The following is a 122,812-nucleotide window of genomic DNA, read 5'->3' as shown; positions in this document are numbered from 1 at the left end:
CCTGCTGAGGATGCGTGTTCAAATCCCAGAACCCACATCAGACAGCTCACAACCACTCACAACTCTTGTTCTATAGGATCTAATAACCTCTTCTGGCCTCTACAGCTGTGTGTGTGTGTGTGTGTGTGTGTGTGTGTGTGTGTGTGTGCGCGCGCGCGCACAAACACTCAACAATAAAACTTAAAAAAAGAAATGAAAGGAAAAGCAAGCCCTATTAGTCTTTTCTGTGTGGAGAGGGAAGAATCAGGTAATTCTATGATAAATAAATAAAAAGAAACCTTTCCTGTAAGACAGGTGGTCCAGTGTCCCCCTGCAGAGCAGGCTACATTCGTGGACAATCAGAGGCCAGTGTGTTGCAGAACTGGACTGGGAAAAGGCTACTCAAGGGTCCCCGGCATCTACTCTTTCCTCTCTGAAGCTGTTAGGGAGTTTTTAGGGAATGGGAAGAGATTAATTTCAGGGGCTATTGTGCTTAGAATATTGGTTCTATAATATTGATGGGCTTTAAATACTGCGCATGTCTTTGTAAAACACCATGAATTCTCCCAAATGTCATGTTGTCACAAGGCTCTGTGTCTTCCCACCCTTCCTGCTCAGGTGCATTTAGTGCAAGAGGCTCTGAGCCCTGGGCTCCGCACAAACCTGACTTCCTAGCCTCACAACCATAGTCCTGTAAAACTGCCTGAGGCTGCGGATGTGGCTCAGCTCCTGGAATAAGAATCTTTCAAGCACGAAATCCTGGGCTGCTGGGTGCCCTCCTTCCTCTCCCTTCCTCAGAATCTCGTGGCTGGTCTTCAACTTTCAGCAATCCTCCTGCCTCAGTTTCTGTATTGCTGGAACTGCAAACCCGCACCCCACTCCCAACCCAGTTCCATAACAGCCTTCTCTATTTTGGTTCTCCACTCTCTTCCTCTGGAAGTTCACAGAACTTAGTTCAGGGATGCCAGGGACTGCCTGCATAGAGTCCTGGGCATCCTTCAGGTCTAGGGTCCTCTCAATGATAAGAGAGAGGCTCAAATCCCCCACTCAGTGTGTTGTCTTGTACTCACACCTCAAATGGACTTGGTCTCTGGCGGGGCAGTCTCAGTATCAGCCATCATGTAGGAGTCTAACTCATGATCATAATGGGGGAGACACAGGGCCACCTGTGTCCTTGGTCCCCGGAACAGTGGACACCCCTCCCCCCATCTTCCTGAGCTCGAGGCTGCCTGACATCTGGTCTCGTGACCCCTCCCTCCCCACCCGCTAGTCTCCTTAGGTCCCCTCCGGTCCCCAGCTCTCCCCTCCCCTCCCCTCCCCTCTCCTCCCTGCCTTTCCCCCTCCTCCCCCCCTCTCCCCCTTCCCCCTCTTCCCCTCCCTACTCCTGAACCTGCCGGCTCCGCCTTGGAGCAGCAGGCGGGACGAATCCATCCCTACTCCGCTGCCCCGGCCTGGTGGCCCAGTCCTTGGCGGTAGCGACATGCGGCTCCTTTTCCTGGCAGTACTGAGGCCTCACACTGGCAACGCGGTCACGGCTGGGCGCCTGCGGTACGTTGCGGGAACCTGAGCATCCCTCGCCTGGGGATGCCGGGCTGGGCTGGGCGCCGGAGCCGCTCGTGCACAAACGGCCGGGTCGTGGGCACAGGTGCCAGCGCGAGGAGCTGCAGCTCTGATCCCAGCTGCCTGCTGCCCTGTCTGACCATTGTGGGTGCCCTAGGATGTCGCAAAGAGGCCGCCTGAGCCAGCGCTGGGATGCGGGGTGGTGGCGGGGAACCAGAGGCTCAGCAAAGGCCTCGCTGCAGACTTGGGCTTTGGGCAGGGTGGCCTGGGATGAGAAGCGGGGACCCACGTGGCTGGAAAGCGGGGCAGAGTCCCGGTGCATCTGATGGTCCAGCGCGTGCGGAGATTCAGGGTCCGAGTTCTGTAGCTGCTCCCGTTCTCCCCGCCCCCCCCCCCGCGCGCCCCCACCACCCACCTGGTTCTCTTCTGAACGCTCAGCTTATTTTATTTGATTGGGCCTTTTTTTTTCTTTGTATGTTTACCTGGGACGAAAGCCTGGAGCTAGGACAAGGCAGGGGAGGCGGGTCCGTTCACCTCTGGCCATCTGGTTATCTGGATCAAGCAGGGCTGGTCTGAATCATTGGGAAGCAGATGCTTATTGTGCCCCACGTTCACTTGCTAGCTTCCGCCCCCCCCCCCACTACCTCTCCCTTCCTCTCCACTTGTTTCAAGTCATTTCCCAATGGCTTCCTCCTCAGTGGGTCTGTTTCCTCATCCAGGGAAAGAGCCGTTGAGGGTTCAAGCTAGAAAGTGTTACAGTTCCTCTCAAGATCACAGTGAACAACCAAAGGAGGTCAAGATGCTTTCCTGAACTTTCCCGAAGAAGTGATAACTAAGAAGTGATAGCGTTGTGATTGTGCAAGTTTCCCCTCCCTCTAATTCAGTCACTGATTGGGCTCTCTGTGGGCTGAACTCTTTGCCATAGAAAAGAGCAAGTCCTTTACAAGGAGAGTAAACACAGGGGCAAATCATTCCAGGGTGATTGGTACTATGGAACAAATAAATCTTGCTGGGGTGTGGCCAATTGGATAGCGCGTTTGCCAAGCAAGCATATGTGAATCCCTGGGTTCCCTTCCCAGCAGTGCATAAACTCAGGTGTAGTTGCACACGCCGATAACCCTGCATTTGGGAACTGAACAAGGATGGCCAGAAGTTCAAGGCTATCCTCTACTACTGTCAAGTTCCAGTTACTTGGGATCCTATCTCCAAAGCAAACCAAAACCAAAACAATTTAACCTTTGTGTTGGAGGGGCTCCTTCAAGAGATAAGGTCCAGGCTGTGCTCTTGGCAGAAGTAGCATTCAAGCTAAGCCCTGAGGGGAAGCACCCACAGGTCTGGGAGCCAGGTCTGGAAAGGGCTAACAATAGCACAGGTCCCGAGGCCAGTGTAAATTTGAGCTGTTCATGATATGGAAGGTTGGCAAGACAGTCAGCCAGTTGTCTTGGGCACACAGCAGGAAGAAGAGATTGTATTTAGGATTACCATTTAAACATGAAGCACCTTTAGCTAACATTTGACTGTGTGGGTGGGAAAGGTCCAAGATTCTCCAGAATGACCTGATCACTGATGAATGAAATAGCAGAAACTCTGCCCAAATGTATTATGTGCATGGAGACCATCACAAAGTAGAATCGATTGCTAACTCAGAAGTTTATATGCCCTTCCCGCGGGGGAAGAGGGCTTGGAGGATGCGTGCCATTCCTAGGAAGATAGTGTGTGGTTAAGGAAGGCCTTGGTGGGCTTCGTGAGAAGCTCACATCACCCTGGGATGAAGTTGTAGACTCACAGAACAGTGATTGACTGTAAATGTAGACTCAAGAACAGTGATTGGTTGTAAATGATCCCTATAGAATATTTATTGGGTGGTATCAAGTCTGAAGGTGACCTCCTACGCTCCCACCTCCTGTTTCCTTCCTTTTCTAAATAAAAATTTATTTTTAATTTTTTTAAATGTGCATTGGTGTTTTGCCTGCAAGTATGTCTGTGTGAGGGTGTCGGATCTTAGAGTCAGAGACAGTTGTGAGCTGCCATGTGTGTGCTGGGAATCGAACCAGGGTCCTCTGGAAGAGTAGTCAGTGCTCTTAGCCACCGAGCCATCTCTTCAACACTTTCTTACACAGAACAAGCAAAGGACAACAACAAAATACTGAGAATTCTCTTCCCCTAAGTAGTCATAGAAAAATCTGAACCCTCTTTCCCAGAAAACAACCACAAAACCTGAAAATTCTACCCCCATTCTTTGGAATTGGCCATAAAGAAACTCTCTGCTTGCAGCATTATGAACTGAAGCTCCTAGACAAATGTCACATCTCCAGGTCTGGGAAGATAGCCCAGTGGATAAGAGTGCTTGTTGCAAAAGCATATAGATCTGAGTTCAAATTCCCACCACCCATGTTAAAAAGAGAGGTTCAGGTGTAGAGAAAAAAAAAAGGCTCAAAGGTTAAAAGGACCCAGTTTTTGCAGCAGCTAGATAGAGGCTCACAGCTACCTGTAAACCAGTTCCTAGGGACCCAACGCTCTCTTCTGGCCCCTTTGGGAAGATATGCTCACACATACCCCCCACACAGACACATACAAGCACACATAATTTAAATATATATATGCTAGGCACAGTAGGTTACACCTTTAATCCCAACACTTGGGAGGCAGAAACAGGGTGGTTCTCTGAGTTCGAGGCCAGCCTGGAATACAGAATGAGTTCCAGGACAGCCAGGGCTACACAGAGGAACCGTATCTTGAAAAACTATCTATGAGGCTGAGTAGTTAGAACTTAGTGATTCTGATTCCTTTAACTGGCTTGGTGAGGACTGGAGGTCATTAATCAGGGGATCACAATGTGAGCCAAAGCAGCTACTCTGCTGGGGTCAGGGCTGGGCTGGGCTGGGCGTGAGGCTGGAAATAGGGGCAAGATTTCTATCACAAAACACCAAGAACAGCCATAAAATGAAGGTAGTGATAGCTGTAGGATGCTGGGTATGAGGGACTGAATCTTTGTCTCATGTGTTTAAGAAGCAAGGGGGCTGTTGGTAGAGTGCTTGTGGCTCGGTAGAGTACTTGTGGCTCAGTTGGTAGAGTGCTTATGGCTCAGAGTGTTTGTGGCTTAGTTGATGGAGTGCTTATGGCTCAATTGGTAGAGTGCTTGTAGCTCAACTGATAGAGTGCTTATGGCTCAGTTGATAGAGTGCTTGTGGCTCAGAGTGTTTGTGGCTTAGCTGATAGAGTGTGACTCAGTTGGTAGAGTGCTAATGGCTCAATTGATAGAGTGCTTATGGCTTAATTGGTAGAGTGCTTATGGCTCAGAGTGTTTGTGACTTAGTTGATAGAGTGCTTATGGCTCAGTTGGTAGAGTGCTTGTAGCTCAATTGATAGAGTGCTTATGGCTCAATTGATACAGTGCTTATGGCTCAGTTGATAAAGTGCTTATGGCTCAGTTGGTAGAATGCTTGTAGCTCAGTTTGGTAGAGTAATTGTGGCTCAAAGGTTGGTAGAATGCTTGTGGCTCAGTTTGGTAGAGTAATTGTGGCTCAGGGTGCTTGTGGCTCAGTTGGTAGAGTGCTTGTAGCTAAGTTGGTAGAGTGCTTGCTTAGCAGACATTAGATCCTCAACATTGTGCATGATGGGTATGGTGGTTCACCATGATCTGATCAGCACTTTGAATGCAGAAGCCTAAGGATCAAAAGCTTATGGTGATTCTCTAAGTAAAGAGTTCACACGAGACCCTGCCTATAAATAAATAGATACATAGATAGATAGATAGATAGATAGATAAATAAATGGAAGCAAATAAATAAATGAGCAAGCAAACTGAGTGTGAAAGAAGGCAGCTCTTTGTGAGTTCAAGACCAGCTTAGTTTACTTAAGTAAGCCTCAGGCCAGCCAGGAGCTACATAATGACAGTCTGGAAAGAGAAGAGAAGAGAAGAGAAGAGAAGAGAAGAGAAGAGAAGAGAAGAGAAGAGAAGAGAAGAGAAGAGAAGAGAAGAGAAGGAAGAAAGAAGGAAGGAAAGAAAGAAAAGATGGAGCAATGGTACATCAATTAATAGCACTTGCTTCTCTTTTCAGAGGACTGAGGTCTGGGTCCCATTACGTCAGGCAGCCCAGCATCAGCTGTAACTCCAGCCCCAGGAGATCTGACAGGGTTTTTAGTCTCCTTGGCACCCACCCACTTGTGCCCATACATGCACAGAGACATATACATAAAAACATTCATAAAACCACAACTTTTTGTTAGTTTGTTTGTTTGTTTGAGACAGGATTTCTCTGTGTAGCCTTGGCTGTTCTGGAACACGCTCTGTAGACACCAGCCTGGCCTCTGCCTCCTGAGTGCTGGCACTGAAGGCACGCACCATCACAACCTGGCATGGCTAAAATACAACTTTAAAAGAAAAACGTAATCAGAAGCCTAGAACACAGGTGGGTGTGGTAGCTGGTGCCTCCGATCCCTGCATTTAGAAGACAGAAGCAGCCGGGCAGTGGTGGCGCACGCCTGTAATCCCAGCACTCTGGGAGGCAGAGGCAGGTGGGTGTCTGAGTTCGAGGCCAGCCTGGTCTACAGAGTGAGTTCCAGGACAGCCAGGACTACACAGAGAAAACCTATCTTGACAAAACCAAATCCAAAAAACTAGAAGACAGAAACAAGAGGATTTCAGTGAGTTCAGGGTTAGATAGGTTATATAGACCTGTCTCAAAATAAATGTAACCCAGAAAAAAAAGCTTCATTTTGTCTTGATGGACAAAAGGGACACAGGAAGTAGATGTGTGTAGTGACCTCAGTAGCTCTGTCCAGCTGGTACTGAGCCCAGGGATTCAGAGAGTCCTTCCTCTCATGGAAAGGAGGCTGATCTTCAATAACCTTTCAATAACTCAAGTTAAATTTTTTTTTTTTTTTTTTTTTTTTTTTTGGTTTCAGACAGGGTTTCTCTGTGTAGCCCTGGCTGTCCTGGAACTCACTCACTCTGTAGACCAGGCTGGCCTCGAACTCAGAAATCCACCTGCCTCTGCCTCCCAGAGTGCTGGGATTATAGGCGTGCGCCACCACTGCCCGGCTCAAGTTAATCTTAAAACAGCTTCCCTGCTTTTGTGGATAGCTGGCTTCTCTGACTCCCTCTTCACCCCCTCCTTTCTCTGACAGTCCTGGGGGACAGGGAATACAAGGTCTCATGCATGCCCTGTGGTCACTCTATCTGGGGGCTACACCCCCTACCCCCAGCTGACCCCTGCTTTTACTTTTTCTTCCTTCCTTTCTTCCTTCCTTCTTTCCTTCCTTTCTTCCTTCCTTCCTTCCTTCCTTCCTTCCTTCCTTCCTTCCTTCCTTCCTTCCGTTTCGTTTTTGTTTTGTTTTGTTTTGTTTTGTTTTGAGACAGGGTTTCTCTGTATAGCCCTGGCTGTCCTGGAACTCACTCTGTAGACCAAGCTGGCCTCGAACTCAGACATCCACGTGCCTCTGCCTCCCAGAGTGCTGGGATTACAGGCTGTGCCACTACCGCCTGGCTAACCCCTGCTTTTATAATGCAACACCAAAGTGCCTTCCACTGTCTGGGCGTGGCCTCCTCATGACAGGGGTTCATGAGTAACTGAGACATAGACCATCCTCCAGCAACCCAAAGACATTTTGCTTTCCACTCTCAAGTTGGCTTTCCTCATATTTTAAAAGCATGTTGCTACTTTTAATTTTTATCTTTCGCATATGGGTGCTTTTTTGTCGGCATGTGTCTATATGCGTGTATGTCTGTGCATCTGTGCCTGGTATTCATGGAGGCTGGAAGAGGGCATCAGATTCCCCTGGAGCTGGAGTTAACAGATGTTTGGGAGTCACTGTGTGAGTGCTCAGAACCGAATGTGTCCTAGAAGAGCATTTCTCCAGCGGCCGTCACCACCACCATCAGTTAGTGAAACAGTTGACTATATAGCTGAGGGTGCTCTTAAACATCCCTCCTCCCCATAATGGGAGTAGGTCTGGCCCTCAGTAGAGAAGACCTTGAACTTCTGATCCTCCCTTCTCTACCTCCTGAGCACTTGGATTATAGGCGTGTGCCACCACACCCCTCCACAAAGTTTCTTGACCTTTGTTTCAAATCCTACCATTCAGTACTACCTCCCCTTGTTGAGTTCCCCAGGGAACACAGTGTCTGTGGCAGCCCCCCCGCCCCCCAAGGGTGACCAGAAAATGCTGCCAAGTGCTGTGTAACCCTCGGCTCTCAGGAGAACATACACTGTCAAGGTGAAGTTGGTTTAGGGCAGATAGCATTGAGCCAGAATTGTCACAGGAGAACTGGACTTTGTGCAGTGGGTGGCAGCCGCTCTTACATCACCCACAGAAGGCAGTGAACAACAAACTTGTTTATGGCTGAGTCTTGAGAGCCGGTACCTCAGGGGAAGGGAGCAATCTGAAACCATCTGGGATGGTCTTTTGCAGCCACTTTCCCCTTCCTCAGCCCCGCCCCCCCAACTTCCCTCCTGAGCTCTGCTGAAATTGCCAGGCTTTGGGTGGAAAAGCTTTTCAGAGAATCAATAAGGGGAGAACTGTCAAGTTCTCTGGGTTTTGTTGTAGAGCAGTGGGTCTCAGCCTTCCTAATGCTGTGACCCTTGAGTACAGTTCCAAATGTTGTGCTGATCTCCCAGCCATAAAAGTGTTTTCATTGCTACTTTGCAACTGTAATTCTGCTACTGTGATGACTGGTAATGGAAGTATCTGTGTTTTCCAATGGTCTTAGGCAACTCCTGTGGAAGGGTTGTTCGGCTCTCAAAGGGGTCATGACCCACAGGTTCAGAACTGATGCTTTATAGGTACAACTAGCTAACTAACAAATTAGGCCACTGTGATGAGTCCAGCAATGGTGGTGCGCATCTTTAATCCCAGCATTCCCAGAGGTAGCACCAGGTGGATCTCCATGAATTCGAGGTTAGCCTGGTTTACAGAGTTAGTTCCAAGACAGCCAAGGCTACACACACACACACACACACACACACACACACACACACACACATCCCTGCCCCTCTCAAACAAAACAAAACTAAATTCACTGAGAGAGATCAGAAAGGGAAAGCAGAATTTCGTATGAAGGTTTCAGATCTCTGAATGTGGAGGGCTTAGCCCTCCTCCAAACCCATTCAGTTAGGAATCGATCCATGCATTGATCCGTCAGTACCATAGAGGCTTTCAGGAGTCAGTTGCCACCCAAAGACTATACAATGCTGCAACACACACACACACACACAACCTCAACAGGTGAACTTCTTGGGGGACATCTCATATACAAACCATACCAAGGACTCAGAGGGCATCATGGCTGCCTGGGAAGTGCAGGGAAACAGACTATTTTTTTCTTTCTGTGTAAGTTGAACAGAAAAAGGGAAAAAAAAGGCAAGGAAAAGACATGAGTGCTGCTAGGTACAATGGAGTAGAAAGGTTTTTTTTTATAGATTTGTGGGCGAGCATGGCCAGAGGCAGGTACATCAGGGAGAGTCCAGAATGAGTGGACGGGAGCAGACTGAGCAGGGACATGTGGGGGAGGGGCAACCAGGTGCAGCAGCCAAGAGGTTACAGGAACAAAAGGGGCAGGTAACCAAAATGTCTGTAGGGAAATTTCACAGGGAAGAGCCTCTGGGGGAAGGGCAGCCCAGGTGGGCTGCAGAGTGGGGGTATGCCAGCCTTACCCTGTAACCTGTAGGGACTGGGGAATGCTGGGAGAACATAGAACATGGCAGCCAGGTCAGCTTTGAGATGCTAAGGCATTTAGGGGGCAAGTAGACTATGTCACCAGACAGATGAACTGGTAAGGCTGAGGCAGCCTAAACCCCGGGGAAATCTCAGAAGTGAAAACAGTAGGTGTGAGGCCAGCTCCCCGCCAAATTACCTGATCTGGAACACGGAACCATGACACCCCACTGAGAGGACCACGACAATCAGTCTCATACCACAGAACCCTGGAGTTCTCAGTGTTAATGAGGTGTCTAGATAGGACCCGAGCATTTAGCCAATGAGCTTCCCTTCCTGGGTATTCCTTCCCTCAAAAAGTATTTAATCCCTGGTTCATGGAGTAAGATGTTTGCATTCACACCCACTATCAAATAAAACAGTTTGGACAAGCAAGGGCCGTCTCCTTCATCAAGGATCACTTTAGAGGGAGGAGGCCTTCGTTATAAAGAGATGCACCTACATTTTCTAGAAAAGGCGGTCTATCTTCCGGTCCCTGGATACTCACTCAGAACCAAATGGAATTTCTGCAGTCCCACCTGTCCCAGGCTCAGCCAATCCCCTTCCTGCCTGGCATGTAGGGAAAGTGGAGTCTGGGTACACAGGAGCCTGGGGATCACAGCATCCGTCCCAGACCCCACTGTTTCTCACCCGGAAAAACACCTGCTGGGAACCTATCATGGACTGTATTCTGTCTCCCCTGAGAAGCTTGCATGAGGCACTCGGGAACCCCAGCTGCAAGGCAGACACACAACTCGATAAGACACCTCAGCCATTTGTCCGGATTTTGAAATTTAACATAAGCAGCGGGTGTTGGAGGTCAGTTAACATGTAGACACTTAGCATATGGGTACCAAAGGCTAGGTGGGTCCTAATCCAGCAGAGTACCACTAGCAATCCCCACTACACCTGAAGCCAGTAACCAGGCAACCAGAGCCATGCGTGTATTAGAGCTGAGCATGAACATTTGGAAGAAGGTTCTGGCATGTAAATGCACTACGCATTACCCAGTTATAACGTGAAAATCCTCTGCCGGAGAAGGGCGGGGAGATGACAGCCCAGGAAAGGGACTTGGCCTGCATGACAGCATCTGAGAAGGCTGCCTGCAGAAATGCCTCTTCCTTTCCTGTCTGAGCCACACTCAACACACCATAAAACCTGCCCTTTGACACTGTTTGACTCAAGGCACTGGAGAAGTGGTGGCTCAGAAGTCAAGAGCACTTGTTGCCGAGAACCCAGGTTCAGTTCCCAGCACCCACTTGGTGGCTCACAACTACCTGTCACTAGGGTTCCAGTGGGTCTGATGTCCTCTTCTGGGCCACTCTGTGCCAGATGTATGCACAATAAAAAAGAAAAATAAATCTTAAGGAACAGGGTTGTTGCTGGATGCAGATGGGTGAAGTGATTTTTAATTTTAAGTCATGAATATGCAAATTGGGTCCCTTTTCCTGGAATGAGAGCCAATTATTAAGTCTCATTCTCCCTCCCCCTTCCCTGTGTGCGCGCGCGCCGCGCGCGCGCGCGCGCGCGTGTGTGTGTGTGTGTGTGTGTGTGTGTGTGTGTGTGTGTGTATTATCAACTCTTTTGTTTTTTTGAGCAGAGTTTTAGACCACTGGCTATTCTGGACTTGCTTTGTAGACCAGGCTGGTCTCAAACTCACAAAAATCCACCTTCCTCCTGCCCCTTGAGTAGTGGGATCAAAGGTATTGGTCATCACACCCATCTCAGATCCTTTCCTTAAAAACCTTTTGCTAGGAAAGGGAAAAAAAAAAACCCTCCATATTTCCTTGGGCATAATAGGTACTTTGTGAATCTGTTATTGAATTGAGTTATCCTGTGAGAGAGGGAAGGGGACAAAGTAATTGGAAAGTGTTAAAAGTCAGCTGGGCACCAGAGTAAGATTTCAGTCCACTGCGTATTAAGATTAAGGTTATTTTTTACTTAGACTGTTTATGAAACCGCGCCATGAGTGTCACAGTGATGTTTCAAGGGCGTTTAGTAGGCGAAGAGCATCTTGTAATTGTGACGCTCCTATCCACAGCAACGGCCCCCTTTCCCTTCTGAATAGATTCAGCAGAGGTCGTGGATCTCTTGGACATTCATTCTCTGGTAGAATTCAGACTCACTGCCGTCTGCCAACAGCTTCTCATTTCCTAGAGCTTTCCGGAGATAGAATAGCAGTTACTCACGTCCGCCCAGGACACATAGAATTCTGACTGTCGAATGATGTGAGTTTCAGGCTGAGGGAAGCAATAGCTGCAGGGTTGACAGGCTCCCTTGGGTGCTACCCAGGCACCACGAATGTGGGGAGGGCAGCGCTATTGACCTCCGATGACAGATCAAAGTTAAGGATGAGAACACTGCAGCCAAGTTATGCAACGTGAGCTAGGCGTGGTGGCACAGGCTTGGTATCCCAGTTACTTGGGAGGCTGGGGCAGGAGGACTGAAGGTTCAGGGTCTGCCTGGCCTACAGAGTGAGTTCAAGGACAGCCTGGTAACCTGGTAAGCCCTAGGAATGTACTTCAGCGATAAAATCTTGCTTAGCTTGTGTCAAGCCCTGTACTGAACAAGAAGTAAAATAAGTAAAAACCCAAGTTAAAAAAAAGTATAAAAATGAAAGCCATACTTCAGTGGTGTAAGCCAGTTAAGTCCCTCCCCCCCCCCTCTCTCTCTCTCTCACACACACACACACACACACACACACACACACACACACACACACTATGTGTGAGATTCCCACATTGGCCAGAAGAGGGCAACAGAATTCCCCTGGAACTGGAGTTACATATGGTTGTAAGTCACAGATAGGTGCTGGGAACTGAACTCTGGATCCTCTGCAAGAGCAGCTAGTGTTCCAACCACTGAGCCATTTCTCCAGCTCTAGGTTTTGCTTAATTTGAACAGTGCCATAAAGCATGTTCATGTAATATACGTCTTTACCTTATACAAAGAGATGCTAGCATTCACCTGTTAGTGAGGGGACAGGTCCCACCCTATGTCCCAGAGTGAACATGGTACTGAGTACTCACTCAGCCTGATGCTTCTTCCTAAGGCCTTTTTGTTTACACAGCACGTTGGATACCAGATGACCCACACTAGTCCAGTCTTGCTTATGGTAACAAAATAAACTGAGGCTGGGTAACATCACACAAAAACTGAGGTTTATTGAGTTCCTACTTCTGGAGATTCAAGGTGGGGTGCACATACTGGGAGATGGTCTTTAAAACTTTTAAGGTTACATTTATTAATTTACCGTGGAGCAGGAAGCATGGGGCCGGGGTGACCTCATATGCTGTATGTCATGGCATCTATGTGGAGGTAAGAGGACAACTTGGGACAGTTGGTTCTCTCCTTCCATCATGTGGATCCCCATAGGATCAGATTCAGATGGTTAGAATCAAGTTGGGCTTAGCATCAAGTGCCTTTACACCACGGAACCATCCTGCCTGCCCTTTGGAATTATTGAAGAAATGAATGACAGGGGCTGGAGAGATGGCTCTGTGGGTAAGAGCACTGGCAGCTGTTGCAGAGGACTTGGGTTTGGTCCCCAATACCCACATGGCCAATCCATCATCTAGAACTCCAGTAATGGTAGATCTGACACCTTCTGAATTTTTTTTTAAGAAGTAGTAGGTTTCTTTTTATTTATTTATTTCATGCATGTGAGTACACTAGCTGTCTCCAGACATACCAGAAGAGAGCATCAGATCCCATTACAGATGGTTGCGGGCCACCATGTGGTTTCTGGGAATTGAACTCAGGACCTCTGAAAGAGCAGTCAGTGCTCTTAACTGCTGAGACCTTCTGATGTCTGTGGGTACCAGCATTATATGTGGTACACGGACACACACGTAGGTAAAACACTCATAAGCATAGAATAATATAAATCTAAAAGAAACATAAGAAGAAATATGAGTGACAGCTATTGTAAGATGCACATCGGGCACCATTTAGAGCGAAGGGAGAGTGGACAAAGGCAGCAGTGGACTCAGAGCCGTGCAGATGGAGCCTGGAGGTAGCCCAGTGTGCCGCTGAATGTGGTGAGAAGCACAACAAAATAAGTGTTATTACTGGAACTTACTTAAAGCCTTGCCTCAGTTAGGGTTTTATTGCTGTAAACAGACACCGTGACCAAGGCAACTCTTATAAGGACAGCATTAAATTGGAGCTAGCTTACAGGTTCAGAGGTTCAGTCCAGTATCATCAAGACAGAAACATGACAGCGTCCAAGCAGGCATGGTGTAGGAATAGCTGAGAATTCTACATCTTTATCTGAAAGCTGCTAGCAGAATACTGACTTCCAGGTAGTTAGGAGGAGGGTCTCAAAGCCAACCCCCACAGTGACTCACTTCCTCCAAAGAGACCACACCCACTCCAAGGCCACACCTCCTAACAGTGCTACTTCCTGGGCCAAGCATATTCAAACCACCACAAGTCTTAACCAAGGTGGCGACTCCAACCAACTTTTTTCTCTCTGTTGTTTGTTTGTTTGTTTGTTTTAAATAAAGGGACCACCTAGAAGCTGCAGGCCACATGTGTGTTCTGAGAGACGCCTTTGACTTTGAAAGCCCATCTGAAATCGCCAACCTGATCGTGGACGAGAATCTGGAAGCAGCACTAGCTCTTCACCTCTACCGAGGAGGCCGACTTCTGCAAGGTACCCCTCCCACGCTCCCACAGTCACACGGGGACGGGGGAGTGCTAAGAAAAATGCCAGATGCCAAGAACAGTGCCCTGTTACCCAAAGACAGACCGAAGGATTATATAAGGTCTCTGTCTTTTTCTATTACATGATTATCTAAACTTGGTAACCTTGCCAGTTCAGAACAGATAGATATTAGTGATGTCTATACTCTATAAATATTCATTTAAATGTTGTCCTGAGGCCAGGCCTGGTGTAGTACATGCCTGTATTCACAGTACAGGGTCTTACAAAGCTGTGGAAGCCATGGGTGAAAGCATTCACATTTCTCCGGTGGTCTGCTTATTCTCCTGTGGCCAAGAGGCCTCTTTCCTCCCTACTGGGCTTTCTCCTTGGGTGGTGTTTCTTTCAGTTTAGTTTCCTGTTGCTATGATAAAATGCTCTGACAAATGCAACCTTCAGAGAGAAAGGGTTGGTTTGTAGTTCCAGGGTACAGTCTATCCTTGAAGGGAACTTGAGGAAACTTGTCACATCACATCTGACCTCAAGGGAAATGAATGTATGCATGGCACATTTACTACAAATGGCCCTTTCTACATTTACACGGTTCAGGACCCCCCTGCCTAGGGAATGGTAACACCTACGGTGGGCGGGGTCTTCCCACATCAATTAAACTGAGATTGTCTCCACACAAACACACCCCACAGATCACCCTATAAAGAACATTCTAGAGTCACAAACTCAGCCTCTATAGTCACCTAACATGCCAGACATAGAGGTACGTGCCTATAGATCCCAGCACTCAGGAAGTAAAGATAGAAGAATTCCAATTTTTGATTCCAACTTAAGCAATTATAAAGTAAGTCTTAGGCTAACTCAATGACATCTTTTCTTGGGTGGGGGGGCATTTTGGTTTCTCTATGTAGCTCTTTCTTTTTTTTTAATTTTTTTTTAAGATTTATTTATTTATTATATGTAAGTACACTGTAGCCATCTTCAGACACACCAGAAGAGGACATCAGATCTAATTATGGATGGTTGTGAGCCACCATGTGGTTGCTGGGATTTGAACTCAGGACCTTCTGAAGAGCAGTCAGTGAGTGCTCTTAACTGTCGAGCCATCTCTCCAGCCCTATGTAACTCTTTCTATCCTAGAACTTACTCTGTAGACCAGGCTGGCTCAAATTCAGAGATCCAGCTGACTCTGCGTCCCAAGTGCTGGAATTGAAGGCCTGTGCCACCAGCACTCAGCAATGACACCTTATCTCAAAAAATAAAAAATAAGTCTTCCACTGAATCCATAGTGCCTTTTCAACATCCAGGTAGAAAGCCACTAAGCTCTAGCTGAGCATCGACAGGAGGAGGTGACTGTTCTGGAGTTTGATCATGATGCATACATCTTGCCCTGTTGAATGTATGCAACGTGCTGTGCATACATTCATTTCTCTTGAGGTCAGATGTCATGTGACCCGCTTCTTCAAGTTTCCCTCAAGGATGGACTGTACCCTGGAACTGTAACCCAACCCTTTCTCTCTGAAGGTTGCATTTGTCAGAGCATTTTATCACAGCAACAGGAAATTAAACTGAAAGAAATACCACCCAAGGAGAAAGCCCACAGGAGAGTAAGTGGACCACTGGAGAGACGTGAATGCTTTGATCCAGGGCTTCCACAGCTTTGTGAGACCCTGTACTGTGAATACAGGCATGTACTACACCAGGCCTGGCCTCAGGACAACATTTAAATAAATATTTATAGAGTATAGACATCACTAATATCTATCTGTTTTGAACTGGCAAGGTTACCAAGTTTAGATAATCGTCTAATAGAAAAAGACAGAAACCTTATATAATCCTTCAGTCTGTCTTTGGGTAACAGGGCACATATGTATATGTGTGCTCTGTATTCCCAGAGGCCAGAAGAGTTATTGGGAATTATTGTGAGCCAATGAGGTATTGGGAATCAAATCTGGGTCCTCTGCTAAAGCAGCCAGTGCTTTTAACCACAGAGTCATCTCTGCAACCCTCTTTTTCCTCTTTAAGTTATTTTAAATTATATTTGTGTGTGTGTGTGTGTACACAGGACAGGAGCACTCCCATGCAGGTTTGCATTTCATGCACATGTGTGGAGATCAGAGGACAATTTGGGAGAGTTGATTCTCTCTGCATACCTATCTACCCACCTACCATGTCAATTCTGGGAAATCAAACTCAGGCAGGCTCATGGGCACAACTTTAGCTGTTAAGCCATCTCACCAGCTCTTTTTATAAAGCAAAGGTTTGCTAAGGGAGCTCTCAGGGAAAGAAAATTTCTCAATAGAACATGCAGATTACAGGGAAGTGCACCGAGGCAGCATTAGTACACGCGGGCCCTGGCTACAGTGCTGACATGTCAGTAACTGGTTCAAGGCTGGCGCCATGGCTTAGCAGTCAGGGGCAGTGGCAGCTCTTCCAGAAGACTTAAGTTCGATTCCCTCACATGGTGGCTCACGACCATCTATATCTATACCAGTAGCCCTATGGGATCAGGTGCCCTCTTCCGATGTAGAGACATAATTCAGGCAAAAACATTTATATAGATAAATTACATAAATAAATAAGTCTTAAGAAAATAAACTCATTCAATTCCTGCTTTTCTTGTTATGGTTCCTACTGTACAAACCCTGAACTCACCCAAGGGAGTTGTTCCTCCCTCTTGGGGATATATGTAAAAGATTTTTTTCCCTCCTGTATACATCAATGAATTTTTCAAGTGTTTAATGACAGAATATTATGGTGTCCTTCCTAAGACGGAATATAGCCAAAGCACTGTGCAAGGTGCATTCTGGGAACTCTGTCATAAGCTTTAACTAGCCTATAAAACATACAACTTGGAAGTTAATTTGGAGCAGGTTACAGTGCTTTTAATGAAGTTAAAGAATATGTCCTGGCTGGTGTCCAGTAAGGAAGCAGATAGGATCAGGTGGGAGAACATTAACCGGTCTGTGAGGCTGTCCTGTGACTGGGTAGGGCTCCAATTCAAACACCCCACCCCATATAATTTATTCTGTAGTTTTCAGGTTTTTAAAATTGAGATCATATACAACTTATGGTTTGGTGGTCTTTAATTTTTAAGTTAAATTAATCTGTTTAGTAGAGTGTGCAGATGGGGGTCAGAGGATAACTTTATAGTGTCCTCTCCTTCTACCACGTTAGTCCCAAGAATCAAACTCAGCTCATCAGGCTTGGTGGCAACCACCTTTACCCTATGAGCCATCTCACTGGCCCATAGTTATTTGTCATTTCTGTTGTATGTTTTGAATTTTGTTGGGTTTTTTTTTTGTTTGTTTGTTTTGGTTTTGCTTTTTCGAGACAGGGTTTCTCTCTGTAACCCCGATGTCCTGGAACTCCCTCGGTAGACCAGGCTGGCCTCAAACTCAAGAGATCTACCTGCCTCTGCCTCCCAAGTACTAGAATTAAAGGTGTGCACTGCCTCTGCCAGGCTTGGTTTGAGTTTTTAAAGACAGGGTCTCGTGCAGCCCAGGCTGGCCTTGAACTCACATTGTAGGTAAGGTTTACCTTGACCTCCTATTTCTTCTCAAATGCCGGGGTTACTGGAAGCACCACCACCGTCAGGCTTTGGAAGTAGCATCTCCCATTTTACAGTGCCGGTTGGCCTCGAGCTCCTGAAAATCCTTTTGCCTTGGCTAGAAAGTATGAGCCAGCCCACCCAGCTTCAGTTATCTTACCTGAAACTAAGTCAAAACATCCTCTATCTTTGCCAGGATTCCCACAGCAATCAGGCAGGAGTGATGTCTTTTGTTGTTGTTTTTTTTAATTAAACAATTTCACCTGTAAGGATATTTTGCTTGCACACACACACACACACACACACACACACACAGACATTTACCATATGTGTTCCAGGTGCCCACAGAATCTATAAGAAGGTATTAAATCTCCTGGAAATGGGGTTTCATACCGTTGTGAGCTGTCATGTGGGGGCTTAGAATGGAACCTAGGTTCTCTGCAAGAGGAGCCAGTGCTGTTTTGTAGCTGAGCCATGGCCAGCCCCATGACTGTCATGCCTGCACTTGCCAGTAGAGGGCATCGGAGAGCCTGGAACTGGAGCTAGAGACAGTTAAGTCCATATAGGTGCTAGGAATGCTGGGTCCTACAGAAGAAAAGTTGATGATAATCTTGACAACTGACCCATCTCTCAGCCCTGAATGATGACATCTTATTTCTACATTTTTTTTTTCTCTGACATGGTGTGTGGTAAACTGTTTTTGTTTTTGAGATGGAATCTCATCCTGGAGCCTTCGCTAACCTGGAATTCATTCACTATTTAGATCAGGCTGGCCTGAGACACACAGAGAATGCTGGGATTAAACACTTGTGGCACCAAACCCCGTGTGTGTGCAGAACTGAATTTAAAGATACTTTAAGGTAGCCAGGTGGTGGTGGCGCATGCTTGTAATCCCAGCACTCTGGGAGGCAGAGGCAGGCGGATTTCTGAGTTCGAGGCCAGCCTGGTCTACAGAGTGAGTTCCAGGACAGCCAGGGCTACACAGAGAAACCCTGTCTCAAACAAACAAACAAACAAACAAACAAACAAAAAAGATACTTTAAGGCTGAACACAATGGGGCAGTCTGGAGGCAGAGGCAGGCAGATCTCTGAGTTCGAGGCCAGCCTGGTCTACAGAACAAGGCTGACTTTAGAATCTGGTGGTCATGAGGGAGCAGCTATGCCTGGTGACCTGCAGGGGCCAATGTTTAACAGCCTGGGCTACACAGCGCTGCCCCCTGCAGGTTAGTGGGTGATAAACAGGACCCTCTCCTCGGTTTCATTTGATGAACTCTTTGATCACATCCCAGGACTAGTGAGCTCGGTTCTAATAGATGGTGGTGAACAATATTTTTTTAGTGCATAAAATTGAAAGCAAGTTAATTTGAAAAATAGTCCAGACTGTCATGGGCAGAACTCGACATGATTAATCTTAGTGTGGGTTTTTCTTTGTACATATATTATTTGTGTGTATGGAGTGGTGGCGGCGGTGATGATGATGGTGATGGTGGTGATGCTGGGGAGAGATCTTTGTGGGATTCAGAAGACAACTCACCATGAAATGATTCTCTCCTTCCACCATGTGGGTCCCAGAGATGAGACTTAGGTCATCAGGCTTGGCAGCAATTTCCTTTATTCCCTCAGCCATCTCAGTGGCCCTCCTTACAGGATTTTAATAGTGATACCTGCTCTCCCCAAGAATGAAACTCATACAAAATACATCACACCTAGGGCCTGGGGCTGTGTCTCGGCTACACAAGGCTTGCCTTCAATTTCCGGAGTGCTTCCGTTTGGGTGGAGTGCTTGGGGGGGGGGGATCTCACCCCTCCGGGCGTATCCAACAGGGAAGCCTGAGATTTAAGAGTTCAAGGTCACCCTCTGGTTACTAACAAGCTCAAGGCCACCCTGTCAAAGAAATGACCCACTGGGTGAAGGCAATTCTCTATGAGCCTCGCCACTCAAATTCCCTGAACACACAAGGGTGGAAAGAGAGAACTGATGCCACAGAGTTGTCCTATGACCTCCACACCAGCGCTGTGGCAAATGCATCTCATCACACACACACACACACACACACACACACACAATCTGTCTCACACATACACCCTCACACACACACACACACACACACACACCTCTCACATGCATACATCTGTCTCTCTCACACACACACAAACATCTCTCATACATACATCTGTCTCACCCCACCCCCACATATCTCTCTCACACACATACACCTTTCTCTCTCACACACACTTACCTCTCTTCCCTCCCTCTATCCATCTTCTTCCCTTCCCCCCCACATATAGGCACCTGCACATTCACATGTACATGCAAAAACACCAACACATATTCACACACCTCTCTCTCACGCACATCACACACACACCTCTCTTCCTCCCTCTCTGACTCTACTTCCCTCCTCCCCACCCCCACCCCACAGGCACACACCACACATCTAGCAGTGGTAGTGCACACCTGTAATTGCAGCCTGAGAATGCTGAGGCAGGAGAATTGAGAGTCCGAAGACAGCCTGGGCTACAGAGCTCTTTCCAAATGGACAAGCCCCGCAGCCCTGTGTCATGGGAACCTGTACTTTTGCTTTGTGGCTGAGGGCCCGTTATCAGGGTACATACACCTCCTGACGCCCGTCTGCTTCACTTGTCATACTGCAGGTCACGGCATTCCTTTCGGGGTCATCTTTGGTGGAACTGATTTAAATGAAGATGCCAATCACGAAGAAAAAAAGGAAGTCATGGGGAAAGTTCTGGAAGAAGCCAGGTAAGGCCATGGCTCTCCCAGGAGAAGGCTTTTATCTTTCAAGGGAAAACAAATTCACACCATCACAAATATGGCCCTTACCAGGCATGGTGGTGCATGCCTTTAATTCCAAGACTTGGGAGACAGATAGGTGGATATCAAAGGCCAGCCTGATCTACATACAAAGTTCCTGGATAGCCAGGGCTATAGAGAGAGACCCTATCTTAAAACAACAGCAATAACAACAACCACCACCCAACAGAACAAAACTGGCCCTCAGCATAGTTTTGCTTTGTTACAAATTCTCATTGTAACCAAACAGGGTTACAATGTACCTAGCCTACTGTTAAGATCACAGGAGCATTCTGGAAGGCTTTGTGTGGTAGGAAGAGAGCCCTAGCATGTGCTCTGTGTGTGTGTGTGTGTGTGTGTGTGTGTGTTTGCTGAAATAGGGTCTTTTGTAGCCTAGGCTAGCCTTGACCTCTGTGGATAGCTGAGGATGACCCTGAACTCTGTTGCTGCCTCCACCTTCTAAGCACTGGGGCTGTAGAAATGTACCTCAGCATGGGGCTGAGTAGATAATTTAAGAGCAATGCAGGCCTAAGTTCCATTTCCCAGCCCAAGGGCCATCATCGTAACTATTCTGTATGGCTATTCAGTATTCAGGATGCCTCCTGTGTTCCTTTGTGAGTTCCGTGAACCATTTGAGAGATGGTTACCAGTGAGGATTCTGTACCCTGGAGCAGTCCTCCCTCTGTGTATATATTACTCTCAGCCATCCAGGACCAGAGAGACTCCAAGAGTATGGATGGCTCTACTGGCTGTGGTTGGTCCCTCTCTGTGATGATACATCCATTAGTTCTGTGAGGATAGTGTGGGAAGCCCTGTTCCAGACATTAGCTGTGGCTAGCCCTTCTTGAGCTGCATGGGCACCTTGTGAGTGTGGTACACACACACACACACACACACACACACACACACACGAAAAACACTCATACAAGAAAGTCAAAATGAATAAATCTTCAAAAAACAAAACCAAATACAATAACAATGAAAAGATCCCTTACTGCTTCTGCAGAGAACCAGAGTTCCCTTCCCTGTATCCACATCAAAGTGGCTCCTGTAATAACTGAAGTACAATTCCCACTCTAGTGGACAAGCGCCCTCTTCTGGCCTCCATAGGCACTGCACTTACATCTTGCAAACACACACACACACACACACAAACACACACACTGCTTTTTAAAAAGGTGGCCTATTAGTACAAATTCCTTACTACTGTTTGCACACCCTAAACACATATTGCTTTTCCATTTACATGGTCTGTGCGACACTGTCCTATAGAAGAAAAGTAATTCCGTTTACTGAAAACATTATTGAACAAATCTATCTTCCAGTATTATCATTATAGTTGTTTATTGCAGTGTTATTAAAACAAATATTGATTTTTCTATTGGGGGGTGTATTGATTGAAACCAGGAGGCAAGAGAGACGCATGAATCATGAATTTCTTGTCTGACACCATACAGCTCGTGTTTCTATAAGTGAGACTACTGAGCTTGTTTGGCTTTATAATGCACATTTCTTTCTTTCTTTTTTTTTTTCTTTTTAAGAAGATTTATTTATTTATTATATGTAGGTACACTGTAGCTATTTTCAGACGCACCAGAAGCGGGCATCAGATCTCATTACAGATGGCTGTGAGCCACCATGTGGTTGCTGGGATTTGAACTCAGGACCTTTGGAAGAGCAGTCAGTGCCCTTAACCCCTGAGCCATCTCTTCAGCCCCACACATTTCATTTTTAATCCAACACTTTTAAATTGGTGTATTTTTTTAATTTGGGGGCTATGTGCATTTTTTTTCCAGATTTTAAAACTTTTATCCTGTACTGTTATAGTATTAAATCTTAATTTTGGATTAGACTTTCAGTGTCTAAGAATTATGACCTAACAAGTGCTTAGTGATTAAAAGTATCAAAATTAAATAAAATGTATCTAAAAATTGGGATCATTTTGTTTCCAGGTACATTTAAAAAAATAATGTCACTTGTTATTTTTTTATTCGATATATTCTTTATTTACCTGGATCCCCCCCTTGCCAAAAGTCCCATAAGCCCTCTTCCCTCCCCCTGTTCCCCAATCCACCCCTTCTCCCTTCCCTGTCCTGGTATTCCCCCACACTGCTGCACTGAGCCTTTCCAGGACCAGGGGCCTCTCATTCCTTCTTCTTGGGCTTTATTTGATTTGTGAATAGTGTCTTGGGTATTCCAAGCTTCTAGACTAATCTCCACTTATCAGTGAGTGCATACCACGAGTATTCTTTTGTGATTGGGTTACCTCACTTAGGATGACATTCTCCAGTTTCATCCATTTGTCTAAGAATTTCATGAATTCATTGTTTTTAATGGCTGACTAGTACTCCATTGTTTATATATACCACATTTTCTGTATCCATTCCTCTGTTGAGGGACATCTGGGTTCTTTCTAGCTTCTGGCTTTTATAAATAGGGCTGTGATGAACATAGTGGAGCATTTATCCTTATTACATGTTGGGGAATCCTCTGGGTACATGACCAGGACTAGTATAGCGGGGTCGTCTGGTAGTATCATTCCCAGTTTTCTGAGGAACCGCCAGACTGATTTACAGAGTAGTAGTACCAGCTTGCAACCCCACCAGCAGTGGAGGAGTGTTCTTCTTTCTCCACAACCTTGCCAGCACCTGTTTTCTCTTGAGTTTTTTATCTTAGTCACTCTGACTGGTGTGAGGTGAAATCTCAGGGTTGTTTTGATTTGCATTTCCCTGATGACTAAGGATGTTGAACATTTCTTTAGGTGCTTCTCTGCCATTTGATATTCCTCAGGTGAAAATTCTTTATTTAGCTCTGTATCCCATTTTTAATGGGGTTATTTGGCTCTCTGGAGTCTAACTTCTTGAGTTCTTTGTATATCTTGGCTATAAGCCCTCTGTTAGGCGTAGGGTTGGTAAAGATCTTTTCCCAATTTGTTGGTTGCCGTTTTATTCACAGTGTCCTTTGCCTTACAGAAACTCAGTAATTTTATGAGGTTCCATTTGTCAATTCTTTTTTTTGGCGGGGGGGGGGGGGGTGTGTGTTTGGATTTGGTTTTTTCAAGACAGGGTTTCTCTGTATAGCCCTGGCTGTCCTGGAACTTACTCTTTAGACCAGGCTGGCTTTGAACTCAGAAATCCGCCTGCCTCTGCCTCCAAGAGTGCTGGGATTACAGGCGTGTGCCACCACCGCCCAGCCCTTTTGTCAGTTCTTGATCTTACAGCATAAGCTATTGTGTTTTGTTCAGGAAAATTTCCCCTGTACCCATGTCCTCAAAGGGTTTCCCCAGTTTCTTTTCTATTAGTTTCAGTGTATCTGGTTTTTTGTGGAGGTCCTTGATCCACTTGGACTTGAGCTTAGTAACAAGGAAATAAGAATGGTTCAGTTTGCATTCTTCTGCATGCTGACCTCCAGTTGAACCAGCATTTGTTGAAAAGGCTATCTTTTTTCCACTGGATGATTGTAGCTCCTTTGTCAAAGATCAAGTGACCATAGATAGGTGTGTGGGTTCATTTCTCGGTCTTCAATTCTATTCCATTGATCTATTTGCCTATCACTGTACCAATACCATGCAGTTTTTAACACTATTGCTCTGTAGTACTGCTTGAGGTTGGGGATGGTGATTCCCCCAGAAGTTCTTTTACTGTTGAGGATAGTTTTAGCTATCCTTGTTTTTTTGTTATTCCAGATGGATTTGAGGATTGCTCTTTCTAACTCTATGAAGAATTGAGTTGGGATTTTGGTGGGGATTGCATTGAATCTGTATATTGCTTTTGGCAGGATGGCCATTTTTACTATATTAATCCTGCCAATCCAAGAACATGGAAGATTTTTCTATCTTCTGAGGTTTTCTTGGATTTCTTACTTCAAAGACTTGAAGTTCCTGTCATACAGATCTTTCACTTGTTTGGGTAGAGTCACACTAAGATACTTTATATTGTTTGTGGCTATTGTGAAGGGTGTCATTTCCCTAATTTCTTTCTCAGCCTGCTTATCCTTTGAGTATAGGAAGGCAACTGATTTGCTTGAGTTGATTTTATAACCAGCCACTTTGCTGAAGTTGTTTATCAGCTGTAGGAGTTCTCTGGTGGAGTTTTTTGGGTTGCTTAAGTATACTATCATATCATCTGCAAATAGTGATAATTTGACTTCTCCCTTTCCAATTTGTATCTCTTTGACCTTATGTTGTCTAATTGCTCTAGCTAGAACTTCAAGGATTATATTTAATAAATATGAAGAGAGAGGGCAGCCTTGTCTAGTCCCTGCTTTTAGTGGGATTGCTTCAAGTTTCTCTCCAGTTATTATTTAGTTTAAAAACATTTTCTTCTTTTTCTTTGCATGGGTGTTCTCCTACCCGTGTGTCTGTGCCCTCACGTATGTGCAGTTCTTGGAGGCAAGGAGAGGGCATCATATCAAATGGAGCTGGAGTTACTGATGGTTTGGAGCTATCATGTGGGTGCTAGGAATCGAACCCAGGACCTCTGGAAGAGCAGCCAGTGCTCTGAACCACTGAGCCATCTCTCCAGCTTAGCCATGGTCTTTGTCTTAGAGGGTGCAGCCCTTTCCCGTGTATTTAACCCCTTTGCTGACTTTGCTGTGTTAAGTGCCTGGGTGTGTTTAAGTCTCATCCCTACCTCTCCTTCACTTTTGCCCTTCTCCTCCCATCTCATAATCTAATACAGTCTTTATCTTTACACTTTGGAAGCTGCTGGTGTGCATTGCAAGTCTCAGCTCTGCATTCTCTACCTTGAATGGTTGTTACTTAGTGCCATTATATTTGGTTTATTTGTATTTGGTTTTTTTGTTGTTTTGTTTGTTTGTTTGTTTTTTCCGAGACAGGGTTTCTCTGTGTAGCCCTGGCTGTCCTGGAACTCACTCTGTAGACCAGGCTGGCCTTGAACTCAGAAATCCACCTGCCTCTGCCTCCCAAGTGCTGGGATTGCAGGCGTGCACCACCACGCCTGGCTTATTTATTTGTTTTATGTGAGTACACTGTTGCTGTCTTCAGATACATCAGAAGAAGGCATCTGATTCATTACAGATGGTTGCTGAGAATTGAACTCAGGACCTACTAGAAGAGCAGTCAGTGCTCTTAACCACTGAGTCATCTCTCCAGCCCATTTGATTTGTTTTTAGTTAAGGTTACTATTATTGTGATGAAACACCATGACCACAAGTAAGTCAGGGAGGAAAGAGTTTGTTAGCTGCGTGCTTCTATATCACAGTTCATCATCAAAGGAAGTCAGGACAGGAACTCACCCAGGGTGGGCACCTGGAGGCAGGAGCTGATGCTGAGGCCATGGGAGGAGGATGCTTACTGGTTTGCTCACCATGGCTTGCTCAGTCTGCTTTATTATACAACTGAGGACCACTAGCCCAGGGATGGCCCCGCCCACAGTGAGCTAGACCCTCCCCATCCATCACTAATTAAGCAAATGCTCTACAGCCCTGTTTACAGCTGGATCTCATGGAGGCATTTTCTCAACTGAGACTCCTTCCTCTATGATGACTCTAGCTTGTGTCAAGTTGACAGAAAATGAGTCAGGACAGTATCTGTCCGTCACCTTTCTCACTACTGTGACAAAATACTTGACAAAAGCAACTTAGCCGGGCGGTGGTGGCGCACGCCTTTAATCCTAGCACTTGGGAGGCAGAGGCAGGCGGATTTCTGAGTTCGAGGCCAGCCTGGTCTACAGAGTGAGTTCCAGGACAGCAGGAGCTATACAGAGAAACCCTGTCTCAAAAAACCAAAAAAAAAAAAAACAACTTAAGGAAGGAAGGACCCAGGTGTGATGGTGCAGACCTTCCATCCCGGCACTCTGCAGGCATCTCTTAAGTTCAAGGCCAGCCTGGTCTACATAGGGATTTTTAGGCCAGCCAGGGCTACACCGAGAAACCCAATCTCAAAACAACAGCCACGGCAACAATAACAACAACATAGACAGCAACAAGGGACTGTGTTTTGGCTTGAAAGTTGAGGGTACAGTCCATCACAGTCCATCATGGTGAGGCAGCTGGTTCCCTAGCACCCCCAAGTCAGGGAGCAGAGAGGCGGATCCTGGTGCTTAGTTCACTTCCTTCTTACCACAGTTCCAGTCCTTAGCGTAGTGCTGCCCATAGGGTGGGATTTCCCAACTCCCGTTCTTCTAATCTAGGAACTGCCTCCTAGATATGTCATAGAGATGTCCAGAGATTTGCCTCTTAGATGACCCCGGCTCCTGTCAAGATGGTAACTGAAATCAACCATGACATTTACAGAGATTGAAATGGAGATCCAATTCTGTGATTGTTGCAGAATTACACGTGTGTAATTGTATATATGTATGTATTTATGTATGCATGCGTGACTAATCCATAAAGCTGCTGTCAGGTGCCATGATCGTGGAACTGTGGGTTTTGCTTATACCATTTCCCAACTGGTTTGATTAAAAAAGGAACATCTTTATACGATTCCTGTGCCAGGGGTGATGTATAGCACTCCATTCAAGTGTACCCGTTATGCTCTTGTTGTGGCACAGGCAATCTTTTTAAATACCTTTATTAATTCAGCAGGCATGTGTGAGCACGCTATATGTGTGACCTCTCATGTGGAGGTCAGAGAACAACTCGAGGGAGCTGGTTCTGACCTTGCACCATGCGAATTCCAGGAGATCAAACTTGGGTGGTGGTGCTTGGCAGAAAGTCCCTTCCTGAGGAGCCATCTTTGCTGGACCGACTAACAGGATCTTAAATAGAGGCCCACCATTTTCTTAGCACCATAGTCCCTTAAGTCTTGCTGACTCTTCTATTTTTCTTTTACTTAATGTCATGTATAAGCCTGAGTGTATGTGTGTGTACCACATACTTTTAACATGTAGGTACTTTCATTATCATGCGGGCACCCAGGGCAGATATGGGTAACTGTAACACACACAGCATTCTCTTCTCAAGTGGCTATCATGTGCAAGGGATTAACTATGTCACCTACAGAAGATTGTTTTCTGGCTTTTCATTTCTTTCTTTTTTTTTTTTTTTTGTTTTGTTTTGTTTTGTTTTTTGGATTTGGTTTTTTTTTTTCCCCGAGACAGGGTTTCTCTGTATAGCCCTGGCTGTCCTGGAACTCACTCTGTAGACCAGGCTGGCCTCGAGCTCAGAAATCCGCCTGCCTCTGCCTCCCAGAGTGCTGGGATTAAAGGCGTGCGCCACCACTGCCCGGCTCTTAAGTTGCTTTTGTCAAGTATTTTGTCACAGTAGTGAGAGAAAGGTGATGGACAGATACTGTCCTGACTCATTTTCTGTCAACTTGACACAAGCTAGAGTCATCATAGAGGAAGGAGTCTCAGTTGAGAAAATGCCTCCATGAGATCCAGCTGTAAACAGGGCTGTAGAGCATTTGCTTAATTAGTGATGGATGGGGAGGGTCTAGCTCACTGTGGGCGGGGCCATCCCTGGGCTAGTGGTCCTCAGTTGTATAATAAAGCAGACTGAGCAAGCCATAGGGAGCAAACCAGTAAGCAGCATCCTCCCATGGCCTCAGCATCAGCTCCTGCCTCCAGGTGCCCACCCTGGGTGAGTTCCTGTCCTGACTTCCTTTGATGATGAACTGTGATATAGAAGCACTCAGCTAACAAACTCTTTCCTCCCTGACTTACTTGTGGTCATGGTGTTTCATCACAATAATAGTAACCTTAACTAAAAACCACCACCACCCGGCTGGCTTTTCATTTCTTAAAAATGTAAATGCAGCTGGGGGGCCGGGAGTGGTGGCACATGCCTTTAATCCCAGCACTTGGGAGGGAGAGACAGGTGGATCTCTGAGTTTGAGGCCAGCCTGGTCTACAAAGCGAGGTCCAGGATAGCCAAGGATACACAGAGAAACCCTGTCTCAACAAACAAAAACCAAACAAATAAACAAAACCCCCAAAGAAGAAACAAATAAACAACAACAACAACAAAACAATAAATGTATGTTAGTGTGCATGCCACATGCAAAGAAGTTATCAGATCTCCCGGAGTTAGAGTTACAGGTACTGTGAGCCGCCTCATTCGAATGCTGGGAACTGAATCCCCGTCCTCTGGAAAAACAGTAAATGTTCTTTTACTATTGAGCCATCTCTCCAGTTTCGCCTTTGGGCTTTAATCTCCGCTTCTCCTGCATGATTCCAAAGGAACAAGAGAAATAAAGAGGGTTTGAGCATTGTTGAATTTATTTCCCATGTACAACTTTTTTTCTGGTGTGGGTGAAGATGGGACCTAACGGGCAGTGACCGGGAGTCATGACAACAGCTGGAATTTAGAGTTGTATCCTCTCTGCCTCTCAGGGGCTGTGGGAAGAGCTGTGTCTCAGTTGTGTTAAATGTATTCCAGCCTAATTGACTGTTATCTCTGTCCGTCGACTAGGTTTGCCGTGGCTTTTACTGAGGCAATGAAGAACACAGCACAGGTGCAGTGGGTACGTATTCCTCCCTTGTCCTTTCAATGAGGCTTGGGGACAGGGAGGAAGGCAGTGAGACCGTGGTGGCATGGCACAGTTGTTTACCGCATTTCTCCAGCGTGGATACCTGAAAAAGTTCAGTGCAAAACGAGCCCTTTTTTTTTTTTTAAATAACATTTTTTAAAATCTTGTGGGTGAAATCAAGCCCCCCTCCCCCTGTTTTTCAAGACAGGTTTCTCTGTGTAGTTCTGGCTGTCCTGGAGCTCAAACACAGAGATCCACCTGCCTCTGCCTCCTAAATGTTGGGATTTGTTATATGTTAATTTGTTAATTTGTAATATGTTATTTGGTAAGGTATATGTTACTACTACCTGGCTGTTCCTCCCTTTTAACACCATTATTATTATTATTTACTACTACTACTACTACTACTACTACTATTATTATTATTATTATTGGTGGAAAATGGCAGATGTGTTGCCTGTTCAGCTATTTATCAGACTTTTTTTAAAAAAAGATTTATTTATTATTATATGTAAATACACTGTAGCTGTCTTCAGACACTAGAAGAGGGCGTCTGATCTCATTACAAATGGCTGTAAGCCACTGTGTGGTTGCTGGGATTTGAACTCAGAACCTTTGGAAGAGCAGACAGTGTTCCTAACTGCTGAGCCATCTCTCCAGCCCCTATGTATCAGGCTTTTACTTAACCCCAGTGGCGCCTGGTAAGATGCATCGCTCAGTGGGTTACTGATGCCTCCCTCTAAGCTTGAGGACCTGAGTTCGAGCCCTAGATCCCACATCATGCGAGGAGAGAACTGACTCCCTCCAGCTGTCCTCCTCCTCCACACATGGCTCACAGCGTGAACACCCCAAGTAGATAAATACACGTGGCCCACAGGATGTCTACACCCCCAAACAAATAAATACATATAAAAATCCAAAACCAATGAATAGTGCCTCAAACAACTTACCTACTATCAGCAATGAAACTCAATTCTGAAGCAAAAAGCTTCAGTGGCAGGGCCAGTCATCTGAGAGTGAGGTAGGCAGGGCCAGCTCAGGTTCTCACACTACCCTGAGTCAGCCAGGTCTGCGCTCAGAAAGTCCTCTTCCAGGAATAGTCACCAGGCATTTGAAACAAACAAACAAACAAACATTGGGGGACTGGAGGCACAGCTCATCCATTAAAGCACTGACTCCACTTCCAGAAAACGCAGTTTAGGTTCCCAGCACCCAGGTGGCAGCTCACAACCATCTTAACTTAACTCCAGTTCCAGGGGATTTAATGCCCTCTTACAACATCTGCAGGCTGCAACTGTGCACGCGGTATACATACGTACTGGCAAAACATACACACAAACAAAATAAATCTAAAACAACTTTTTTTTTTAATTAAACAAATGAGGGCTGCAAAGATGGCTTGGCAATTAAGAGCAGATACTTCTCTCTCCCAGAGAACCTGAGTTCAGGTCCCAGCACCAACATCGAGTAGCTCACGACTGCCTGTAAGTCCAGATATAGGACATCTGGCGCCCTCTTCTGGCCTCCATGGGTACCTGTACTCATGTGCACTTACACAGCCCCCCATACATGTACATATAAATTAAAACATTTAAGTTTTTAAAAAGATATATGCATTTATTATATGTAAGTACACTGTAACTATCTTCAGACACTTTTTCTTCTCTGGTCCCGCTCGCTCACTGTAGCTGCCTTCAGACAGCCCGGAAGAGGGCATCAGATCTCATTACAGATGGTTGTGAGTCATCATGTGGTTGCTGGGATTTGAACTCATGAAGAGCAGTTGAGCGCTCTTAACTGCTGAGCCATCTCTCCAGCGCAACATTTATTTTTTTTAACATAGTAAACATTAAGGAAGAAAAACAAAATTTGTGAAGTATCTAGGATGGCTTGGTCCCTCCCAGATGTAGATACAGAAGATACTGACATAAACCTAATGAAAGATGAGATTAACTTGTTTCCATAGCGTAAAGGCTGAGGGATAGTTATTATATTTGAAAGTGAAGCTGTTTTTAATATGCATTTTTGTACAGGGTGGTGGGTGGATTTTCCAATAAAGTTCAGCTCAGTGCTTTTATTTGATTCGATTTCTTTTCAAATACAAATGTGTATGAATAATATAAAGGTGTCTTACTCAGCTGTATTTATGGAATTCTTTTAGGTAGATTTTTTGAAGAGAGACTTTGATTTCTGTACTGTGAACGGCAGATGATGTGTTTTGAGCAACGCAGCCTTAATCTTACTGGAGGAAAAGCCAGCTTTGGTTTTTAATTTAATGTGCTCTGTTTTGGAAGCAGGCTTGACTCGGGCTGTAGTTTGGTTGATCTTATCTAATTATTCCAAAGTGTGACCAGATTTCAGTAATCCTAGTTTAGAAAGAAGATTACAGGTACTTCTACTTCTCTGGGGTTTTCTTCCTTCCTCTTCCTTCTTTCTTTTGGGATTTTTTTGTTTGTTTTTTGTTCTTTGTTCTTTTTGAGGCAGGCTCTCACTATGTAGCCTTGGCTGACCTTGAACTCAAAGAGGCGGGCCTGCCTCTGCCTTCTGAGTGCTGGGATTAAAGGTTTTGAAGACACCACCACCATGCCTGGCACTTTGGTGACTTCAAAAGAGAGACTATGGAGGCTGCAGCGATATGGTTAAGAGCACTAGCTGCTCTTGCAGAGGACCCAAGTTCAATTCTCACGATCCATATAGCAGCTTATAATCATCTATCTTTCCAGTCCCAGGAGATCCTATGCCCTCTACTGGCCTCTGTCGGTACTGCATGCACACTCTGTCTCCCTCTACTTCCCCCACCCATATAGAGACTTTTTTTTTTTTTTTTTTTTTTTTTTTGGATTTTTCGAGACAGGGTTTCTCTGTGTAGCCCTGGCTGTCTTGGAACTCACTCTGTAGACCAGGCTGGCCTTGAACTCAGAAATCCACCTGCCTCTGCCTTCCAAGTGCTGGGATTACAGGCACGCGCCACCATTGCCTGGCCTGAGACATTTTTAAAAAGGAGAATATATATATACCATGTATGCCAATGTGTTTTTAAGCAAAGAATCCGGTTCAAAACTTAAAACTGCATTTTTCCCTCCACCTTCATTTAGAAAGGTAATTAAATTGGGAGTGGTGACATGCTAATCCCAGAGCAGCCTTGCTACTATTCTCATTAGAAATATATTTTTCTAATACAAGTAGAGAAAGTCAAGACGTCCCTTTCAGTTCCCTTTTCTACGCAAAATTAATTAAGCCAGCAAATGAACTCTGTCATGGGAAGAAATGGCCGTACCTGGAGACTTGTGAATTTCTCTCTCATCCATCTCCCGTGGCTGTTTCTCTGGGATCTAATGAGAACCTAAAATGCTGAGAACTGAAGCTGCTTTTTTGGTGATAATTTAAGAGGAGAGTATTAAGAATTCATTTTAAGGCTCGTGAGAATGTATTACTTAATTTGAATAATTATTTGCTGGAAAAAGCCAGCATCCTGTGAAGTACATGCTCTAAAATAAGTATGGCTTTGTAAGAGACCCATTTTATAGAATAATACTAAAAGAAAAAAAAAACAGGGTGGAGGGGGCAGGACAAGGTTAGGAATGGGCTCAGCTGTAGAGCACCTGCCTAGAATCAACCAGGGAGGGGCCGGGGCTTAGCTTGGAGGTGGTATAGCTTGGATGAGGGATGGGGGTGTGGCTCAATAATGTGGCAGTTGTCTCTGACCTGGGAGCTCCAAAAGGGCAAAGACAAAGGAAAAGAAAGATCAGGCCACAGTTACAAAAAGTCCTCTCCCTCTTGGATTACTATAAAAGGCTAATCTTCTGATATTAAACTTTCTGCAAGTGGATACTACATTAAGAGTTCTTGTAATAGGTGCATAATCTAAGGCTCAAAACGCAGGCAGCAAAAAAAAAATAATGACTTTGATTTGAAATTACAAAAAATGACTTCTGATTGTAGCTTTCTTAAAAGAACTTATATAATGGTTACAAATTGCTTAGAGGAAATGACCACTCCTACACATGAGGCTCACACACTGTATCAATGCAGATTGCACATACATTGTATCAATGCAGATTATACACAGATTGGCGCTTCAAATGGAGGTCCTTTATCCTCCTGTTCATTTTCATATAAATCTCTTACCAAGCAAGGAGAGAAAATAACACAGTAAATCAGGGCAGGGTTTCACTGTAAAAACATACATGGGTGCGAATGGGCTGGGTGTAGTTCAGTAGGTCACAGGCCCCTTAGCATGTAGGAAGCTTCCAGTTCCATCCTCCAGCCCTACAAAACCTTGGTGGTGTTCTTCTGTAATGCAAGTACTCAGAAGTGGAGAATTCCATACTCAAGGCCATCCTCAGCTGCCTAGTTTGTTTGAGGCCAGCCCCAGCTACTGGAAATCCCCTTTAAAAACAAACAAACAAACAAACAAATAAATGAACAAACAAACTGAAAGCATGAGATGGGGATATGGTCCTGAGTATGGAATCTAGCATGGAAGGCTTTGAACCTGAGGATGAGAGGTCTGGAACCCTGGCAAAAGCTGGACTCGAAAAAGTTGGACTGGGACCATGGCAGAAGGTCTACGGAGACATGTCTGGCCAGGTCCAGGGGGTGTGGACTGGAAGATCACAGCCCGTGCTGAGGGTTCACCTAGCGTGCCTTTTAAACTTGTTATTTATTCTCTCATTTATGTGCTGGTGAGGTCTAGGGTGCTGCGGGATAACGTGTCTGTCTCCACTCCCCATTTTATGTTTGGTTTTGCAGACGGTCTCTATTATCTTCTTTAAAGAGGAGCTTTCGTTTTGTTTTGAGGTTGGCTCTTAATGTATCCCATGCCGCCCTCCAACTCAAGGCAATCCTCCTGCTTTACTCTCTGAAGTGCTACAATTACAGGCTCACACTGCTGTGCCTGGCTGAGAAGTGACTTTTGAAATACTTCCTTATTAAGGGCATTTGAGCTCAAGGGATTCTTTCAGCGTCACCTCTGTCAGCTGGATGGGACCTTGAGGAGGACAGGGAAAGCTTTGGTGGGCCAGTGGTTTAAAGGGTTAAATTTAAAAACCTTCGATGCTGAGGCAAACTCCTAACTGGAGTGAATAGCTCATTCTGGAGGGGAAGTGCTCTTCCTCACAACTGTGGCTTCCCATGGAGTGTCTGCCTGCCTGGGCTTTTGTCACCACAGCTTGTTCCCCAACCTGACAGATAAGTTTGAGGACCAGTGTGTGTGTCTCTTACAGTGTCAGGGCTTTGCTTTGTTAGTGGTGGTGCTGTGCTCCTACACATATGGATGTGTGTGCCTGTGTGTAGAGTGTGAACACACATGACAGAATGATGACCTCTGGCTTCAGGTGTCACTTCACCTGCCGTCATCAGAATATTCAGGTCTCAAGATGAAAATATATACAGTGTTGGTCCCCATTGCTCATGGCGAGAGGACTCTTATTTTGACTTCAACCATCAGCATTTGAGAGACGCCTCTGCTAGGGGACAGAGGATTCCCTGCCGCTCTGGGCTCCCACCTCTGTCCGGATGTGACGTCTAATGAGCACTAACCTCTTACCTCTGGGATGTGGAGAAAAGGGCTTTTTGCCACCTAGCAGCTCTTGTGTGCTTTCACCAGAGGCCACCACAACAAATAAGAAGCTGGGATCTTGGTACAAAGGGAAGAGGAGAGAAGGAAGAGGAGGAAGGGTAAGGTCGAAGGAGAGGAAGAAGACAGAAGAGAGGAGGAGGGAGGGGGCAGAAAAGGAGACAGCTGCCTCTGTTGGGATTCCTGGAACACTGAAGGCGCTGCCTGGTCTTGAGGTCGACCTGTCCTTCCCACTGGCTGACACTTGTGCTCTTTGGGTCTCTCGCCACCTCCTCCTTTATCTCCACCTCCCTCTCCCCCTTTTCTTCCTTTTCCCCATCCTCTCTGTCCTTTCTTCTTTCCTCCCCCCTTTGTCCTGAGGGAGCAGAATACCCTTTTCCACTTGAGGACAAAGTACCCCCACATGGCACTTGTCTGCCCACCTCTCCTTCAGCGACAGCTACATTCCTGGGCTTTGGGGACTTTCCTTCTGATAGGCCCTGCACTAAGCCCGATTTCTTTCTTTGTTTTTTCTTAGAGACTCTCTGCAAAACCCTTTAGGAATGGAAGTAACTCTGTTCCTAACAAGTCATTTGTGGGTGACTCAGCTATGTTTCCAAAAGAGTAATTTAATTATCTTGGTCTCTGGAAGTATAGAATGGTGGGACCATCAAATTAACTCCCTACCTTTCTCTTTTTCCCTTTCAAAAGCCACATGCAACTGGGAAGATCTTTGTCCAGAGTCAAGGTAAGAACTTTTAAATAAATAAGTATTTAAATTATATACTATATATTAGATATTAAAATATTCATAATATATATATAATTTAAAGTATAAATTTATATATATAAATTTATATATTTATATATATAAATTTAAAGTATAAATATATAATATATATTTATATATATAATATAAAAGACATATATAGCGTATTGCACTCGCTTTACTCATTTGTGTTCATGTGTATATACACACACTGGGCACACACGGAAATTAGAGGACAACTTTTAGGACTTGGTTCTCTTTTGGAACTCACTCTGTAAACCAGGCTGGCCTTGAACTCAGATCTGCCTGTCTCCGTCCTGAGGGCTAGGATTAAAACTGTGAGCTGCCACCACTTGGCTGGCTCTCTTTTCACCATACGAGTCCCAGGGATGGAAGTCAGGCTTGGTGCAAACACCCTCACCTGCTGAGCCATCTTGCTGCCCACTCCCCCGGATACTCTATATTTTAAGAGAACATTGACTTGCTGAGGTAATATAGCCTCTGAGTGGTACTTAGAATAACTAGAGAAAATAAATTTCTGTTTATTTTCTAACATTAGATTAAATGAGAGATAGGGAAACATTGTAAAACAATTAAGAAAACTACAGATGACCCTACATTCTACCAGTGGCGATAGACTCCACCGCCCCTCCCTGTGTGTTTCATTTGGTTTTTCTTTCTCTAGACTCTCTAACCCAGCTTGGCCTTGAACTCCTGGCCATCCTATCTCTAGCCTTAGCTGGAATTACAGGATTGAGCTTGTATAGCAACCGAGGCAAATCTTTGCCTTGATCTGGGGAAACATGGACTCTTCTGTCCCACACCATTTTCACCCCCCTCCCAGTAGCACCACCCTGTGACAGTCACACACAGCTCTCTTCTCTGGTTCCACTGACCCTGACCAGCCACTGTCCTCAAGGGCAGAGAATGGACCGAGGGGTCCAAAGAAGGACCTGGGACTGATCAGTTAGTGCAGTGGCCGCGGCACGGAGTACTGAAATGTGCTGGCCCCACAGGCTCCTCTTGGCTTCTGCACGACACTGGGGCTCTACTGGGCCTCTGAGACTCCAGCACTTGGTAGATGAACTTAGAAATGTCAAAACCGAGTGAGTTCAAGGCCAGCCTGGGTTACATGAGACCCTACCTTATTTTTTAAACCCTAGTCATAGGAGTCTCCATTGCAAAACAGATGTGCCCAAGGGGCTGGTATAGTGTTTCAGAGTCCCACGCAGGCAGAGCCTGGTGCTCCCTTGTTTTGTTTCTTGTTCAAAGAGACTGGGCTCCTAGTCAACTGGCTTGACCTGTTTGTCTGGCGCTGTCTGCATTGACTGCAGGAAGTGCCCACCTCACAGCCTTAGGGCTCCAGGTCCTGTGCAGAAGGTCGCTAAGCAGCACTTTCTGGGCAAGTGATGTCCTTGAAGCAAGGTTAGGGTGGGTGGATGACGGAACTTATGAGTTCAACCCTCCTCTTTCTTCAGAGCCCTTTTCTGCACATATCCGACTTTCTTTGGAACCTGAGGCAGGCATCACTCAGGGCTGATTTTTTTTTTTTTTTTTTAATAAAAATAAGTTTAACTTTAAAAAAATCCATCTGGGGAAATGACCATGAGTGCATAATTGTGCATGGATTCGTTGAGTGTTGGTTTTAGGAATTTTAAGTGGTGATCCTTTACCCAAGAGCAGAAGAGTTCAAGTGCCAATGTTTTAGACTTTCTGGGTCTCTTTAAAGAGCGTAAGGTCTTTAAAGAGCACCAAGGTGGTCGGTTGGGGTGGTGGTTGACTGGGGTGCTGCATCCCTGGAATCCACAGGTGCATTCAACCTGAGCCCAGGGACCCCGGAAACTCCACCTTAGTGCCTAAGAAGTTGAATGGATTTCTAAGAGCCACAACTTCCTTTTTTCTTTCTTTCCTACTCGGTCCACCAGGAATTGCAACAATACCAAATGGAGACTTTAATTGGAACGCCTTCCTCCAGCAATCAGGTAAGGAAGGTGTGGCTCCCGGTAGAGGTCCCCTCGTTATCTGCGGTCAGATGTTTCAAAGCATCTTGCTGGATCCTGCTTTTCTCTTTCTACAATGTTTCAATCTGCAATAACCTTTTCTCTTTCTACAATGTTTCAGTCTGCATTAACCGAGTGGTGTGGCGAGCGGTGCACTTACACATTCCCCTAGATGTTTTCTTAGGAGGAATTCCTAGTGGTAGGATTGTGTGAGACTGTATGATTCATCTGAGCTCCATGCATCTTGCAAGATTGTCACCTGGCAAGGTGGCGGCATACGGACACAGCCCCATAGGTAGTGCGGGGGAGGGGCTGTTTCTGGTCTGTGGTGGAATCCAGAGAAACTCAACCACTTCAGCTTCCATTCATGGCGTGAAATAAACTCGGCGATGCTGGTTGGACAAAAGCTTATCCTGAAAAGTCTTTTAAATATAGACTGAGTCGGGCGGTGGTGGCGCACGGCTGTAATGCCAGCACTCTGGGAGGCAGAGGCAGGTGGATTTCTGAGTTCGAGGCCAGCCTGGTCTACAGAGTGAGTTCCAGGACAGCCAAGGCTACACAGAAAAACCCTGTCTCGGAAAAAAAAACAAATCCAAAAAACAAACAAACAAAAATAAATATAGACTGACCATAAACAAGGCCTACAGTATATGGGGTACTTTTGGGATCAAAACTCCCAATGAGATTGCCACCCCAGTGATTCTTGGTCATAAAGACTAGAACCAGCAAAGCTGTCTACTGTCATGAGCTCTGAAGACAAGAATTCCTCCATCTTAATCCAACACGGTTTCCCAGAGAAGACAGCGCTCTTCTTTAGGGTTATTTGCCTGTGAGTTCATTCAGGTGTGTGCACATGGGCGTGTTTGGAGGTCAGAAGGCAACCCCAAGTGTCAGACTGAGGAGCTGTCCACCCTGTTGATTAAAACACTGTCTGTCATTGGCCTGGAGCTCACCAAGTAGTCCAGGATAGCGGGCTAGTGAGCCCCTAGGAATCCTTCTTGTCTCTGCCTTCCCAGCACTGGGATTAGAAGTACATACTCCTATACCTAGCTTTATATATCTCTATCATCTATCTATCTATCTATCTATCTATCTATCTATCTATCTGGGTTCTGGGGATAGAAATCAGGCCCCTAGTACTTGCAAGTCAGTTCCTTACTGAGCCATCTCCCCAGGCCTGTATTTAGTAGTTTTTACAAGGTCCAAATGTGAGGTGCTTTAACACCCCAAAGCTCTAGGCCTCCCATCCACAGCTGATGGGAGGGCACCCCAAAATCCGTTTTTGGTTCTAAAAGCCTTACCAAAAATCTCCACTGCACCACTGCACGTCAGCCCAAGTTTTCAATTGAAAAGAAAAATCCCAAGCACTTTCATAGAAAAAAATTCAGGAGCTCATTCATCAATCCCCAGTGACAGCAGGGTGGCTGTTCTCGGCATTACAAATGAACCCCCGAGACCCCGTTGCTTCTTCATGTCAGCATGTTGGTACAATTCTTCAGGACCAGGGGGGCCCCCTTTAAATTGCCTGCCTTAAGGCTATTTCAGTTCCAGTATATTACGGGACGTGTTGGAGGCGTAACTGAGACCCATAATTCCTGAAAGCCAAATGGCTTTTCATCAAACCCCTTAGTCTAAGGACTGATGTTGAAGCTTGTAGCCGAATGAGTAACAGGACAGCCAAGAGATTTAAAGCACTCCACCGAAGGCGTTTTCCCCCATGGGGCTGACTTAGCCACTGTTTCATATCACTGCAAACCGTTAGAAATTCTGTTTGTTCACAATCCACGGGTGTAGGGAGACTCTGGCTGCGGCCTGGGGTACTGATTACTGGAGGAAGACAGGCAAGAGCCGTCGTCACTAGAATTTTCTGAGAGTTTAACAATCGTGTGTGAGTTCCCAATTGTACAGTTGGTCATCCCCTATTGGGTTCGGGTCTTGGGGGAATGGCCTATCACCCCTTCTGGCTCGCCTGGGCTTCTGGAGTTTTTGTGACCCGAGATGGTAATCTGATACTTCTTTGACCCTCAGGTGATGAGAGCAGAAAATATAGAGCACGGATTCTCAGCTTTCCTAACGCTGAGACTCTAATACAGTTCCTCGTGTTGTGGTGACTCCCAACCATCAAATTATTTCATTGCTATTCCATAACTGCAATTTGTCTGCTATGAAGCATAACGTAAATATCTGATATGTAGGATATCTGCGACCCACAGGTTGAGAACCACTGATTAGGATTTGAGACAGACTCTTGGTGAACAAATGGCCTCTTATAGTTCTCATCGTCACTTGAGATTGGGGGGCAGGTAGGTAGAGCAGGGCCTCATGTGACCATCTGTATTGGTGAGTCACGGTAGGTCTCCTTTCTCCTTGGGGGTCACTCATCACCCACCCATGAGGGAGCAGAGAGCAGGGTTCAGTTGGCTATGAGCATGACAGAAGGACTTCTAGAGACAGCTCCTGTGAGACCATTCATTCAATTTTATTGTTCAAGGGGTAGAGTGTATAAGGACTCTTAGGGGTTGTGTGATGGTTTGTATATGCTCAGCCCAGGGAGTGAGACTATTAGAAAGTGTGACCCTGTTGGAGTAGGTGTGGCCTTGTTGGAGTAGGTGTGTCACTGTGGGTGTGGGCTTTAAGACTCTCCTCCTAGTTGCCTGGAAGTTAGTATTCTGCTAGCAGCCTACTGATGAAGTTGTAGAACTCTCAGCTCCTCCTGCACCATGCCTGCCTGGATGCTGCCATGCTCCCACCTTGATGATAATGGGCTGAACCTCTGAACCTGTAAGCCAGCCCCAATTAAATGTTGTCCTTATAAGAGTTGCCTTGGTCATGGTGTCTGTTCACAGTGGTAAAACCCTAACTAAGATTGGTTGTTTGGTCATAACACAGCACCTAATTATCATATGGGCTGGAAGCTAGGGCGGGATGTGTATGCTGAGTTATGCACACACATAACTCATTCTTCAGATAAGATCAGGCATCCGTGCTCAGAGACACTCTCCAAATAAGGTTAGGCAGAGAAAGAGAAGCTCTGCTGAGAAAGGAGATCCTCCATTTTGCTCCAAGTTTGGAGAGGTGGACTGTGACCTTAATAACGGGGTTCTCCAGCAAGTCACCTTAAACACCTGATGCTATTTTTTAAAAAAGATTTATTTAATGTACATGAGTACACTGTCATTCTTCAGACACACCAGAAGAGGACGTCAGATCCCATTACAGATGGTTATGAGCCATCATGTGGTTGCTGGGAATTGAACTCAGGACCTCTGGAAGGTGCTCTTAACTGCTGAACCTTCTCTCCAGTCCCCTACCTGATGCTATTTTAAAAGAATATTTATTTATTTTTATTTTATGTATATGAATGTTTCACCTGCATACATGTCTGGAAACCACAGACCATGTAGGAGTCAGGGAAGAGGGCGCCAGATCTCCTGGAACTGGAGTTACAGGTGTTTGTGAGCGACCATGTGGGTGCTGGGAATTGAAGCTGGGTCTTTTAGAAAAGCAGCCATGTTCCTAACCACTGAGCCACCTCTCTATCCCCTGATGCTATTTTTATAGCGCCCTCCCTCCCACAGTATGTTGCAGAGTTTCTGATGCTGCTCAGTCATGTGTCTCCCAACCCTGGCTCACAATGATGGCTCATGTCTATGAGCTCAGCACTCTAGAAGCAAGGGGAAAAGGTTATCAAAAATCCAAATCGAGCTTGGGCCCTATAGCTAATACAGGCCAGCTTGGGTTATGTTAAATGGTGGCACTGAGGCCAGGGAAGGCAGCCCACAGCAATGAGCAACCCCCACCTGTCCTCACGCGTGATCAGACAGGCCCCCGTTTAGTCTGTTGCTGGCACTGAATCCATGCACACCTATGTTGAGATTTTATCTTTTACTGTGTACTGTAATGCTAAGTGTGGGCTCCCATCCCCCAAGACCTGGAGTCTGTATGTAAACCCGTGACCCTGCCTGCCCCCCAAATTATTTCTGCTTGGTAAATAAAATTGTCAACAGCTAATGGCTGGGTAAAAGAGACATAGGTGGGGTTTAGGTTTCCCAGACTTGGGGTCTGAGAGGGAAGACAAGAAGAAGCAGAAGGCAGGAGGAGGAAGGAGAAGGTGCCATGGGTTAGGACTCAAGAAGGCATGGCCCTGAGGGCTGGCCAGTTGGAGTGAAGAGCAGCCAGGTGAACCATAGTAATAATGTGGGGGTTATCAATAGAAATTAGATTCTAATAGCATAGAGGGCAGGCGTCTGCTCAGGTCTTGTGCTAATTAAAACTTATTGTAAATATAAAGGCTGTGAGTGTGTGTGTGTCTTTCATCTGGGAACTAAATGATATAAAAACAGAGTAGAAAGCCCAGGTCAGATTTAAATAATTTCTACAACACACCTGTGTACATGACAGGGTTGGGCTCTCACCTGCACTTGGGCTAACCTGGTATGTGAGGACACGGGCAGGCTGCAGGCACAAGTTTTGACTTAACAGTGAGGAACAGTCACTCAAGCTTCAGGTAGCATCCGCTTTACCCAAGCCTTGGTAGGCCCACCTCTTGCCGTTACCCTTTTAAGAACAAAGAACAAACACAGGACTTTCCCGTCAGCCGCCAAGGGCAGGTGGGTGCTGGGCAAGTCACAGTGGGTCCTCGTCTTCTCAATTCTGAAACTAATGCAGAAAGGATCTCATGGTGTGGTGGCCCGCCAACTCTAAAATTATTTTCGTTGTTAATTCACGACTCAACTTTTTTTGTTGTTGTTATGAATCGTGTTGTAAATATGTTTGGAGGCTGAGGGTTGTCAAGGGGGTCAAGACCCACAGATTGATGCACTAGAAGCATCCAATCCCTTGTATGCTGGACTCTGGTCCTTGGCTTTCGGGTTGGGTTTTCTGAGCGTTCATCTGTCTGAAAATAAGCCTTGTATCTATGGGCAAGACACACCAGGTTCTTCTTTGAATTTTCTTTTTTTTCTAGAAAAAGACGAGGCATGGGATGCCCGTCTGTCATTTCTCTAATTTAGTTTCCTCAATTCTCATTACATTTCATCTCCAGCCTAGCAAGGAGAGTTGAGCAGAACAACGGTTATAGGATTAACTCTGTCTCTCCCTCTAGGGTCTTCTGGGTCAGGAGGCTCAAAATCAATTTAGAGAGTTGGGGGGAGGGTGAGCACTTTAAAAATTTGAATAGGAAACATGAGGGCGCCTTGCATGTCATCAATTTGAAGTATGCATTTTTATCTTATGAATCTTCTCAAATAACTTATTTTTGAGAGAGGGTCTCATGTAGCCCAGGACAGCCTTGCATTTGCCATGTATCTGAGGATGACCTTGAACTTCTAATCCCCCTGCCTCTACCCCCAGGTGCTAGCATTGTGGGCATGCATCATTGTCCCTGGTTTATGCCCTGCTGGCGAGTGAACCTAGCTCTTCCTCCAAGCTAGACAAGACCTCTACAAATCGTTCCCTAGTCCCATCATGTAGATTTCTGAGGCAGCTTAAAGAGACAGGAGACAGAAGGAGACAGAAGTTTAACCTTCCAATAGATGTGAGTGTGTTCGCTGATGCACACAGTGAGGGCGCAGACTCTTTCCCTCAGGGGAAAAAGGGAAAAATCATTGCAACACATAGCTCAGATTTCCTTTCTATAGCCCCGTGCCTTCCAGAGTTGCTCGCTCAAAGCAAGACAGTCTCTCTCACCAAGACCAAGGAGCAAGGTTGAACAAGATTGTCTGTAACCTGTAGGAATCCTGTTTCAAGGGTGGCGTAGTCTATCACCATCCACCTGAAACTTAGAGAGAGAGAGAGAGCAGTTTTATGCTATGTATGTATGTATGTATGTATGTATGTATGTATATGTTTTTCCGTGTGTGAGTATGGTGACATATCCATGCCTGGTGCCCACACTGGCTAGAAGAGGATTATCAGATCCCCAGAACTGGAGTTTCAGGTGGTTGGGTGGTTGTATGCTGCTGTATGGGTGGTGGGAACTGATGATTCCATGCCCTCTGCAGAAGCAGCTCTCAACCACTGGAGTCTCTCCAGCCCCTGGAGTATGTTTTTCCTTGTGTGTAACCACTGTGTGTGACACTCAGCCATCATGGTGTCTCGGCTGCAATATGGTGCATACCTCCCTGCGAGTTCTCGGCAGCATCCTGTGGAAATCAGAGCTGAGGTCCATGGCCCAATCTCTTCCCAGGGCTGTCTTTCCAAACCATCCGGGTCCCAGAAGGCACAAGATTAGGTTTCTCCAGTACCTCTCAACTGGCAACAGGTGCAGTACCCCCTAACTGGGCCAAACAGATGTTCAAGCAGTTGTTTAAGGCAGGTGATCCAGGTAAGTGGGAAGTAATGTGTGTACTTAGCACCATATCACACAGGAGCACAGGACAGTCATTTTACCAGGTGCCAGGTCTCCTCAAGCAATTCTGTGAGTTTCTGGAATGTCATCTTGGTACGGCACTTGGATTCCATATTTATATTTTTCTCCCTAATGAGGCCAATTTCCCACCTTGGAGTAGTCGGGGGATCCTCGTGGCTTTCCCACTGCCTGTCTTTCCTGTTCTTCCTCTCATGGATTGAATGCATCTCCTTACATCCAGGGTGTGAATAGATCAGAGTTGTGTTTTGCTCTGGACTTGGTTGGATGGTCCTGTTGCTGATGGTAATTTTTGAGTACACAGACCTAAACATGCTGTATATACATCTGTGTGGCAGTGTGGGGTATATGTGTGTGGCATGTGGGTCATACATGTGAATACACAGGTCCTGTGTGTATTCTGGACTGTGTGTGGGACTGTGGCCTCTTGCTTTAGCTAAGGAGCCTCCTCCCTGTTTTTTCCTGTGTACAGAACTGTATTTCCTTTGATGTTAATACGCAAGTCTGTGAAGGTAATTTTGATGTCCATCCCCAGCAGATCTACAGTCTGAGGATCAGATAAACATTAGCCGCTCTTCTCTGGGAACGGAAGGCTCAGGCTGCCTTCTCATTTTGACCCTTCCTCCCCTTAGATTTTATTAAGGAGAAGTGCTTATCATTTATTAAAGACAATCGCTTGACTCCTGACCTTGGATTCCGGTGCCTGAATTCCAATTCTCCGACCTTGAGACCACATCTGTAGCTTCTGGCTCAGACTTTAGTCAAATATGCACTCACTAAGGTTTGTCTGCTGAGGTTAGTTCATGAGATTAAAAATATTGGGTTGGGCATATAAAACCCTCAATGCAGCTTAGCAAGACTGTCCAAAGTTAATTCAGAGACTGTACTAACTATATTTATAGTCATTATGCATAAGATGTTTGTATGACATTATGCATTATAACATTTTCACACATGTATGTATGTTCTATTTTTAAGATTTTATTTTATTTTTAATTATGTATGTGTATCTGTGTGTGGATATGAGCACTTGGGTGCAATGCTCAAAGCGGGCAGCAGGGGGCATCGGATCCTCTGGAGTTGTGGACTCCACATGGTCCTTGAGAGCTGCCACTTGGGTGCCTGTAACTAAACTTAGGTCCTGTGCAAAGGCAGTAAGCACTCTTAGCCATTATGCCCTCTCTCCTGCCCCAACATATAAATATCTTGATCATATTCATCCGGAATTCTCTTTCTTTTCTTCCTTTTCTTTTGCCCTTCCCCCTTTCCCTTCCTTTCTCTTCCTTTCCTTTCTCTTCTTTCCTTCCTTCCTTCCTTCCTTCCTTCCTTCCTTCCTTCCTTCCCTCCCTCCCTCCTTCCTTCTTTCCTTCCTTTCTCCCTCCCTCGCTTCCTTTCGAGACAGACTTTTGTTATATAGTACATGCTAGTCTTGAACTCACTGTGTAGCCCAGCTGGCCCCAACCTCGATGCTATCCTTCTGACTTAGTCTGCTAATTACTAAGATAAAAGTTTATGTTATCACACCTGGCTTAGAACTGTTTGTGTGCTTGTATGCGCTTGTGTGCACACATGTGTGAGCTGAGTGTGTGAGTAGCTGGGGATCAAACCAAGAAGTCCAGGCATGCAAGGCAAGGACATTACCACTGAGATTCACCCCCAGCTCCTATGATTATGTTTAATGCTTTCCTAGGGCAAGGCTGTCACTCTTTACTCTCAGCGCCATTCTGTCCAGAGTCACTGTCATTATTCTATTATCTGTGCTGACCACAGGGCTTTACTGCTGTACACAGACACCATGGTCAAGGCCACTCTTATAAGAGTAATTAATTGGGGCTGGCTTACAGGTTCAGAGGTTCAGGCCATTATCATCAAGGCAGGAACATGGCAGCATCCAGGCAGGATGGAGCTGAGAGTTCTACATCTTCATCTGTAGGCAGACAGAAGACTGGACTCGACAGCTAGAATGAGGGCCTTTTGTTTATTTGTTTGTTTAAGGATTGTTTATTTATTATCTGTAAGTACACTGTAGCTGTCTTCAGACACACCAGAAGAAGGAGTCAGATCTTGTTACAGATGGTTGTGAGCCACCATGTGGTTACTGGGATTTGAACTCAGGACCTTCAAAAGAGCAGTCAGTGCTCTTAACCACTGAACCATCTCTCCAGCCCCTAGGATGAGGGTCTTAGAGCCCACACCCACAATGACACACCTACTCCAACAGGGCCATACCTTCTAAAAGTGCCACTCCCTGGGCCGAGCATATATAAACCATCACAATGTCCCTCATGCTCATGTATGACACATTCCATATGCCACTTTCATTCTCAAGACTTAGGCAAGCTCAGAAAAAATATATATGGACAAGTGCCCATCCTGGAAAAGACAGCCTTGCATACCCATGGTTTTACGGCCAATTACACAGGCTGTAAATGCTGATGTTTTAGACTAGCTTTTGTGCTGAGTCTATTAACAACTGTGATTAAATCAATTATCTACCAGTTGCCATAAAATACCTCAAGACCTCCAGGCCTCAGACAACTGTGGCTGTTTCTCAGGATTTCTGGGGATGTGAGCTACTGTGGGCTTGTGGCTTGGCTGGGCACCCTCTGCCTGTTCTAGGCCTGTCAGTGCTGTTCCCAAAATGCTCATGTGTGCTGGAGATCCAGCCTCACCTCAGGGCTGGGACCTCACTCTGCCAGGAGGAGTCTCTATTAAAACTTTTTGCCAAGAAGGTTGTGTGGCCAGATGGCCAAGGAGTAACAAGATGTTTCACAACCAAGGTTTAAAGGTCATATATATAGCCATTTCCCTTGCATTTGGTTGGCCAGGAAAGGTCCCACTCTCTCTAGAGGCCAGGGATAAAAATATCAGCTTCACTTGTCATGAGAAGAGTCATCAGGACTGGTCCCCACTGCTGGTCTTGCTTCATAGATGTGGCAATCCTAAGTCTTCTCTGTATTATTATTATTGTTACTGTTGTTGTTGTTATCATCATCATCATTATTATTATTATAATATTTTATTTTGGCTTTTTAAGACAAAGTTTCTTTTATAGCACTGGCTGTCCTGAGACTTGCTTTGTAGACGAGGTTGGCCTCAAACACAGAGATTTGCCTCCCTCTGCCTCCTGAGTGCTGGGATTAAAGTATATGCCACCATGCCCAGTTTGTATTTGTTGTTATTATTATTATGAATGTGTATGGGTGTTTTGTCTGTATGTTTCCACAGAGGCCTGAAGAGGGCATCATATCTCTGAACCCAGAGTTACAGATGGTTGGGAGCTACAGTGTGGGTGCTGGGACTTGATCCTGGGTCCTCTGCTAGGACAGCCAGTGCTCTAAACTGCTAAGCCATGTCCCCAGCCATTCTTCCTCTCTGTTTTTAAAACTATACAGATAACTCAGCTGGTAGAGTGCTTGTCTAACACACAGGAAGCCCTGGGTTCGATCCCAGCCCCGCATGAATTGGCATGGTGGTATCTCCCACGTATTCCTAGACTTTGGAGGTGGTGTCAGGAGAATCAGAAATTCAAGGTCCTTCTCAGCTACACAGCAAGTTTGCAGCCCGCCTGGACTATTATAGGAGACACTACCTCGTGTACTACCCAAAGAAAGAAAACATAAACAAATGAGAGGGGAAAACACACACACACACACACTTGATAAACATACACATCTACTTTTAGAACTGTTACGGTTGTCTGAGGTAAAGCTGACAAATCCAACTGGCAAACGCAGAAAAAACAACAGGACGGCAAGACGTATGTGTGCGTTTCCTATTCCTGGGGACATATGCTCATACCTAGCACGCATCTGTGAATTCCCGAGCCATCCATAAGCCTCTTTTTTAGTTGTATCAACTGAAACTGCCCCAGTCCTTCCTGGGACTGATTTCTATTGGTAGTGGCTGGATCAACCCCCTCCCCAACCCCCATCAATCCCCCTCTAGGGCAGAGACCTTGCATTTCATAGCTAGAGTAAAACTCAGGCTAATCTGTGCTTAGGGAAGTTAATGCGCATGGCAAGGCATTTAGAGAACAGGCTAGGGGCAGGAAAGCCAGTGTGAGCTGCTGACCTCTGGTTGGCTTGCTGCAATGTTGTCACTGTTGCCAGGTAACTTAGCCGAATCCTCCATGCCCACGGAAGTGTCCCACGCTCTTATGTTGCAGAGATCGACCAAAGTGCTGACAACCTGTACATATTCCTTGTAATATGCGGACTCAGACCAGTGAAGGATCCTCTGTACCTGGTGGATGCGTTCTCAGGTGTGTGTCATGCCCTCCTCAATGTGGAGATTTGCAAGTAGAGATGTGTTTTGGCTTTCTGTTCTTGCTCCCAACTCTCAGTCTTCCTGCTTCAGCTTCCCAAGTGCAGGAGTTACAGTGTGAGCCATCTTGCCCAGCAGGACCTCCCCCCTGCCCCACCCCTGCTCTATTCATTTCATATAAGCAGACTGTTCCGATATGATCTCTTTGGAAACAGCCAGGAACTGTTTGGTAACTTATAGGATTAATATCTCTGTGTAGATTTGCAGCTTCAGGTGTGAAGGATGTCAGACAAATTGGAGACAATTATGAGTCTAAACTAATTTATAAATCTTACCACTTTTTATAAAGATCCCTTTATTATTTTATGTGTTTGTCTGCCAGTGTTCTATGTGTTTGATATTTATGCAGTACCTGTAGATACCAGGAGAGGGCATCAGATTCCCCCAGGATTAGCGTTACAGGCAATTGTGAACTGTCATGTGGTTGATGGGAACTAAATTCTGATCCTCTGCCAGAGCAGCAAGTGTTTTAACCCCCGAGCCATTGCTTAGGTCCAAAAAGAAACAATTCTTTAAGTGAAAGTATACAATGCCACATAAAGGTGTTCTAAATAAATTAAATCGGTCCTGGCTAGCATGAATGAATGCTTAATGAGCTAAGAAGAGAAAACTCAACTGTGGAGGAATTTGTAGATAAGCTGAATTATTTTCCCAGCTGTGACTTGAAGCCATGCTAGCTCCATTCTAAGTTTTTTCTTCTTCTTTCTTTTCCTTTCCTTCTGCAGAGTGGCATCAAGAAACGCCCAATGTTTACATGGTGATTGTAGGCCCTGAGGTGAGTTCATGGGCTGCAAATGTCTATCTGATGGCTGCCTTTTTTCTATCGACTTTGTTTTAATTTGTGTGTGTGTGTGTGTGTGTGTGTGTGTGTGTGTGTGTGTGCAGTTCCTACTGGGACCAGTAGAGGGCACTGATATCCTATACCTGGATTCACAAGTGGTTGTCAGGTGCCCAGTGTCGGTGCTCAATATGGAACTCAGGTTCTCTGCAAGAGCAGTGTGCCCTCTAACTGCAGCGCCATCTCTTCAGCATCTCTGCATCTCTCTCTCTCTTTTTTTAAAGATTTATTTATTTATTGTTATATGTAAATATACTGTAGCTGTCTTTAGACACACCAGAAAAGGACATCAGATCCCATTACAGATGGTTGTGAGCCATGTGGTTACTGGGATTTGAACTCAGGACCTTTAGAAGAGCAGTCAGTGCTCTTAACTGATGAGCCATCTCTCCAGCCCTTCAGCATCTCTTCTGTTGACATTTTCTATAACTGGTTTGTCCCTCTTCTATATGTCTAGGTATTTTTTTTTTCTCTTTAAGAAACCTAAAGTAAAGAAACCAAAGTAAGTTGTTGTTTTGTTTTGGTTTGGTTTGGTTTTTTTTTTTTTTTTTTTTTTTTGTTTTGTTTTGTTTTGTTTTCCGAGACTGTTTTTCTGTGTAGCCCTGGCTGTCCTGGAACTCACTCTGTAGACCAGGCTGGCCTTGAACTCAGAAATCTGCCTGCCTCTGCCTCCCAAGTGCTGGGATTACAGGCATGTGCCACCACGCCCGGCTAAGTTTGCTGTTTTTTATTATTAAATTTTATTATTTTATTATTTGTGCAATGTGCGGGGGCTGGAGGGGGTATTCATGTATCAAACCACACCCATAGACAACCTTCAGAGTCTTTCCACTGTGTGGTTCCCAGGGATTGAATTTGGTGGTAAGCACCTCTATTGCTAAACTATCTCTTTTGGCTAATAATTTATCTTTTTTAAAAAATGAAAAGTATGAAAGAAAGAAAGAAAGAAAGAAAGAAAGAAAGAAAGAAAGAAAGAGAGGCTGGAGAGGTGGCTCAGTCATTCCACTGTGTGGTTCCCAGGGATTGAATTTGGTGGTAAGCACCTCTATTGCTAAACTATCTCTTTTGGCTAATAATTTATCTTTTTTAAAAAATGAAAAGTATGAAAGAAAGAAAGAAAGAAAGAAAGAAAGAAAGAAAGAAAGAAAGAAAGAAAGAAAGAGAGGCTGGAGAGGTGGCTCAGTCATTAAAAAGCACTAGCTGCTATTCCACAGGGTCTGGGTTTCGTTCCCTGCACCCAAATGGCAGCTTCCAACCACTTGTAACTCCAGGTCCAAGGAGTGCAATGCCCTCATCTGGCTCTTCAGGCAATGCACACATGTGGTATTCATGCTTGCAAGCATGCAAAACATGTTTTCATGTAAAATGTATTTAAAAAATGAAACCTGATGGTCGTATCTCACACACACAGAGTGAGAGAGAAAGAGAGAGGGGGAGGGAGCGAGAAGGGAGAGAGGGGGGGCAACATTAAAGATTATATCTGCTGATCTCTTATATGGCTGATTTCCTGTAACGACTACAATTAATTCAACTAATTTACCACTGCAAAGGATAATTAGATAATCCTTATGGGAAAGCCAGTGGGTCATATGACGAGGAACTTATTTTAAAATATAAAAGACAAAAGTTTATCTAAGTCACTGCATAAGCCATATGAATGGTTCAGAATATTTCCAACTGTGGATGCAGAAGTGACCCTGAGAACCTAGTGTCAGATCATGCTGCTGGCTGCTGTTTAGAGACCTTGCTGTTGGGAACACACACACACACACACACACACACACACACACACACACACACACTCCTGCAGGTGCCGAGTGGAATTCTCACCTGTGCAGTATAAGCCACCCCCTCCCACCACTTTGTTTTGTTTGGCCAGATGGTAATGGGCAAGCTAGGAGTGTTTGCTAATGGACCCTCTGACAGAGACCAAGGAAACTAATGTATACAAGGCCGTCTTGGTGAGCCAATGAAATTATTGGTGACAGGAGCATGGGGGACTCAAGGGCAGCTAGATACATCACCAGCCCCCCCAGCTGGATCTTCCTGCCCAACTTGCAGGCAGCTCTACTGAAGAGTCAGTCCCCTCTTCTCCAGCAACTGCTTCCCTGCTTCTGCAACCTCAGGAGGCCCAGTGAGTCTAGCGGCTTTCTTGTGTTTCCCCTAAGCCTCCACTGAGGAGAAAATGGCTTTAACCATAACGAAACAGATTCTCCATCATTGTGCTCATTGAGTGGCTAGCCTCACGCTCACTCCTTCAGATACACGTCCTCAGAGTCTCATCTATTTGCCTTATTTTAGTTCCCTGTGGTCCTTCCCAGCATGCACAGCTGTTCTGTGCATTCACCCAGACTTTGGGAATAAGCGTGTTTACCTCTTAGAATGGGGCGAGAGGATGCTAATGAAGAAAACCAAGAGGGGAGGGGCTGGTAAAAGGGCTCAGTGGGTGAAGGTGCTTGCTGTTAAGCCTGATGGTCTAAGTTCGATCCCAGGGATTCACATCATGGAAGGAGCAAACAATTCCCAAATGTTGTCCCACGATACATGTGCAGCCAGACATATCAAAAGGATTTAAAATATCCATTATACACACATATAAAAACTGCCACCATGTCAGAGGCCACAGTGACACAATATCTCATGTTTTTTTTTTAAAGTTTTATTTACTTTATGTATATGAGTACACTGTAGCTGTCTTCAGACACACCAGAAGAGGGCATCAGATCCTATTACAGATGGTTGTGAGCCACCATGTGGTTGCTGGGAATTGAACTCAGGTCCTCTGGAAGAGCAGTCAGTGCTCTTAACCACTGAGCCATCTCTCCAGCCCACAATATCTCATGTTAATCTCATGATATAATACAGAATATAACAGACATTAGAAGCAACACAGTTTAAAAAAAATTCCAACACTTTAAAAGTTCAAAGTCTCTTTAAAAATATCTAAGCCTCTTAGCTGTGGCTTCCTACCAAATTCCAAATAAATCACACACTTGTCATTTTAGGTGGGAGGAACCAGGGCTCAGTGAGCATCAGAGCAGAGCAAAGTCAAACTCCAACACTGTAAACAGTTTACTGTCCAACATCTGGGACCCTCATGAAGCAGGCTCTACGATGCTTAGACAGTCCAAGCTCTAGGTTGTCACTGCAGCCAGACAGCCTGTCCTACATACTCTCCACACCTGTCACTGTCCCTGAGTGGTCAGTCTGTCGTCTGGCATCTTCAATATTCTGGGGTCTCTCCTGCATCTAAGGTTTCACCCTTATCAGTGGTCTCCCATTGCTGAGCCTCAGTCAGTCACAGTCTGTCTGTCTGTCCCTCTCTTCCTCTTCCTCTCCCCTTCCCCCTCCCCCTCCATGAACCCCTCAGTTCTGAGGTCACCACTGCAACTGAGGCTGTCCCTTCATCAATCTTTTCTTTCTGGTCTCTGTTTTAGGGCTGTGGTTCTCATCTTTCCAAATGCTGCGACCCTTTACTCCAGCTCCTCATGCTGGGTGACCCCCCCCCCCCAGCCAGGACATTATTTCCACTGCTACTTCATAACTGTAATTTTGCTACTGTTGTGAACCACAATGTAAATATCTGTGTTTTCCAATGGTTACAAGGGACCCCTGTGAAAGAGTCATTTGATGCCACCCCCCCCCAAGGGGTCATGACCCATGCATGGGTAGAAGAATGCTGTTTTAGGGATTCTCACCCTGCCTTGTGGTGTCAAGCCTCAGATACTCTCCATGACCTTTTCAAGCCTAAAACCTCTGTTACAGCAGAGGCTTTACCTCCACCAATGGCCTCCTGACCTCTCTGCAGGGACTCCAGCCCTGTCACAGGTTCTTCTCCTTAGTCCCTTACACCCTCAGACCGGGACCACAGTTTACATCTCCTGCAGCAGCCTCGGCCTCCTGGAGCACAGCTTCTGAGTGCTGACGCACCTTCTGGAAGGTGTTAGTGCCTCCAGAATAAATCACAGCTGACCTTTCTGTCCCAGAGAACCACAAACCAGAGACTTGCAATTTCAAAACCTCACAGGAAGGAATAGTCCTGCTAGAGTTTCCGAGAGTCTCTCAACCTCTCCTCAGGTACCTCCATCACCTACACTGCTCTCAGCATGTCCCTCCAACCTCCCACAACAGCAGCCCAGCAAACCATCAGTACTCAATGGCTCCTTCAGCCCAAAGCTCCCAAAAAACAAACAAAAACCCAGCGCGGCCAGCAAGATTCCAGCCCTCGTTTGTTTTCTGTTGCTGGGACGAACACCATTACCCAAATCAACTTTGAGCGGGAAAGGGTTCATTTGGCTTACAGTTCACACAGTCTATCAAGAAAGGGAGCCAGAAACTCCAACCGTGCAGAAGCTGAAGCAGGGGCCTAGGAGGAACGCCCATTTGCCGCTTCTGGGCTTGCTCAGTTTGTTTCCTTGTACAACCCAGGACCCCCCACCTAAGGGATGACACCGCCCACAGTGGGCTGGGCTCTCCGCACATCAATCAACAAATCAAGAAACTACCCCACAGACTTGCCCACATGCCAATCTGATGGAGGCAGGTCAGTGGTGCTCCCTGCTCCCCCTCAAGGCCCGCAGGGTTGGTTGCAGCTCTTGAGGTGAGATTCTACAGTGATGATGTTTCGGGCTCAGGTCGTGATCCTCAGATAACGCTTTTCTGACCTCTCGATACAAACTCATTCTTTACCATTCCCAAACCTCTACACATCCATAATGCTCACACCCAAGTGCTCAGTTTATCGCTGTTCTGAGTCTGGAACAGGAGGAGACTTAAGCCACTCTGTACTTGACTTTGAGTATTTGCTGCAGTATCAAGGACTCACGTGCTGATGAGGTGGCCATGTGTCAGGACACATTAAAAGTCTCCTTTTAATGGCCAAAGCATACAGTGCGTTATTACCCACCCCCCACCCTCCGGAATCTTCCTGTATGAGCACATTTTCTTCTAGTCCATTTCTTGCTCTCTGCAGAGCTGGAGTCTCAAATAGCACTTAGGGTGTAAAGTGGGCTGCTCAGCAGGCTTGCTTAGTGGTTTCCAGGTCATGTCCTATGCCTTGTTGCAAAATTGTATCTACTTGGCTAGGTCATGACTGGTGAAGCGGAGTCCAGCTATTACTGTGGAGTCACTGTGGTGTTCAGTGGCGACTACCTCTGCCTCCTTCCGGGAGTCCCATTTATGTGTTGGACTCTGGTGAAGACACTGTGTAGGCTCACTGACATTCCTCAGCTGAGAGCATCACAGAAAGAAAGAAAGAAAGAAAGAAAGAAAGAAAGAAAGAAAGAAAGAAAGAAAGAAAGAAAGAAAGAAAGAAAGAAAGAAAGAGAGAGACAGACAAAGGATGAAAGGAAGAAAGTAAGTAAATAAGAAAGAAAACTTTCCAGCCCAAAGTCTGCCAGAGGACATGGTACTGGGAACACAGAAGTGCCGGGAAATTCGTATGAGACAACTCATTGGGACAAGTCTCACTCAAGGCTGGGTACTGAAGATAAAAAAGAGTCTCTTCCGCTTTGCCTCCAAGACCAACTGTCCTTCCAGGTTCAGGAAGAGGGTGCCAGGGTATCCTTTAATAGGGAAGAGGACCGTCATGTGAGGCCACTCACCAGACCCTGTTCAGTGGGGAGAAGGATGAGCCCGGAGCTGCTGTGCTGAAATGCGGGGCAAATAGTCACAAAAAAACAAATCCCAAACTGGCTGTGCATGCACATATTTTGTTTCAAGATTTGTTTTATGTATATGAATATTCGACCTGCATTATGGATATGCAGCACGTGAGTGCCTGGTGCTTGCCGAGGTCTCACGACCATTACCTGAAGGCCTGTCAGTTAACTCTGCCCCCTCTCTGGGCCAGACCTGCCTCTGTGCCGGGAGAAAAGCTAGGTCATGTGCTTGTCTGAAGGGTAACATGCCCTTCACTGACTTTGGTGATAGTTAGCTGGCTGCTCCTGACTTAACCATGTGCCTCAGTTTCCCCATCTGCAAAGTAGGAGTGATTAAGACAGTAGTATCTGCTTCCTGGTTCTCCATTAGTGAAAGTGAGCACTTCCTGTCCTTGGGGGAGTGTCCTGGGAATTCAGGAAGCATGAGGGACTATTAAAGCCAATGTTCCCTTTCCGCTCTGACTGCTGGCCTCCTGTTGTAGCTGCAGGATGCTCTGAATTCAGCTTGGGTTTCCTACGAATGCTCCTTTGATCTCTCAGTTTCTCTGTTTGAGAGAAGCACGTGTTCCCGCTCACAGGGCATCTTGTATGGTACCTTCCCCAGTTCTTTGATGAGGCGTGCTGGGAGGCGGGGAGCGCTTGCTTTGGGCATGACAGCCTAATGACTTCCCCCAGCAACTTGTAGCAAAGATTATGTCCCCCAAGCCCTAGAGTTTAAACAATCTCTTTTGTTAGGAAATAAACAAGCTTGGAAGGAGGAAATGAGAATTTTTCTCTTGTCGCTTTCAAAGCCTCCCCCCACCCCTTTAAAAATTTCATTAAATAAAAACATCCACTCCTCCTTTCCTCTTTATCTTGTGTTTTGTTCCACTTGGCTTCACTAAGAGATTTGAAAGTAAACCGATGTGGAAAGTAAACCCAGAGAAAGCCGGCGTCGATTGTGTTTCATCTCAAGGCATCGCTCTTCACTCCTTAGCTGCGTTCCGGCTTTGCATTCCAACCGTCTCGGAACTTGATTTGTATCCTTGACAAATTATCTTTCTCCAGACAGTTCATCTTGAGAGCCAGTGCATGCTAATAAAGACAAAAAGAGGACAGGCTGGCAGAAACAAACCCATGCAAAATGTTAAGGTGAAAATTAACATATAGAAGGAAAGGCTTTCCATTTTTAAATATTTGTGTGTGTGTGTGTGTGTGTGTGTGTGTGCGCGCGCGTGTCTAGAGATCAAGGGACAACTTGCAGGAGTTGGTTCTCCCCTATAATGTCCTAGGTTAGGGGGTGGTGTATCCCCAGGAACAAACTTAGGTCATTGTGCTTGGTGGCAAGCACCTTTGCCCATTGAGTCATCTTGCCAGCCCAGAAAAAAGTTCTTACCGGAGGGTTGACTTTTACATCATAATATGCTAGGGTTGTGCTAGCATCTGATTACTTAATAATTTGAGCATGAGGCCTTAGGAGTGCGAAGGGAAAAGGGAGTTCTCATGCACAGGACTGTTTCAGCCACTGCATGCAAGCCAGGGAAGGAGACCGAGGTGCAGTGGAAAGAGAGGCAGAGCCACCATTGATGGTGACCGTGGGGGTGGCAGGTAGCAGGCAGGATAGCTTGCCCGGAGGTGCTGCTTCTGGCCAGGACTGTCAGGGAGAGTGAATGCATCTTAGATAGGGTACCAGCTGCATCCTGGAGGAGGATGACTCCTGGAGACTGGGACACAGGCTGGCCAGAGGGAGAAGAGTGAGGAGAGTGGCAGGAACTTCATGGGCTCTTACAGCCTGCATGCGTGTGCACATGTGTGTGTGTGTGTGTATGTGTGTGTGTGTGTCTGTGTGTCTATGTGTCTGTGTGTCTGTGTGTCTGGGTATCTGTGTGTGCATGTGCACATGTGGTCATGTGCTCACTGCCTGTGGGTGCAGTTTCCTGTGGAGGACCATCAACCATTTTTGTCGTCCTTTTGAGACAGGGTCTGTCATTGTTCTGGGGCTCACAGATTTGGGTACCATGCTTGCTCTCCGGGAAGGGTCAGGTGTTCTCTACTCCTCTCCCCTCAGCTGGAAATATGAGCATATACCATAATTCCTTGTTTAAATTGTTTATGTTGCATGTATGCATGTGTCTGATTATAATGTGTATGTGTTCATACCTACACACACCATATAATATATAATATATTATATATATATATATATATATATTTCACCACTTGAGTGTAGAGGCTCCTGGAGACCAGAAGATGGTGTCAGATCCCATGGAACTGCAGTTACAAATGATGGTTTTGAGTTGCCCAGCATGGGTGTTGGGAGCCTGGTCCTCTGCAAGAGCATCAAGAGCTATTATTAACCACTGAGCCATCTCTCCAGCCCTGACACACCTAGATTTTTAAAATCTGGGTTCTGGGGATTAAATTCAGGTCTTCATGCTTATAAGGCAAACACTCCATCAGCTGGGCCATCTCTCCAGCTTCTGTCCCTTGAGCTTTGTAGCGGTTATGTGATGAAACTAAGAACCAAGAGAACTCAGCTTCCAGTCTGCCCAGACTAGAACACTGGCCCAATTGCTTACACAACTCTTTTGAGTCCTCCTGTATAGAAGTGTTCAGTAATGACATTGTTGCTAGAACTAAATTAATGATTTTAAAAAGCTTAGCACACGTTCTTCTGGTTTAGGTGGCTACTGAGTATTAATTATAAATAGCTACAATAGTAGTAATTTGTTGTTCATAGCTATGAGCTCCTCTTTGCACAGATCTTCCTAGGGTTAATTACAAATTCTTACGCATTTGCATTTGATATAAGGTAGCCCCAGTAAGGTAGCCCCACATAGTGGGATAGCCCCAGGGCTGTCAGTAAGCCTAACACCTTCAGTCCTTGAGCTGGCATCCTAGCAGTCTGAAGGAGACAAGGCCCACCACACAGCGCTTCCTGTCAGAAGAAAGCGAAACAGAGTTTCTAGACAAAGGCTTTATATCACCTGGCAGTATAAAGCTAGCTGTTCCGGCATTTGCTTTCAGCTAGCCCGCGTGCTTGTAATTCATGATGGCTATTGGCAACGCGTAAATGAGAACAGGAATTGAATCTACTTTCCTTGCAGCCTGGCTGGAGCCACAGTCAGGAGGGGCTGCTAGCATCCTGAATTCCTGAGCTGGGCTCACACCCTTGCTGTGTCTTTGAAGCGAGGTCTAGGCTTTAAAATAAAAGTTTTAAAGATGTATTTATATTTTTATGTGTGTGGGTACATGTAGATACCATTGAGCCCTTTCTCCAGTCCTCCTAAAATAAGTTCTCTTTTCTTTCTTTTTTCTTTTTGAATCATGATCTTACTGTGCCATCTCTGGATGACTCGCTACATAGACCAGGCTGGCCTCAATCTTACAGGAGATCCACCTGCCTTTGCTTCCTGGATATTGGGATTAAAGGTGTATGCCACCATTCCTGGCCCCTAATTTTATTTTAAATTACATTCATTTACTTATTTATTTTGGAGGAGGCAGTTGTGCCTTGGTGCACGAGAGTCCTGGAGATCCAACCCCGGTCAGGCTTGACCACAAGCCGCTTTACCCACTGGGCCATCTTTATCTTGCTGACGCAACAGTTTTGTGTTGAAGAAAATTTGTTCAACTGTTTGAAAATCGTACTCACGGCTGATAATAGTAGTCGGATGGGAGACCCCAAGGGACCAGTCTGACGGAGTTAGTCAGATGTAGTCTGTCTGTCGGATGTCTCAGTGAAGAGTTTGTGGTGAGTTGAAAGGAGATTGATGAGGGACTCTTCCCCCTCTTGGAAGGGAACTGACCTTGAACTCTGAATGCAGCCAGACATGACCTTGAGCTTCTGACCCACTTGCCTCCGCCCCCCTCCTCCCAGTGCTGTATCACAGGTGTGCACGGCCAAGGCTCGCCTAGCACAGTGTTTTCTTACTACATAATATAGTCCTTTCTCTTTATGTCTGAATAATACTCAAATGGATAAACACGTTTTGTTATTCATCAGCCTAGGGGCATGCCCTTGCTTTTAAAACTGTACTTCTGAAAGGCTTCCCACTAAAAACAAACTTCAGGTCTATGGGCTGCTTTGACGAAGGCTTCCCACTCATTCCCTGGATTGCTTTTTATGATAAATTCCATCTGCATCGTTTAAGAAAGCAAGCCTTTCTCTGAAAGATTGGACAGTTCCTGCAAGTGTCCTGCACGTAAGCACTCTCCTCTGTCCTTTGAAGGCCTTGGGTTTCCCTGGGCTCAAAGCTCGTAGAGGGTGGCACACAGACCCCACCCCTTCTCTTTTCTTATCTTCCTTGTATCAGGGCTGGACTTGGGCTGCTCCTCTGTTTCTCATATAGTCTTCCTTTCGGAACTACTTGGTGGGCTTTGATCCTGTCAGGATTCGTGTGCTGAGGAGTTAGATTTAGGTCAGGCTTACCCGAACCCCAAACAAAAGTCTTACAAATATCCCAGGTTGGCCTGGAGTTTGCCAGGCGGCAGAAGATGGCTTTGAACTCACGATCCTTTTGCTTCCTTCCAAGTGTTGAGGTCACAGGCTGTCATTATCATACCTGGCGTTGGGGACTGGACTGGTTTTGTGCACAATAGTTGTTCTACTACCTGGCCCCACCTGGAGAGTCAGAACTTTTAAAAAAAATTGTGTGTGCAGTACGTGTGTGTGTGTGTGTGTGTGTGTGTGTGTGTACATGCCATGGTGCATATGTGAAAGCAGTGGACAATGCATTTAGGAGTCAGTTGTCTCCTTCAACCATGTGAGTTTCTGAGATCAAACCTAGGGCCTCAGGCTTTTGTAGCAAGGCCTGTACCTGCTGAGCCATCTGCCAGCCACTCTTAAATGTTTCTTGTCCCTCTTTTTCCAGGTAGATCCAGTGTTTACAAGGGAAGTGAAAGACCGGGTGAGGAGGTAAGAGAGACCAGCGGGTGGCATCTTCAGTCTGGTGACATCTTGCACATTAGGAATCCTGTGTGGCAGAGTGGGTGGCTCAGGAGACCCAGCTTACCGGTTTCCGACTCTGCTCTAAGAAGGTTGCAAGTGCAGCCCCCTGTAATCTCTCAAGGCCATGCTTTGGGCTTCAGGGTAGAGGCCAAAAAATGGACGCACTCAAAATGTAAGACACTCAGTCTCCCTAGTCACCTGGGGGACAGCCAGAGCAAAGCACTTAGTTCCTGGCTAAGGGTGTGGACTGGAATCAGAAGCCTCTGATGTGATGGGTCCCTAGGTACATGCCTCCATACCTGACTTAGTGAAGATCACTAAGGTTTTTTGTTTTGTTTTGTTTTTTGTTTTTAGCTGATGACACTGGGATAAATGCAATTATTTAAAATAACAAAGATTTGGGGACTGGAGAGATGGCTCAGTTGGTTAAAAGCATTGACTGCCCTGGGTCCTGTGGAGAACCCAGGTTCAATTCCCAACACCCACAGGATGGCATCCAATCACCTGTAATTCCAATTCCAGGCAATCCGCATGCCCTCTGCTGGCCTCTGTGTGTAATGTAGTCACATGGTACACACAGTCAAACACTGATACACATAAGTAAATCTTAACAAAAATTTGGAAGAATGAAGCGGCTTACTTGTGTCTGGCTGATGAAGGTACAGACTGCTATAGTCTCTTTGGAGGTAACTGATCAGTGTACCTGTCAAAATTGTTTCTTTTCCTGCCAGGAACAAGGGGCCCAGTTTTCATTCAATGTACAGCTGGGTCATAATTGTTCACATAACATTGAGTGGGAAACAGCTATGCTATCTCTGCTCTGTTTCTTTCAGGGCTGCAGGAGTCCGGCTGATCCAAGAGATGAGACAGGAAGATCTTCATGCAGTGGTGAAGAGCTGCTTTGCACTGGTCAACAGCTCAGTCTCCGAGGGCATGTCAGCCGCCATCTTGGAGGTACTGTAATCCCAAATACCCAGGATGTGGTACCAGAGTGTTCTTGCTCTTCTCCATTAAAAAAAAAAGAGATTTATTTAAAAAAGTTTAAGTTACGTGTATGCACATGTGTCTGTGTGGGTACAAGTGAGTGCAGTTGCTGATGGATACCAGAAGAGGGTGTCTAGATACCCTTGGAGCGAGTGTGAATTTGCATCAATTGCTCTGAAAGTGCATGATGTGATCATGACCTTGTGTCACCTTTGTATTCAGCAAAGAAGCCAGCTCTGCCTGTGCTCTTTGGTAACTATCAGCCTTGGTTGGGTGCTTAGCCTGTTGCAACCACTGGGGCAGTTTGCCGCCCCCAGCAACTAACTTTCAAACCAGTGCAGAGAAGGCAGCCAGTTGTTCTTCTATATGTAAATACACATTCCGCTCCACACGTTCAGGTCAAGAGCCTGAAGTCTGATGAGTGGTTTCATGAGCAGCCCGCCCAGCTTTCTCTGCGGAGTAACTGCTGTGGCACTCAGCTTGCCTCATAGGAAAGGCAGCTGTTAGCAATTCTGATGCTCTTGACGTGTCACTGTGGCCTTCCTTTGAGAAGGCAAAATAACCTTTGGGAGACTGGGCTCTGAATGAAGTTGATTTTAGGGGAGGGAGTGGTAAGCGCGCCTCTTCAGAATCCCTTTCAGATGGCCAGGGTGTTAATCACAGAGCGCACGCCCATCCCTGGTCCAGGAAGTGAACTTTTTTAACCTTTCCAAATCTGATTTCTTGAGCTGGCGAGTACGGATGCCCATTGGCTAAAATACACGCTTCTTACTGAAAGCATGTCAAGAGCAAATGTCAGTCAGATGCACAGCAACCCGGTGATTATTGCTAAAAGCCCACCGGGTCTTTCCCATTCAAGCATACGGTGGATTTGAAATACCCACCCCCACCCTCACCCTTAGAATAGAATTTCCTTAAAAGGAGGGAGATGGAGAGACGGCTCAGTCAGTTCAGTGCTTGCTGTGCTGAGTCTAATACCCAGGACCCACAGGAAAAGCCAGGCATGGTTGCTTTGTGAGTGTAATCCCAGGGATGGAGAAGTCTTAGAGGGGAGACAGGCAGATCCTTGGGACCCACTGGACATGCAGCCTAATAGAGTCTGTGAGCTGCAGGCCTGTGAGAGACCCTGTCTCAAAAAAAAAAAAACCATACAAACAAACAAACAAACAAAAAAACCCGAGGTGGAGAGTTTCTGAGGATGGCCGCTCCAAGTTTTCCTGTCTTCTCCACATCCATATGTATCCCTCCACACACCAAGGGTAGAAAGAACTGCCTCCATATTTCCCTTTGCCTGTTTGGAACACCCACATAGATGCAGTCAACGTGTAGACAGAACCTCTGGGTTAGGTTTTGGGACCTCCGTGGACGAAGGATCTAGAGCTAAGAGCAAAATGGAGCATGCTTGACCACAGCCAATCATGCTAGCTCTAGTGATCGGAGAACCTTGAAGGACCCTATAAGAGTGTTTTAAAACACTTGCGCCATTTTGCTGCCAAAGTATGTGTGTGTATGTGTGTGTGTGTGGGGGGGGGTGAGATAGAGATTGATTTTATGTGGGAGCATGGGACGGGACCATTCCTTATTTTTTTGAAAAGCCAAAGCTGTTTTTCAAGGGTCAGAACTAGAAAGCCTTGCTAAGGGCATTTCTTTGGGGTGTGGAAGGTGCTGGAGGCGAGGGATTTTGCAAGCGGCTGGGTGGTCTTTGTGTAGAAGAAATACACTGGCCACTGGCCAGCCTCACCTAAACCGCTCTCCGCTCAGTACTGTGAGTTTGTAAGAACACCTTCAGATCAAGTTGTTCTCCCATCCTAGCCGTGTTCACTCAGAATGGTCACCCAGGCCACAAAGTTGCAGCAAATCCTTCTTCGAGAAAAATAGAGATAGGGCAGTCTCCCCAGGGCTGCCTGGCTGCCAGCTTCACAAGCCACATCTGCAGGTGAGCTGTGCATCCCTAAAACCTGGCTGTCCTTTTTTTTTTTTTTCTAATGGGGCGCAGGTTCCAGCAGCTGTGTTCCTCATGCCATGGAAGATAAAGACTGTTTCAGCCAGGTATACTGTGGCACACACCTTTAGTTCCAGCATGCTGGAGGCAGAGGCAGGTGAATCTCTGTGAGTTCGAGGCCACCCTGGCCGTCCCCCCCCCCTTCAGACTTTCTATAAACCCCAGGCAGCACTAGTAAGGGTGGGGTCTGGCCACAGGGATGTTAGAGATCATGATATAGTGGTTCTGCCCATCTCATAAGAGGAGCTTGATCTAGTCTAGGGAGGCCAGGTGAGTCTGTTTTGGTAAAGGGAAACTATGTGTGTCATGTCCTGACATTTTGTGTGTCTGTCCCCCAGCGCCAAGCTCAGCCCCTCCTCTGTCTTTCCCTGCTTGCTCTGTGAATTTGCTCTGAACAGCGAGCAGGCCTATTTCCAAACACCGTCTAGCGCAAGGCTTTGCCAGCTACAGCGTTATCAGGACCAGCTTCTCAATGTGTTCACATATTCTCAGAGCTTGTCTGTGCTCAGAATTTGCCATTTTTTAAAGAGAGATTTATTTTCATTTTAAATTATGCACTCTCATGCGTGTCTAGGCGGGGGGGGGGGGGGGGAATGTGCACATGTGTCGGAATATGTGCACATGTGTGGGGGTAACCATGGGGAGGGCACTAGAGGCCCTGGATCTGGAGTCACGGGTGATTGTGAACTGTCATTCAGCTTGGGTACTGGGAACTAAACCCTAATCCTCTGCAAGAGCAGCAAGCACACTTAGCCCCCAGCCATCTCTTCAGCCCCATCCATCTTAGTTTTTGAGTTTTCATAACCTGGAGCCTGAAAAGTAGGCTAGACTGGCTGGCCAGTGAGTCTCAGGGATCCCCGTTTTATGGTCCCTGCCACCACACCCCCAGTTTCAAGATTATAGGTATGCACCACCATGCCTGGTTATGGTTTTGTTTTGTTGTTTTGTTTTACGAGACTCCTAGGAGACTGTACACAGGTCCTGATGCTGGCAGAGCAAGCATTTTACCACCTAAGCCATCTTCCGACCCTCCTTGCCTGGTTTTTAGATGCTACCCTTCATCCTCACTCCTCCCGTCTTCACAGGCAATGGATTTGGAAGTTCCCGTGCTAGCCAGGAACATCCCTGGGAACTCAGCTGTGGTAGAGCATGGAGTCACGGGATTGCTGTTTTCAAACCCTCAGGTAAAGAGAGACCTTTCCCCGTATTTGCCTCACCAGTATGAGTTCTGTCTGTGTGAAGTATGCCTGTGAATTCGGGGTTCTTGTGAGCCTCCCAGCTCCTGGTGGAGGTAGAGCTGTCCAGCATACTCTGTGGCTTCTGTTCTCACCCTGGAGGGACACACGGCATCTGGACTTCCAGGGCACTTCTGACCTGAGGATTTTCGCTCATCTGGCTGAACATTTGCTTGGCATGCATAAACCAGGCATGGTGGTGTACACCTGTCTACCACAGAGTATTCAGGCAGTAAAAACAGGAGGATCATAAGTTTAAGGTCAACCTCTGCTATATAGCTAGTTCAAGACTAGCCTACATGAGACCTTGTCTAAAACAAAACAAAACAAAACAAAATATAACTAACTACACAGAAACAAACAAAACAAAACAAAAACAAAAACAAAAACAAAAAGACAAATGCACAAGGACTTTGCCGTCCAATGTTCTAAGTACTTGTCTGGGGTTAGGGTGGAGCAGAAGAGAAGGTCCCATAGCCACCTGATGCCTTGTGACATGGTGTATTCTGGGGGCTGGTGGCACAACTCCCTGCTTCTCTCATGTTCAGGTCCTCTCAGGTGAGTCCCAGCCCCTGAGTCACAGAGACAGTCCAAACTCCCTACCCCCGTCACTATAGAACTTAAAACTTACTCGCAGATGTGTTTAGACCCACCATCTTCGCGTTGGCTTTACCGAAGGATGTTTAGAACAGCAGCCCTTCCTGGTTCTGTGAGGGGAAAGTTGCGATTCTTTACACTCCGAAATAGTGCGCGAGACACGGATGTCGCACGTACCCAGTGTATGCTGGGCTACGTTGCGCTAAAAACAAATACTGTAAGCTTTAAGGAACTCCAGGCTGGCACTGCTTCAAGCAACCACAGAACTTAGACTTGGATGCCGGGAGAGCCAGAGCAATTTCAAATATGCATTCAAATATGTATGAGAACCAGCACTTCATTTATTAAGAAGAACTGTCCTGTCAGACCACTGGCTTTGGGAGCTAAAATATGTATATGCAATGCGTAGCACATAAATAATGTGTAAGCATAAATGCTCTTTGAAGTCAAGCTAAATATAGTTACTCATTCTGCGTTAGCTGTTACTCCTTAATTGAGAACATAAAGAAACGTGGTTTTCCCATGTAGGGCTGGAAATAAAAGACTGAAGTATTCAGAGAGATTGGGAGATGAGGGCCTGTGCAAGGGCGTGGGGGGAATGGCCAGGAACCTTGGGGAGAGTCTGAGAGCTCAGCGGACGGTCAGCAAAGAAAGGGAGTCTTGGTTTGTGGACCATAAAATTGAATTCATCCAGGCCCCATGTAAGAGAGGACGAGGAGCAGGAGCAGAAGGAGAAGGAGGAGCAGGAAGAAGAGAAGGAGGAGCAGGAAGAAGAGAAGGAGGAGGAGGTGGAGGAGGAGGAGGAGGAGGAGGAGGAGGAGGAGGAGGAGGAGGAGGAGGGAAACCTGTGGATCATGCAGCATGCCTGGGTGCGGAGACTGAAGAATTGGCCACTGGAAAGGGGACCATTTCAGTTGGTAGAGTGCCAGCCTAGCATGCATGAAGCTCTGGATTCAGGCACCAGCACTGACCGAAACTGGACATGGCAGGATGTGACTACAAATCTAGTACTCAGGAGGATGAGACGTTCAAGTTCATCCTTGGTGACAACTGTGCGGTACATGGCACTCAGCCTTTATCTGCTTATTTGTTGACACATTTTTCTGTCTCCAACCTTCTCCTCTGGTCCCCTTTAGAGGGCTCAACCCTTCAGAGGGAGGTCTGCTAATGGGAAATGGCTCACTTTCCGGATTTGAGCCTCTGCAGGATGTGGTTCTTCAGCACCGGGGACAGCTCCTGCCATTAAGCCCTTGTTTCTTTTGACAGTGAATGGTAAAAGCCAGAACCTGTACACTCACCGCCGGGACAGGAGCATAGGAAAGAATCTGGAGGGAAAGGGTTGTATTAGTTTTCCATCGCTGTGGCAAATGTCATGGCCAAAAGCAACTTGGGGAAGAAAAGGTTTTATGTGGCTCACGCATCCAGGTCACAGCCCATCACAGGGGGAACTCGAGCAGAATCAGGAGCACTGCTTGCTGGCTTGCTCAGCCTGCTTTCTTATACAACCCAGGTCTGCGCTGCCTAGGACTGGCACCCACACATTGTGGGTCACACTCCCCTACATCAGTAGACAACCAAGAAAATTCTTCCTAGGGATTCCCACAGGACAATCAGATGGAAATAGTTCCTTTATTGAGGGTCCCTCTTCCCAGTAAGCAGTATGGGGCATTTGGTTGGGAATCTTACAAGGAGAGCCAACGGAATCATCTACATCTACCTCTACCTGTCTCTCCACGTCCATATCTATGTCTGTATCTATATACATATCTCCATCTATTATCTCTGTATTTATCTATATGTAATCTCACTCTATAACTAATGTGGAGGTTTATCTGTATGTATATCTATATAATATATCTCTATTTATATTCCATAGCTATGCCTAGTCTATTTTCTTTATATCTAAAAAGTTGATGACTAAACATATTTCACTGTAGGGACAGAATAATCTCTGGTTTTGTACACTTCACCTCTGGAAAATTTCAATTTAAAGAAGCTTCCCGAACTGGCTCAACATTGATTTCTCATTACCTCAACAATCTGGTTATTTCTCCATTTAAGAAGAAGGAAGGAGTCCAGCGACTTTCCTGCGTGTTTTTATAGCTTAGTTTTAGAGCTTCAAAATTAAGATCTATATGACATTTAATAGAAACCGTGAATTCATATTCTGCCAGGGCTGGGCTCTTCAAGGGCAACTCAAGCCGATCTGCTAGAAGGTTTTCTTTTTGTTCTTTAAACAACTGGAGAGAAATAAATTTGGGGATACGAATGGTCGCAGCGGCTAATGTTTATGAAGGACATGTTGTATTTAAGATTCTTAGTGGCAAACAAAACATGGCTTATGTTTTCCTCTCTCTCTCTCTCTCTCTCTCTCTCTCTCTCTCTCTCTCTCTCTCTCTCTCCTCTGAGATAGGGTTTCCCTGTGTAGCCCTGGTTGTTCTGGAACTCACCCTGTAGATCAGGCTGGCCTCAAACTCAAAGATCCCTCTGCCTCTGCCTCCCGAGGGCTGAGATTAAAGGTGTGAGCCACCTCTGTACAGCCAGCTTATGTTTAAAATATACATACATACATACATACATATATACATACATACACACATACACACACACATATATGTACGCAATGTCTATGTAGCCCAGGCTGTCAGGCTGTCTTCAAACTCACTATATAGCTAAGCATGGCCTTGAATATCTGATCCTCCTGCCCACCCCTGTAGGGAAAACAGGCGGGAACCTGCATACTTGTAAAAATGTAAATGGCGGGTTCCCCTGTACCTATGGAGGGGGTGCGTCCTTGCCCAGAATGGGGTCCATTCTGGTACGGGCCCGTGGACCTGTAGAGGAAGCCTGGCTAGGTGGGGAAGTCTTTGGTCCATTCTGGTGGCTGGAGATGCTGAGGCCTGGTCCATTGCCCCTACACGGTAGGTTTTAATAAGAGGCAGCCCATGGTTTCAAAGCTCTATTATAGAGAAGTAGGAAAAGAAAAAGAGATAGAAAAGTAAAGAGAGAAAGAAAAGATAGAAGGGTAAAAGCTGGCCATGACCCTGTGGGAAGAGGGGAGAAGAATGGAGAGAGAGGGGAAACAGGGGTTCAAGAGGCCAGAGAGAGCATAAGGGCAAGAGATCTAGGAGGGGCCAAGAAGCCTCCTTTTATAGTGGACTGGGTTACCTGACTGTTGCCAGGTAACTGTAGGCAGGGAAAACCTGGCTGTAGCCAGGTGACTGTGGGGGTGGAGTCCAGCAGAACACTAGGGGCTTGGCCCTATGTGACTGATGGCCACAGGATTATGGAGTTGAGTTAGGAGTATGGAGTTGGTGTCAGGAGCCTAGGTATCTGGGAGCATGGCTCATGTTCCCTTGTAGAATATTCTACTGGGTCTCTGGAGTAAGCCTCACTCAACCAGGCCATAGACTGCCTTTCGCGGTCCCACACCCCCCATCCCATCTCCCCAGTGCAGAGATTATAGATGGCCGCCGACACACTGAGCATATGTGGTACTGAAGATCAGACTTAGGCCAACCGGGCAATCTTTCTACTGAGCTACACCCCCTTCTCAAGGCTTATGTCTTTCTTAAAGACATCTTTTTCTTTAAGCAGGGATGACTTTGATTGTGTTTGGGGAAAGCAAGATACTCTGGGAAATGCCATTCTCAAGCTTGTGTCCTACCTGGAAGGTGGCAGTGCTCGGGGTTCTTGTTCCCATTTGAAATCCCCAGTGGCGTGTAAGCACACTCGCCTGTATGCTGTTCCTTCATCCAGAAGATGGGGATAAGACTCTTCCTTTTGGAAGCAGCAGATGCCGTGCCAATTGCTTTGAAGAAGATTTAGAATCATTGAATCTAGAGAGATGTCACATTTAAAGTTAGAGCCAGCAAGATCGCTCAGTGGTAAAGGCACTTAGTATTGTCCCCCTGGGACCTAAATGGTGGGAAGAGAGAACAGATTCCTGCAAGTTGTCCTCTGACTTCTATAGGTTAAAAAAGAAAGTGCAAAAACACCCCCCAGAACTTAAACAGTCCCTAAGCATCCAGTTCCTTATCCCTGTGCATTTATTTGAATGCTCACAGCCCCTCTCCCTGGAGTAGGCCAGGGCTGTAGTGTTGGACAGAGGGGCCCTGGGCCTTGCCTGGGTTTCTCGGAAGAGTCCAGCCCAGCCTGTCTGTGTGGTGTACAGGCACTATGCAGAGTTAGCTCTGTGAGTCCTGTCTGTCACATTACCATGAGAGAGTTGAGAGAGTGGGTCTGGGCTCCTTGGTCTGAGGTCCTGCAAGATCCAGCCCAGGTGAGAGATGAAGAAATGGTTATACACACATGTGCATGCATACACTCACACAAACCCCCACACACATGTTGATAGTTGATCTCACCTATCTCTGACCCTGTCCCCCTCCCTCCTTTCTTCCCCCTTCTCCTTCCCTCCCTCTTTCCCTTTCTCCTTCCCTCTCTCCCTACTGCTCTCCTTTTGGGAGGATTTCTGGTACTTTCTCACCTAACCCTATCTCCCCCGCAAAGTGGATTCTCTCAGCCTTGATTCATCCTGGTTCATCAGGAGAAGGGACCTTTCCTGTCTAAGGCCCACAGCCATCCTATGCTAAAGAAGGTGGCACAATCTGGCAGAAGCGAAGCCCTTAGTGACCCGTGGAACCTGGGCTTGATGACTATGGCTGGATAGAAAGGGCCACCAGATGGGGCTCATGCCTCAGGAAACATGGAAGCGGCACCTGAGGTGAGCTCCAGCCTGGACCTCAGCATCTCCTGGGCTTCTTGTAGGCCTGAGTACCAAGGTATTGAGGGCAACCTCGGGAGAATCCTGCTTGTCAAGAATTCTCCCAAAACACGAGGGGGAGAAGGTCCATGACTTCTTTAGTGACCTCTATGGTGTCCGTGCCATCTTCTGCATAGACACCTGCTGACTCACAAACTTGCTGCTTTGTTGTTGAAGAAATAAAGATGAACTAGGCATGGGCCCTGGGGAAGGGGCAGGTGTGACCCAGAGGAACAGAAAGGGAAGGTTCTCTCTCCTTCCTTCCATTACTGTACTTACCTGTACCCTATGAGGGCTCAGCCAATCCCAACTGCAGGACCCTTCTCCAAGCACAGAGATGTGTGGACAGCTTTGGTACCCAGGTGTAGGGCAGAGCTAATGGCATTTCTGCCCTGGGCTGAATCAGAGCAGGACAGTGCTGGTCCACGGGAGTTCACTGTAAAGATGCTGGCTGGTCAGCACCCTGGAAGTCATCAGGTATCTCAGGTGTCCCTTAGAGGATACCCTTGGACACTGTCCTCTGGAAGGGTAGTGCTGGAGGAGACAATGGGGGCAACAAGCAGGCTCAGTCACCTGCCTGGTGCCTCTGCTTGTCTTTCCTACTGTCCCCACTTACTGTGGGTTATGTCTCCATGACAGAGCTGAACCCAGTATCTACTGTGTCCCATCTCTGCTGGGCAGCACCTGATCCTAATAGGGCCACTTCCATTGGAGTGCTTTTCCTGGCCCTGAGCAAAGGAACCCGTTTGAAATAATGGAGATTATTCACACATCTGAGAACCCTCTGTGCTTCCCCGTCTTATATAGGGAGTGATATATGTGCTAGGCTATGCTGGGGCTCCTGCATAGAAGCCACCAGGCCCTCTTCTGCCCACACCCACTTGATTGTGGCTGAGGGGGTGCTGGTCTCCGAGCAGAATGCTGTTCTCACACTAGCTCCTCTTTTGGAGAGCTCGCCTTGGCCCAGGGAACAGCTGGGTTCCCACCCTAGCCACAGATCTGCAGTTTTCATTTCTTCTTTTAATCATCTGTGAGCGAGCCAGCTGCCTTCCCATCAGTCCCAAGCTCCCGGAGGACAGGGCTGGAAGATGAGGAGGAGGAGAGCTGTGGAATGCTGTCTGCCAGGCAGGACATGGCCGTTGCACCCAATAACAGCTATCTTAAGTGACATTCCTGTTGCTGTGATAAAACACCATGGCCAAGGCAACTTAGAGAAGAAAGTGGTTAACTGTTCATTTATTTACTTATTTATGAGCTCACAGTACTAAAGGCTTAGTGTCCATAATGGTAGAGATTATGGATGTTCCTTTGCATGGCACATGGAACAGAAGCAGGAAGCTGAGAGCTCACATCCTTGGCTGCAACCACAAAGCAGAGAGCAAATGAAAAGTGGCTGTAGAGCCTCTTTTCATCTCAAAGACCGCCTCCCCTCTGCTTTCTCCAGCAAGGCTGTATCACCTAAACCTTCCCAAACAGCGCCACCAACTGGGCGCCAAGTGTTCAAACGCCTAAGACAATGCGGGGGACTTTTCTCATTCAAGCCACCACACACAAGATCAAGCCACACAAAACTTCAGCACAGAGGGGAGGGGCTCCAAGGGCTGCAGCCCTGACTGAGAATCTATTGGCAGTTGGCGCCTGTGGGGACGGGGGAGAGTAATGCATTCTTAGGAGTAAGCGGTTATTGGTAGAATGCTCGCAACCTAGTGGATGATCCTAAATTATGTGCTACTAATTTTACTGAGGCTTTTTGTTTGTTTGTTTGTTTTTGTTTTTGCTTTTTTTTTAAAGAGGGAGATGAAGCTGAGATGTGTTGAGAGCTGGGGTGAGAGACGATAAAGGACTGAGATACTTTGTATACATATAGAAGATTTTCAAAGAATACATTTTAAATGGATTTGTTGTTTGTTTGTTTTTAAGAAAGAAAGGATACTGTCTCCACCGAAATAGAGGGTGGTCAATTCTGGGAACAGTTCCTTACTTCAGACAAACAATGGCTGTTTGTATCACTTAAAAAAACAACAACAACAACAACAAACTTTTTGCATGTGTCTGAGCAAGACTCTCCACACCTGCAAACCCAGGGAGGGGAGGTAGCTTTGGTCCACCACCTTTTCATTTTGTTTAGTGTCCTTTGTGTTTCTGAGTGACTTACTGAGTGTGCCCCGCCCCCTCCACTGGCTACTCACGGGAGGATGGGAGGCCGTAGTTTTCTGAGGTTGACTTATGGGCATCCACAGTCATTCATTTCTGAGCTCTCTGAAGACCTGCGTTTGTGTGCATGGTTTTTATTCTCACTGTCCTAGTGTGTGTACCTTCTCTGCTATTTACTGATCTCTGTCAGTGATTTGCAAGGGGACCTCACTGGTCCTAGAGAAAGCCCCTCCCGCAAGGTCACTTGACCTGCTTAAGTTAGCACTGCAGCATGCTCTGCGGGTGACAGCTCTGTGCAACCCTGATTGCTCCAGGTTAGCTGACTGCAAATCAACCTCCACCCCCATTTAGTGGGTGCACTCCACAGACAATTCCCTGAAACCTTTACTCTAGTTCTTTGGGTTCTGTCTGGTGTGGTGGCCCGTGGTAGATTACAGATATGCAGACTGACATTACACACATAGCCTGGACTCATGAGAGGCCATGGAACATGGACCAGTTACAGACATTGTAGCTCCTGACCCTTGCCATAACCCCTGATCTTTGCTATGGCTCCTGACCTCTGACAGCTTCTGCTGGTTGGGAGCAACTCTCAGGTTATCTCTGTTCTTGAGTCAAGAGAATGGGTTGGGCTTACCCCACAGCACCACAGTCAGTTTGGACAAATAGGGTCATCTGTGGGAGTCTTTTCCTCAGGCCACATTATGTTAAAAGCTGGCTATTTCATCTGAGAGGGAGGTATAAGTAAGTTCTAGGCTGCAGTTCTGGGTATTCATGGCTGAGTCTATATGGGCACTGCTGCTGATCCAGCTGAGGCCAGCGACTCACCCAGTGGTGGTTGTACTATAGCTGAGCTGGGGGCTAGGTGGTCCAGAATGGATTTCTTCTTGCAGTGGCCTTACAATTCTGTCCTTGGAGTCTCATCCTCAGTGAGACTGCCCCAAGCAAGTTTCTGTGTCATTTTCCAAGGTGACTTGGAAAGAGACAAAAAAAAAAAAAAAAAAAAAAAAAAAAAAAAAAAAGAAAAAGAAAAAAATCCAAGCCTAGATTTTACTTCTAAAATGTACTAAAGTTCCTTCTTCACAGCTTTGCCTGCAAACCAAAACAACCACACTGACACACCACACTGAGGAAAGCAAGGCCACTTGACTACCTGCAATTACTGGGTATGGGGAGTGGGCCTTGACTCCAATAGGAGTTACAAAGCAAAGACCCTTGTATAAAGGGGTGGGGGACTTTATAGACAGTCCTTGACGAGGAACAAATGGGCGGCAAATGGCTTAGCCACTCATGGGTACAGTAGCCAGGCTCAGTAGATAGTCACTGCAGAGCCAGGGAAAATTTTCTTCCTTCCTTCCTTCCTTCCTTCCTTCCTTCCTTCCTTCCTTCCTTCCTTCCTTCCTTCCTTCCTTTCTTTTTTTGGGGGGGAGCGTCCTGACTATTTCTCTTCGTTCCTTCCCCCTCTTTCCCAATACCTATTAATTAAGCCAGCCATAATGTACATCTGGTATCTAGCTTCAGTCTTTCTTGCTTCAAACCCTCTTTTCCAAGACTTCACTGCTAAGAAAATAAATAAATGAATAAATAAATAAATAAATAAATAAAAAGTTGGGTGCTTTAGCTGAGTCTATCAGGATTCTGTTCTAAAATTATACTGAGTCCTGCGGTGACAGTAAGCAAGGGCCCTGGTTTCAGCCCAGTCCTTCACATCAGATAAATCACAGATACAGCCCAGCATTATAAAGTAATATTCCCAAGTGCTAAGAAGCCCCTCAAATAATCTTAATATGAATGCTGTTCTGCCACGTGGTGGGAATAAAATGTTATGTTTTTATGGTGAAAAGAATACCAGTTTACTAGAAAATGTGTACATAATGCATAAAAATAAAATCGCACCCACATAAATGTTGCTATTTATATTGCCAGCTATAAAAGGCATTCAACATTTAATTAACAATAATTTCGAGGATATGTGGCTGTTCCCTCTTGACGGGAAAGTGCTGTGTGTTCATCTCAGGCACTGTCTCCTGGTTGGCATTTACTCAACCTGATGGAGTAAGGCTATAATGGTAATTGTGTATAAGTTTCTGCACGAGAGTCTTAGAGTACGTTTGTGGGTTTGTGTGTGTATGTGTGTGATGTGTGCACACGTGTATGTGTTTGCGGATGGTGTGGGCACAAGTATGCACGCAGGTGGTGGGCTGCCTGTGGAGGCCAGAGGACATTAGCTGCCGTTTCTCTTGCAGGTTTGTTTTGTTACGACAGGGTCTTGGCCAGTGAGTCCCAGGGATCCTCCTGTCTCTGCCTCCCAGGTACCAAGAGGCTACACACATGAAAGTTCTTTCCAGCGGGTGCTGAGGGTGGAACTCAGGTCCTCATGTTTGCCAGGCAAGAACTTTCCTGACTGAGCCACTGCCCTGGCCCTGTCAGCTTGAGATTCTTTAGCAGCTGCCACCACTGCTCTGGCTGACAGTTCAGTCTCATCTGCAAGCCTCTTTTGTCCCCCTCAGGAAGGGGAGTTGGTGAACTTAAATCCAGGCCTCCTGGCTCAGCGTTCCTTGCAAGCGTAATAAATAATGGATGGCCCTCCTCTCTCCCTAAACAAGGTTTGATATCAGAATACATCTTCATTTTTCTAATTATGAGAGGCTTTGAAATTAAATACTGGTCAGCAGGAGGCTCCCGATGCATCAATTAATAATGCACACGGGGTCTGAAGGGGGACACTACAGGAGTGGAGGCAAGAAAACAAAACCCAGAACCTTCTCATGCTCTGTGCTTGCAGCCTGAGGGGACAGTGGCCTTGGCTCATTCCCAGTGAGACAGGCTAGGCTGACTCCTTGACAGGCTTCAAATTGGCAGTTAAGGAGACTAGGCCTAAATCTCTGTTTCCAAGAACTGGGCAATTCCAGGCAAGTGCAGGCCTCAGAAGCTGCCCTGCCACCTAGCCTGAGGCAAGGTCAACAGTAGTTTCCAGGCTGCCTCAGCTGCTTCCCCTGCAACAGTCCTCCTCCTCTCCTCAACACCGCCTAAGGGTTCTGAAATGCCTAGAGATAGAGTGAAATAAAGCTGACCTACTCTGGGATTCCTCAGCAACAGTTTCCAGGCCCCACATCCTGGTAATGGTTCTAGATTCCGGAATTCCCTTTAAATCAGGCCTGTGAGCTCACTTTGGGGTCTCTCTATCTTGGTAGTGGTTCTGGCAAGCCTTAGCTTATCAGAGACCTCCTGAGTGAACAACTTGGAGTCGGGAATCGATGCAAAAAGCAAAAGAAATTTATTGTTCCAACATGTTGGGGTTGCCCTGCATTTGGAGGGAGAGAACGACCACATGCAGCTCATCTGGTGAGCCTTTCTACAGTTCTCAGGGCAGCCACCATTAGGCACAATGTGATTGGCAGAGCAGTGTGACTTTTAAACTGATTGGTCTCTAGGGAATGAGGTAGCCAACAAACTAGCTCTGGGAAGGTGACTGGTGGTCAGTCCCTGCTCCCTGTGGTCTGAGGAATGTAATTTAGCCCCTCCTTTCCAGAGGGGAGGGGTGCCTATGTTCTTTGTGATCTTTCTCTTCCAGGAAGGGAGGGGTCCCGTGGAATTTTCTAAATTCCTGAGCTGACCTCATCAATGTGAAACCCCAGCATGCTGGACTTCTGCAGAATAAAACACTCTTTGTGTTTACATACTATTTGAGTCTGGGGTATCGTTCTTCAGCAAAACATGGACCCTTACAGCAGTTGGTCAGTGTGAGCTCTGGGGTGATAGCTAAGAGAAGTGGTACAGAATTGGAACACAGAATTGGCCCTGAGACCCAGAGCTTCCTTCTGCACCAGGCCTTGCCCTGGTGTAAATAAAGAACTTCTCTGGCCCCAGGGTGTGTGCCGAGGGTCTCTTGCTGTGGCCATAAAAGTGGGAAGAAATCATGCCTCCTGGGTCATTGCAAAGAAAGTGATTATTGATATTAGCTATAATATTTATGTTACATTTATATATTATATATAATACTAAATATTTTATAATATTAAACATACATTAAATATATTGATTCATATATTATTTGTAATACTAATTATATATAACATGTTTTGTTATGACATTTTATACATATTTAATATATTTGGACCATTCTCCCTGATTTCCCCTCTCTCCATCCTACTCATTCTCTTCCCATTGGGTCCCTTTTCTCTCTCTCCTGCCCCTCCCCCACCCGCTCCTCCTCCATGTTGGTTATTTCCAGGAGGGTGGACTTTTTACTGGTGGATACACTACTGAAGGAAATATCTTTCTTCACTTGATCTTAGTCAAAAGGCCGAGAAGCGATGAAAATATCTTTCTTAATGCTTCATTGTTGAACGTCATAACCAAAAACAACCTGGGGTAGAAAGGATTTATTTGGCTTCTAAATCCTGATCCCAAATGATAGGTTTTTCTCCCCCGGAGAAATAAACCAATTCAGCTGAATGAAAAGCAAAAAAAAGGGGCAGGTTTGTTTGGGAATGGGCTCCAGGGTGAGTTCACTAGCCCCTGGGGATGAGAGCAGGGGTGGGGGCGAGGTCACTGGCAGACTGTGGGGAGGGTGGGGGTTGTCATTGGCATACTATGGTGTGGAAGCTTCTTATAGACTATAAGGGAGGGGAAATGATGTGTCTGCCACATGCTGGGCTTGTGGTGGATGGGGGACGTTGCCTGCTGGTGACTTCAGATGAAGGCAGCTGGGATAGCTGTCAGGAATGCAGAGCCGGGCTTTTTTGGTTGTCCTTTCTGTTCCCAGGCTTTCCAGGTGGGCAGGGCAGGGTTGGGGAGCAGGACCAGCCAGGGGCTTCCAACCAAACAAGTCTTATTATCAGGGAAGCCGAGAACTCAAACAAGGCAGGAACCTGGGTGTGAGAACTGAGGTGGAGACCACAGGATAAAAGCTGCTCTCCAAGGTTTGCTCTCCAGGGCTTGTTCAGCCCGGTTCCTTATCACACTCAGGACCACCTGCCCAAGGGTGGCACCACCCAACAGTGGGCTGGGTCATCTCACATTAAGTATTATTGTTGTTATTATTGTCATCATCATCATTATAAAATGCTTCATAAACTTACCCTCAGGCCAAGGGAGGCATTTTCTCGACTTAGCTTCACCCGAAAAGACATCAAGTTGATACAGATCTAATCAGGACATTCTAAATACCCTATCCACCATGAACCAGTTACAGATTGTCAGGAAGGGGCGAGCCACTCCTCAGTCCAGTCTTATGCAGGCGAACCATAGCTACAACATTCCACAACCCTGTACCCCTTCCTCCCTCAGCTCTTGCCATCTTAGCACCCCACATGGTGTTCCCTGAGCCTGGAGGGTGTGGTGAACACATCCCACTTAAGGCTGAGTCACTTATTTCGGTGCCCTGACCTTTGTGTGAGTCTCTGCATCACCACTGCCTACTGCAGAAATAGGCCAAGAGTTGATTCTCCTTGGACTAGGGAAGACTGGGGAGGAGCGTGATTGACAGCTCCAGGGTTTCCCCGCGGACATTCTTGGCAGGTGTTTATGGGCACAGATCTGTGGGGATGTGACCCGTCCAGCAGGTCCAGTTATTCCTGGGTCCCGAAGGGGCACTACCTGAGGGTCAAAAATGGGGGGGGAGAGAAAAGGGAAGCCAAGCATGCTAAGAAAGACAAGTCAGTCTGGGTTATGTCAAGGCTTCGTTTAATGTCGGGGAGGTAAGTGGGTTTTAAGGCTTACAGAGAAGGAAATAACCTTCACACCAGACAAAGGAGGGAAGGGCAGAGACACCCCTAGGGGTTGAAGCAGGAAGCAAGCGAGGAGGTCATCTGGTCATCTGGAGAGGACACCCGGAGTTAACGGAGTTAACGCCGGCAGGTACATTCCGTGGTTAGGGCAGGAACATCTTGTGGTATTCTCAGGATCTTCTCACACTGGGCAGGAACATCTCGTGGTATTCTCGGAATCTTCTCACACCGATAGCTCAAGGAGAAGGCTCTAGTTAATTGTTCTTATATTTTAGCAGCCACCACCTTAGGGCCATGAGTAAGCATTAGTCCGAATAGCTCAGGATGGCTTCCCACATCTCCTCCTTTTTTCTTTCTTAAGTTGAGGGGTGGCTATGGAAAGAGGGTCGGTGGAGAGCCTGTTTTAGGCTATGTGGTTTTGCCCCCACGTCCAGCACCGCAGTAACTAGGCCTTTTTAGATCCTAGTAGGGCAGGGCCTCTGCCTTAGGCTATGTAAGTTGCATCCACTCCTGGCATCACATCCCACTCCAATGGCTTAATCAGGCCCTTGGTGGGTGTGATGGGCATCCAGGTAGAGGACTCACAATAATCCCGTCATGGAGTCACCCTGCAGCCAAGAGGCGGTGTGCATCTGGCTCGTGGCACCACAATATTTCCCGTCATTGGCTACTCCACAGCTTATGGCCCTCAGCCACTATTAGGAGCCGGAGGTCACCCTCCCTGGCATTTCTACTGCTTAGGGAACCAAGAAAGTTCTGCGCCTGCAGTAAGGGTGGAAAACTGAAGGCCGAAGGTTGCTACCTCCATGTCTGTCAAGGCAGAATCAATCTGTGATTTAACAAAACTGGTCAATCTGTTAAAGGCCCAGGGGCCAAATGACAAAAGCAACAAAAGACCCAGGAGGGGCCCCAAAAGGCTGGAGAGCAAGGTGGAGAGCCAGGGAGAAGTCTCAGCATCAGTATACTCTGGCAGCTAGCATGTTCCTTCAGCATCCTGTAGAAAGAACACAAACATGCCTCTTCTCTACACTTAGAGTTCCCTGGCATTAAAATTTTTAAATTTTTGTGGTATATAGAGATGTAATTCTCCCTTCTTTTATTATAAAAATATTGTTGTAAAGTTCTATGGGCCTGTTCCATAATATCTTGCCTTTGCAAATTATGAGGAATCTCAGTAATATGACTAATATTAGATTATAAATAAAACATCTCAAATGACTGACTATAATAATCAGTTATAATATTTGTCTTAATCTGATTTGGAACATTCAGTATAAAAAAATAACATGTAAAAACAGTTATAACTAGAAAGCTTGAAAAGCTGTCAATAGTCATATGTATATTTTGATTAATTTTTTTGAATTGCATTTGTATTGTAAAAGTTAAGAATTAGTAGCATTAAAAAAGAAACAATTTCAAGCAATTGTAAGCCATGAGTTATATATATATATATATTATTAATATACAAATCAAAAGTTTGATTTTTAACATTTTAAGAAGAACAGCTACAGCACCCAATTCAATTATCTGTGCTGAAGCAAGGGGACACTCAAAAGAATAAACATGTGATCTAATTATATGAGCTTTACTCTCATAGTAGATGTATTTTTATAGGATGATGTATAAATCTATAACAATAAAAATATGTATAGAGGTATATTTTTAACAATTTATCTTTTAGATAACAATTATTAATTTTGCCTAAAAAAGGCTTGCCATGTAATAAATCAACCATCAATGTTTTGTAATAACCAATTTGATTGCTGTTTGAAACAAGGAACAAACGTTTTTTACCTTGAAAACAGAGGTTTAGGTCTTCCACGGGCAAGCTTAAGATGAGGTTAATATAAGATGAAGCCAATTAATATATCCTAACAACCTTTGAAAATCATTTATGTAAAAATTCTAAAGGCCTATGGTTAGGAGAAAAGGCCTGTAATGAACATTTCATGAACATTATACACTGAAGAATTTAAGATCCTAGCTTCTTGTATTGAGATAGAGACAAAATATCTTTTCTCACTTAAGGTAAGGCTACTCGTCATTCCTTAAAGAAAAAACCTTCTAATGAAATTGTTTTATTGCTTCTTTAGTGTTAGAAGCAGATGCTTTTATAATTGTCAGAATTTAAAGCAAAAAACACTCTATACATTTTGTATGGAGTAGACAGGCCAAATGTTAATGCTTTATTGACTTTTTATAGAGTTTAATTGCGTTTTAAACCACACGCAGAAAAGGATGTAAGGAATGTCCTTTTAGCCAAACTTTCCCTAGTTGAGGCCTGAAAGGCAAAAATAGTTTTTCACAAGTTTCCACTGAGGCAGCCCCAAGCCTTGCATTAACTCAAATGTAAATTCCTCTTTTTTTTTTTTTTTTTCAAGGACCCACCTTGGGTCCTAGGCTAGGACATTACATGTGCTTCCTCAAACTTAACCACCTTCTAATCTGAGCTTTTTATCTAAGACCAGACCCAAACCCGCCTGACCAGTCCAGCAAGGACACCTTGAGGATTGAATAACCAAAGGAACCTGCAATTCCAGGATTCCGGGAAAGATCCTAATGTCATCGTAGTCAAAGGAGCCTGTTTGATATCAAATAAATTTCCACTGAGATCTCCCTTTTAATTTTGGAGGGTTAAATTTTGCTTCTACCATTGTAGCCTATAAACTTGTGGAAAAGTAGCAATGGGCCTAAAATGGCCACAGCTGTATCATACTTAAAATTATCTTAATTACAAAATATGTTAAGAATCATGAGCCTTTAACAAGGCTGTAAACTTAAAACTGCAGCCAATGACACACTGGTAATTTTTATTGTAACTCAATTTTTCCTTGCAATATTAGAGCACAACTGCAACTTTGGAAGCAAATTCCAATTTTAAACCATCTATTTTCTTTAAAATCAAAGGCAAACGTATTATCTTTACAGCACAAGGTTTGTCTGCCTGTTCTTATGTTCAAGTGTATGACAGTGTAACTTATTAAAGAGACATTATTTTAAATCATATTTCTTATAAGTCCAATCTCCAGGCCAAGATTTTCACACGAAACACCATGCCAATTTAGAAGCATCTCAGAGGCCTGTATTTCCTGGGTTGCGTCATGTCGCGTGTAGCTAGTTAAGATGGCTCTGACACTGAATCACCAGTTTTAAACAAACCTTTTCTTAATAACACTATACCTTTTAAATCATAGCCAATTAATTTATAACTCTGTAGCCAAGATATGTAAAACATTTATACCTTTAAGACCTATTAAAAACAAGAATAAAGCGATTACACAAATTTTATTAGTTAAACCAGAGTTTTCTCAAACTGGAGAAACTTAAATTAGTCCTTTAAGAGAAAAAGTTAAGCAAGTTGCCGCTGCCGGGTCTACCTGCTCGTGGCCCACAGAGTTCTGGGGTCTCTCCAAGCCGGAGCAGGGCCAAGTAACTTTGAGGCGCTAGCACTCTGTCTTTAACCGCTCGCCAGGGCCAATTGCCTGTGGCCCACGGAGTTCCGGGCTCTCTCTCTGGAGGCCGCCGTTATTGCCTGTGCCTCTCGCGCCATGCGCTGTCCTGTACTCTACCTCCCAAGTGTTTGGATTAAAGGCATGCACCACCATTGTCTACTGCTGTACATTTTTTTTTCTTTAGCTATGTTTTACTCCTACTTATGAATGTGAGGCACCTCAAATTAGCCTCCTCTGTGTAAACTGCAATTGGCAGGACTGCCAGCAAGATAAAGCTTTTTTACTATTTTTTTCTTTTTAACATAAAACATAAAAACGACCAATCATTCAGCCAAACAAAACAATGGACAACACAAATTGACACACATATAGACAAGTTTTGGTGCACCAAAAGACAAACAACAGACGAGGGAACTTGATGTCCCAAAGAGATCCAAATATCTTAACCTGAACTAAAGAGCTCTCCAGTAGGTTTCAGAGAGAAAACAGGACGTCTCCCGTTTTCCTGTCCTCACCAGGAGAGTTTTGAAATAGCTTCCAACCATTCTTTTTTTTTTTTTTTTTTTTTTTTTATACCGTGTCCTACACGTGGAAGAACTGCTTTTCTGAAACCTGCTTTTTCTCTTGTTTAAGATTTAACAAGGGGGAAGGAGGATGCCTAGTCGAACACACACACCTGTGGAGAGGGGAAGAGAGCCCAGGAATTTCTCTGCAGTCCAGGTCTTACATGTTGCCCTTGAGAGGTTTTTCTCTGGCCGCCTCAGCAGCAGTCTCTGGCTTCTACCTGCATGGGTCTCCCTGTCCATTTTTGCTTAGTCCCTGACCAGGGAGATAGTTCTGGGAGAGCATTTGTTGAGCAATAACCTCATTGAGACTACACATAAGGACTTTCATTTGAGAGAGAATGTCTCTTCCCCAGAGGTTAACAGGCAGACCAGGGACCAGGAAGGGCTGAGTAGAGCCAGTATTTCCCTCACTGTCTTCCCAAGTCAGCAACTGTGAGCTCTGGAGAGTATTTTTTGATTGTCCAATCCCCTGCAGATGGGTCAGAGAGGTTTGCAAAGTGGGAGTCCAAGCACTTTGGGAGATCACAGTAGATTCGGCACCTGAGTCTAAGATGCCCTCAAAGCTTTTACCGTTTATTTTAAGGCTGATCGTATAGGACGATCTCTGGTGATTGCCTGGACCCAGTAAAGGTCTGAGGAACCTGGCTGAGAGGAGCCGAGCTGCATGCCTATCGCTGGGTATAGGGTGGCGGGCCATGTGGAGGGGCTTGTTTTGGCTCTGGCTTTTTCTAGGCATTTGACTTTGAAATAAATCTTGAAGTTAGAGTGACCATTTGTCCCTCATAGCTCCTTTAAGAGGGCTACTTGCTCTCTGCAGCTTTTCTCCTCCAAGTTGGGGGGGGGGTGTCTCTTAACTTAATGGCATATCAGCAAGGGATGGGTCCCTCGGGAGCGGAGGATAAAGAGAAGTTACAGGAGCAGATGGCGGGCACTCAGACCTGTCTATAAAGACCGAGGAAGGTTTTGGAGAGTTCTTTTTAGAGGAAAGCAAGGTCGCAGAAGCTGCCCGAGACAAAGGGCAGAGGCAATATTCAGCAGGGTCCTCGTTCGCACTCTGAATGAGCCCCCAGTAACTAAAGAATGTATCAGACATTGGTTCACCTGTACCTGTTTTCAAAATCTTATTAATTTCTTTACCAACACTATTCCACGCTGGCGGGTAAATATCAGGTCCACTTAAAACCAACCAAGGACATTTATCATGACAAAACAAAAAGAACTTAATTAAATCTTTTTTCTTAACTCTTACTCCTCTCTCCCTGAATGATTGCTTGATTTCTCCTATAAATCAAGCCTCTTTAGACTCTTTTAATAATTGTTTCCCCATGACAATCGGACGACAATGTTTGGCCACTTACCTGCCCCTCCAGCGACGCACGAGCAATGCGGTCTGTGGGGTCCTTCATTCCTTTTCCCGGGATTTCTCCTCCGTCGTCCGGTAGTTGACCGTACTTCGGGTCCCTGGTTCGGGCGCCACTATGACCCGTCCAGCAGGTCCAGTTATTCCTGGGTCCCGAAGGGGCACTACCTGAGGGTCAAAAATGGGGGGGGAGAGAAAAGGGAAGCCAAGCATGCTAAGAAAGACAAGTCAGTCTGGGTTATGTCAAGGCTTCGTTTAATGTCGGGGAGGTAAGTGGGTTTTAAGGCTTACAGAGAAGGAAATAACCTTCACACCAGACAAAGGAGGGAAGGGCAGAGACACCCCTAGGGGTTGAAGCAGGAAGCAAGCGAGGAGGTCATCTGGTCATCTGGAGAGGACACCCGGAGTTAACGGAGTTAACGCCGGCAGGTACATTCCGTGGTTAGGGCAGGAACATCTTGTGGTATTCTCAGGATCTTCTCACACTGGGCAGGAACATCTCGTGGTATTCTCGGAATCTTCTCACACCGATAGCTCAAGGAGAAGGCTCTAGTTAATTGTTCTTATATTTTAGCAGCCACCACCTTAGGGCCATGAGTAAGCATTAGTCCGAATAGCTCAGGATGGCTTCCCACAGGGATGTGTGTTTGTGTGTGTGCTACTTGCAGGTACAGGTCACTGCAAAGCTGCAATGAGAAGAGCGTGGATGCACAGTTGTGGGTGTGGCACGCCCTGATGTATGTATGTATGTATGTATGTGTGTGTGTGTGTCTCGTACATCTTTACCCACTGAGCCATCTTGCCACCGGACATATACAGTGTCTCTTAATCCCAATGCTTGCATTACTCTAATCCCCACCCTCCCAAAAGTGATTTTCTCCAGGGTTCCCCTTTGCGCCCACCGCGCATGTGTGTTTCTCATCCACTTCCTGTCTTTCAGGAGTTCATTCAGTTGGCAAAGAGACTGGTTAGCGATCCCGCACTGGAAAAGGAAATCGTGACCAACGGAAGGGAATACGTGAGGACACATCATTCCTGGCAGGTGGAGAGGGACACCTACCAGCGCCTCATCAGGAAGCTGGAGATATAAACTTGGAGGTATAAATGATGGAAGTTTGTGCCCACCACATCTGTCCCAACGACCACCAGGTGCTCAGCTCTGGGTAGACGCCAAGAGATGGGACCCAGTCCTGGACCACTGGAATCCTAAGAGTCCCCAGAAACACATCCACCCCCAAGTCTCCTCCTGTTTGGCAGACAGTTCTGCTGTGCTTATAGCTCAGGTCTGGATGGACTTATAGCTCACTTCTGAAAGTGCTTGTGACTCAGTCCGAACATTGCTTACGGATCAGGCCTCAGTAGGCTTGTAGGCTCGCTGCTGAAAGTGCTGCTGGCCCAGTCCAGGATGTGTTTGCAGCTCAGTGCAGGAGATGGAGGTGCATCTCGGGCCTTTGGAGGAGTGTTCCAAGAACTGTTTTTACAACGTATGGAGGCTTATTTATAAGCAGACCCTTCCCCTGCCTTCACAGCGAAGAAACAAAAAGGCCAGGATGGCCAATGGAATGGAGTAGAGCATTTTTGATATGCTCTTGATCTACAAGTCATCACAGGGTCCTGATGGGCTTGGGGGGAGGCAGGCTGTGGCTGGCATGCTAGTAAGCTCAGGGAAGGCTGTGAACATATCAGGTTGTATCACTTCTCCCTAGTGCACCTGAGCGCCCAGCCTGCTTTCCAAAAGAGGCCCTGCCCACCTGTATGACATCACAGAGAGCCTGGACGGTGATTGGATGGGGAGGGGCGGTCTTTCCTCTTACCACTAAGGACTTGAGAAGGAGTGTTGACTGAGTCACAAGACTCCAGACAGTGGTGGGACCCAAGACTATGACAGGGAGGTCACTTGGGTACCGGAAATCAGTCTGGGTGGCGGGGGTGTCTTTCAATGGGAGCTCCGTTCCTTCGATGGGTGCAGCGCTCGGTACCTCCAGCGACCCTTTTGTTGAATTTCAACAAGGCTGTGCTACTGTGAGCAGGACGTGGAATGGCCACCTGTGCTATAAAGCAAGCAGCTTGGCGGAGGAGAGAAAAATGCAGCCAAGAGCCACACGTGCATGGAAAGTATCCGGCTGTGGAGGAAACGGAGGAGTCAGAATCCATATCAGACTTGATCCAACTCAGAAGGCACATCTGGGCCTTTTGCTTTTCTTAGCAGTAGCGGCATCTCCTTTTTAAGAGAATCCGGCTGGAAGGAAGCAAACTTTGTAAACCAGAACTTCAGGGATGAAGTCAGAGCTCGATTCGATAGGATGCAGTTCTCTCGGTTTTCTATTATTCTGTACCTCAGAACCAGCACTGTCACTTTCGCGAAGGCTCCAGCAGAGGCAGCGGCAATCCCGCACTGCTTGAGCTTCAAGCATTTGCAGGAGCCCTGAGAAATGTGTCCATTTCCTTGGCCCTGGGCCTGAGCTGGGGGTCTTACCTCTCTGGGCACAAGAAGGGGTGGGGTGGGGGTGGGGAGGGAGTAATGAGGCCTGAATCTCCATAGCAACTCTTCTGAGCCAGAATTCAAACCCATCTCAGGAGTGACGTGTAGAGGTCAGGTGTCATAGTTGTTTACAAAAGCCGGATGCTCGGGAATGCTTGCCTCTCTTTGCCTGGGGATGACATCACTGCCTGACCACTGTGCCAGCATCCCTAAGATACATCTGCAAATGCACTTTGGGGAAGGAAGGGTTCTTAACTAATAAAGCACATTATCATCAGCCATAGATATTTTTTTAAAGCTGCTGTTTATTTATCTCAGAAGCACCTCTTGTGGGGCGCATCCCCAACCGCCTGCAACATGGTCCCTAAGAAATCAAATACAGTACTCGAATGTCTGATCAGAGGGGTTCGACATGAACTTATACTGAGGTGTAACAGCTTCCCCCTTCTGCACCAGACGCTTTAGGAAGAGATAAAAAGGCGCAGTTTCTGCAGACTCAACAGTTTGAAGGTTTTAGTCTATACCTGGTTGACTGCTTAGCCTCCAACCCCAGGACCAGACACTGAGGTGCATATTTTACATATCAAAGCAGACCTGGCCTCTAGGCTTACCCAGCATCCCTCAGTCCCTACCTGGCATATCTTGCCCCCAACCTTGAACTTTCCAGCCCAGAGCCTGGCCAACCCCCCCTCCCCCACCACCCACTCCCACCCCAGAGGCTCCTCCCTATATATTCCAGACAGTTTTGGTCTCTTCTCATCTCTCTGTCCGAGAGTGCACACCCCCTTCTCTAGTTTTTCCTTCCCTTGCCCCCTGCCCCTCCCCCTGAGCCCCATCCCACTCCTTTTCCCATTGCAACTTCCCTGGCCTTGAACCTTGGGGCTAGAGAACTAGCCCACTGGAGAGCAGCTTCCCAATAAACCTGCCTTTAATCTAATCTAATCTGGTTTGAATTGGCTCATTTCACCGGGCGGCGGAGAAATAACCTAGCAGGATCTATTGCTCTGAGACCGGGGCAAAGAAGCATTTTGACAGGACTGATTGGCAGAGTAAAACTGCACCCTTCAGTCCCTTCAGTCCAGAGGGGCGGGGCTGGGCAGGGAATGAAAGTGAAAGAGGAGGCAGTCCCGAGTGCAGATAAAGACCTAAAGATCATATAGTAGGCCACGTCTCTTAAAGATTCAGCCTCCTCAGAGGGGCGGCATTGCAGCGGTCCTTTCAAGTGACTGTCGGGCAGACTGCTGCAGGCTTCTATGTGGGGCACACGTTCTCCACGTGGGCCCAAGGAGGGAGGTTTACAAATGTTCGAACCCTGAAGCATCTTGCCTTTGACAGAAATGCTCGGGAGTTGCAGCATGGCCTCCCTGGAGGGGCTCCTTGTGACTGAATTTGCCTCTCCTCTCATTTATCCACAGCTCCCTAGCAGCTGGGGGGGGGGGGAGGGGGGAGGCATGTCTCCGCCTACTTTGTGCCGGAGTACACATGGACCCCAGCTGCTAGGGAGCTAAATAAACCGAGCCCGAGCCCGGCAGGCCAGTTAACACATGAGGTGCGGGAATGAAGTGTCTAGTGGGTCAGACTCTGAGGCTCAGCAGTTGCAGCCAGGAAGAGCCTGAGCTCCCGCGATCCGGCCTGAGCTTCCATCATCCCGACAGAAGAGAAGAGCTGAGCTGCAGACACAGAAAGCAGTCTATGAGGGCAGTTAGACTAACGCTTTTGTAAGCAACCCACTCCTGAGAGGACCGCTTTCCCCCAGGACTGGCATCCTCCTCCTCCTAAGGGGTGGCCCGAGTGCTTCTCCATTGGCTCCATCTCCCATCGTCACTGAGAACTGGGGTTCCAACAAGTGGCTGGCTGCAGGGGACAACAACTGTCATTCCAGCACTTGGAGGAGGTGGGAGGGGGGGATGGGGGCTGGGTCAGGAGTTCAAGGTCAAATTTGGCTACATAGGAAGGTTCTGTGCCAGCCTGGGATTTATGAGTCTTTTACACAAAGCACCCCATCCCATTTTGCAAGTTGTTCAAACTGTAAGGACACATGTTCCCAGAGAACACCTTGGCAGCACCTCCCCTCCTCCCTTCTTCCTCTCCATCTATAAGTCACCAGTCGGTCCCATTCTTACATCCCTTTAGAGCAGTGGTTCTCAACCTTCTTACTACTGTGACCCTTAATACAGTCCTTGTCCTGGTGACCCCTCGACTATAAAATTATTTTCACCTTGACTTCATGCCTGTAACTTTGCTACTGTTAGAAATCTGTAATGTAAACATTTGATGTGCAGAATATCAGATATGTTAACCCTATGAAAGGAGCACTCAACCCCCCCCCCCCAAGGAAGTCAAGACCCACAGGTTGAGAACCACTGCTTTAGAGCATCAGTGGTCCCAAGAGGGACTAAAATTCTGGGAATGCTCTCTACCCAATGGCAGCCACTCAAAACAGTAGCCACCCCCCACCCCAACCCTGCCTGACTTCAAACAATTTATGCACTTAACTGGCTTCCCAGATGGGTGCTTTAGAAGCCCAGAGAGAAATTAGTCTGATTTCTTAAAGATCCACAGAACAGCTGAGATGACCACTGCTAGCCCACACAGTCTGTCTGAACAGGATGCAGGATATGTTTTTAGATGGGGGGGGGGTCTTACTATATGGTCCTGGCTGGGCTGGAACTTGTTATGTAGACTAGGTTGTCCTTGAACTCAGAGATCTGCTAGCATGCACTACCACATCAGGCTTGCAAGGGAAGCACTTTTACCTGCTGAGTGATGTCCCTGGCCCAGAGACCAGTGTCCTATAGAAAGTGAGAACATTCTGAGAAAAGTTGGCCTGCGATTGGTTCTAAAGGGTGAGTCTCCAATTGATGAGAGGCTAAGTCTCTTACATGAAACAAACCTAGTCGATGTGGCTGTAGTTAAAACCACGGAAACAGAATCAAGAAATACTTCACACAAACAGGTAAACAAGAAATAACCATGCGACGCAACCACAGGATGCTCTCCACAGTGCTTCTGCTCAGGCTACCCAGTTCCCTGCATGGCCTGCCTCTTGCTAGCCTTATCAAGCCCTCGCAGCCCCTTATATCCATTCTCTCTTTAGTCACTGTTATAGAATCCCTCACAGAAGCAACCAAAGGGAGATCAGATTTCGTTTGGCTCATACTGCCAAGGCATTCAGTCCACCATAGAAGCTGGATGGTTCTGTCTGTGGCAGAAGGGCTTTGGCCTTGTTCACACTTTGGCTGATCAGAGAGCTGGTGTGGGAAAGCTAAGCCAGACCATTATCCTCAGAGGCATGTTTCTGGTAACCTGCTGCACTGGTCATGACTCCAACCCTGAGGTTTCACAGCCTCTCCAGAAAGTGCCATCAGCTGGGATATCCCCCACAAAAATCAATGTGGATGGCTCTCAGTCAACTGCAGTACACCCACCACTCTACCCCGCCTGCCATTTTGTCAAGTACAGCACTCTCTGACTCCCAATACCTGTAATTCTGATGTGCAGTCCAAATAACACCCATATGCACATAAATAAAAAATAAAATAAATTAATAAATTTACAAATTAATAAAATAAAATTTAAAATGTATTTAGATTTCTTTTTATTTGTGTGCATATGTGTGAACTTGCATGGGTTAATGTGCATTCAGAAGCCTGCAGAGGCCAGTAGAGGGCATCAGAGTCCTTGGAGCAGGAGTTACAGGTGACTGTAAGCTGTCTGATATAGTGCTGGGAACTGAACCCCAGTCCTCTGCAAGACCAGTAAGTGCTCTTAAGTGCTGCACCATCTCTCCAGCCCCTATGGTAGTATTTAAATTTTTAAAAACATTGTAAGCATTCACTAGAGGGACCAACTTATCAGGGGTATGGGAGACAACTCTGGGGACAATGTATTTGACACCAGAAAAACAAAACAAAAAACTAGGGGATGGGGAGATGGTTCCGTATGTAAGAACACTTGCTAAGTGAGCAGAAGGCCCTGAGTTTAGATCTGTGTACCTATGTAAGAAGCCAGATCTGACCACTGTTGTGTGACTTTTCCTAGAAAACAAATTATTCACCCCAGATAAGGAACTGATGCCAGACTAATGTACAAATTCCAGCTTGGTGAATCAGTGGGTTTGTTGGGATTACTTAGAGGACTGTGGGTGAGGAGCTACTCAGGAGTATAGATGACTCTGCAAAGGCCAGCCTGGGTACAAGTAGCTTAACAGGTCAGAGTTTCCTCTTCCTTCGTTGCCCTACCTACCTGTATAACCTTGGAGAAGGAGAACCATTGTGCCTCTGTTCAGTTTCAGGGTCTTCTTGAGACTTGTGAGTTGTTGACTTCCTGAGTTTTAAGAGCCTTCCTGTATGATGGAATGTTTCAACTCAGAGGAAATTTCTATTTAACCACCATATGCATCTGTAAACACAGTGGTCTAGGAGGCCTAGACTGGAGGGTACTTAGGCTTACTGGCTACTATATTAGCTGCAGGCTCCTAGAAAGACGGTGTTTCCAAGAAATAATGCAGGAACTAGAAAGACGGCTCAGTGGTAAAGAGCACTGCCTGTTCTATTGGTCCTGGGTTTTGTTCCCAGTGCATGTATGCATGTACCCCTCCCCCACCACACATACACACGATCAGAAAAGCTCAAAATGAGTAGTGGTTTTAAACAATAGAGAAAATAATTCTTTCCATCTAAGTAACAACACTCATTAGGAGGATTCAATCTTCTGTGGTGTGGGTGGCCCATACTTCTTTCATCTTTGTACTTTCTCCCCCTCATCAAGGTGGCCATTACTAGCTCTGGGTGTGAGGAGGGTGCCTATGCTCTGCCATTATGCCTGAATTCCAGGTGAGAACAAAGACACCTATTCTTGTTTTTTCAAGATCACTCTTACTTTGAGTCATAGCCCATAGCCACATATAGCTAGCTGCAAGGGAAGCTGAGAAACACAAACTCCTGGGTCCCGTGGAACATTTGGAATCTGAAACTGGGGAAGGAAAGGGTTTTTCATGCCTAAGGTGGCCCTGCTGTGGTAGCAGCCATTGAGATACATTTAACTAAGATCCTGGTTGTGGCTACAGGCAGTCTGCTTTGGATAATCACCTAAGATCTTTTAAAGTCAAGAATAGCATTTCTCTGGACTTTAATTTAGCCTTTAAGGTCACAGCTCACCTTTTCTCCATCAGATGCTCATTTGTAGTTCAAGTTCTCCGCTAGCACGGTGTATTGATCAGCACTTCAAACTTTGCTGTTCCTAAATTACGAACTCAGTGTGAGAAAGAATGTGCTTTTTTGTGGCCTGAAATGCCCTTTTGCTTCAAGTGAAGCACAGCCATGGGAAACAGTAAACTAAGATATATTGATTATATGTGGACACACACTCCTTCTGAATGTCCTTATGGAGGTCTGGAGTAAGCCAGTATTTTGTTGTATGTGTTGGAGAGTTCTGGGGCATAGAGTTCTGTTCCAAAGAGATCTACCACTAAAGTCACTCTTAGACATTAAAAAACGAGGTTCATGGAGATGGAAAGATAGTTCAGCCATTAAAAGGACTAGCTGCTCATGCAGAAGACCAGGCTTTGATTCTCAGCACCCACATGGGAGGCGGTGTTCACAGCTGTCTGTAACTCTAGTTCCAGGAGATCTGACATCTTTGACCTCCTGGGGCACAGGCATACATGCAAGCAAAATACCCAGACACATAATATAAAATAAAGCTAAACAAGGTTTTAACTGAGTGCATAGGGCCAGAGAGATGGTTTGGTATTTAAGAGCATGTACTGCTCTTATGAAGGGGCTGGGTCCAGTTCCAAACACCTACTTCTGATAGTTTACAATCACCTTTAACTTCATCTTCAGGGGATCTGATATCATCTTCTGGCCTGTGACACATACACATACACACACACACATGCAGACTGGGGCAGGGAGAAGAGAGGTAAGTTGCATGGTATATGGATCATAGCCCACCTACAATACCATGGCACGGATTCTTATCAATGAGTGTTAAAGACAAGACTAGAATTCCTCTCTGGACAGAGATCATAGGCTATCTTACCATGTTATTGAGTCTGTGCAAACATCTGTTTGCATCTGGGTGCAGCATAAGACACCACCATTGACTTGGGTGCTTTCTGCATACGTGTAAACCTCATACCTGTGGAAAGCTGACACAAGTTTTCTGCAGTGGAGAGCTGAGACAGGCAGTACCCATTCTGATATCAGAGTCTCTTTTAAATTACTTTTATTTATGTGTATCTTGTGCGAGTATGTGCACGTGTGTGCATTGCCCGTTGAGACTAGAAGAAGGTGTCAGATTAACCTCAGAGCTGGAGTTCCAGGTGGTTGTGTGTGCCCAGTTGAGTGCTGGGAACTGAACCCAGGCCTTTTGAGAAATCAGCACATGTTCTTAATCACTGAGAAGAGCTGTCTTCTCCAGGCCCTAAAGTCAAATTCCTGACTGGGGATTTCAGAAGAAGCTTTTGAATGTCAGCAGAAAGGGTCGCTACTCTGAACACTGAAGTCTGAATCCCAAAGTAGGGCTTTTGGGGAAGAAAGGTTTTGACCTTCAGTGCAAGGTCTGATTGTGTCTCAGAAACTGTCAGGAATGCCTCAGGCATATCTGTGTTTTAATTGTAAGATTGGAGATAAGAGAAACCATGTGTGTGTGTGTGTGTGTGTGTGTGTGTGTGTGTGTGTGTGTGTGTGTGTGTGTGTGTGTGTGTTACAAAACAGAGAGCGGGTATTCTCTTTCTCATACAAAAAGGTGGCTGGAGAAATTTGCTCATACAAATTGTAAATTGTCCTTTCTCAAGGTACTTTAAAAATAATCCTGACAATTTTATAAATGGGGGGTGGGGGACAAAAACTTTCTGAATTTTCATTAGGGAAAAGTTCACAGCCAAAGCTGGTTCTTGCCCCCAGGTACAGATCAGGGACAGGACCACGGGATCCATTGGTCCTGCCCCACCTCCCCTTATCATTGTGTCCATGCAGACTGTGCATGGACTGGTCTGTGGACCTGTTGGCCCACTGTTATGCTGGGGGATTTGACCCACCCACTACCCCTATCCAAAGGGTGATTAATATGCCACACATAAGCTTCCAAATGCTGGGGCTGGAGAGATGGCTCAGCCATTAAGAATGTGTACTACTCTTGCAGAAGACCCCAGTTTGGTTCCCAGCATCCATATGAGGTGGTTCACGGCCTTCTTTAACTCCAGCTCCAGAGTATCTAGCGCCTTCTGGTGGCCTCCAGGGGCACCTGCACTCATGTACATGCAGAGAGATACATTCATAGAAAACAAAACAAATCTTTAAGCTTTCCAATTGTTATTAACATCATTATAAATGATGTAAATGAAATCGCTGGAGGTTTTACCTTGCTCTTGAATGAGGAAGCCAGTGGTAAATGCAGCAAATTTAAATACAGATTCAAGACACAAACGTCCCTGTCATAGTCACTTCTAGTGCTGTGGAGACGCCAACTTATATAGAAAGAGGTCACTGGGGCTGATAGGTGGAGCGGGTTAGAGCCTGTGCCGCGCCGATTCCCTGACCAGCAGGGAAGAAAGACTAGCACACCAGTTCCTTCCAGAGAGAGTTTACTCAGAATGTATACTAAGTTACAGCTTGCTGGATATATCCCCGAATCTCCCTTGAGTGTGACTGATATATCCTCGCTAGGACAGCCCATGGTCCGAGATGATGCTTCGCTCTACCATTGGCTCAAGAAACATGGCGTGAGATCAGGCCACTAAGTGATCCACGCCCCAAGCCTTATACGGACTTGTTTACTCCAGGTGGCCAGGCTCAGGCAGTGCCATCTTAAAGGCGCAATCAGCTCTCCACAAGAGCCTATGACCAGCATGGCACCATCTGGACAGGCATGATGCTGGAGCAGCAGGTGAGAGCTCACAGGATCAGGCATGGTGTGTGTGTGTGTGTGTGTGTGTGTGTGTGTATACAAACCTTTAATCTCAGGACTTAAGAGGCAGAGGCAGAATAGCTTTGTCTCTACCTTTCTAGTCTCTACCTCTTTGTCTCTAGTGAGTACTAGGACAACTGGGCCTACGCAGTAAGCATACTGAGACTCTATCTCTAAACAAACAAACAAACAAAGGTTTTTCATTCTTAGATCTGACAGTTCCTATAAGTGTCATGCTTGGTTCCACACAACACCACCATATTTAAAATAATTTATCTTTGTTGTTTATACCAGTTTGGGCTGGGTTGTGGTGAGAGAGGCTAGCTAGCAGGTATGCTCAACCTCTGGGCTGGAACAAGCCAAGGATAGCTATCAATGCAATAGAACACAAAAATCACAAAGTTACTTAAAGTATTTTTGAGATTTCCCACCCCCTGTGACTTGATTGTGAGGTTCTTGGGTATGATTTTTTTAAAATTTATTTATTTTATGTAGATGAATATGCTGTATCTGTCTTCAGACACACCAGAAGAGTGCATCAGATCCTATTACAGATGGTTGTGAGCCATCATGTAGTTGCTGGGAATTGAACTCAGGACCTCTGAAAGAGCAATCAGTGCTCTTAACCATTGAGCCATTTGAGCCATCTCTTCAGCCCTTGGGTATGACTTTTTTTTTTCTTTTTGAGACAGGGTTTCACTGTGTAGCCCTGGCTTTCCTGGAACTCACTCTGTAGACCAGGCTGGCCTCGAACTCAGAAATCTGCCTGCCTCTGCCTCCCAAGTGCTGGGATTAAAGGCGTGTGCCACCACCGCCCGGCTAGGTATGATTTTTATAGATGACAATATTATGTGGAAGTGTCAATGTTTGGACACACCTGGCGGTAACTTGGCTAGGACAGGCTAGACCATGCTAGTTGTGAAGTGTGCTAGCATGACCCAGGCAGGCCACAGGTGACAACTCTCCACTTGAGTTCCATCAAGCCTGGAGCTTAGTGAGCCACAGCAGGGCTCTGTGATGGCCAGCGATTTGGCCACCTCTTCTACCTTTCTCAGCCTTGGTTAGGCTTTTGTGCCTGTGGCCTCACATGGTCTGAGACATGCGACAATTGGTTACTGGCAAAGAATGCTAATTGCACATGGATGTTGTCCTAGTGAGGGTTTCTATTCCTGGACAAAACATCATGACCAAGAAGCAAGATGGGGAGAAGAGGGTTTATTCAGCTTACATTTTCACATTGCTGTTCATCACCAAAAGAAGTCAGGACTGGAACTCAAGCATGTCAGGAAGCCGGAGCTGATACAGAGGCCATGGAGGGATGTTTCTTACTGGCTTGCTTCCCCTGGCTTGCTCAACTTGTTCTCTTATAGGACCCAAGAATACCAGCCCAGGGATGGCACCACCCACAAAGGGTCCTCCTCCCTTGATCACTAATTGAGAAATTGCCTTATAGCTGGATCTCATGGAGACATTTCCTCACCTGAAGCTCCTTTCTCTGGGATAACTCCAGTCTGTGTCAAGTTGACATAAAACCAGCCGGTACAGATGTCAAATTTCTATTCTCTGCTTTTTTTCAACAGTGTGGCTTTGTTCAGAGAGGCAATCTGCCTAAGTGACTAAAAGAATAGAAAATACAGCCTAGCTCCAGCCTTCCAAGGAGCCCCAAACACTTCATATTCCAGAGCCTGCTCTTTGTGCTCTTTGTTAGAAACTAGGTAAAAGGTCACATTACAGAGCCCGCCCTTTGTTTAGATCTAGCAAAAAGGCCTTAAATAGGTGATCCTGGCCCCATAAGGTAACTGGAAATGAGCTAAGCTTATCTTGCTTCTGTAAACTGCTTACGCCATTTACCCTATCCAGGAGTTCATGCAGCTATAGACATTCAAGAAAATAGGAAACTAATTGGTCCACTGAGCAGTGCGGGCTCTGATAATTTAAACTGATTGGCCTAAAAACTATGGAGTGGTACAAATCAATTGGCTCACATTTCGCAGGCTCTCCATGCTAAGAAATGATTGGCTTGTGATTCACGGGCTTTGTTGTAAACTTATAAAAGCTGTTGCAATTTGGCACTTGGGGTCCACAGTCCTCTAGCCCAGCGCGGTGTATGGCTGTGGAACCCAGAATTCTGGAATAAAGAAATCCTCCTGTTATTGCATCGAGACTGTTTCTAGCAAGTGATTTGGGTGTCGCCTTCTGAGGCATGGAGTGCTGGGGCACCCTTGGTTTTTGGGGCTCTTACATGACAATGTAGGGTACCTCCAGTCTCAGTCTGTGGGGTGTGACCTAGAGGTTCTGAATAGAATCACCTAGAATGACCCATTGAAGGGCAGGAGCCATTCTATCTTGCCATTCAGAATTCAGGTGTGATGGCTAGTAGTCCAACAGCCATCTTGCAGACATTAGGGTAAAGAGAGGTGACAGCTTAGGCGTTTTCACAGAAGGGTGATTTAGTGGTGCATTTCCATGGCTGCTATAACCTTTCTGTTCCCAGGGAAAGTTAATCTGGTCTCCTGTATTTTTTTTCTCTTTAGCTCTTTCTCACGGATAAATTTGAGCACACCTAATAGCAAATGGAATAGTACCACACTGTGTCCATGTAACTGTCACTCGTCATCTATAAATGCCTGTCAGTCACGGCCCCTGGGAACAAGTGGCCCATCAACAGTAAGGAAGGAGTTGTGGAAGGATTCTGTTTATAGATATGGCAGCAGATAGGAAAGCCACAGCTAGTTGCCTGTGCCTGGGGCTGTTGGGGGTGGGGGGACAGGTACCTTCCACATACCTGAAGATATGGAGGGGACATAGCTTACCTGGAGAGGAGGAACTATGTACAGGGGGTCCTTCATAGGAACTGCAGCTTTTTGGGGTGTATGCAGGTATCCTGGCTCCATAGGGTTGTAATATTATATATATATTTGGTTTTTCAAGACAGGGTTTCTCTGTGTAGCCCTGGCTGTCCTGGAACTCAGTCTGTAGACCAGGATGGCCTTGAACTCAGAAATCTGCCTGCCTCTGCTTCCCAAGTGCTGGGATTACAGGCATGTGCCACCACTTCCCGGCTGTAATATTATGTTTCTAATAAATAAATCCTGCAGACAAACATACACACACACACACACACATAACCTCTATATCTAAATTTGCCCTAAGCAGCACAATAGCTGGGCAGCTGCCTAACCTCTAGGTTGGTAGAATCTATCTCCCACCGATAATCTCGAGTTACTACTCACTAATTCTATGCTCCATCTTGGCTGCTCTTGACCCAAATGGAGCAGCCCTCTGGCCTGCAACCTCTTGGTGCCCTTGCATGATGTTTCTCTCTCCTGACCACACCTCAGGCATGGCATCTCTCCTCTCCTCCACACTGGACTAAGGCATGGGGGACCTCTTCTGTGCCGCTCCTGAGGGTGTCAATCCACCCCCCAGACCCTAAATCCCACCTCTCTATTTCCTCCCCAGCTATTGGCTGCTGTCATCTTTGTTTCCCAATCAGAATGAACTGGGAGTGGGCTCCTAGAAGCTATGTGCAGATCCTCTCATGCAAACTAATTTGGGGGACACAAATTAGCATTAGAATATAAGCAGCTTCCTGGGGAGAGTTACCTCTCATTCCTTATCCTGTTCTTCAGCTGGGCCATCAGTGGTAAGTCCCACTCAAAAGACACAGGGAAGCAACACAGGTGCATAGAAATACAGGCAGCGTGAGTTCCTACGTGAATGAAAGTCCTTCAGTAGCTCATCCCCAAGACTTCCACTACAGGTGACTACAATTCCACTGACTTCAAACAACAGCCACTACCCACTCATAGTCCTGGCAGCCAAGGCCTGGAATGAAGGCAGGACTGTGCTCCAGCCCAGGCTCTCAGGGAGGATAGTCCCACCTCATCTAGGTCCTTGCAGTACCAGGCAATTTCTGGCCTCATTGCTCTGATATCCATCTCTGGCATTTGCTTTGTCTCTGTGTGTCCCTGATTTACCCATCCTCTACCTGACAAGGACCCCTATTGGGGTCCACCCTGCTCCAGCAGGATGCCACCTATATCGTGTTTGCTAAGATCTTTCTAAACATCACTGTGCACTGAAGTTTGAGACATGTATCTTTGGGGGCTGTAGGTTTTTTTTTTTAATGGATATTTTCTTTATTTACATTTCAAATGTCATCCCCTTTCCCAGGTTCCCCTCTGGAAATCCCCTATCCCATCCCCCTGCTTCTATGAGGGTGTTGGGGGCTGTAGTTCAGTGTAGCTCACCAATACACATAATTTCTTAGCCGAGTTAATATTGTCTTATCAGGCGTCAACCAGACCCTGAATGCTTACAGACCAGATGGCCACAGGATCCAGGATTTTCTGCTACTTTGTGTACATGGAATACTGAATAAAAGTCCCAGGGTTTGTGGGGACAGAAACTTGAGGAACATGTGATCCCTAATCCTCACTCAGCTTAAAACATTCACTTTCTGCCCTATGGGACCAGAAGGGACATCAAAGATAAATTTGTCACCACGGCTTTCATGATAGATGGCTAGAACTCTGGTGACTCAAAACAAAGGTGCAAACAAGCTACCAGCACCAGCTCCCATGGCCTCACAGGATGTAACTTTCAATTTAGGGTAAACCACAGTTCAGAGCACAAGTCAGCATGGCTCTGAAGTAACACTGCACCCCAGACAGCTTCCTGCTGCCAGAAGTGTTACAAGAATACAATGTACATATAATGTATAGATAGAAGATAGATGAACATTTAAATATTCATCTAAGTGTACGTATAAATGCATATTTAATGGATATGCCAGAACTTACAATGCAGAATTTATCACAGCCCCCAAGTTCTTATCTATTTAAATGATATTTATAAATCTATAAATGATGGCTTTAAGTGCATAACATAAATAGCAAAATAAATAATGAAGATAATAAAAACTTAAGCATAGATGTGTACAATCCAATACACCCATCTTCAGGAACCTTTAAAAATATGAACTGTCCTCTGCCTAACCATTTTGCTTGTAGGGATGTCCTCTAACATTGCAATCAGAGATGATTAAAGAGATGTATGTGGAAGACGGCGCCATCAAGACATCAACTCTGATGGAAGGAGATTTCAAACAGGGCACATAGCCAGAAATAACAGATTCCAAAATTAAGCAAGTGTATGGTTATAAATTCAGATTGTGTGAAGCCTTTTTACTGTATTAGAAATGCCATTACCTAGCAAAGAGAAACATCATAGTGTGTGTGTGTATGTATGTGTTTGTTTGGGTGGGAGGGTGGTGTGTGTGGGTCTGTTGGGAAGGTGTGGCTCTGTGGGTAGGGGTAGGGGTATGAGTGTATGTGTGTGTGTGTGTGTATGTGTGGGTGGGAGGGCAGTGGGTGGGAGGGCAGTGGGTGGGGGTCTGTGTGTTTGTGGGGTAGGGGTGGGCAGGTGTGGGTCCGTGTGTGGGGAGAGTGGCAGGGTAGGTGTGTGTGTGTGTGTGTGAGGTGGGACCATCTTACTATAAGTGCCCATGAGTTGGAACTCAAAGGAGTATCATTATATTTTAGTTGATGAGGCACAGGATGACATCTTAATTTTTTAAATCCAGGTTTCTGAAATGAGGGTTTGTCAAGACCAGCTCTGGGTTTAATTAGTATAGTTCTGACTCAAAAAATAAGACAAAAGAGGGAGCCAAGATGGAAGATTTCTGGCATGAACCCAGGCTTCCAGGTGCATGTGTGCATACATTCCAACACACGTACATAGGAATTAATATACACATTTCAGCATACATATACACGGGGAGGCATACCGCACATATAACTCCCCCCCAAACAAGTTATATTAAAAATAAGAGTAAAGCTGGGTGTGGTGGTACATGCCTGTTCTCCTAGAATGTAGGAAGTTGAAAGAGAAGGGTTGTATGTTCCCGACGAGCCTGGGTTAAGAAGCAAGAGTCTGCCTCACAAACAAGCACCAGTTGGGAGTGGAGGCCCATGCCTTTAATTCCAGCCCTCTCAGGGAGGCAGGGAGCAGGTATATCTCTGAATTTGAGGCCAGCCTGATCTACAGAGACAATACCAAGACAGCCAGAACTGTCTCAAACCTGTCTCGACCCTGTCTCAAACAAAAACAAGCAAAAAAAAAAAAAAAAAAAAAATCCCAAACCAACCTCCAAAACAAGAACAACAAACAGATAACAATAAATAATTGAAGACAAAAACCACAAAAATCGACACTAGCGGTACCTTATTACTCAGGGACTTCGAGACCCATGTACGCCTGCCGTTTTGGGAGTGAAATAGGCTTGGAATACGGACACTTATTTCCTGCGTGTCTCACTGGAGTCGATCTTGTCCAAGAGGCCTCCAGATCTTCGTATGAAGTTAAAATTGAGTTTCCTTTAAGAATTTCATGGGTGGGGCTGAGATGTAACATGGCTAATAGAGTGTTTGCACTGTGGGTTTGATCCAAGTGGAAGCTCTGGCATTTACTTCAAAATAAGAGCCCTGGAGAGTCAGGATCCCGAAAGGGAGGTAGTTCATTTTCCATCCTTCCAAAGTCCAGTGGGAGCTCTGAGTAGAAAGAGGCATACAACAGTCTTCATAACCCCAGACAAGCTGCTTCCTCTGTTTCCTCATTAGCTGAATAACAGGCAGGGTGCAGTAGTGTATCTCTTGTGTACATATCTTTTTTCTCTCAATAAAAGCCCTGGGGGAGTCTCTTCACTTCTTTCTTTCTTCCTGCTTATGTTCAAACTTAACAGGTATCCCACTGCTGAGAAGGGAGAAGTGGACACAAGTCCCTACCCCTAACCAAAACAGCCACTTGCAAAGGCAAATTTAATTTCCTCCAGCGGAGTCTCACTGGGTATATGCACCACACTTAAGTGTATGCTGGGTACCCAGCACTAAATGGCCAATACATAGTAAACTCAATCGTAATTTTGTAGACTTTGTGTCTCCTTTTGCTTTGTTTGGGCCTCCCCCCCCCCTTCTGGTCTTTTGTGTGTAGTTTGGGTGTGTGTGGGGAGGGGCTGGTGGTTAGACTAATGGGTTGGGTTAGGGTAGCTGGCTTCCCAGCATCTCAGGGTTTTCTGTTTTTTGGTAGCTAGACTAAGATGACTCCAGAACAGTTATTTGTTTAATTTTTCATTGTTATCTTTCTATTTTGTTTCTTCTTTATTTACTTTACATCCCACTTACTGCCCTCCTCCTGGTCACCCTTCCCATAATCCTTCCCTCATCCCTCTCTCCCCTTCTCCTTTGAGTGAGTGGGGGACCCCCTGGGTATTCCCCCCACCCCTGCCCTGGCACTTCAAGTCTCTGTAAGACTGGAGGCTTCCTCTCCCACTGAGGCCAGACAAGGCAGCTCAGCTAGAAGAACATATCCTGCATACAGTTTACAGCTTTTGGGATAGACCCCACTCCAGCTGCTTGGGACCCACTTGAAGACCAGGCTGCACATCTGCTATGTATGTGCATTTATATTTTTAAGACTTATTAAATTACTTTATGTATATGAGTGTACGGTAGCTGTCTTCAGACACCAGAAGAGGACATCGGATCCCATTAGAGATGGTTGCGAGCCACCCTGTGGTTGCTGGGAATTGAACTCAGGACCTCTGGAAGAGCAGTCAGTACTCTTAACCATTGAGCTATCTCTCCGTTTGTATTTATTTATTTATTTACTTATTTATTTATTGGTTTTTTTCAAGACAGGGTTTCTCTGTGTAGCCCTGGCTGTCCTGGAACTCACTCTGTAGACCAGGCTGGCCTCGAACTCAGAAATCTTCCTGCCTCTGCCTCCCAAGTTCTGGGATTAAAGGTGTGTGCCACCACCGCCTGGCTGCATTTATTTTTTAACGTGAACCTTTTGCTTTTATTTCTTACAGGTCCACAGTACTACATAAAACCAGACATGGTGACACAAACCTATAATCCTAGCACTGAGGTGGTAGAGGCAGGGGGATCATGAGTTTAAGATAATTCTTGGCTATATAATGGGTTCCAGGGTCACATAAGACCCTGTGTCAAAGAGTAACAACAATGACAAGAATAGTAATACAATTCAAGGAGTTTCTGGTTAAAGGCAGACTTTGGTCTTCTAGGAAATACTTAATAAAATGGTGGCACCATAGGAGTTGAATCCAAAAGCTGGACATACTTCAGAAACAGTAGCCCAAAATTATTGATCCATCCGTTACATCTCAGATGAGCACATGACTTTATTCTTCAAGGCTCTTAAGAGGGAGTATGGAACAAATTCCCACTCAAATGTGGCATGGGCCATTCTCAGCCTAGTTGAAATCAGCATCTCTGTGAGTGATCAGCAGGTAAAGCATTGTGTGAAATCCTGACAGATGGCAGCAAGCATGCTCAGTGGGTTAACTGTAGACACTGGAGGTGCAAGTGCTCTAATCTGAGGTCATCCAGAGTGATCTGAAACCTTGGTAGGCAGCCCAGGAGTTACTAGCCACATGCAGGTTGTTTTCAAAGTTTATTTTATTTTATTTTATTTTTTCCTCACCTTGCATGAGGCTTCATCTCTCCTGCTGGAAAGTAATCGTGGAGAACTCAACTGGAAAGAGAAAATAGCTCTCTTTCTGTGTGAGTGGTTTATAAGCCAAGCTAATGCCAAGCTGTATAATTAATAGCTCATTATAATTGGAAGTGAGAGTGCAATCCATCTTGCACATTTTTGTCCTTCCTCCTATAGCTGTGTCTCCGCTGGTGAGGAGTGAAGCTGGAAGACAAGGCTGGGTTTTGGAGAAAATCTGTTCGGCTAATCTTTGTCATTCTTCACATTTCCATGAAAGAGAGATGGGGATGCGGATAGTTTATAATGGGTTTGTTACAGCTGATAGGGGCTTCCATGTGGAAATCAACTGTTTCGTGTCTCAGCAGGAGATGAGATGTTTGTATTAAGTTGTCTGGCACAATTTCATCACTGTGGAAACAACTCTCTCTCCTAGGAGGACAGAAAGGGTTGGACAGAAAGTCCCTAGAAAGTCAACTCTGAGTGGTCAGGACAGGTGTCTTGGAAGATCCTCCTAAGATCCATTCCCTACAAATTTGCACCCAGTTGATTCTGGTGTTTGTCTTTCTCTTGGTTTGCTCATTCCTAGAGAATGATTGGTGGTATCTTACTTTTCTACTGCTGTGAAAAAGACAACTCTTATAAAGAAAAGCATTTAGTTGGGGCTGGCTTACAGTTTCAGAGACTAGTCCTTATCATCATGGAGGGTAAGGTGGCAGCAGCAGGCAGGCAGGCAGGCAGGCAGGTATAGCACTAGAGCTGGGGTTTCTGTACTTGATATGACTACCGGTGCTCACGAACTCTTAGCAGCTGTGGTTGCCTACACAGAATCAAGCCAATCAAAACTCTGGGTAGCATAGATAGAGGTGGGGTTCAGGTGCTCTCCAAGGTGTGCCCTTTACTGGGGACCTATTGGCAATTGGCAAAAAAGAATCACTTTTTATTGAGGGTACAACGAGGAGGGAGCACACACATGTGCACACATTGACAACGACAACACTGGTGACCACTGGCAGGCTGAGGTGGATGCTTAAAAACATGCACTTATGGGCAATACTAATTGGATTTAGCACATTATCCAAAGAGTATATTTTAATTTGGGGAAGGGTGCTTTTGGGGAGGGGAGAACATGGAGAGAGTAGTAGGAGTTAAATTTAGGAGTGAATATTATCATGTTTTATTGTACAGCAACAATTTTGGACTTTTGATTTCTTTTTAAAAACACAGAAATATTGTTTTCATTTTAACCCTGGGTGTGGGATATGGGGCTGCTTTGGACAGTCCACAGCAGCTGACTATGATTTGTCTCATGCTCTAGCAGAGGCATGTTTTTGCCAGTGGCAGATAGTTTCTGCAACTGTATGATGTTTGGAATTTTGGGTACTTTTTAAAGGGTATATAAATGTTAGGGCTCTGAGAGGCAGAATAGGTTATTGGTTGTTGGTTATTATCTGGCAAATAGTCATGTGCAAAGAAGAAACAACAAGAAGAAGAAAAATAAGAGGAATAAGAGGAGGGGGATGAGGAAGACTAGAAATTAGATATCTTCAGTAAAGATCAAACTTGCTCCAAGGAATTTGGTGCCCCTAATCAGCAGGAAGTAGTCTAACAAAAACATCACCCCATTTCCAATCCCCAACTTTATTTAGAGATCTTTCCCCTTCCTTACCTATCTATTTTTCTCTCCTATCTACTGTTCAGGGGTTGAAAGGGTGGAAGTAAAGGGGTGGAGATGGGTGGAAGAAAGACAGACCCAGGAAGTAGCAAATAGCTGGCGACAACATTGCATTTACATGTGTATATATTATAGATGGATGAATCTCAAAAGAAAACATTTTAAATTAGTTTTTTTTAAAAGGAAGCAGCTGTCTTTGTTGGAGTGGGTTTTAGTGAGTACACAGCAGCCTACAAGCATCTTATGAAAAAGACCATTCCAGTGGTGGTTTTAGTGTGGGGGAGAAGATAAAACAGCTAAGGAATGCCTGGAGATGCAGGTGAAGAGACTGATACTCAGATATGGGGTGATGGAAGTATTGTAAGGAAGGATATCTTCACTGAGACAGGACTCTATAGAAGGATGCAGTTCACAAACATCAGGGGACCATGGTGCCCAAATTGAGGGATGAGTGAATGCAGAAACCCTGTGATGGGAAGGGCCTGAGGGGTGGGAGGAATGGGAGTCAACTGCCCCTGAGGTTCAGGACCTGAGCTCAGATCTCATGAGGTCTCAGCTCAGGTGTGCACTGAACTCTAAGGTTCACTCCCAGTCCAAGGGAATGCTATTGGACCATATGAAGCAAGAGAAAGTCAGAATCACATTCTTCCACTGTGAAGACAGAAGTGGGGGCCAGGTTGGCATGGTGGTGGGTTGTGTAGAGCTGTGGAGGAGACTTAGAAGACAGATAGACTCAGGGTAAATTTTAAGAACAGGTCCAACATGCTATGTTGGGAATGGAACGTATTGCAGGAAATGAGCCAGGGCGTTTCGTAAGACAAGCAGCTGAACAGGTGTGCGGAAGCATCATTGTCAAGGACTGGGGTGTGAGCAACATGACTGGTATCCCTTTTTCCTACACTACCAGCTATAGAAAGCGTAAAAAGAATTAATATTTATTGTCAGCCTGACAGGATCTAACATCACTAAGGAGATGACTCTCTGGGCATATTTATGAGGAAGTTTCTAGATTGTGATTCTAGATTGGGTTGTGGAAGGAATAGCAACCCTGAATGTGGGCAGCATCACCCCATAGAGTAGGGCCCTGAACTGAGTGAAAAGGAGCAAAGGAGCAGAGTACTAGGAACAATGGCTCTTCATTTCTGACTATAAATGTAACTTGACCAGCTGCCTCAAGCTCCTGCGGCCATGCCTTCCCACCAAGATATACTGTAGTCCCTTGAAGTGTTGGCTAAAATAAGCCCATTCTACTTTAAGTTGCTTGCTGTCAGGTTATTTTGTCATGGTACTGAGTAAAGTAACTAATACAGATGGCAACTGTTGGGGTCTCCTATGCTGGCTTCTCTTGCAGCTAGGTGTGACCAGGTGATCAGGTTCTGGTCAGATCAGGCTGAAGGTCTCTTTGGGGGAGCTTTCAGGAAGTTCTGACTCTGTTGAGTAAGAAAGGGCTGAGGTCCTTTCTCTGCCTTGTTCTTGTTGCCCAGAATGACCATGTGATCATTGGTGCTTCAGAGGTTATCATGTAACCATGAGTGAGAAGTGGCTTAGGTATCTGAAGGCTTTATTATTACTATTAATACTATTACTACCACCACTACCACTATGATTATGATGATGATAATGTTGTTATTGTTGTTGTTTTGAGACAGTATTTCTTCATGTAGCCCTGGTTGTCCTGGAACTTGCTGGGTAGGCCAGTCTGGCCTTAAATTCACAGAGATCCACCTGCTTCCTAAGTGCCGGGATTAAAGGCATGGATCACCACATTGTTAAGTCATCATATTAGAGCAGAGCTCATTTTGTTCAAGTGAATGTCATTTTGAGCTTTCTGTTTTATGTCATTGACTTTGTTATGCGGGTGAGAGATGATGGTAGAAAAGAGGACAAGCACCTACGTGCCTAAGGAAGACTCAGACGGCCTTCCTGATGTCACTGTAGCATTGTCAAATGGATCTCTCCACAGACATATAAAGCTCGTTAATGAATTATTAATCCCTGTGCCGCATATAAGAAATAAGTCTTTCCTATGCCCTGCAAGAAAATCAATTTTCTTATTAGCTTTCTGAAATTGGAGAATAGAAACTGGACACAAGGCTCTAAGCAAACATGTTTTACCATTCTGGCTGTTATAAATTAGCTTACTACCTCCTATGCATATGCTCAAGGACTGGGCAATCTCTTGTTCCTTCCAGGCAACATTGGGCACAATATAGGTCTAGGCACAAGAGCAAAAGACTTCTATAAGAGGACTCCTAGAGAGCTTTTGCAGGCTTCAAAAAGCATTTGTACTTCTCTAGAGACACAGGTGAGCATCAGTTAAGTGTGAGGGTGTATTCATGTGTGTCTAGATTTTCAGGGACTTTAGGGAGAAGAAAAGCAACACAGTATTCAGAGTGTCACATGATAATCTTTTTCTTGTGAGATTTCTTCTTTAGATAAAAGATTGCTCAAACTTAATCTATTCAAATCTTAGCAGACATTCAATAGGGTCTGAACTAGATACTCATACAATATATAGAGAAGTCCCTGCTGCTGCTGGATCTGGGGGAAAATAGAACAAGATAAGATAACTAATCTAACATAAGAGATCCACTGAAATGTGTGGGCATAAGCTGGCCCATGCACACATGCAATCACAGGCATTTCTAAGGCTTATACATAGAGACTGCATATGGACATATGCAAGCTACTACCGTTTTCTTAAATTCACTTGACAGTGGAAATATGTAATATTATCTACTTATCTTATAAATATGTAATATTAATACTTATCTACTATGGCTCCCCCAAATAATAGGAAGGGCCATGGAGGTTCAGGATACATGTTTCCTACACATATATTACTTGGTTTTTGTATAGTGTGGGGAGCCAGAATCACAGATCCATGTATAAATTCCCTTGATCCTTCTGTGAACATTATGAGGCTTGGGCTATGAGTAGGTTGAGGTCACTGAGGTGTGTCTTTTGTCTCTGGCTCCTTTCTGTTTCCTGGATGCCATGAACCAAGCAACTTTTCTCTACAACATGTTGCCTGAGTGATAATCTCCCTCACCATGTCCAAGAAGCAATAGAGTTTGTGACACACATTGAAGTCAGTAAAACAGAGGGATATTTTTCCTTGGTTCCAGGCACTGGTTTCCATACAGTAGCACAGTATGGTACCATGGACCCATATGTTCCTGGAGGATTCCAGGTAAGCCCTCACTGGGGCTGAGGAGGGGGGAGGTCTATGATGGTCATGAAGGCTGAATGTTTTTCAAGGTCTTTTCTCTTCCTCCATCCCATGTAGGGTGTTCAGTCCATATAGTTAACTTCATGGTGTTATTGGACTTGAAGGCCCAGCTTCCTTAGGTAACTGGGACACAGGTGAATACTGGCCTTGGTGGCTAAGTTCACTGGCCTGCTCTTTTGGGGAGTTCCCTTGTTCTCTTCCATACTTGGGGTTTCAGGGCTGCAGTCAGCAAAGTCTGAAGCCTGGAGTCCAGGCAGAAAGTGTGTATAACTGCAGTGGCAAGCCACAGAAGCAGGTGTACAGCCTTTTACCCTCTTCAGCCTGGACATTGCTTTGGTACTTGATCCATCTGGATTAAGAAAGGCTCTATGGCCTCTGGGGAATGGAATGTAGTGGGGAAAATATCTTAGTTTCAGTGCCAAAACACTCCGACCAAATGCAGCCCAGGGAAGGAAAGGGATCATTTCAGCTTCTATGTATTTAGGGCAGGAACTCATGTTTAGTTTTCTTGCATTTTTTTAAAAATAATTATTTATTTATTATGAGTCCACTGTAGCTGTCTTCAGACACACCAGAAAAGGGCATCAGCTCTCATTAAAGAGGGTTGTGAGTCACCATGTGGTTGCTGGGAATTGAACTCAGGACCCCTGAAAGGGCAGTCAATGCTCTTAACCCCTGAGCCATCTCTCCAGCCCTTAGTTAGCTTTCTTATATAGCCCAGGAATCTCTGCTAGGGAATGCTGCCACTCACAGTGGGCTAAGTCCTCCTACATCAGTTAGCCCCCTCCTCCCACATGCCCACATGCCAGTATGATCTGGGAATCCTTCAGCTGAGAGAGTCTTCTGACTGTGTCATGTCGAAGGTCAAATAAGACAAGCAAGGTCTCCACACTCAAAAATGCACCCCTGCTTCATTGTGGAGAAGCCTAGGATGGCTTGATGGAGGAGAAGAATCCTTGTGGGGACATGGAGCCATCTAGAGTCCTCTAGCTGAGGACAGTCTAGGCCAGGCAGCTGATAAATCTCAAGCAGGGACAGGCACCGTTAGCCAATAGAACCGCAAACTCACGAAATCATCATAAGCTACTACAATTAACTATAATTAGCTAATTGCATTATATGATCATGAATAACTTATAATAATAAACAGTGACTGTAAGTCTTTGTTACCTATTGCTATGACAAAATACTTGACAAAGGCCACTTAAAGAAGGCAAGGTATGTTTTAACTCACAGTTTGAGGGTACAGTCTATCATAGTAAGGCAGGTCACATGGCATCCACAGTCAGAAATCAGGGCGACACAAATCTGAATGTTCAGCCCACTTTTTCTCACTTTTGTTCAATCAGAGACCCAGTCAATGGGCTAACATTCAGGGTGGGTCTTCCCTCCTGGGCTAAATAAATCTATTTGGGAATGTTCTTAAGGATACATCTCATGTGTCTTCTAGAAGACAATCGCGATTAACTGCCACACTAAGTAAAGCAATTCTGTCCACCTCTTTAGGATTTTTGCATCATTGCAATAACATGTGAGGGGAAGATGGCTTCTTCCTGCACTTCAGCCAGATTCTGAAGAAAAAAAAAAATCAGAGACGCTGCTGTGCTGTGGACATTTCCAAATGGAGTCGCTCTGTCAAGACTTGTAACACAGAGGTTGAGCTAGGATCTGTGCGCTTATGAGAAGCAAGCTGAGTCGATATTTTTAAAATTGAGACATTTCCTAAGAAATCCCAGTTTCAACCTCTTTCGCGAAATGAAAGATCCGCCAATGTGTTCCCTGAGGGCAGTGGTGCACAGAGCTGAGAGCTGGCTGTTGAGTTTGTGCGGTGCCACTTTCTGTTCTTGCCCATGGGGTGAGGTGCAAGGCTGCAGATGGAGTTTGCAGTGATGGATTCTGAATTCTCCCCCTGAAACCAGACCTCTGCATGTGAGCCCAGGTCTGTGTTAGGTTCTTTTGAGACCAATGGATGGTGACACTGAGAGTCACCTGGCCCGTGCCTGATACTTGGAACCCTCTAGGCTCTTATTACCATTGCTGCTGTCTTCTTTGGCACCTGCTGGGCCCTGTAGGCATTCAGGATGTTCAGTCCTGTGCTGAGTCCTTCATTTTCCCATGCTGCTCCTCCCCTGTCCAAAGAACAGAGCACAGATGCTTAGAACACAGACTGGAGAAGTCATGAAACTGGCCTAGTCCTATATTTCTAGCACTGAGGCAAAAGGATCAGGAGTGCAAGGTTTTCCTTGGCTACAGAGCAAGTGTGAGTCCAGTAGGGACTATAGGAGACCCTGTTTAATAGTAATAGTAATAACAATAACAATAACAACAACAACAACAACAATAATAATAATAAAACTAAAAATCCAGGTGTGGTAGTTCACACCTATAACTCCAGCAGATGAGGAGGACCAATGCAAGAAGACTGCTTAGAATTTGAAGCCCTCCTGTACATATTTAGTGAGTTCCAGATCTAGGATAGACTAGACAACAATAAGATCTTGTCTCAACAAAACAACAACTTAAGAAAGCATTGTGGCTGGATAGATGGCTCAGCTGTCAGGAGCACTGGCTGTGAGGACTAAATTCAGTTCCTAGTACCAGTATGGCAGCTCACAGGTTCCTGGAACTCCAGGTCTGGTGATCTAATGCCCTTGGGTCTCTGTGGGCACCTACCTACATTTGATACACAGGAATTCATGAGACTGGAAGGATGGTTCTGCAGTCCTCTTTCAGAGGACCCGTGTTCAGTTCCCAGCACCCATGTCTGGTGACTCACAATGGCTGTAACTCCAGCTCCAGGGAATCCAATACCCTTTTCTGTCCTCTGTAGGCATTAAACTCACACATACTTACCCTTCACCCACAGAAAATTAAATAATCAACAATAAGATTCCCTTTCTCTCCATGTTCAGTTCTGTGGATGTACTATGTGCAATCTAACTTGCACTGTGATCAGGATTCCAGAAATTTCCACTTGCCCATCTTTGTCCTCACACCCATTGTTTCTGATCCCTTACCATTCCTTATCTCCTTTCCCTTAGTATAGATTGTGAGGGTTTCATTTTTAAAGACCATTACAGATATGGAATCATGTGTTCTACAAGCATTGAGATTGGCTATGATTACTACCAATAGTGAAAAATTGGATCTAACTTACAAGCACAGCAGTAGGAGAGTTCTTAATAAATAGTTATTGGCATCCTGCGACCTGCCATGCAGAAGTTGAAATGCGACATATGCTATAGCTGTCTGTGCTGGCAAAGGCAGGCATTTAGACATAGAAAGATGCAGGCATATAGTATGAGCCCACCATCATTTATGTTCCTACCCCATCTATAAGTTCTTGGTAGATACAAAGAGAGGATTGGAGGTATGCACACCAGACAGATGACAATGGATACCTGCAGCTGCTTGTATTACAAATGTTATTTATGTTCCCCCAAATAACTGTTTGCATGAGAGCGTGTACACATAACTTCTGGGAACCTGCTTCCAGTTGGTTTGATTGGTAGGTAAAGATGACAGCAGCCAATAGTTGGGGAGCACAGAGAGAGGTGGGATTTTAGGATTTCTCAGGCTTGGAACTTGGAGGAAGAAGAGGAAGAGAAGATAGACACCATGTTTGAGAAGAGTGCATGACAGAGAGGCAGAACCTCCCTGTAAAGGGGCCTGGAGAGCATAGCCCAGAGGGATGCTCAGTTGGGTCAGCAGTGGCCAAGACAGTAAGTAGTAACTCAGAATTATTGGTGGGAGGTAGGTTCTAGAAACATGGAGGCTAGGCAGTCACTCAGCTATTGTGCTACATAGGGCAAAATAAATTATGCCATATATATAGGTTATGTGTGTGTCTTTCATTCAGGAACATAAACAAATAGGGCAGACAAAACTCCACAGATGGGATTAATAAATATTGATACAACAAATTCCCACCCACAAGGCTCAAGGGCAAACCCATATTCACCCCCATTCTGTACCCATCTCCCCATTCTTATCCCACCCTTAAGTCGAGGCTGTACTGACCCTCCAGCCTATTCCCAGATGTTTCTATGCAGTCTCCAAAAAGGTACTTCATGCTTTCAACATCAGTATCCACTCTACAGCTGTGCCATGATGTGTACAATAGCTGTGACTGTGTTGCCAGTGTGTAATCATAAAAATGACTGTGAGATTCTCAAGTCCATACCAAGGGGTCATATGTCCTAAGAGAAGCCAGATATCTTGGGAGGACCCCAGGCCACCTTGGGGACTGGTTCATTTGATGGTGGATGGAGGAAAAGTCTTTTCCTACAATTTGGATGGATTAGAGTTCTAATGTCCCAAGTGCCTTCCAGTCCCAGGCCATTGGTCAACTGCAGCCACACCTTGCCTGAAGCTTTGGGAGAGGCAAAGCCAATGTTGATTCGTGACTATGGAAAACTATTTGTGGTTTCAGTAGACTGAACTTTGGGAAGTTAGTTGTATAGATATACAGATTCTTTCTTGCTGTGTAATGAATGTCCCCAGTAATTACAGCTGGAAGCTAGTAATATGGAGTCTGTGCAGACATTGTGGCAGAGGGTTCCTTATGAGGCAGTCACCATAGTGTTGGTCCTACAGTCACTTCGAGGTCTATGTAGAGATGGTGGCTTCCAGGGTCATATAGGTGGCTGTTGATCAACCTTGCTTTCTTGCTAGAGTGGCCCCCACAGTGTTCCTTTGTGTTGTGGCTCCTGGTTCCCTCTAGAGCAGTGATTCTCAACTTTCCTTTTTTTTTTTAATTGGATATATTCTTAATTTACATTTCAAATGATTTCCCCTTTCCTGGATCCCCCCTCCCTGAAGGTCCCATAAGCCCTCTTACCTCCCCCTGTTCCCCCATCCACCCCTTCCCACCTCCCTGTCCTGGTATTCCCCTACACTGCTGCACTGAGCCTTTCCAGAACCAGGGGCCACTCCTTCCTTCTTCTTGGACATCATTTGATATGTAGATTGTGTCTTGGGTATTCCAAGCTTCTAGGCTAATATCCACTTATCAGTGAGTGCATAACCTGATTGATCTTTTGAGACTGGGTTACCTCGCTTAGGATGAAGTTCTCCAGCTCCATCCATTTGTCTAAGAATTTCATGAATTCATTGTTTCTAATGGCTGAATAGTACTCCATTGTGTATATTACCATACTTTTTGTATCCATTCCTCCATTGAGGGACATCTGGGTTCTTTCCAGCTTCCGGCTATTATAAATAGGGCTGCTATGAACATAGTAGAGCATGTATCCTTATTACATGCTGGGAAATCCTCTGGGTATATGCCAAGGAGTGATATAGCAGGGTCCTCCGGAAGTGTCCTGCCCAGTTTTCTGAGGAACTGCCGGACTGATTTCCAGAGTGGTTGTACCAGCTTGCAATCCCACCAGCAGTGGAGGAGTGTTCCTCTTTCTCCACATCCTCACCAACAACTGCTGTCTCCTGAGTTTTTAATCTTAGCTATTCTGACTGGTGTGAGGTAAAATCTCAGGGTTATTTTGATTTGCATTTCCCTAATGACTAATGATGTTGAACATTTCTTAAGGTGCTTCTCAGCCATCCGAAGTTCTTCAGATGAAAATTCTTTGTTTAGCTCTGTACCCCATTTTTTAATAGGTCTATTTGGTTTTCTGGGGTCTAACTTCTTGAGTTCTTTGTATATACTGGATATTAGCCTTCTGTTGGATGGGTTTTCAACTTTCCTAATGCAGAGACCCTTTAATACAGTTCTTCATGTTGTGGTGAACCCCATCATAAAATTATTTTTGTTGCTACTTTTATTGCAAAATTATAACTGCAACTTTACTACAGTTATGAATTATAAATATCTGTGATTTCTGATGATATGAAGCAACCCCTGTAAAGGGGTCCTTCAACCCTCAAAGGGGTCATGGCTAACTGCAATTTTGCTACAGTTATGAATTATAATATAAATATCTGTGTTTTCTGATGGTATGTGGCAATCCCTGTGAAGGGGTCCTTCAACCCTCAAAGAGGTCATGGTCATGGCCCACAGGTTGAGAAACACTTCTACAGAACAAGCGTGGACTCTTCTATTCCTTTCTTCACAACTCTCATGGATTAAATAGCTTCAATAACACACTTCAGGAAGCTGGAAACCCAAGGTCAAAGACTCAGAGTCTATCTGGTCCAGGCTTTCTTACTAAAATTAGGATGGCTGCATCCTTGCCTTCTTATGTGGTGTAGGGAGAGAGAGAGGGGATGGACAGAAACTGAGAGAAAGAGTCAGAGAAGAGGAAAGGAAGGACAAAGAAAGAACAGAGATGGATGGGGAGGAGACAGGAGCAAAGGAAGGGAAAGGGAGAGACACAGAGGGAGATGGGAAGAGAGGGGAGGAAGGCAAAAAGGAGAAAGAGTTGAAAGGAGGGAGAGAAAGAGAATGAAGTCTGTAGGTCTTCATCTTTGCTTTTTAGATTTATTTTATACATATTAGTGTTTGCTTGCATGTGTGCATGTGCACCTTGTTTGTGCCTGGTGCCTGTGGAGGCCGGAATAGGGCATCAGATCTCCTGAAACTGGAGTTACGGGACAGTTTTGAGCCACCAAATATGTTCTGGTTTTCAAACCCAGATCCTCCGACTGAGCAACAATGGCTCTTAACTGCTGAGTCACCTTTTCAGTTCACTCTTTTCTCATCCAGTAATGACAAACAACTCCTAAGGTAGGGCTTCAGCTTGTGAATTGTGGAGGGTACCAAGGAACGGCCACGACGCTACCTAATAGCTCACCCTTTTATATCCTAATGTGGAAACAACATTGCATCACCGATGCTGCACTTCATTACAGTTCTTATGACTCGCAGTGTAGACAGCGGGAGGCAGAGACCAGAGAAGGCATCTATCTGAGAGACCAACTCCACAGCAACCCAAAAGAGCCCAATCACAACCCACTTCCTCAGAAGCAGTAGCACACCCCACCACCTACAGAGAAGCCATTCTTTAAATTAATCCCTCGGCAGAGCAATACACTCATCTGTACATGCCCTACTCCCTTCAAATCTAAGTCAGGCAAGGCTTTTGATTCATGTCCTGTAAGTTGTAGGCTGTCTTCATGGAAGCAGGAACAAATACAAAATGTGTTCGTATGCCTTCTACTTTTATTTGCACACAGTGGCCTGCTGTCTGAACTGTATTATAATCCACTTCCCAGTCTGAATTACTTCTCTTTCCTCATTGGTACGCGATCTTTTCATTCCTCCCCCTTCCCGCTAAGAAATGCAGCATGCTATTACACATTCCAGTGAGTGGTTCGACGCACTTTACCCGGACAATCTCTTATGGATGAGCATATGGTCTTTCCACTTGCTATTACAAGAAAACGTGGCAATTAAATATTCTTGTGCATGCGCCGCGTGTCTGCGGGGCTGCAGGTGAGGGAAGCTCACAGGTGCTGGTGGAGGGTCAGGGGATGTGTAGACATCTGCAAGCCGATGGTTAGTGCCAAGTCCGTCCATATGGAGCTTGTATTGGTTTGTGTTTCCAGCAGCGACGTGTGAGGCCTTGCTTCCCACAGCTTCACCAACACAGCATGTTCCCGTGTGTTGGGATGTGTGCCAATCTGCTGGGGTAAAAAACACGCTACTGCTGTCTACTTTTAGTTTACACTTGGGACGTTACGGAGTCTGCTTCGACCTCTTTTCACGTGTTTGGGATTTTTTTTTTTTCCTTTCTTTCTTCGTACTGCCATCGTGAAAATGACATTTCCAATTCTGTTTTTCCCATAGCAGGTGTTTCTCTAAAATGCCAGAGCCATCAGTTTACACAGAATGCTTCGTTCTTATCTTACTCAGAATGCCCAGGTGCTCTCCTTACCCAGAATGCCTTGGTCCTTATCTTATACTGAATATCCTCTCCTCTCCTTACCCAGAATGCTCTAGTTCTCCTCTTACCCAGAATACCTTGATCCTCACTTTTAACCCTAATCACTTTTGCCTCAAAACTACCCCGAGGAGCAGTATGCTAGACTCTCAGGATTCAGCAAACTTTTATGTTACTTGTAGTGATTTACTACTCTGGGAGGATCAGATCATAAGCAGCAGGCGGTGAGATGCTCTGGCAGGGCCAAGAAAGTCAAACTCCCCAGGAGAGTTGAGCGGACAGCCATAGAGCCAGCGCCTGCCAACTGTTGCTGACCCATGTGTCTTACCCCCAAAGTCCAACCAGAATCTTAGAAAGCCCCAGATTTAATGTCTGGAGACTGCACTGGATACTGGTGCTTCAGACGTAGATTATCACACTGGCTCATCCTTGACAGTGTCCCCAGTTGTCCTTGAGCACCATTGACCAAGCTCACGGCTGGCCAACATCATAGCTGACCATGTTCACATCTGACCACTCACCATTGACCACAGAGCTATCCACGCTCAAGGCTGATTTCACTCACGGTTTATCAAGGGCACACACAACCACACTGACACCCAGCCACACTCAACTGATTGCATCCTCAGCCCCCTTCTTAGACTGAGCTGGTAACTGTGAACACGATCTCTTCTCTATCATAAACCCCACTCGCTTTCAGAAATAAAGCCACCTGTGGCAGCAAAGCCATCCAGAAGACTCAGCTAGGACTCCTTTCCCAAGAGTCTGTTATAAGCAATTATAACCAAGGCACAGCGGTTCGTGTCTGTTACCCTGGCACTTAGGAGACTGAAGCAGGAGAATGCAGGCTCAGGAGAATGCTGGGCTGTGTGGGAGAATTATTTAGACTCTGTTTCAAAATGAACTTGATGAAAAGCTACAAGTATAGCTCTCTGGTAAAGTACTTCCCAGCTACACACACACACACACACACACACACACACACACACAGAGAGAGAGAGAGAGAGAGAGAGAGAGAGAGAGAGAGATCTTCACACAGTGCACAACATGTTTCTGAACTCTGATTGACAAGCACCCTTTGGCTCCATCAGCTCCTGGAGGGCATTCATCACACAGGGTGCTTTTTTTGTCTTTTTCCTGTCTTTTCTCCTCTGCTGGCTGAGTCATACAAATGTTGGGGTAGATCTGACATTGGAGGTACCCAGGCTGCCTCTTTTCTCTGCTCTCCTCTGCTTTGTCCCTAGTATCCCCCCTGCCCCCCTTGACTGTACCTCTCATTTGACAGCAGCTGTTGAACAGCATAGATCTTGTCCAGGTTGCCGGTGATGTCCGTACTGCCGAATGTCGTGTTCAACTCTCTCTTGTAGTAATCTGCCTTTAACAAGTGGGGAAAACAACCTGGTCATTTCTTCTTTCCCTCTATTTCTTTTGCATGTATGTGCGTGCACACATGCTCTGTTTATGTATGTGTGTGTGTCTCGTTGTGCATGTATGTGAGAATGTTGAGCTCAAAGGTTGATACCCGGGTACTTTCGATTGCTCGCCACATTGTTATTATCATTATTGCTGTTGTTGTTATTTGAAGACAGGGTCTCTCATGGAGCCCAGAGCACATGGATTTAGCTAGATTTGCTGGCCAATGAATGCGCCGTTGCGATTCTCCTGTCTCTGCCTCTTCAATGCTGGGTTTAAAGTGAGCGCCAATGACTGATACAAAGCACGCCCGAGAGTGGGTGGGCCTTACTCTTCTGTAAGAGTAAAGAAAGCGCAGGTGTATGGAAGACATGCTCCACGTGATGGCTTGAGGACCAGTTTGTCTCATCTTTCACTGTCTTCCCTTACTGAGCTTCCTCGTTCAGCTGGTGCCAGGCTGGGAGGGATTGTGGCCAGCGGGGGTTTCTTGGCACCTGTTACTTCTGCAGCCCAGTGGCCAGGTCTCAGTCTCCAGAACATTGGGAACTTGGTTTGAACTGTGTCCTCGAGAGGAGCTTGTAGATTTCAATGACCACTCAGGTGGCCCCCCCCGCCCCCGCCCCCGCCCCCGCCCCCGCCCCCGCCCCCGCCCCTCGCCCATAGTCAGGAAGCTCACCAGTTTTGTCTCCTCGCCGGTCTCTCCCAGTTGCTTCACAGGCTCAGCTGTGCGATTCGGCACCAGCTATGAAGGATGGAGATGCATTGAAGAGCGTGGTGACTAGCCATGGGGGTTCGGACACACACTTGGAGCCGCCAGCTCCTGGAGTCTTTACTGGATCACTCCTGAGTACCTCCTTCGCCTCAAACTGTTGCTCAGTATTTTTAGCAAGGCCAGAAAGTTCCCCTAAGCATCGTAATTATCTCCACTGGAACTGTCAGGAGCGTTTACAGTTAAAGAGGAAGGCAGCCTGCCGCTGTTGTGATAATAGGGCGCAGCTGCAGAGTGGAGCTTCAGAGACTGCTTTACATATGGGCTGGGGCCGGGATTGTCCTTCGGGGAGCCATCCAGGCGCAATTTTTCTTCAGTAGTATGGAGTAAGTTATTCTGACCCATACGGCTTGTACCTCGGGAGGGAAGAAAATAAATCCACTCAGTGGAGAGTCTTCCCTTGTTAGTGAGTTCTGATAAGACTCGGGGTGGGAGGGGGTGCAGGGAGGGGGTGCAGCTACCCTGAAGCACTGGCCACAGCAGACATATGCGAGCCCTGAAGTGTTGGAGTGCTTGGGAAGTCCTGGAGGCTGTAGGAAGGAAGGGAGCCTGAATATCTTCCAGCTGGAAGTCACCATCTTCAAAGAGGGTGGGCTGTGAAGGAGGTGGGCTACAACTATGGTCAAAACAGTGAGATCTCCCCAATTTGAGGTCCGATTCCTCTACGCCCAGGTTTGCAACCCCTGGGCAAGTTTCTGACTCTCTTTATGCTTTAGGGAGCATCTCTGTGAAATGTGATCAAGGGTGCCTCAGCAGAGACATTAGGAATCAAATGCGTTCTCTGTCCACTTACACTATAGAAGCAAAGGGCACTGGCCTCTGGCTGACAATTTGGCTGTTTACCTCTGCTCATGTGAATATGATTACCTCCACGCATCAAGATGCCATGTCTCTGTATCCTTTGGGGGATCCAGGTGAACTGGCAGCTCTGATCTGGATGGTGCTGGTCTTGAGTTGAAGGAAAGGCCCAGTCAGTGTGGGGCCATGTAATGGAATCATTTTTGAAAAGAAGACTTACTTGCTCATTTTGTTTTATGTGCCTGTGTGTGTGTCTCTGAATGCATGAACATGCACACTGTGCATGCTATTCCCATGGAAGCCAGGAGAGGATGGACCCTGGAACACCTGGAACTGATGCTAGAGGTGTGAGTTGCCTTGTGGGTTCTGGGACTCGAACCTGGGTCCTCCGCGAGAGCAACCAGTATTCTCCATCACGGCACGATCTCTTTAGCTCACATGCTCCAGCAGCAAATGGCATCTCTGCTCACACTCTGTTCTCTGTTCATGGCAGGAAGGAGGAATTTCCCTCAGGGCCTGGTCCCCCAGGATGGAGCAGGTGGGGTGCTTTAACCAACTATGTAATCTACCACAGGCCATTGGCTTGCATCAGCAAATGCTGATGTTCAATTAAACTTTAAGACTTAGAACATTTCAATTTCTTTGGGTGTGTGTATGTGTGTGCTTGCAGGTGTCTGTTTGTGCCTGTATGCATATGCATGCACATGTGTGATTATGCATGCACATGTGATTGTGCACACTCATGTGTGATTATGCATGCACATGTGTGATTATACATGCACATGTGTGATTGTGCATCCTCATGTGAGCACACACTGTGGAGGATGAGATCAATCTTAGGTTCTGAGAAATCCTGAGGAACTGCCCACTTGACTTTTGAGACAGGACCTCAGATTGGCCCAGAGCTCTCCAAGGGCGATAGGTAGGCTGGCTAGTAAGCCCCAGGGATGGCCTGTCACCATGATTATAGGCACACACTGATATACCTGTTTTTTTTTTTTCTTGGATTCTGGGGATTTGAACTCAGGTCCTCATACTTACATTGCAAGCAGTTTACCAACTGAGTCATCTTCCCACTTCAAACATTTCAAGTCTCTCTCTCTCTCTCTCTCTCTCTCTCTCTTACACACACACACACACACACACACACACACACACAGAGACACAGATAGACAGAGAGACAGAAAGACTAAAATCACATCCATCTGTTTATCTGTTCAGCAGCCCACAAGGCCTATGTCTATCATTCTTGGTGGATGCTGGATGGTTTCAAACCTAGTACACGCTCACCCTGTTTTTCCTATATGCATGGTAAAATGTATAAACTACTCACAGTAAGAGAGTAATAGTAAAATACTTGCCATGTAAGCCTACAGCTTGATTTCAGCCCCCCCCCAGAATGTTCTGTTTCGATTTTGTCCAAAGCCAGGTGTAGGGGCTGGAGAGATGCCTAAGCAATTAAGAGCACTGGCTGATCTTGCAGAGGACCTGGGTTCAATTCCAAGCACCCACATGGCTGCTCACAACCCTCTGTAACTCTAGTTCTAGAGGATCTGATGCCCTCTCCTGGCCTTCTTGGACACCAAGTACATACGTGTATACATAGACACACATGCAAGCAGCCATACATGTTAAAAAGCCAGGTGTCATGGCACACATTTGGGATCCCAGTACTGGACAGACAGAGGTAGGCAGATCTCTTAGGCCTCCAATGAGACCAGGGCCAGTGAGAGAACCCATCTGTAAGACAAAAGCAACCCTGTGAGGTCTGTAGGCTGAGAAGAGGCAATTCCATCCTCTTCCTTCCAAAGTGAGCGCATAAGTCTGCTTTAAGACACAGAGACACAGGGAAACTGGCGCTGTGTCTAGGAATGAGGTATTTGGAAACATTTCTCCAGTATTTGGAGAAATGTGTTTGGCCACAGATATCATGGTATTGACTATGCGTGTGTGTATGAATATGTGTGTGTGTGTGTGTGTGTCTGTTCGTGTGTATGTATATGTCCCTCCTCACTTATATATACACTTAGGACTATGTATATATATTCATGTATACATGTATGTGTACCTCAGTCACTATGTCTCTCTGTGTGTGTTGTTAAAAATCTCTTTCCTGGGGGATATTGAAACAAATACTTCCCTCATGTCTCCTGATCTTCCTAAGATCCCAGTGACACACTGAGCTGTGATTCCATAAACTTCACCCCAGGGAATGGATGGGTTCATTGAGATTCTTTATAGAGCCATGAAACATGGGGCTACTGGCTGTCTTGGTCATCGTTTTTTTTTTTCTTTTATTGTGAAAAGACACCATGACCTTTGCAACTCTTATAAAAGTTATATTAAAAAACTCTTATAAAAAAGGGAAGCATTTAACAGGCACTGGCCTGCAGCTCAGAGGTTTAGTACATTATCAGCCTGGCAGGAAGTGTGGTAGCACACAGGCAGACATGCTGATGGAGAGGACCTGAGAGTCCTACATCTGGGTCTGCAGGCAGCAGGAAGTGAGTCCCATTCGGCCTAGCTTGAGCATTTGAGACCCCAGAGCTCACCCTCAGTGACACACTTCCTCCAACAAGGCCACACCTCCTAATCTCTGACAGGTAGCACCATTCCCTAAATGACCACACATTTAAACATTTGAGCCTATGGGGGCCAGCCCTACTCAAACCCATGACACTGGCAAAAGTGTGGGTGGCCTTAAAGCAGCCCCACAGAGGGGGCTGGGCCCAGCGGGGATGTTGGCTCTCTCATGACTGCACAGACGCAGCCCTCTCTCAAGTCCTCGGTGTCCTCTATTTCCTCCCCAAGGCCATGTACAATTAGGTAAGAATTACATACAACTGCTTAGGAGTGGCGACTGGATAGTCAGGTGAGGGTTCCATAGCCTTTCTTATTCCCTCCTTCCAAGAGGGAAGGCAGGTTAATGATCAGTAGGCCCAGATGTGATGATCTCTGGTGAGTAGGTTCAGCTGGAGTTCCAAATATGGTGGTGATCCAGCTCAGAGGATAGTCCTGAGCAATACTGTGTGTCTGTGCCCTCTTGCTGTTAGGTGTGTGTGTGTGTGTGTGTGTGTGTGACATTACTGTCAGCTTGTGGAGGGGCAGCATCATAAATAAAGCAGCGAGACACAGTACTGTGGTGACTTTGAGAAGCCTCATCTGTGTCTCATACTTTCCTCCTGTCCAGGTAGGAACCTAGAAAACACACACACACACACACACACACACACACACATCCTTTCTGGCATCTCCAGAGGAATCTCCCAGCTATCAAGTCTTCTTCTTCCCCACCACACAGCTACAGACTTACAGACTTCTGGTTGTTTCATGGTCCACTGTTAAGCCCTTCATAACCACCTTCTTGGAAGAATGAACATATCCTGAGGCCTCTCTCTTTCCTGTCTCTTTCCCTTAGGACAGGAAGAGGTTCCCAGACTTAGGGACTTAGCAGAATTCCATCAGGGACAGGGTGAGCTTTTCCTTGCATGTGGGTTCCAATGCAGCATCAGCATCTAACAACTGCGCAAATTTGCCCAGTGCAGTAAGCCTCAGAGCCTTAGCAGCCAGCTGCCTTCTCATACTAATCAGGCCGAAGGCCACTCCTGCTCAGAAACACCAATGAGGGATTGTAAATTACAAATTGGGTGTGCAAAGAAAGAGCCCCCCCCTCCCCTCCAGCAATCAGAGGCTGGCACGGCTCATGTGTGATAGTCTAGAGCCGCAGTGGGGTCTGGGAGTTCTTAGATGGGAGCTGTGTAAACTCAGTTTCATGAATTAGTTTGAGGGACGACAGGTCCTGGCTGCAGATGCTGGACAGCCATTGCTTCCAAGAGCTTCATGGAGGTCTCCTACCGAGCACCCATATAACCATTCATCTCCTCTACCCTCATTGTGGGACACCGGATATCAGGCTTGGCTTACCAGTGAGATGTCACCTCTTGGTGTCTGTGAACTCTGGAAGGAGGCAGGGCCTTCCAGGAAGAGCAAGAGCCATCTTTATCATAGCCTGGGCAGATGGCTGGCCAGCTTGCTGGAGGCTAGGTATCCTGACGGTGTCGCCACAAATGTGTTAGCCATGCCCACTGGCCCTAGGCTGGCTTTAATCAAGGGGAAACCTATTAGGTTTCTCTCCCAAAGCCCTGCCCTAGTTGGGAGAACTAAGGGGAAAGGAGTTCAAGTCATTGCGTTTCCTTCCCACAGCGGCCTTAAGAAAGTCCTACTGCAATCACCTTGTGCTCACTCACCTTGCAAAGTCAAGTGTTTACTGTGGCTCTGGAATACAGTGCTTACTGGGTATGAATGAGGGAGGCCCTAGGTCCATCTCTACGAGCTGGTACTAAATACCCAAATGGGACACATATATAGACACACAAGCAAAACACTCACACATACAATAAAATCAAATAAATCTATTACAGAATAATAACCATATAGGTGTGAACAAAGGTGGGGCCATGAGGAGCTGCAGAGACACAAACCTGCCAGGAGGGGGAGCCATTTGCTGCCATGTGCAGATGGGTCCTGAAATAATGGATTTTCTGACCTGAATATTGAAGAGGACACAGACTGGAGTCATTGACCCTAAACTCATCACCTGCCCTCATCCAGGAAATCCCAGATGCTAGATGTCAGAGTGGGACACTCCCCTATCCCCTGTTCTCATAGCATCTCCAGGTCCATCATTTACCTCTGAGCCTGTACTTCCAGCCTCTCAATAGAAGATTCTAAGTCTATCCTGAGTCACACCCACAAACCTCCACTGAGGGCCTAGCAAGGAACGCAGCCCTTGCAGGACTCAGGGCAGGTATCCAAAGGACACGGGGAACTGACAGGGCTAAAGGGGGTGGTGCAGGGAGTTAAGGACCTTGGGCAGACCATGTGACCAGGGCCTTGTAGCTACCTGTAGCAGGGGCTGGAAGGTCATAACAATGCGGCGATCAGCTCTGTGTTTAGCCAGGGCTGTATCTGTGGCCTTTACAGATGTCTGCGTGTCTCGTGGAGCAAGAACCACACAGCAGGGAGTGCAGAGATTCAGCTAGGAGGCTTCCTTCCCACAGTGTCTGGAAGGCACTGATGCTCCCAGAAGGAGACATGACAATGGAACATTCTACTAGAAGAACAGCACTTGCCCATCCCATGAAACCACCTGACCCTGACCAAAGGGCTGACTGACACCTCTAGCCTGTGACTGCTGGGGGTGGTCTAGGGCAGAGCACACCAGGTGTCAAGCTCCACTCTACAGGGGTCTGAAGCCCAAGAAACAGTAACATAACTCCTGTAACTCAGCAGCACACACCTACTCTCATCAGTTCCTCATTAGGTTATTAAAATTAAATAAAATAAAAGGTCTGTCTTCTACAACAAAGGCCATGACTGAATAGATTTTTCTGGTTGTTCACAGGGCAGTGGGCTGTCAATAACCACTTCACTTTTCTGGATTCTGAAGGCAAAGGGCTAGGAGACATTGACCAGAACAAGGGGGCAAAGGCTTCCCTTTGTTTCAACCAATTTTTAAAAATAACATGCTAAGAGTCTTAAAGGTAGTGATTTCTCGCCCCGGCTGATGAAGGCATAGAGAACTGCTCTCATCCTCGACAGCTCCTTCTCCCCTGGCTGTATTTCCAGAAACATTTGGAGAAGCATTTCTGCACAAGGCTGATTCCTTCTGCAGAGTGGCTTGCCGCTAATCTCCTGGGTTGACATATCATTTCTTGGAGATTAGGGGTCCTCCTATTTTGAGGTTATCCAAAGTCCCTTGGTTGCCAGGGATTTTGATGAACCAAATGGAAATGGGTGTTATTAAGGGGGCTGTTGGATTTCTTATAAAATAGAAAAGTTAGCTGAAAATCTGGGATAAAAGTGGGCAGGAAAGATTATGGTTGCAGCGCAGGGGCAGAGGGCAAAAACTGATGGCTGGGCCCTCAGGGCACTGATGGAGAAACCCTGCCTTTCTCTTTAGTGGAACAACCCAACTAGGTTGGATCCTGGGGATAGGAACCTCCTCCCTTCCCTGAGCCGATTTGGGATGTTACTGTCAAGAAATGGTGGAAGAGCCAGGCGGTGGTGGCGCACGCCTGTAATCCCAGCACTTGGGAGGCAGAGGCAGGCAGATTTCTGAGTTCGAGGCCAGCCTGGTCTACAGAGTGAGTTCCAGGACAGCCAGGGCTATACAGAGAATCCCTGTCTCG

At 46.0% G+C, this 122,812-nt stretch overlaps 1 protein-coding gene across 2 annotated transcripts; it reads left to right on the top strand.

Moving 5' to 3' along the window:
• The first annotated feature begins 1,456 nt into the window (after positions 1-1,456).
• Positions 1,457-84,424, top strand: Glt1d1 (glycosyltransferase 1 domain containing 1). Of its 2 annotated transcripts, XM_052168812.1 has the most exons (12): positions 1,457-1,527; positions 13,743-13,891; positions 20,096-20,201; positions 28,629-28,680; positions 34,955-34,991; positions 36,938-36,994; positions 47,548-47,643; positions 48,431-48,480; positions 59,057-59,100; positions 59,967-60,087; positions 63,205-63,303; positions 82,921-84,424. In XM_052168812.1, exons 1-12 carry the CDS (start codon positions 1,460-1,462, stop codon positions 83,068-83,070), a joined length of 1,029 nt encoding a protein of 342 aa, XP_052024772.1. In that variant the 5' UTR covers positions 1,457-1,459; the 3' UTR covers positions 83,071-84,424. The 2 variants fall into 2 exon arrangements, with proteins under 2 accessions (XP_052024772.1, XP_052024774.1); XM_052168814.1 differs by lacking the exons at positions 34,955-34,991; positions 36,938-36,994; positions 47,548-47,643; positions 48,431-48,480.
• Positions 84,425-122,812: the final 38,388 nt, after the last annotated feature.

Source organism: Apodemus sylvaticus, chromosome 22, assembly GCF_947179515.1.
Source record: "Apodemus sylvaticus chromosome 22, mApoSyl1.1, whole genome shotgun sequence".
NCBI lineage: Eukaryota > Metazoa > Chordata > Mammalia > Rodentia > Muridae > Apodemus > Apodemus sylvaticus.
This window is presented reverse-complemented; position numbering and strand designations above follow the sequence as displayed.

Coding starts and splice junctions, on each gene's coding strand:
- Glt1d1 (XM_052168812.1), top strand. CDS start 1,460: ATGCGGCTCCTTTTCCTGGCAGTACTGAGGCCTCACACTGGCAACGCG. Junction 13,892..20,095: donor AGGAGGCCGACTTCTGCAAG/GTACCCCTCCCA, acceptor GTCATACTGCAG/GTCACGGCATTCCTTTCGGG. Junction 36,995..47,547: donor CGCCTTCCTCCAGCAATCAG/GTAAGGAAGGTG, acceptor CTTATGTTGCAG/AGATCGACCAAAGTGCTGAC.